General features: G+C 34.8%; 1 protein-coding gene across 1 annotated transcript; it reads left to right on the forward strand.

Moving 5' to 3' along the window:
• The first annotated feature begins 50,966 nt into the window (after window positions 1-50,966).
• On the forward strand, window positions 50,967-119,533 carry LOC100661279 (ephrin type-A receptor 5). Its single transcript, XM_064285756.1, has 6 exons — window positions 50,967-51,477; window positions 89,918-89,985; window positions 91,490-91,615; window positions 96,625-96,810; window positions 116,845-116,906; window positions 118,763-119,533. Exons 2-6 carry the CDS (start codon window positions 89,964-89,966, stop codon window positions 118,997-118,999), a joined length of 633 nt encoding a protein of 210 aa, XP_064141826.1. The 5' UTR covers window positions 50,967-51,477; window positions 89,918-89,963; the 3' UTR covers window positions 119,000-119,533.
• The last annotated feature ends 24,646 nt before the right edge of the window (window positions 119,534-144,179 follow it).

The following is a 144,179-nucleotide window of genomic DNA, read 5'->3' on the forward strand; positions in this document are numbered from 1 at the left end:
TGGTTTTCCCACACCCTTAATATTGAATGTTTTTAGATTATTTTTAATTTCTTTAATCTGATGGATGATGCCCTTCTTTCATGTTTATTGGCCATTTGCATTTTTCTTCAATTCACTACTCTATGTCACTCATTTTATACTAGATTATTAAAATGTACTGATGGTATAAATAATATGGTAAATTGTGGTTACTAGAAAATAAATATACATGTATATTGATCAGCATTATCAATTTCAACAGTTTGTAACTTCTTTGTCTACAATACAGTGAATTTAGTTCTGATAATTTAATTTTGGAGAAATTAACTTGGAAGCTGTAAGTCACAGCAAAATTACATTGGGCTGAGCAGTGAATACAAACCTGGGCAGACACTGACAAAGAGATGCCTCAGCCCTACTTCTGCTAAGTTTGATGTCACTCTCACACACACACAAAAACCTACCTGATCCCTCTAATCTACCTCCCCAAATCACCTGCCCCATGCTGGGATAGGCCACCAGAAATGGTTCCTGAGATTGTTGCTATTTGCTTTGGAGTCGTTCAGAGTTATGGTGGGAACAAAACACTGACTGTGCCATCCCTGTGGTCAATTGCAGATGGGACCACTGGGATCCGTAGGGTTTTCATTGGGTGATTATTAGAAGTAGGTCACCAGATTTTTCTCTCTAGCATTAGTTTTAGTCTGGAAGTTCCAATGAAATCTGTTCAGCATGATATCAATATGCAAGCCTCCACTGACAGACAGGTGGTGGCTTCCCAAAGGAGCATTGGCTGGAAATTGAACCCAGATCTCCTAAATGGAAGCCAAAAATTCTACTAGTGAACCACCAAAGCCCCTTCATATATTTTATAAATACTATATAATAGATATATAAGTAATGTATCTCCAGGACCAGGCTATCTCTGTCTCTTTTCAACCAAACATTAGAGATTCCTTCTCTTGGTAGTATCGCTCTCTCCCTGAAAGACTTCCTCTTGTTTTGCGTATGCCCGAGTAAGTAATAAACCTTTGTGTACTTGTGTTTACAGGATTTGGTGAGATGTGTTTTGACATCCAATAGTTTTAATAGGGAGGCAGCTGCAGATCCAGCTGCAGGAAGGGTTGGACCTTAACATTTATGTATGACAAAAAAAAATTGACATGTGCATTGAGCTGTCAAAGAAAGCGAAAGCTTATTTAATTGAGCTCTATTTTTAAATTATAAATGAATACAAAAAGTTTATACCTCTTTTGACAAGAGCATGAAGTCCTTCTTGAGTTTTTATTTATTGTAAAGTTTTAGGAAAACTATAACAAATTGTATAAAGCAATAAAACTCCCAGTACCCAGTGCCATTGAGTTGATTCTGACTATAAAGCAATAGTCATATGTTTTTCCATAATCCTACTGTTTCACAATCATTATTAATAAAATTATTTAGACATAGAAAAGCTCATTTAGAGGCTGTTGAGGTCTTTTAATAATATTGTATACAATTTGAAAATTTATCTAAATCTTAGAGTCTCCTCTTGAATCACCTCTTTTATCACAGTGTTCCCTTCTCAGAGTATTATTTATACATTTATTGAAGACTTTATTTAATGAAGTAACAAGTGAATGAGAATATCTTTATTGTTTGCGTTAAATATGTAAAAATTTTCAGTAATATTCCTATTGATTATTCATATTGATTGTTGATTATTTCTGAATACCTCAAAATATGTTAACAGCATTTCTGAAGTTAGAAATAACTTATTTTCAAGTAAGTATTTAAAAAATAAAAAGGGACTAAAACCTCCATTTTTGTTAAATATATATAAACATTTACTGTAACATTCTCAAAGACCCATATCAGAACATCTCCTGATATTTATAGCAAATATTTCTGAAGGTATGGTGTATTTTCTGATAACCAGTGAAACCAATAGGTGTTTAAAGAGGTCAAGAAAAGATAAATGAAATACAGTATTAATAATACCATAGCTACACACATGACAGAAACTCTCATAATGTAAGAATATTTTCCTTTTTTGTCAAACCATTAAGTTCATTAATTTTGCCTGAATCAGTTAAATACCGTCAATCCCAAGAATTTGTCTTTCCTTTTAGTAAAGGCAAATATAAAAGAAAATAGACTAAACATAAGTATATTGTATATAGAATAAACTATACGACTGGAATTACTAAAATAAATCACAGTATTTTTTGAAATAGATCATGAATCATCGGTTAAAACTGCTAAGAAGTTTAAACACCCTGTTATCTGCCTTTACTGTTAGTTAATCATTGATTCACCTACATTTTCTTCTTCACTCAAGTGCTTTTATGTCACTGAATGTCAGCATTTCATAATTGTACTCAGATTTAGGAAGGAATTTTCAGCAAGCACTTCTAAGATAAGCACGCTTAGACCATTACAAGTTTTAAACAGTGATTGATCCTGGTATTTGATTTCCCACAAGAAAAGCTTTTTTAGGTTGAGAAAGTTTTTGCACTTTGGTCTTAGAAATTTAACACTAATGAAACCCAAATTAACTAACCCAATTCGTACAACAAATGTAATCAGTACTACAATGATAATATCTGGATTTCCTATAAAAATGTAAAATATTTTTTACAATGCCTGGATATACTCAAATATTTCATATTTCCCTGCATTTTCCAGGATATAACACTTATACTAACCATTGCCTTCGAGTCGATTCCGACTCATAGCAACCGTATAAGACAGAGTATAACAGTCCCATAGGGTTTCCAAGCTCTGGTGGTGTAGTGGTTAAGTGCTACGGCTGTTAACCAAAAGGTTGGCATTATGAATACACCAGGCTCTCCTTGGAAACTCTATGGAGCAGCTCTACTCTGTCCTATAGTGTCACTAGGAGTGTGAATAAACTCCATTGCAATTTTTTTATCTTTATTTAAGCAAATTGCCACATGTGTCTGTCACAGAGCAGCTGGTGGTTCCAACCACTGACCTTTCAGTTAACAGCCAGTGCTTTAACCACGGCACCATCAGGGCTCCTATATACTAACTAGAGTATGGTAATGTAACGATTAAACATGTGGAGTCTGAACCCAAATGCCTGGGTTTGATCAACTCCAACATTACTTGTGGATCTTGTCTACCTCAGTATTCTCATTTGTAAAATTGAGATAATGGCAGTATCTGCTCCACAGGGTTATTGTGAAGTTTATAAAAGTTAGTGTGTGTGACGATCTTAGTGTATTCTAGCTAGCCCCTGTATAGAGTTACACAAGCTATATACAGGTTTTAGCTATTGTAACCATTTTCAAATATAAATTGTTTCAACTCTTTTTTTTTTATGTCCCTCCTCTTAGCAACTGTAATTCTGATTCCTCACTCCTTCATAAATACACATACATAATCTCTTGTAATTACACTTTATCTTTAATTTTCTTTTCTCTTCTCTTCTTTCTCTTTACTCCATTTGAGCTGATGTTCTTGCTTTTTCACTTCTTAGCCTGCTTGATATCTCTGTAAGATTTGTTTCTGCTATTGGTCCCAAGGCTTTTACGTATTGCTGTTGGTCAGTGTTTAGCAGGAAATTCTGGATAGCTGACATGGGATGGGTCTGGTAGGACAGTGAAGGGAGGTGAGACCAGAACTGCAGTCTCAGGCAAGGTCAAAATCTTTGTGTGTCAAGCTAAGTGGCTTGAACAAGGATAGACAGAGAAAAGTTTATTTAGAGACTGATGAAATTATCCAGCAAGATTGAAAGACCCTGATTTGTAGTAGCATTGTAATAGAGGGGAAGAAAAATCAGGGAAAAAAAAAAAAAACTTATTATAAATGAATCAATGAGCGTTTGTAATCAATTTAATGTGTTGGCTCAGTAGGCAGAGCATGATATTGTGATTTTCTACAGGGCAGGTGTGGGTTATTCGTAACATTAAGTGAGAGATGTGCAGTGAGATGAGTTGGAGGGTTTAAGCTTGAGCAGCTATTGCTTTTAGCTAGCTCACTTGGAGAAAGAACAGGAAACCCTGGGGGTGTAGTGGTTAAGAGCTACAGCTGCTAATCAAAAGGTTGGCAGTTCAAGTCCACCAGGTGCTCCTTGGAAATCTTATGGGGCAGTTCTACTCTGGCCTATAGGGTCACTATGAGTCAGAATCAACTCGATGGCAATGGGTTTATTTGTTTAAAAATGGCAGAGTAACATACAGGGCTCATTGTACATTTTTTCCCCGTTGGTGGAAAGTCATGATTTTATGGTTTTGTGCCATCCCCTTTTTGGTCTGCCAACCACTTTTGTATCCCAGACATCCTATATGCTTCTGCAGAGCTATCTTCCCACTATAGCACTTTTATGATATTCTTTTTCCAAAAAACTATTTCTTTTCTTGCTGTGGTACAATCTAATTTCAGTTTGCTTTACAAAGCCTTTGGTATTTTGGTACTATCGTAACTATTTAAATTTATTATTCAAACACTTGTTAACATAAACTCTTCAAGCCAAAGATTAGAGTCTCTTTAATGTCCTTATGATTTACTAACTTTTGCTAATTTATACTTCTGAGCCATGGGAATGCATCTTTGGTAATATTCCATCTCTCTCATATTCGCTACTAATTCATATCCTTTGGTTCATGTCTCAACTGAAATCCAGTCTCTACTAGACCATTGTGATTTCATTTTTCTCTGATTTCTATATGTTTTATTGTTGTCAGTAAATGACTTTATATTTTTCATTACTACCACCAGCACTAGTGACAATAGCAATGCCATCAAGAACAATGACAAATATTTACTAAATGCCTCTCTTGTACAATTGCTTGTGTTAGGATTTGGTGGTATAAAGTTGTAGAAGGCTAGTCACTGCATTCAGGAACCCAATTTGTTTGAAAATATTGGAATTACACCAAAAATAAAATAATAATAACAACAATAACAATAGTATAAACTAAAGAAAAAAACAGTGATACATCATTAATCTGGTTTTGCCCTCTTTTTTAAGACTCTGTCCTGCTTTCATCCATCACATATATCCTTTATAACACAAAGTCAAACATCACCGAGTATGGCACGACCTTTTTTTTTTTTTTTTTTTTAACTCTTGGCTTGCATATTTGCATTCCTTCAGTCCAAATTGTCTTTGGTCTTTCTTCCAATGGGAAGCTGTCCATTTTAAGCTTTAGCCCGAATATTTCCTTATTTAAATCCTTTGTAATACTCATCAACTCCATGTAATTCTTCACTGTGTCCTTTCTGTTTTCATAGCTTCTGGCTCATAATTTAGAGCATAAATATGAAATGGCATTTGAGATAAATGAAAACAATATGGAAAAATATACATATATGTATATATATATACATGTATGCATATATGTGTATATATATTTGTACTTATATTTATGCTATTTATTATTTATATTTTAATGCATAAATCTAAGAAATGAATGGGGCTTGATTAACTGATCAATGAATTTAACTGAAGGAAGGATTCACAAAAAATAGGATGAAAAGACAGGATGAGTTCACTGTAAAACTTTGAGGTAATGGTATGGCTTTTCTTGGTTACCTCTTAATAGTTAAATGAATGGGTTTATAAATAAGTTAATATCATCTTAAGAGAAAATTTCAAGAAAGAATGGGCCTTGCCAATGTTGTTCACTGCTGTTTTCTCAGCAATTAAAATAATGCCTGGAACCTGTCAGTATTTCATTAAATTAAGGAATGATCTCAGTATTAAAAAATATGAACAGAAAAAATACTACTTTCAATTTTGAAACAAGAATTCAGTTCTGACAATTGAGATTTGATACCACCTGAGGAAAAAAGTAAATGATTATTTAAGTGTTAACTCTGTAAATTCATGATGCATGTTCTCTATTTTTAATATATTTTGTGTTTTTAATGGTTTTAACATTTTATATGGCATCAAACTCCTGTAACCTTGTGTGTTTTTGAGATAAATGCACTCTCAGTTTTACAAATGAAGAGCTAAGCAATGTGAGCATCACTGATTTTACTGTGTTTGGCAGAAACTAAGCTAGATTACAGATCCAGTCTTCATAATTGCAAAGAACATTTTGAAAGCCTACGAATGCTTTTGTACTCAATGGGATTGATAATTTTTCTTCTGTATCAGAAACTCTGCCCTTTCCCTAATTGGTATGGATTTTAAAAAAGGGCATCCTTACTTGCCACTTCTTGGTACAACTTGGTCAGTTGTATTTTAATATCTAATAAAAATGAAGTTTTTATAACTATTATCAAAATTTAGTGTGCATACGTTTATTAACAAATTGACTAAGCAATTACCTAGCCTTAATATTTGTGATGGACACATTTAAGACCCATATACAAAGGTTTCCCAGCACTTGAAGGAAGGATGAATACTGTGTACAAAAAGATACAGGTTATGATTTGCAGGAAGCCAGAGGTTCTTTGTGAGAACTTATAAACTTGGTATGTTGGCTCTGCATGCTTCTTTGCAAGAATACTGTGAGCTGAGATTCTGGAATGAGTCTGAGAAAAATGCTTTTGTGAATTATGGTTAAACTGGGAGAGTCAAAAATAAATTATAAGAGTGATAACACTTAGTTTTTCCTATTAGAAATTATTGTTGTTTTTGTTTTTTAATCTTTTTAATCTTACTTACATATTCCCAAAATACTCCATTTGCTATTTGGGCACACTTATAAAAATTAGCACTTCATTCGTTAAGTTCTGGCAGTAAACACTTAAGAACAGATTCCTTTCCTCCCCTACCATGTAACTGTAATGGAAATACACAGAGCAAAAGCATGGGACCATTTACTCATAAGAAGATAAAAAGGAAAGAGGACTCAATTTGGGGAAAAAACCACTTTTGGCATTATGTAATTGATCACAGCGTCATTAGACTTTCCAAGTGTCCATAGGTGCAAATTAGTTATGGATAGATAGTCTCATGCCCAAGTAGCCAAAGTTAGTTACGGTTGTGGTAATTCTTATATTGATATCATCTCATGATGATTTGAGTGTTTAAAAGATGTGCATTTTAACACGTGCATTGTGCTGCTGAATCCAAAATGTTTCTGTTTTTTTGCAGAATTTGTACATATTGGGAAATGAAAAACAAAAACAACTGAGTCTCAAATTAGTCAACTTTTGATACCTTTACAGTGCCTAAATCTTTCTTGTTTCATCAAACACTTGGGATTGCCCATTAATACTGTAGTTATTTTATTTGGGAATTATTTAACTGTAAAGTACATAATCACTGGACCTTCCAAGAAAAGATGAGAGAAGAGATCTACATTTAACATGGAAGTGCCTCATGAAACTGTGTATCCATAGAGATTAGGTTACATTTTCAGTGCTTATTTGTAGTATTACTTTAGTAGATCATGAGAGTAGTTGACCCAAAATCATAGAAACATTTCTCTAAAGTGTTAAATATTGTCTGAAGAATACTAATATTTCAATTGCAATTATTCATATAGTGGATACTGAGTCATAGAGTTTCATTTTATCAGAATAACTCTGTTTCAAAATATGAGTCTGATTACACTGACCTACTTCCTACAAATTACTCTCACCGAAAGCAGCATAGTCTACTTTCCCAGGAAGAACTTGATCTTGTGTACAATTATTTCATCATGAGGTGTTATCATTGTTCACTGAGAATAGTTAAGTGTTTCTGGCATTTCTGAGAACAAGATTTTAATTCAATGCAACATAATAAATGTTTTATTATGGAGAGTTGAAAAAGTCATATTTAAAATTTTATAGAATAGGTAATTTTTAATAATGTAGATATTTAATTGGACAGATGGTCAAGAAGCATTACCTCATGTCAGGATTTTTCTGATCAGTTAAGGATGGATTTTTTCTTCCTTGCGATAGTTCGTTTCTCTGAGAAGTGAGAAGTAGTAAAACAGCCTAGCAGCTGAAATAAATGTTTTGTTTATAAATCCTTAATTTCTTGAGGATATCTCTCGAGTTTGTTACACACTCCAGTCTACTTAGTTACCCAGCTTCCTCCTGCTGGCCATGAAAATCAGCATCAGGCTTGTAATAGTCAGAATTCTCAGTATCTTCAAAACTTAAGAGTCCTTTAAGATGAAAAAGGACGTATAAATGCTATTATGACTATTTATTATGTCTTCAAGTATACCTCTTCATTCTGAATACCGAAATATTATCCTCGGTCAATATATGTGGTCTAATCAATGCAACTGAGTCCACTTTGTACCCCAAAACCTGTAACACAGGTTAGAAACCTTTTACTCATCCCAGGCACCTATTACACAATTCTAAAATTCTCAGTGATAGTAAGTTGAGGTTTAATGTGTAGTAATAATAAAACATTCATGAACTTGCCCAGACTGTATATAAAGTTTATGACCAAGTATTAGCCAGGATCTGAATATTATGGATGATTTTCTCTTTCTTTTATGTGGTTATTAGATCTAATATTGGCAGCTAATGTTAAATTCCCTTACCTATTTTACATATACCATAATGTCACCCAGGGAAGCTGGGAGGAAGAATATAGGAATCTGTACTTTTGCATTGAGTAATTTATATATACATTATTTTAATCACCATATCTTAACAAATCTATGTCAATGTTTTTCATTTCCTGGACCAAGCTGAGAAAGTTATGTACATTCTTCCTGAATAGAGCATATCAAGGGTTGGAAGCTCCATGATCTTATAAAAAATAGTTAGCAGTTTTGTTTCAACATTAGAATTTATTAGTGAGATGGGCTGCAACCTTTTGTGAAGGAGCAGCCTTTATTTAAGGGAAATTTTCTGGTTATTCCACTGGAATTTGAAAACAGTTGATGGAAGGTTGCGATCATTTCTGTGGAAGATAAGGGATGAATAGAGAAGTGATTTGGGGGTGGACCAAAGGAAAAAGATGCATTTCTTTAAAAATATTTAGTGACATTTCAGAGATAAGTGAGATTAGATCCATCACTAAGGGAAAAAAATCTGCATGAATGAATATAAATAAGATATTAATGTGCTAACTATGTTTAAGTAACCACACAGAAAATGTTTGTACATGTATACCTAAAGTAAAATTTCGTAGGTACACTTAGCAATTCCATAATAGAGATGCTATCATAAATAGTATTTGCTCAATCTAGTATTATGTTGAAAAGGCAAGTTCTATAAAATAATAAATTAAACACAACAAATATGGTGAAAATAAGAGTATATATGTGTGTGGTAGCCTAAATTCTGGGCCACCCAAAGATGTCCACATACTAATCAATGAGCCCTGTGATTATGCTGCCTTACATAATAAAAGGGACTTTATAAATGTTACTAAGTTAAGGAATTTGAGATTAGAAGATTATCCTTTGTTATCAGGATGTTGTTGTTAGGTGCCATCAAGTCAGTTCTGACTCGTAACAACCCTACGTAACACAGAACGAAACACTGCCTGGTCCTGCGCCATCCTTACAATACTTGTTATGCTTGAGCCCATTGTTGCAGCTACTGTGTCAATCCATCTCGTTGAGGGTCTTCCTCTTTTTTGCTGACCCTCTACGAAGCATGATGTCCTTCTCTAGGGACTGATTCCTCCTGACATCATGTCCGAAGTATGTAAGACGCAGTCTCGCCATCCTGCTTCTAAGGAGCATTCTGGTTGTACTTCTTCCAAGACAGATCTGTTTGTTCTTTTGGCAGTCCATGGTATATTCAATATTCTTCGCCAACACCACAATTCAAAGGCGTCAACTTTTCTTCGATTTTCCTTATTCATTGTCCAGCTTTCACATGCATATGAGGCAATTGAAAATACCACAGTTTTTGTCAGGTGCACCTTAGTCTTCAAGGTGACATCTTTGCTTTTCAATACTTTAAAGAGCCCTTTGCAGCCAATTTGCCCAATGGAATGTGTCTTTTAATTTCTTGACTGCCGCTTCCATGGGTGTTGATTGTGGATTGAAGTAAAATGAAATCCTTGACAACTTCAATCTTTTCCCCATTTATCATGATGTGGCTTATTGGTCCAGTTGTGAGGATTTTTGTTTTCTTTATGTTGAGGTGTAATTCATATAGAAGGCTGTGGTCTTTGATCTTCATTAGTAAGTGCTTCAAGTCTTCTTCACTTTCAGCAAGCAAGGTTGTATCATCTGCATAAGGCAAGTTGTTAATGAGTCTTCCTCCAATCCTGATGCCCCATTCTTCTTCATATAGATCAGTTTCTTGGATTATTTGGTCAGCTTACAGATCGAATAGATAAGCTGAAAGGATACAACCCTGATGCACACCTTTCCTGACTTTAAACTACTCAGTAGCCGCTTGTCATCAGGATAGACCCAAGGTGATCCTAAGAGTGAGGGAGTAGTGTTAGTTAAAGAAAAAAGAGATGTAACAATAGAACCAGATCTTGGAGCGATGTTCTTTGAAGATCAAAGGGGAGCCATGAGCCAAGGAATGCGAGTGGCCTCTAGAAAATGGGAAAGGCAAGAAAATGAATTTTCCCCTAAGGCCTGCAGGAGGAACTTATTCTTGTAACCCCCTTGATTTCAGATTTCTGATCTGCAGAATTCTCCTACAGATTCTGATCTGTAAGAGATAAACATGTATTATTTTAGGCATTAAATTTATGATAATTTGTAACAACAGAAACAGGAAACTAATACAATATAATATCGTAGCAAGGCTGTGTTCAAATGTGGACGGGTGAAATAAGAGTCGACTGTCTATATTTTGGACAAAATAACCTTATCACAGTACATTTGAAGGGAATAGCCAATATATTGGTGTGTTTTAGGGGTTTGTTTCACCAAATAGAGTGCTAATAATTAGACTGGCCTTAAAATATTTGTGTGTGTGTGTGTAGCATTGTAATCAAGTTAATTCTGACTTATAGTGACCCCGTAGGACAAGGTAGAACTGCCCCCATAGAGTTTCCATCTCTGTAATCTTTATGGAAGCAGACTGCCACATCGTTCTCCTGCTGGGGGAGCTAGTGTGTTCGAACCTCCTATCATTCGGTAAGCATTCAAGCCCTTAACCACCATGCCACTAGAGCTACTTTATATATATAGATATAGCCGATATAGATATATAGTCTTCCCTTTTAGATGATTATATTTAAAATCTATTCTTATTGATTAAGGAAAGCATTTATATTATTGAAATATTTTTAAGTTCAGCAAAATAATAGAAAACTATGTTTAATGTAAATATTATGTATTTCTTTTAAACCAAAAAAGGGTTTGTTTCAGAATCTTACCTTTAATTGTACCTGACCATTATTTATTTTACTCCAGGCTAAACAGCCAAAAACCAAACCTGTTACTGTCAAGTCGACTCCGGCTCACAGTGACCCTATAGGACAGAGTAGAACTGCTCTTTATTGGTTCCAAGGAGTACCTGGTGGATTCAAACTGCCAGCCTTTTGGTTAGCAGATGTAGCTCTTAACCACTACACCACCAGGGTTTCCTTACTCCAGGTTAGAGACTTATGTATGACGCTTTGAAATTATTGTTGTTGTTAGGGCCATCAAGTGGATCCTGACACATTAAAAAAAAAAAAAAAAATTTTTTTTTTTTTTTTAGAGATCCCATATTGACAGAGTAGAATTGCTCCATAAGGCTTTCTTGGTTGTAATATTTACAGAAGTAGATCAACAGGTCTTTCTCCCACTGAGCTACTGGGTAGATTCGGACCTCTAACCTTTTGCTTAGCAGTTGTGTGCTTAACCATTTCATTACCAGGGCTCCAGCTTTGAAATTAGTAGATGAAAACTCTCAGTCTTTCTCTCTCTATATATACATGTATACAAACACACACATACACACACACACACACAATACCCGCTGCTGTGGAGTCCATTCCTACTTGGAGTGACCTATAGGTTTTCCAAGGCTGTAAATCTTTACGGAAGCACAGTGTCACACCTTTTTCCCCTGCAGAGCAGCTGGTGGGTTTCATCCACAGACCTTTTGATTAGCAGCTAAGTGCTTTTAACCACTGCCCCACCAGGTCTCTTTATATATATAAATAAATAATATAACATATGTATGTATATATACATACATTAGGATGCATCTGTTTTTAAATTAATTTTAATAAACACTTCATTATCTATAGAAGCAGCAAGTGGGGTATCTTTAGAATCAGACGCACCTAGGATCAAATCCCAATTTCAGAACTTACGAGCTGTCAATACTTAAAACATAGAAGCACTAAATATATTTATGTAGGTATTTGTGCATTTATATACTTACATATGCATGTATAATTTATGAATTTTTATGGTAAGTTTATGTACTTGCTTCGTCTAAAAGTAAGAAGTCACATAGGGATTGCTCCAGGCAGATACACCAGTGTTGTAGGAAGTCATAACTGATGAGCTATTGTCAAATGAGTAAGGAAAATGAATAACATATTAATTGAAACAAGAACTAAACACAGCAATGTAGGGCTAGTTAGATGACTTATTTCCGGAAGAAAATTTACAGGTTTCTCAGCACCAAGAGGGGCCTTGGTGGCACAATGGTTAAGAGCTATGACATGCTACAGCTGCTAACCAAAAGATTGGCAGTTCAAATCTGCCAGCTGCTAACCCTATGGAGTAGTTCTACTCTGTCCTGTAAGGTCACTATGAGTCAGAAGCGACTCAGCGGAAATGTTTTTTTTTTTCAGCACCAGAGCATATTAAGGAGCTGTCACACATTTAGGTGCTATCTTCAATGTGTATAATAATAGATGAAATGTTTGTAAACCGTTGTTTAGAGGATACATATCAAATAATACATACAGTTTGTATCATCATAGTTGCCTAATATTTGAGCAAACTTGAAAGAAACTAAAGAGATCGAACAAAGAGTTTAAATATTGAAAAGAACACTTAGATAAACTGAGTATTCAATCCTTAACATAAATAATTGATGTTCACTTGAGTACTCAGTACCATCTCTACTATAACCTAAGTATTTCTGAGTATTTTTTGAATTACACCTCAGCAGAAAGTAAACAAAAATCCTTACAACTGGCCCAATAAGTAGCATCATAATAAATGGAAATAATATTGAAGTTTTCAAGGATTTCAGTTTACTTGGATCCACAATCAATGCCCATGGAAGTAGCAGTCAAGAAACCAAATGACACATTGCATTGGGCAAATCTGCTGCAAAAGACATCTTTGAAGTGTTAAAAAGCAAAGATGTCTTTTTGAGGACTAAGGTGTGCCCAACCCAAGCCATGGACTTTTCAATTGCCTCATATCATTGCCAAAGAAGAATCCATGCCTTTGAATTATGGTGTTGATAAAGAATGTACGATGAACTGCAAGAAAAAGGAACAAACCTGTCTTGGAGGAAGTACAGCCAGAATGCTCCTTACAAGGGAGGATGGCAAGGCTTGGTATTTTGTACTTTGAACATGTTATCAGGAGGGATCAGCCTGGAGGACATCACGCTTGGTATGGTAGAAGGTCAGTGAAAAGGGGAAGACCCTCAAGAAGGTGAACTGGCAGAGTGGCTGCAACAATGGTTTCAACCATAGCAATGATTGTGAGGGTGGTACAGGACCAGTCCATGTTCATTCTGTTGTACATAGGGTTGCTACGAGTTAGACGTGACTCGACGGCACTTAACAACAACAACATCAATGTTTCTTTCCATATTCTATGGAAGAATGCTGAAGAACACAAACTCTGAAGCAAGACTGCTTAAGTTTGCAAATTTCTGGTGTCTTGGACAGGTTATTTAACTATTGGGAGCGTCAGAGGGAATGATAATATTTGCTATTTCCTAGGGATGTTGAGAAGATTGAATGAGTTAATATGCGTAGAGTGCTTAGAATATAAAGTGTCTGGCAAATAATGTTCAATATAAATCATATAAAAGGTAAGGTAATTACTGAAGCCCTGATGGAGCTAGTGGTTAAGCGTTAGACTGCTAACCAAAAGGTTGGCAGTTCAAATCCACCAGCTGCTCCTTGGAAACCCTATGGGGCAGTTCTACTCTGTTCTATAGGGTCACTATGAGTTAGAATCCACTCAAGAGCAACAGGTAATTACATCTATCTATTCATTTATGCATGCATTTGTTCATTCTTTTATCCAACATTAGTGAAAAGTTCTCAAAGTTTTATCTGACTGGTAAGGACTAAAGTGTTGCCATATTCCCCAATAAAAAAATGGATCATCTTGGACATTTTACAGCCATGGCTGTGTATTACTTTTTTTTTTTTTCCACTTTTGATAAATATGAATGCAAACTACTGTTCCAGTGGAACAAAAATCCAGACCTTATGCCATTTGAGCTTCTGACTATTGCCTTTAGAAACTTCTTTGTGTGATTGCTTTAAGTGGGAAACGGCAGTATATGCAACTTGAGCATTGCCTTAGACTTCCCACAACCTGGAGGATATGAGATTTAATTCACTAAAATTAGTCCAATGGAAAGAGATGATGTTTTAAATAACTGATAACATTAGTGGCTTGGAACAGAATGTTGTGAATTGACTTTCTTCTAGACTTTAAAAGGCTGACTTACTAGCTGTGATCATTAATCTTTTTTCTCTGGTTACAGCCTGTCCTGTTTCTGCAGGAATTATACTATTTGAAAATATTGTGATTGGAAGTTGTATGACAGGAGCTAATAAACACTATTCTGTCTCCCTGTTTATTCTGTAACCATAAAGTTTAACTTCTTATTTCTGCTGGCACAACTTCAGATTTTAATGTATCTTGGCACATAGCTTCCTTGAGAACGTATTTAGGAAGAGAACATGTGATGGCCTTGAATTTTAATGGCATACTAGAAACTTACCTGAGTATTTAAACAATCAAAGATAAATGATATCCTTAGTGTAAACTTCCTATTGCTTATGTAACTATATAAGGATAAGACCAATGGGAAGTGAGAAAAGCTAAAATGGGTTGTCTCTCCTTATGATGCATTTATTACATTTCTAAATATGCTAGCTCTGAAAAGTTTAGGTTGCTGAAAATCTCAAAGTAGTTAATAGTGGAATTGAAAGGTTTTTTTTGTATTGTTTGTCACTGATAGTGGCTTATTCTGTATTTAACAAACCCTTATATAACATCGGTTTTTTAAAGAAGATTAATTTTTTCTTATAAAAAAGAACATGAGTTATTGGAGTGTGTTTGTTGATCTAATTATTATTTATACATTGTTAAAACTGTCATACCCATAATTGAGTTTAAATATTGATAAGAGGTACTGAAAGTTATTTATGGGACTATGTTCTCTGAAAATAATGTAGATAATATATATTGTGTTGATTAAAGTTTTCCAGACTGCCTCATTGTTTGCTAGATATAATCTCATTTTATTTTAAAAGGCTACTGTAAAAACTGTTAAAATTCTGTTTCTTATAAAATATGTATCATAGTTATTAAGATGACATAATTGCTGACACTAAGGCCACTTTGAGCATTAAAAATTCTATTAATGAATAAAAAACCGATTGCCATTGAGTCAATTTCAACTCCTAGCTATCGTATAAAACAGAGTAGAATTGCCCCATAGGGTTTCCAAGGAGCAGCTGGTGGATTTGAACTACCAACCTTTTGGTTAGCAGCCTAATGCTTAACCACTGTGACACCAGGGCTATTTGAGAAAAAAAATTATGGTAATTTATTTGATGTGGGTTTAATGTTGTTATCCAGAAAGAGGCACCTTTTTACATGTAATATTTGATTTGTAATTTGCCTGGTTGTTTTAGAGAATAGTGAGTATAGAAGGCAGAGATATAGTTATTTTTAATGACAGTTTTCTTTTAAAATTAACATCATTATGAATATGACTTCAAAACATTATTTGAAGCATAGGCTTAATACTAAGTCTGATCATGTCAGAATTTCTTTCTTTGCAATTAATTTGCTTTTGTTTCCTACTGAAAAGTTAATTTTTAATACTTTGTGATTTTCAAGTCTTTGATAAAAGCAAAACTAATGGAACATTTCAGTTCGTAGGTTCTTTTTATTCAAAGGATATCATCTCTCTAGAACTACTGACATTTAAAGCCAGGTTTTTGTGGAATGGTCTTTTCAAAACTTCATGGAGATCATATATCAAAAGATCCAGTTGCAGGCTTTTAAGATGGCATGATTGTAGGTTTTGTCTGAATGAACAGACTGAATTTTTATTTGAGAATGAAACCTCTAAAATACCTTCTTTCTTTGGAAGAGTTCGTGAGTACCAGGTGTGTTGAGAATTCCCTGTAGCTATTTTTTCTTGGTTCGATGGTATCAAATGACAATATAATATATATATATATATGTATCTATTATAAAATATGTAATACATATTATATTCACCAGTGTGTGCAAATGTATTATAAAACGTCTGCCTTACTTTTCCTATTTAACAATTTCAGATATGTCTATAAGATAATTTAGCAACTGCAATACTCATTTGTTTAACATACCTAAGTACTCATTTTCTTACATTCAAATGATAGATGTATGTTTGAAAACAAGTACAACAGGGTAATCATTATATATTTGGTAAAGGGTCAGAAAAAACAAGGAAGACCATCAATGAGATGGACTGGTACAGGAGCCACAACGATGGACTCAAACATCCCAACAATCGTAAAGATGACACAGGACCGGGGCAAAGTTTTTTTCTCTTATACACGCGGACATCAAGTAATAACAACCACAACAATCATAAGTAGTTTCGGTAAAACAGCAATGACACGTAGACATGTCTCTGTCTCTCTCTCTCTCTCTGCTTTATCTCTCTGTCTCAGTCTTTCTCTCTCTTTTTAGACGGGTATTGGATATATGGAGATATAGGTGTAGATATAAAGTGAGAGCTGGAACTTGACAGGACTGCTTGGTTTTTTGGGTCTTGCAATTTTTCTGCCTTTGACAAGGCTCAGTATTAGCACTTTTCTATTGCTCCTCTTAGTGGAAATGTTTGAGTTTTCCTTCTCTGACAGGTTTCTGCCTTCCACAGATTCTGGCTTTCCCAGGTTTTACTGTAGATGGGGATTTATCTACACTTATATTTCTTTAAACTACACATCTGTCAAAATTTTGGCTAATTGTTCAAAAATTATTTTCTGCAGATTATACTTAATAACAAAGGCAAGAGCAAAGACATTAGCTCTAACTGAACTAATGCCTCCTCTTTCAGGCACTGTTCTGAGCGATTTGCATATATTAAATCATTTGTTCTAAAGGCAGTATGATTATATTTTGGTATTTTGGGAGAGCTCAAAATATGCTTGTGATTTCCCTGCTGAATGATAAAGTAGAAATTACTGTTTAACAGATGGTGCCAATGCAAAAGCAGGATCAAACAGAAATTTTTAAATAGCTTCAGATTAAAGTCAGAAAAAATAAATAAAGATATTCCAGGATAAATTGAGCTCAACAAATAATTGTGTTTTTTTAAATATAGATATTCTTAACTTTCACACCTACGGTTGATTCTAAGTCAGTTTGTTGTATTTGAGTGAGCACTCTTCACTCAAAACATATATGGGATGTTCTAAGGGAAACCAGATAATTGACTCCTTATCCTTGCCTCATATTTGTCACCAAGCACACTATCATATAATTAAAATATGAGACCAAAACTGTCTTGTTTTGTTTTTTTGTTTTCTACCTTGAGGTAAAATTTTTTTAAATGCTTGTTTTAAAATCATATAATGAAAGTTGGTGAGATAATTTAAAATCAGAATGTAATTTAGATGATTATATTTTCTTATACAAATGGGGATTGCATACAAATAGTGGGACAAAAAATAAATTAAAAAGAAATTGTTTTCTGCCACACCAAATAATCTCAAAGGCGGATTATAGGGAAAACTCCTTTAAACACACACTTTCAAGTACTTGCTCATGGTATGAGAATAGGGGAGGATATGCTGATAGTTTGTCACAGTGAGTGGCTTAGACATTTTACTGTTCTCTAGGCTATTTAATCAAAATTGGTATTCTGTCAATTACTGGAGCCCTGTTTCTTGACAAATGCCTTCAGTGCCGCTTGGACCTCTTCCTTCAGTACCATCAGTTCCTGATCAGGTCCAAGCGGCACTGAAGGCACCGGTGAAAAACAAGGCTCCAGGAATTGGCTCAATACCAATTGAGATGTTTCAAATAAGTGGATGCAGCACTGGAAGTGCTAACTCAAAACATGCCAAGATATTTGGAAGACAGCTTCCCGGCCAACTGACTGGAAGAGATCCATGTTTATGCCTATTCCAAAGAAAGGTGATCGAACTGAATGCAGAAATTATCAAACAATATCATTAATATCACACATAAGTAGAATTTTGTTGAAGATCATTCGAAAGTGGCTGCAGCAGTACATCGACAGGGAACTGCCAGAAATTCAAGCCAGATTCAGAAGAGGATGTGGAACAAAGGTTATCATTGCTGATGTCAGATGGATCCTGTCTGAATGCAGAGAGTACCAGAGAGATTGTTGACTATGCAAAGACATTGGACTGTGTGAATCATAACAAGTTATGGATAACATCGTGAAGAATGGGAATTCCAGAACACTTGATTGTCCTCATGAGGAAACTCTATGTAGATGTAGAGACAGTCATTTGAAGAGAACAAGAGGATACTTCATGACTTAAAGTCAGGAAAGGTGTGCATCAGGATTGTATCCTTTCACCACACTTACTCCATCTGTATGCTGTCTGAGCAAATAATCCAAGAAGCTGGACAATATGAAGAAGAACAGGGCACCAGGATTAGATGAATACTCATTAACAATCTGTATTATGCAGATGACACAACCTTGCTTGCTGGAAGTGAAGAGGACTTGAAGCACTTACTGATGAAGACCAAAGACCTTCAGTATGGATTCCACCTCAACATAAAGAAAACAAAAATCTTCACAACTGGACTAATAAGCAACATCATCATAAATGGAGAAAAGACTGAAGTTATCAAGGATTTCATTTTACTTGGATCCAAAATCAACAACCATGGAAGGAGGGGTCAAGAAATCAAAAGACACATTGCAATGGGCAAATCTGCTGCAAAAGACCTCTTTAAAGTGTTAAAAGCAAAGATGTCATCTTGAAGACTAAGGTGCGCCTGACTCAAGCCATGGTGTTTTCAATTGCCTTAGATGCATGCAAAAGCTAGACAATGAGTAAGGAAGACCAAAGAAGAATTGATACTTTTGAATTATGGAGTTGGCAACAAATATTGAATATACCTTGACCTGCCAAAAGAATGAACAAATCTGCCTTGGAAGAAGCATAGCCAGAATGCTTCTTCCAGAAGTCTCACATACTTTGAATATGTTTTCAGGAGGGATCAGTCCCTGGAGAAGGGCTTCATGCTTGGTGAAGTGGAGGATCTGAGAAAAAGGAAGACTTTCAACGAGATGGATTGACACAGTGGCTACAACAGTGGGCTCAAGCATAGCAACAATTGTGAGGATGGCACAGGACTGGGCAATGTTTTGTTCCATTGTACATAGGGTTGCTATGAGTTAGAACTGACTTGACAGTATCTAACAACATCCTACTTAATATTGGTGACACTCTTTTTTATTTTACCATCATGCTATTTCTCATTAATTTATTTAAATTTTTTTCATTAAAATTGATTTGAAGTTAAGGCTTTTTTATAGCTTGCCATACATGTAAATCTTTCATTTATATTGTTCCCTTAAAGTTTGGTACAATTTAAAGGCAAAATTTCCAAGTCCATAGGAAACCAAAATAGCCATTAATTTTATGACATTTATTTTAGCCTACATAAGCAATAAAGAAATATTTGCCTATATAGGATTTTTATTAAATCCATTGAAATATTAGGTTATAGCTGACCTATAAAAGCAAATTCCAAACAAAAATATTTTCCCAAAATTAAGACTTTTAATATTATTATTATTTTTATACTTTTCTAAATATCCACATTTTGTCCATAGTTTGGGAGAAACATTGGACACATTATTTTTTTATTTCTGGTTGAGATATGGCAAATTGTAATATTAATTTGATTGGTTTCATAAGCAGATATGTAGACACATTTAGGAAATGTTTCTGTTTCTACTTTCTATGCCAATTCAATGTTATAGCATCTTAGGCAAAAAAAAAGCTAACGGTAAATGGGTTACCTTTAAGCTTTGCATTTTTTCATGATGCAATGTGTCTGGAATTCCTATACTTACATCTCAGTTACTAAAATAGTACTCTGCTAAGATTACTCATATGATAGATTATATTGACTAAAAGTTGCTTGACTTCCTGTTTTGTGTTTATTTTTTGCCCCACAATGTCTCTCAATTTCCTAATATGGTTCAGCAACATTGTTAAGTTTTTTTTTTATTTTTAATATCCCATCATATGCAAGCACAGAATTGAGCAAGTAATACCTATACTGTGCAGTGCCAAGACCAAAAGGCAAAGTTTATTGTTTTGAAGGCATATGAATGGCGGCAGGCTGAGCACCTAGAAACTACAATGAGAGATTTAGAGCAAAGTGTTGAATGTGGATAAGTTACTAAATTGATATCATATGAATCAGAACAAATTTCTATCTTCATCTTGAATCTATTACTTACATATATATTTTGGTTCTCCTTAGATAGTAGACAACTGTAATATAAAATCATGTCTTGTATATCCTTTATTTGCTTTAATGTCTAGAAAAATAATTTAACACATGCATACAAAAAAAATTGTCATTCTGTGTTCTGAAATTTTCAAGGAACTTGAGATTTAACTGCGAATAAGAGTGAAAGTTCTAGTCACCATAGAGGCTTACAAAAAAAAAAAAAAAAAACTGCCCCAGTGGATTCCAACTCATAGCAACCCTATAGAACAGAGTAGAACTGCCCCATAGAGTTTCCGAGGAGTACCGGGTGGATTTGAACTGCTGACTTCTTGGTTAGTAGCCATAGCACTTAACCACTACACCACCAAGGTTTCCACTGAGGCTATAGTCCTGTAGTAAAAATGGATACAAGATAAGTAAAGAAATAAACATGTAATTTCAGGTTATGCTATTATAAAGAATTACAGAATAGTAGACGGGTGAGGGAAGGTCTTTCTGAAAATTTGACATGTTTTTCAAAGACCTTTTTAAAGTGAGGAAGAATTTACATGAATATCAAGAGGAAGAATGTTCTAAACAGAGAGAACTGCAAATGTGAAAGTACTGAGACAGGACAAGCTTGGAGTGTTCAAAGAACAGAAGGTAATCATAGCTGGTGGAGACCAAACGAGACTAGAGGAGGTGAAGTTAAAAAATTAGGTAGAGGATAAACCGTGGAGGATTTGGGGCAGTAAGATAACCAAATTATAGTGTTAATGCATTAACTGTTCCTTTATAAGAAATGACTGAATGCATAGGAGATTTGAAAGAAGGATTCCAATCAGGAGAATAACCGTAGTGTCTTGGAGAAGGCCAGGAGTAATAGAATTATAAGAAGTTGTTATGTAAACACACATACACATGTAGCAGCATTTTTGGTGTATAATTTTTTATTCAATAAACTTCCCATAAAGTGTAAAATTTAATACATTTTAATATGTCTATGCTTATGAAACTTCACCACTCACATGATAGTGATAAGCATACCCGTCACTCAAAAGTTTCCTCATAATTCTTAGCCATTCACCCAAAAAAGACTGAAAACTGTATGATATAATGTAGGACTCCAGAAAATTCAAATTAACCAGTAGTAGCAGAAAGTTAGCAGAAAGTAGATCAGATGTTGATTCACCCCTTTATTTGACAAAATTTATTAAGCATTTGGCATCACCCAGGATTCACTGGATGATAGGGAACAGAATACAAGTTTTCTAATTTTATGGAGATGATAATCTGGTTGGAGTAAACCAAATTATATATTAATGTACCAACAAACTGGTTTATCAAAAAGCTCTTGAAATTTCAGGAAAATATCAAATATTATAACAGGAAATGATCTCTAAATGGAAAAGCGCAAACATGGTAAAAGAGACCAGATAATAGGCAATGACACTGAGTAAAACGTTCAAGATAGCAGCGATTCATAAAAGGTCAGTACTAATCCAGCTACTCCACCTACCTGTCTCAAGTTTATTAACTTATGTAATTTTGTTGAAAGAATAGCTAATTCCAGTGTGATTTTCCTACAATATTTCTTAAATTTCCCTGATAAAATGACTCAACTGGAACGCTTACTAAAAACACAGAATAATTGGCCTCAAGTGACCTACTGAGTCAGAATTTACTGGAGAGAAGACTAATAGCATGTTATTTTGGGAAATACTATCCCAGTATTTCCTAAAAATACAGATTAGTAAAGCACCTAAGTGTGGTAAATTGTGCACGGCAAAGAAAAACAGTGGCTTTCAGCTGGCAGATACTGATAGACTCCTTAGTCAAATTTTGACATACAGAAATCAAATATAAATAATGCATTTAAAAAATCTTTTGTGTAAATGAATTAATGCATGACTCATGTGGAGACACTTCTGTAGTGAAGAAAAGGAAGTGCCATATGAGGAAATTTTAATCCATTCATGGGTTGCCACAGACTGAAAGATTTTTAAAATTTGTTATATACTTTCCTCAAAGTGTTAAGACACAAAATATAGATCAATATGTCAAATGCATTGAGATATATTTACTCAATTTTTAAATACAAATAACCAATACTTGATTCTTTCTGTAATTTATTTCAGTCTTCAAAACAACATTAGGTAAGGAGACTGATGAATAATCATTTCTTATTTCATTTGATACAATTAAAGTTTATGTTTTCTTCATATTCACTTCATTTTAAAGAATGAGATAGACATGATCCTACATTAAGTGAACTCTTACTTAAAAGTTCAACACATATAGCTCATTAAAAATTCTGTGATGATCAAGGAAATTCACCAACAACTATTTCTAAGCAGAGTTCTGAAATTCAGTAAACACAGAATACAAAACATCTCATCTGGTTAGGTACTTTGCATTTTGTTATTACCCAGCATTTAGAATAGAGCAGAATTTAGAGAAGAGGCTATAAATAGTTTGACTAATGAAGGATAAAATGATTAAAGAGTTATACAGAAGCATTGTAATATTATTTTAATAGAGTTAGCTGGTAATATAAAAATATCCTTGATTTTTTAAACAATTTCTAAAATTGTGCAATTATCTTATTACAAATATTATTTACTTTGCATTCACCCCTTGCCTGGCACTGTACATACAGAATCATATTTCAACCTTACAAAAAGATGACGAGTTTAGCACTATTGTTCCCACTTTAAAGATAAAAATGCACATTCAGAGAGCTTAAGTAACTTAGGGTCACACAGCTAAAAAGTCACTAGCTGCCTAAGGATTTGAAGCCAATTCTGTCTTATTTTAAAGCCATCTGTGTTATGGCATCCCTTCCTATCTTCTGCTACTGTGCATTTTACTAATTTTCTAGATTTTAATGGTTAGGAGGACATGTTGCTTTATGTAGCTGATGGCAGGGTTTTGTATATCATTGCTTGTACCATTGAGATGTTAGACATTTCTACCTTACATCATCATTTAAAAGTCAAATGGACATAGGTTAACAATTATGAAAGAACTATGCATGTATACTGGAATTGATCAATCAAGTAAAGTATAGCGGATGGTAGCAGCCAACTTTTTCACTGTTAGAATTTGAGGTTAATGGTAAGTAAAACGAGAAAGCTAGAATGATATATGCACTTATTGGTTGGAATTGGAGACATTAGTAAGAACTCATATTTAGCTATAAACTAAGATACAGATGCTTACATACACATCTAAGATATAGATGCTTATATATATATATATGTGTGTGTGTATATATATATATACATATATATGGCACCCTGGTGGCACAGTGGTTAAGAGCCTTGGAAACCCTATGGGGCTGTTGTACTCCATCCTATAGTGTCACTATAAGTCAGAATCAACTTGATGGGTTTTATATATATATATTAGTATACTGACATTTATTCCCTTGCTCCATCAGCTGAGAGGGCCTAGAAGCAACAACACTGTAGTAGCAACGACCACACCTAGCACCCAGATCTCAGTTTCTAATACCATTCTCCGATTAAAGAAACCAGGGTTTCTTGGAAAAATTATTCTAGCACTGGGGCAAGAAATATGCAAAACAAGCCTATAGTATCTGATCATATAGCGCATAAAGTAAGGAAGTGGCCCCCACCGACACACACACACACACACACACACACATAATAATGAGTGTATGTCAAGGAGACACAGTAGCTAATTGTGAGGGCGCCCATGGCCTGCTGGAATAATTTAAGCAACAAAATAAAGTAGTACTGGATTATAAGGTGAAGTATTTTTAGAAGATCCACAAGTCCATTATTTTTTTCCACAAGTCTATACTATTATGAATAAAGGATTAAATAAATACATGTAAGCAAGTAGACCAAATCTCTCTTGCAGAATTCCAAATAATTTATGTAGATTTCGTTCTTGCTCAAAGAGGTGGGACATAATTTCCTACTTTTTTAGTGTGGGCAATACAAAATGGCTTCCTTCCAAGGAGTATAATATGGAAGGTGGGGGCAGAATTTACAGTGGAGAAACTTAACAAACACTACCTAAGCCAGGTGATCAAGATAAATTTCAACAGTGATAATGTATGATGATAGAATATTACCATTGATATGATGTGATGGAATGACATTTTATTTCTTTGATCATCTTTCCAAAAACTCATGACCCTAGTCCAATTATGAGAACATCAAACAATCCCTATTAAGAGAAAGTCTACAAATTATCTCACCTGTACTTCTCAAAACTGTCAAGGTCATAAAAAACACAGAAAGCCTGAGAAATTATCACAGCCAAGAGGAGCCTAAGGAAACATGCTGACTAAATATAATATATCCTGGATGGAAGCTTACAACAGGAAAAGGACATTAGATTAATAACTTAGGAAATCTGACTAAAGTATGGACTTTAGCTAGTAATAATGTATGGATATTGGTTCATTAATTGTGACAGATGCACCATACTAATATGAGATGTTAATAATAAGTGATATGCCACTAGGTGTGAAGTATATGGGACCTCACTACACTATCTTCATAATTATTCTGTAAATGTAAAATTATTCCAAGTTAAAAATTTAATTAAACCATTTTAAACAAAAAGTTAGTCCATAACAGGAACTGTTACTAGACTAAATATTCAGTATCTTGCTTATTAAACCAGTGCTCAAAGTTCAGTTTGAATGCAAAAATTGTAATTTGGAATATTTCCATATATCCAAAACCTAGGGCTCAGAATTTGCTAAAATTATTTGTTTCTATCCATGACTTATTTATCTTTTTTTTTCTTTACTTACATAGGGAAAGTCATAGTTTTATGATTTGATATGGCCCAACAAAATTTTATGAGGTAAAAGTGTTCTAAATAATCATTCTAATTTTTGTGCCAAACTAACTTAATAAAAATGTGAGTGGAAAAAGACTGAAAAAGGATATCAGCAAGGAAGGCAAATAAGAAATTGAACACGCCCCTTGATGCTGACAAATCTGGTTATAGTTATGTTAATGTGTGTAATACTTGTCAAATAATTTGCTCATCATTATTATGTTCCTGGGAGGAGTCAGCGTCCCCACTTTCATCAGCTTTACACAAATGATGCAGAGATGGTCTCACCCGTGAGGAAATTATTCCTGAACTCTTCTGAGCTCAGAAGTGGTTCTTCCACCCCTGCTATTCTGCTCCATTATTTTAAATAATAATTTATAGCCTTTGAGGATACTGAGTTTGGAATAAAATTATGCTTGTTAAACAAAATAAACAGACTCTGAAATCTAAATAATTAATGTTTCATTTTGATGTGTGTAAGTAAATAATCAAATATTTCCTCTTCAGACTGATTATGTCTGTATTGACATTTGTATGGTAGCTTCACTTTGAAATGGTTCAGTTTTTGTTTAAATAGCTGATTAAATTTTAAAATAGAGCACCAATCCCCAACATTCTTGTATGTGTGTCTACAGTATCACAAACTCAGTTTTGAATGATACATGATAACATATGTATTTCTCATTTATTCATTCAACAGATATGTCTTCTCTATACGCCATGTGATTTTTGTGGTTCTGGAAATATAGCAGTGTACTGAACCAAATCAACCTCTGCCTTCATGGAGCTTACATGTTAAATGTAATCTCTGCATTGAAAGATGGCAAAACCATCAACTTCTTAGATTAAACTGATACTTATCTAAACAAACTGCATCCATCTAAAAGAGGATGTTTGCAATGTAGTAAAGCAAATGAAGTGTTGAATATTTATTTTTATAGAGGTCTTTACTTATATTTAATTCAGTAGATATATCGTGGTAATGGAAAAAGTGAGTGTAGTTAATAGTTCAAGATAATTTGTAATTGCATAAATGTATAATTTATAAAAAATGCTGACAAAGTACATAAACCAATAAGCATACTAATGAAAAAATAATGGCAGTTATCTCCTGACTTCCTAGGAAGGATGAAAGTAGTTGACCATTGTCCTTAATCCTCTGTTACTGCTTCTACTTGAATAAACTTGCTATTTTGCCACAAACAATGTGATGAATTAGGGGGCCCATAGCTTTTTCTTTTATGTTACCACATCTTTTAGATGCCTTGTGCACAAAGCAGAATATGGCATGACTCACCCCTCACTGAAAAATCAAAAGATATTTTGAACATATGTTAAAATGTGACTGTTAAGAGCTGTCAATTACAGTGTCTATGGAAGTAAACTAATTTCAAAGCTACTTTTTTAGACAATTTTGGCTTTATATGCACACTTTGTGTTCTATAATATAATATTCCAGAAAACTTTGTGGAACTGGACATGTTGAAGGAAACAAACCAAGGCTGAAAATGTGCATCATCTGAACCTGAATATTACCAAGCTCTGAAATTAAATAATGAAAATACACCTTACAGCAGCAAGACATAATTCCACAATAAGTATATATAGCACTAGACAGTAAAGTTATATTGCTCTCCTATGAATTATATCTAATTCTATGTATTTGAATTTCATTAAAGAAAACACTTCACCCTTGAGTTTCATACTTGAATTTATTGTCATGACAAAAAATTTTAAAAAGTAAAGTTTTGTGTCTATTAACTTGAATTTTTACTTCTAAGTATTTGTTCCATACACATTTATTGAATGTTTGGTTGCTGTCCCAGGCAATATTCTAAATGCTAGGGATTCAACAGTGAACATAATAAACAATATTCCTGTCCTCATAAAACTTACATTTTAGTTGGGAGAATAAAAAAGAAACAAACAAATGTATAATTAAGATATACAGCATGTCAGATGTAAGATGTAAGAGCTAAGGAGGAAAATAAAAGACTGAGGGTTACAGGGAATTGTGAGGTAAGAGGAGACGAGGATGAGAGTTGGATATTAATGTAAATAGAGTAGTCAGGTAAAACTTCACTGAGATACCCAAAAGAGGTTAGCAAGAGAGCCAGGGAGAAATCTGTGGGGAGAGCATACGTGAAGGAGGGAAGACCAAGTACAACGTTCTTTAGGCAAGAGTGTGTCTGGAACGCCGTAAGAACAGAAAGCCTGGGGCAGAGCTGGTGAAGAAGAATAACAGAAGATGAGGTTGGAGAAGATTCAGGGTGCCAGACAGTGTTGATCCTACCAAGCAATTTCAGATTTGGGTTTTTACTCTTGAGTAAGACAGAGAGACATTGGATAGGCAGAAGATGATTTAACTTATGTTTTAAAATAATTGGCCTCTTCTCCCCATCCCACTTTCAGATTTCTATTGGGCCTTACATACAGTTCTAAACATTATTTTGCTTTCTCTTACTCAAAATATTTTCTATGATTTGGTTACATTTGCTGAGAAGTGTATAAAAATAACTGCACATGACAAATTGCAGCACATTATTTTGCCTGAAAAATACTAGAAATCAAAATACTTGGAAATTATCTATTTTTTTAAAGTCTCATAAGATATCTGCTACAATGTAGATAGGGCTACACCTCTAGTTATATACTACTCACTATATACACTACTCACTATGACTGACATTTCTATTTTAGGGAAAAGCCACTCATTAGCCTATCATGGTTTGTCTTATGTCTTTTACAAATGCTAAAAACTGCTAAAGTAAAGGTCATATTGTTGTTGTTGTTGTTAGGTGCCATCACGTCAGTTCCGAGTCATAGCAACCCTATGTACAACAGAATGAAACACTGCCTGGTCCTGCTGTATTCTCACAGTCATTACGTTTGAGCCCATTGTTGCAACCACTGTGTCAATCCGTTTTGTTGAGGGTCTTCCTTTTTTTCACTGACCCTCTCCTTTACCAAGCATGATATCCTTCTCCAGGGACTGATCCCTCCTAACAACACGTCCAAAGTATGTGAGACATAGTCCTACCATCCTTGCTTCTAAGGAGCATTCTGGCTTTACTTCCTCCAAGACAGATTTGTTCGTTTTTTTGCAGTCCATGGTGTGTTCAATATTCTTTGCTAACACCACAATTCAAAGGCATCAATTCTTCTTTGGTCTTCTTTATTCATCATCCAGCTTTCACATGCATATGATGTGATTGAAAATACCATGGCTTGGGTCAGGCACACCTTAGTCTTCAAGATGACATTTTTGCTTTTTAACACTTTAAAGAAGTCCTTTGCTGCAGATTTGCCCAATGCAATGTCTTTTGATTTCTTGACTGCTGCTTCCATGGGAGTTGATCGTGGATTCAAGTAAAATGAAATCCTTGATGACCTCAAACTGTTCTCCATCTATTATAGTGTTACTTATTGGTCCAGTTGTCAGGATTCTTGTTTTCTTTATGTTGAGGTGTAATCCATACTGAAGGCTATGGTCTTTTATTTTCAGTAAGTGCTTCAAGTCTTCTTCACTTTCAGCAAGTAAGGTTGTGCCATCTGTATAAGACAGGTTGTTAGTAAGTCTTCCTCCAAACCTGATGCCCCGTTCTTCTGGGTATAGTCCAACTTCTCAGATTATTTGTCCATCATCCAGATTGAATATTCATGATAAAAGGATACAACCCCGAAACACACCTTTCCTGATTTTAGACTATGCACTATCCCCTTGTTATGTTTGAACAACTGCCTCTTGGTCTATATAGAGGTTCCTCATGAGCACAATTAAGTGTTCTGGAATTCCTATCCTTTGCAATGTTATACATAATTTGTTATGATCCACACAGTAGAATCTTTTTGCATAATCAATAAAACACAGGTAAACATCTCTGCTATTCTCCACTTTCAGCCAGGATCCATCTGATATCAACAATGGTATTGCTGGTTCCATGTCCTTTTCTGAATCTGGCTTGAATTTCTGGCAGTTCTTTCTCTATATACTGCTCCACCCACTTTCAAATGATCTTCAGTGAAATTTTACTTGTGCATGATATTAATGATATTGTTTGATAAATTTCACATTTTGTTGGATCACCTTACTTGGAAATAGGCATAAATATGGATCTTTTCCAGTTGGTTGGCCAGGTAGTTATCTTCCAAAATTTCTTGAGATAGATAAATGAGCACTTCCAGAGCTGCATCCATTTGTTGAAACATGTCAGTTGGTGTTCCGTCAGTTCCTGGAGCCTTGTTTTTCACCAGTGCCTTCAGGTCAGCTTGTACCTCTTCCTTCAATACCATGAGTTCCTAGTCATGTGCTACCTCCTGAAATGTTTGAATGTCGGCCAATTATTTTTGGTATAATGACTGTGTATTCCTTCCATCTGTTTTTGATGTTGCCTGTGTCATTTAACATTTTCACCATAGAATTCTCCAATATTACAACTGGAGGCTTGAATTTTTTCTTAAGTTCTTTCAGCTTGAGAAATGCTGAGCTTGTTCTTCCCTTTTCATTTTCTATCTCCAGGTTTTTGCAAGTGTCATTATAATACTTTACAAAGTAATGGTCATATACGACAGGAAAAATATTAGTCAACTCCACTTTATGGTATCAAACATAGTGTGCATGCAAGATCCAACAGATTGATAATATTTGGTAAGTTGATTCAAATATAAAAAAAAAAAATTTAAGAATTCAAAATACAAGGGTAAATATCAAGACATATCTGAAATAGTAATTTTTTTTTCAATTTTATTCTGAAAAGTAGTCATTTAATAGACACTAAAGCAGTTTCTCATACTGTGGTGGGTTGCATGCTTCTGTGATGCTCAAAATCTAACAGGGTCACCCATGGTGGACAGGGTTCAGCTGAACTTCCAGACTAGGAAGAAGGACCTGGTGATCTATTCTAAAAAACTAGCCAGTGAAAACCATGAATAGCAGCAGAACATTGTCTGGTATAGTGCCAGAAGATGAGCCCTTCACATTGGAAGGCACTCAGAAGACAACTGGGAAAGAGCTGCCTCTTCAAAGTGGACTGGTCCTTAATGGCAAGTAAAGCTTTTGAGCTCTTCATTTACTGATGTCACAGGACTCAAAATGAGAGGAAACAACTGCAAGCGTCCATTAGTAATTGGAACATGGAATGAATGAAGTACAAAAGTAGAAAAATAGAAGTTATCAAACATGAAATCAAAGGCATAAAAATCTTTGTCGTAGGCAATAGTGAGCTGAAATGGACTGGTATTGGCCATTTTGAATGGGACACTCATATGGTTTACTATGTTAAGAATGACAAGTTGAAGAGAAATGGTGTTGCGTTCATCCTCAAATAGAATATTTCAAGATCTATCCTGAAGGACAATGCTGTCAGTGATAGGATAATATCCATAAGCACACAAGGAAAATCAGTTACTAAGACTATTATTAAAATTTATGTACCAACCAATAACACCAAAGATAAAGATACTGAAATTCTTTACAAACTTCTGCAGTCTGAAATTGTTCAAACATGCAGTCAGCATGCACTGATAATTACTGGCCATTGGAATGTAAAAGTTGGAAACAAAGAAGAGGGATTGGTAATTGGAAAACATGGCCTTGGTGATAAAAATGTCACCAGAGATGGCATGATAGAATTTTGCAAGACCAACGACTTATTTGTTGTAAACACTTTTTTCCAACAACATAAATGGCTACTATTCACATGGACAATTCAGGATGGAATACACAGGAATCAAATCAACTACATCTGTGAAAAGAAATAATGGAAAACCTCAATATCAGTCAGAACAAACCCAAGGGCCAATTGTGGAAAAGACTATAAATGTTCATATGCAAGTTCAAGTTGAAGCTGAAGAAAATTAAAACAAGCCCATGAGAGACAAAGTACAAACTTGAGTACACCCCACCTAAATTTAGACACCATCTCAAGAATAGATTTAATGTATTGAGCATTAATGATCAAAGGCTAGATGTGTTGTGGGATGACATCAGTGATATACATGAAGAAAACAAGACATCATTTAAAAGGCAGCAAAGATAGAAAAGACCAAAATGGATGTCAGTACATACTCTGAAACTTGCTCTTCAACATAGAGTAGCTAATGAATAGAAAAAATGATGAAGTAAAAGAGCCGGACAGAAGATCTCAAAGGGCAGCTCAAGAAGAAAAGTAAATTATTATAATTACATGTGCAAAGACCTGGAGCTAGGAAACCAAAAGGGAAGATCATGCTCAGCTTGAGCCCTTTGTTGCAGCCACTGTGGCAATCCATCTCATTGAGGGTCTTCCTCTTTTTTGCTGACCCTGTACTTTACCACTGGAAACCCTGGTGGCGTAGTGGTTAAGTGCTATGGTTGCTAACCAAAGGGTCAGCAGTTCGAATCCACCAGGCACTCCTTAGAAGCTCTATGGGGCAGTTCTACTCTGTCCTATAGGGTCACTATGAGTTGGAATCAACTCGATGGCACTGGGTTTGGTTTGGTTTTTGGTTTTGTACTTTACCAAGCATGATGTCCTTCTCCAGGGACTGATCCTTCCTGATAACATGTCTAAAATATGTGAGATATACTGTCACCATCCTTGCTATTTGAAGTGAAGAAAAAAACTCAAGTCTTCAGTGACAATATTGAAGGACTTTATGGGCAAAATATTGAGCAATGCAGAAAGCATTAAAAGAAAATGGAAGGAGTACACAGAGTCACTATACAAAAATAATTGGTCGACAATCAACCATTTCAGGAGGTAGCATATGATCAAGAACCAATGGTATAGAAGGAAGAAGTCCAAGCTGCAATGAATGCATTGGTGAGAAACAAGACTCCAGGAATTGACAGAATACTACCTGAGATGTTTTGACAAATAGATTCAATAAAGGAAGCGCTCACTCGTCTATGCCAAGAAATTTGGAAGACAGCTACCCGTATTTGTGACCATTCCAAACAAAGGTGACCCAACAGAATGCAAAAGTTATCAAATAATATAATTAATATCACATGCTAATATCCTAGAGAAATAAGAGCCCTCACACGAATAGACATATGTACACCCATGTTCATTCCAGCACTGTTTACAATAGCAAAAAGATGGAAACAAATAAGGTGCCCATCAACAGATGAATGGATAAATACATTATGATATATTCACACAATGGGATACTACACAATGATAAGGAACAATGATGAATCTGTGAAACATCTCAACATAGAGGAATCTGGAAGGCATTATGCTGAGTGAAATTAGTGAGTTGCAAAAGGACAAATATTATATGAAACCACTATTATAAGAACTCAAGAAAAGTTTTAAACACAGAAGAAAATATTATTTGATGGTTACGAGGGTGCGGAGGGAGGGAGTGAGAGATGTATTCACTAATTAGATAATAAAAAAAAAATAGGCAAGTATTATTTTAGGTGAAGGGAAGGACAACACACAACACTGGGGAAGTCAGTACTACTGGACTAAACCAAAAGCAAAAAAGTTTCCTGAATACAACCAAACACTTCGAGGGACAGAGTAGCAGGGGCGGGGGTCTGAGGACCATGGTTTTGGGGGACATCTAGTCAATTGGCATAACAAGGTGTTTTAAGAAAACGTTCTTCATCCCACTTTGGTGAGTGGTGTCTGGGGCCTTAAAAGCTAGCAAGTGGCCATCTAAGATGTTTCAATTGGTCTTAGCCCACCTGGAGCAAAGGAGAATGAAGAACACTAAAGACACAAGGAAAATATGAGCCCAAGAGACAGAAAGGGCCACATAATCCAAAGACCCCATCAGCCTGAGTCCAGTACAACTAGATGGTGCCCAGCTACCACCAATGACTGCCCTGACAGGGAGCACAACAGAGAATCCCTGATGGAGCAGGAGAAAAGTGGGATGCTGACCTCAAGTTTTAGTAAAAAAAAAAAAAAAAGACTTAATAGCCTGACTGGGACTGGAAGGACCCCAGAGATCATGGTCCTCAGACTGTCAGCCAAAAACTGAAACCATTCTGGAAGCCAACTCTTCAGACAAAGATTAGACTGGACTATAAGACATTAAATGATACTGGCGAGGAGTGTGCTTCTTAGCTCAAGTAGACACATGAGCTTGGGCAGCTCCTGTCTCGAGGCGAGATGAGAAGAAAGAGGGGGACAGGAGCTGGTCACGGGAAATACAGGGTGCAGAGAAAGTGTGTTGTCACATTCTGGGAGAGCAACTAGGGTCACATAACCATGTGTGTATAAGTTTCTGTATGAGAAACTGACTTGAATTGTAAACTTTCACTTAAAGCACAGTTAAACAAGAATATCACATGCAAGTAAAATTTTCCTAAAGATAATTCAAAATGATTGCAGCAGCATATCAACAGGGAGCTACTAGAAATTCAAGCTGGATTCATAAGGGGACGTGGAATGAGGGATATCATTGCTGATGTCAGACAGATCTTGGCTTAAAGCAGAGAATACCAGTTAGATGTTTACTTGCGTTTTATTGACTGTGCAAAGGCATTCAACTGGGTGGATCATAACAAATTATGGATAACATTGCAAAGGATAGGAACTCCAGAACACTTAATTGTGCTCATGAGGAATCTGTACATAGATCAAGAGGCAACTGGTGGAAAAGAAGGGGGAATACTGTGTCATTTAAAATTGAAAAAGGTGTGTGTTAGGGTTGTATCGTTTCATCATACTTATTCAATCTGTATGCTGAGCAAATAATCTGAGAAGCTGCATTATATGAAGAAGAGCATTACATCAGCATTGGAGGAAGACTCCTTATCAACCTGGGAGATATGCAGATGACACATCCTTGCTTGCTAAAAGTGAAGAGTGAAACACTTACTGATGAAGATCAGTGATCATAGCCTTCAGTATGGATTACACCTCAACATACAGAAAGCAAAAGTCATTATAACTGGACCAATAAGCAATATCATGATAAATAGAGAAAACATTGACGTCATCAAGGATTTCATTTTACTTGTATCAACAATCAATGCCCTTGGAAGCAGCAGTCAAGAAATAAAATGACGTCTTGCATTGGACAAATCTGCTGCAAAAGACCTCTTTTAAGTGTTAAAAAAGCAAAGACATCACTTTGAGGACTAAGGTGGGCCTGGCCCAAGCCATGATATTTTCTATTGCCTCATATGCATGCAAAAGATGGACAATGAATTAGGAAGACTGAGGAAGAATCGGTGCCTTCAAATTGTGGTGTTGGCAAAGAGTATTGAATATACCACGGATTGCCAGAAGAAGAGACAAATCTGTCGTTGAAGAAGTACACCAGAATGCTCCTTGGAAGCAAGGATAGTGAGAGTTCGTCTCACATATCAGGGACATGTTATCAGAAGGGACCAATCCCTGGAGAAGGACATGATTCTTCATAAAATAGAGGGTCAGCAAAAAAGAGGAAGACCCTCAACAAGATGAATTGACACAGTGACTGCAACAATGGATTCAAACATAGCAACAATTGTGAGGATGGCACAGGACAGAGAAGTGTTTCATTCTGTTGTACATAGGCCCCTAACGAGTTATAAATGACTCAGGGGCACCTAACAACAACAACAAAGCCCATATCTATGAGCACCAAAAGTGATTGTAACTTCTACTTAAATATTTGGAGGAAGTATAAATGGGGGAACATGCTATAGATGTCAAGATATTCCACATGTTTATTAACAGATTTTTTTTTAAGAAAAACACACTACACTATGTGAATTTATAGATGATTATTTTTTTTTTTACAGGACCTACCTGATTAGAATGACAATACATTTTAAAAAATACCCTTAGTATTCTGGAAATGTGATGATATCGATAGTCCTGCATCTTTAATCATAATGGTACATATTATACAAAGTCTATAAATTTATAATTATAGACAATACGTAATGTCATCAAGAATATCTCAGTCTATAAAAGTGTAAGATAATTTATGTTTTTCCAAGCTTTATTGAGAAAATATCAACTTCAGATTCTGTTGTTGTTGCTAGGTGCCATCATATCGGTTCCAACTCATAATGACTCTAGTTACAATAGAAAAATAATTTACTGGTTCTGTGCTATCCTCACATTCATTGTTATGGTTCAGCCCATTGTTACAACCACTGTGTCAGTCCATATCATTGAGCGTCTTCCTCTTTTTCACTGACCCTCCACTTACCAAGCTTGATGTCCTTCTCCAGGGATTGGCTACTCGTGATAATGTGTACAAGATGAAGTCTCCTTTTTAATTATCCAGCTTTGGCATGTGTATGAGGCAATTGAAAATACCATGGCTTGGGTCAGGCACACCTTAATCCTCAAAGTGACACCTTTGGTTTTGTAACACTTGAAAGAGGTCTTTTGCAACAGATTTGCCCAATGCAAGACGTCATTTGATTTCTTTACTGCAATTTCCACTGGTGTTTATTGTTGATCCAAGTAAAATGAAATCCTTCACAACTTCAATCTTTTCTCTGTCTATCATGATGTTGCTTATTTGTCTAGTTTTAAGGATTTTTCTTTTATGTTGAGATATAATCCATACTGAAGGCTGTAGTCCTTGATATTCATCAGTAAGTGCTGCAAGTACTCTTCACTTTCAGCAAGCAGGTTGAGTCACCGGCATATTGCAGGTTATTAGTTAGTCTTTTTCCTATCCTGATGCCCATCCTTCTTCATATAATCCTGATTATGGGAATATTTGCTCAGCATACAGATTGAATAAATAAGGGTTCAGTTCTAAACCATACAGTTTCCCCTTGTTCTTTTGAACGACTGCTTCTTGGTCTTAATACAGATTGTGTTTGAGCACAATTGCCGTATTTTTATGTGGTTGGCTACCAAAGTAGAAGGCATGTGTTATTTGCAGAAAAATACAGCAAGTGTTCTGGGATTCCCATTCTTCCCAATGTTATCCATAATTTGTTATGATACACACAAATGCCTTTGCATAGTCAATAAAACACAGGTAAACATCTTTCTGGTATTCTCTGCTTTCAGCCAAGATCTATCTGATATCAGTATGCTATCTCTCATCCCATGTTCTTCAGAATCCAGCTTGAATATCTGCCAATTTCCTGTTGATGTACAGGTGCAGCCATTTTTGAATTATCTTCAGCAATCTTTTTCTTGAATGTGGTATTAATAATGTTGTTAAATAGTTTCCACATTCCATTGGATCAGCTTTCTTTGGAATGGGCATAAATATGAATCTCTTACAGTCATTTGACCAGGTAGCTGTCTTCTAAATTTCTTGACATAAATAATAGAGCATTTCCAGTGTTGCACCCATTTGTTGAAGCATCTCAATAGTTATTGTTAATTCCTGGAATCTTGATTTTCACCAATGCCTTCAGTGCACCTTGGATTTCTTCCTTCAGGACCACCATACTTGATCATATGCCACCCACGAAACGGTTAAGCCTCAACCAATTTTTTTTTTTTAATAATGATTCTGTGTATTCCTTCCATCTTCTTCTGACTCTTCCTATATCATTCAATTTTTTGCTCATAGAATCCTTCAGAATTGCAACTTGAGGCTTGATTTTTTTCTTAAGACCTTTCGAGTTGAGAAATGCCAAGCGTATTCTTCCTTTTTGGTTTCTTAACTCCAGGTTTTTGCACATTTCATTATAAAACTTGACTTCGTTTTCTCAAGCCACCCTTTGGAATTTTTTGTTTAATTCTTCTACTTCATTATTTCGTCTGTTTGCTTTAGCAACTCTACATTCAAGAGCAAATTTCAGAGTGTTTTCTGACATACATTTTGGGTCTTTCCTTTTTTTTCATGACCTTTTGCTTTCTTCATGTATGGTGACGTTGTTGCCATCCCACAACATTGTTGAGGGTCAGATTGGGGTGGCATTGTCTGCAGATTCTGTTACAATGGTTTTATTATGAGAAAATATTCAGGATTATTTAGCTGATAAGTATTTGTAAAATACTTCACAATAAATTTCTATTGAATGGAGAAAGTTAAATTGTTACTAGGTTAAAAAAAATTCAGTTGCTTTGGATTTTTATTATATGACATTCCAAACATGGCAGCTTATATTTTATACATAAAAAAATTGTTCCTGAAATGATTAGGTGTATGAACAAGTATCTGGTTAGAATTTCAAGACCCTGTTAATCACTTTACTCTTTATCTATACTATTTTGCAGCTCCCTCTCCAGTTACCAATGTGAAAAAGGGGAAGATTGCAAAAAACAGCATATCTTTGTCTTGGCAAGAGCCAGATCGCCCCAATGGAATCATCTTGGAATACGAAATCAAATATTTTGAAAAGGTGAGACTTACAGTGAAAATTGTTCTTCTTTAAAAAAAAATTAGAATCTGCAAGTATCCAATTTGTGGCGTATGTTGCAATTTTATGTGTAAATCAATGAAAATTGATTTTGTAATCATGATTATGGACATAGATGTGTACAGGGAGTACTCTATTCATGTTGTTCTTCTGCCAGATAGTTTATGTGTCCTGGATACTGCCATACAGTCCTAACTGGCTTTACTAGGTTTCACAGCATTAAAAGATGAAGTCATAGGACATTTTTTAAGTGTTGTAAGCACTTAATCTGTGCACTTTTCCAGAGTTACTTCAGTGTGTTACAAGAAAAATGATGTTTGTTTGACAGTAACTATGCATAATAGTTTAATTTTTTTATGCATAGGCAGATGAAATATATAATTTTTGTAAAATTATAACAAAAATATAACACTATAGTGTAAACTTTATTTTTTAAATCTTGAGAGTATAAAATTGAACCGTGAGCCTCACATTACCCATTTTGTCTTCGTTTCCTCATCTCCTTTGAGTTGTCTTTAAGGTCCATCCTTAAATATTTTGTCATAATATTTGTTGGGGTCTAAAGGCAAACATCATCCATCTTCTTTTTTGAACCCTCAATCAAGTGAGCTATTGAGAAAGGTGTAATAAATAGAAATTGGTAAAGATGAAACAGCCTGTGTGACTCAGATATATAACAATATTCAGCTTTCTTACCACTCTCACCCCTATTCAACTTTGATTTTTGTATAGCTTGTATCTGAAGAACATACATTGCTTAGAACATCCTGATATAATAGAGAATAAAAAGATAGATGGACACCCAAACCTGTCTTTAGGAGATGGATCAGAGACCTTGACCCAGAAGTGCTAGTCTTATGGCAGCAGGAGTAGAAAAGAATATAGACATACTTCAGACAAGCAGAACCAAAAAGAGAAGGGAAGGACTGAGCCATACTTAATTCCATCTCCCAAGCCCACAGTGATATCAGTCCTCCCTCTCTTATGGAAAAGCAAAGAGGTGGCAAGAATGGAATAAATTTACTTCTGGATACATAAGAAATTGCCCAAGCTAGGACACTGGGAGGGGGGAGGTAAGCGGTTCCCTTTACAATAATACAAAAATATCATGAAAAATGTTGATGTCATCTTAATGAAAATTACTTAAGAATCCAAGGTTCTATATGTATACATAAACAATGTAGGTAAATACATTGAAATGTTAATGTTTCTTAGTATTACAGGGATTTTTTTATTCCTTATTTTATTCATCAATTCAAAAATTATCTTTTTAAGACACAATGGTGAACAAACCAGTAGTTTGTGTGTGTGTGTGTGTGTGTGTGTGTGTGTAGGGGGGTGGTCTATGTTCATATTCTTTCTAGGTTTTGAATATCTCTACAATGCCCATACATTGATTTCATAGATAGATTTTAAAAAAGTCAGTTTTTTCTTTTGAAATAGTCTCTTTAGGAATGACTTGTTGATAGCAGTACATGAAACTATCTGGTCATTAGGGAGCATAAATAATGATACTTATATGATATTCACAAAATATATCAAATAAAGGATTCATCAATAATGCTGTAAGAGAATACTGCTGTGTTGGGATATAGTTTATAGTGCTTATTGGTCAAAAAAAGAAGATTTAATCAAAGAGAATACAGTGACTGTTACCCTCCTGATCCTTGATCAACTGGGAGTAGTAGTCCAAAGCTGCATTGCAAATTGCAGAGGCCTACAATTTAAGTATATGTTACATCCAATAATAATTCATAAAATTAAAGACTACATTCCTTATTAAAGTTTTTTTAATCTTCATTACTGTATATTAATACAAATCTAGAGTTATGTAACTACCGAAAAAAAAAAAAAAAAACCTTCGACTCTGTACTCATAGCGACTCTATAGGACAGAGTAGAACTGCTCCCTAGGTTTTCCAAGGAGCAGCTGGTGGATTTGAACTGCCAACCTTTTGGTTAGCAGCCGAGCTCTTGACCACTGTGTGACCAGGGGTCTAGTTATATAAATATATATAATAAAACACATAATGAATTCTTTTAAAATATTCTAATTTTCCAAAATTTTGACTGTGATTAAAGTTTATTTAGAAAAAAAAAATTAAATGGAAAATGACATTTTAAAAGAACTAAATACCGAAAGCTATATATTTGGATGTGCATATCTGGGATGAAATAATATTCAACAGGAGGAAGACTAAAAGGTTAAAAAAGTACTTATTTGGGTGTTTGTCTTTCCCTGAATCAACTAGTTGGCTTTATTTTTTTGTCTTTACAGAAATCGCTCTATTTTATTTTTTCGAACTGGGCATTTTTGGTACTACTTCCTAGCATATTTATGAGCCTCCTTATAAATATCATATTCAATAAGAGCAAGGATTTATAGATTTTTTTTGTCTTGTTAAGCTTCTGTTCCTTTAGAATAAAGACTTGCTGAAAAATGGTAGGAGGGAGGAGTCCTTTTCTATTGATATTCCTTACAGTGAATGCTTTGTATGTCATAAAGTTGTTTTCTTTGTAGTCTGACTTTGGTTTTAATTATATTGATTTCAGTATATTTGATCTTATTTTTAGGATACAATGCTATATTAATACATTTCATTACCTGCATAAATCAAACTACAAAAAATGATTTGGGAAAAATATTTCTATACACATCTTCAATAAACAGATGACACGTTGCCCACTTATATGCATAAGAGCAGTAAAACCTTTGTATATTATTTGGGGACGTTATTAACTACTTTGGGGAATCTATTAACCACTTTTTTACAGTGAAGCTATTAATTCCTGGATATTATTGCAAAGCAGAATTATTGAACAGACACATAAAATGCACATACTTTTTTTTTTTTTTAATTTTCAGTAAAGAAAAATAAAAAGATAAAGAGCTTTTACACCATGTATTGAGATGGGAGTCCAGATAGGCTCCCAGGGCTCGTTTTAAACTATCAAAATGACACCACCATTTTACTGGATGGCTTTTGACCAAACACAGGTGGCAGAGCTTCCCAGGGCACACACATTTGCCAGCTGGCATTTCTGCCTGCTATTGCCCTGCTCTAATAGAGGTCATTGGGCCTCTCTTCTCCTGCATGCCAATGGGCCCATTGCCATTTCTTAATTAAAGGCACAGGCAAATGGAAGCTGCCCTTTGGCAGGGTGTTTGCCAGCTGGCTCCTTCTGCTGAGGCCCTCCCCTTGCTGCATGGGAAGAGTGTTTGCTAAGCAGCTGGAGAATGTCGCTCCTTTGCTAAGCTAGGGCTTGAAGACAGCGAAAGCCACCTTCGTGACCAAAGATTTGGCAGCTAGGTGTTTGTGTGTGTTGAAGATGTGTATATAGGGTCTATGAGATGAAGAAAATTAAAACATGGGAGTGATTTAAAGGAGTGAAAAACAACAAATTTTGAAACATCTTTAGGTAATTCAAATTTTTTTTATTTATGGTCTTCGATACCTTAGATATATATATTTTTAACTTCCTTTAGAAAGCATAGTATTCAGCTAACTCAGGGAGACAATGTACAATTTGATAAGACTCTAGATAGTGAGACACCAAGACATACACAAGGTTAATGGATAAGACAGATGGAATGTTGTATAATTATGTGGAGTTGTTATTAGATAACATATTATTTCAAGAAGCAGCGTTCTAGTTTTCTGGTAACATTTTTCCCCTTTTTGGTGAAAGTATCCATTTCTAATTTTTTTTTAAGTGTATTAATTTTACCTTCAATAGTAAGGAGTCGCAACCATGTAACTTCTAAAAACTATGTGCTTTTTACTTTTCAGTTGAAGAATTTACCATAATGCTATGGGGTCAAGACTTATTGAAGTTCCTGAGAACCTATTGTCTTTTAGAGATTGTTAGGTGCTATATATATATATATCTATCTATATACTTATATCCTCACAATTCTTTTGGTAAATAATACCATCCCCATTTTAAAGAAGAAAATTTGAGATTCCAAAAGTAGTTGTGTACCCACATTTACACACTTACTTAGTTAATGACACGAATAGAATTAAATCACTGTTATTACTATGATTTTATTAAAAAAAAACTTCTGAGTTTACATTATAAATATTAGGATTTTGTGTAAAATCACAGTTACGTGAAATATATCAGACTCTTATACTTTAGCTGTAACTAGATTTTCACTATGTTATCTTTACCTCACTTATAATATCACCAAACATTAGACTCATTTCTTAGTGAAAGTGCTGCTATCATAGCCAACCTAAAATAAAATATTACTGAGAAAATTTTGCACATTCAGTCATAAATCTGAGCATTCACAGAACAGTTAGTAACTATAATATTTTATAGGCACTTTTTATAGCTTTTAAAAGGAACACTTCAAAAATTGCTTTTTCGTTGCTGTACTTTGAGACACATAATAGAAGATGGACAATATTTGCAAATGAAGAAAATGATACAACCTAGGAAATGGATATTTCTAGGTAAAGTTCTATAAGATTTAGTTATCTACTTTGAATCCTTTGCAAAACTCTTATGAAATTTCCTAAATACTTTAAAGATTGGACACTTTAACCTTCGCATTGAAAAGCCAAAGATCATTAATTTGCCTAGAATGAATTGGAAAACCTAATGTTTAGGTTAGAATTTGTGCCCTACCCCTTTAGAGAGAAATTTGGATATACTTAACTCTAAGGTAATTTTATATTTTCAAGCATATTAAATGAGGAATGATAAAATTGCTTTAAAATAAGAGAATGTTTATAGGTTGAATATTTTAGGTTGTATTTGTGGTAATTTAGAAAAAAAACTTTTTTTTTTATTTGTGGTAATCTAGAAAAAAAACAAGAAGTCTGTTTTGACATGTAAAATTAGAGTTGAGAATAAAACACAAAATAATGATGATTACAATTAAAACGTACAGTACTAAATGTTCTCACATGCATTAAGATTCTTCTACCCACATGTTACAGGGAAGGAGACAGGATAAAAGTAAAAATGAACTTTCTATATTTTCCGCATGATTTCAGAGTCTATGCTAAAGGCACAGCACGCCATGCTGCCATTAACTGTAAACTTCGGGGGAGAAGAGATGCAGCTAGAATTTGTTTTATACCTTCATAGCATTGTGAAGATTCCATAATAACCATATTCCAATACAATTCGAATTTAGAGCTTAATAAGTGAGTGTTATATTCTTGTTTTAAATTTTACTCTCATTTCTGAAAAAAAAAAAAATACATGTTCTTCCCATTACTTAAAAAAAAAAAAAAAGCCATGCCTTGTTTCTATTTTTGGAAAAAAATTCCTGAAATACATAGAAAATGAAGGTTTACAGTTTTTAATCAAGATCTTTTGAGGAAACACAATGTCTTGATGAAAGCAAAAAAAAAAAAAAAAAAAAAACTCTAACCGTTAACTGTCCTTAATTAGTCCCTTAACATCTCAGAAATTCCGCTCACAAATTCCAATTCAAAATGGAAAGACTTAGAGAAAAAAAAAACCCAGTTTAGCCAAAAATTCATACAAAAATATAAGGGAGAAAAATGTTCAAACAGGGACTTTTGTGTGTTTTAAATATTATAGGTCTAAGACTTATTCAGTTTGGTAAATTCAAAGAGATAATGAGAGGCTATGGATGGCTACTCTAGACTTCAGTGCAAGGCAGTGAAAATAGGAACAATCCCTATTTGTTTCAGTTTCCAAAACTATATTTCCAGTGACTTTTTTTCACCATTGCATCTCCATGTACTACTTACCTAGTCCCAAACACACTGATGTGGAAAAAAAAAAGTTTTTAAAAAGAAAAAAAAAAATTTACTTGTTTCTTTTTTGTTGTTGTTGTATCATGCCCCCTTTTTAAACTTACTGAAATAAAATCAAAGTTCTCCAGTGAAGTACTTGTTCCTTCTGCCATGCCCTAAAAATGATCAGAAATCTACCTCACTAAAGACTTAAAGGGAAACCATGGTGGTGTAGTGGGTAAGTGCTACAGCTGCTAATCAAAAGATTGGCAGTTCGAATCCACCAGGTGCTCCTTGGAAACTCTATGGGGCAGTTCTACCCGTCTTATAGGGTCACTATGAGTCGGAATTGACTCGACAGCAACGGGTTTGGTTTTTGGGTTTTAAAAACGTAAAGCATAAGCTTTCTCTGGCTGTATGCAAGACATTGTCATCTTTCTCCATGAACAGCACCAGGTAGGATGTGCCCCAAAAATTATTTATAAGGGAAACAAGCACAAAATAAAAATACTGAAATATATTCTGTAAAATCATTAATCTCCAGCAAAACCGTATTTTAAAAGTTTTGAAAATTAATTTTTGCCAAAGACAGGAAGGGTAGGGGGATGTATGGATGGAGAACACTCACCAAAAATACATTTTAAGATTCTGTATTAGTGACCCACTTAGAGTGTGTACGGCTTTTGTTTTTGTTTTAAACATCAGATTTGGACTAATAGAGAATCCATTGATTTCTGGATCATTTTCTGCTCTATCGTTTTATATTTTACTGTTATTAGGAATTCATGTATTAATTTATTATGTTATTTTTAATTTTCATGTGCATTCCAAGGACCAAGAAACTAGCTACACAATTATCAAATCTAAGGAGACAACTATTACTGCAGAGGGCCTGAAACCAGCTTCAGTATATGTCTTCCAAATTCGAGCACGCACAGCAGCAGGCTATGGTACCTTCAGCCGAAGATTTGAGTTTGAAACCATCCCAGTGTGTAAGTCATTTTAATTACTGTCAACGCATGTCTCCATAATGGTTACCAGAAAAGAGTCAGTGGATCAATACTTTCCCAGGGCACTCTGTCAGTTTCATTCTCATTCTGTCTCTCCCAGGCATGACCGCTTCAGGTAGGAAGTATCTTTCATGCTGTAATGGTGGGTTGGCGGGTTAACACATCTATCTCTGCTTCCTCAGCACATTTAGTTTACTGGGAGATGAAACATCAGGAGATCCTTAAGAAATGTTTAAACCTTGTTTTGAACACTTTCTTTCTATCTCTGCCATAATTTATTAAATGATTACCATTTACTTTTTACTTGCTTTACTGAATTATTCCACTAGGCTTAGTCTATGAAAATACCATAAGAGTTCTCTTTCGTATAGAGTTTAGCAAGAAACTGGTGTTCATAGGAAAATACCTCTCAAGGGTAGGGCGCGGTTGGCAAACAAACAGTAGGCATGTGTTATATGTGTAAAAAATGGCCAAGAAAGCTGTACAGAGCAGTTCTACTCTGTTGTGTATGAGGTTGCCATGAGTCAGAATCTACTGGACAGCAAAGGATTTTGTTTTGGTTTTTCCAGGCTAAAACTAGGAAGAAAGGCCTGATAATCTGCCACCAAAAACTCAGCAAATGAAAACCTTATGGATCAAAACCATGCGATCTCATTATACATCATTTGGTCACCATGAGTCATGGCCTACTTGATGTCAACTAACAAAGACAACATAATCTATGGAGCAAAAAGATACACATTGATAATTAAAATAACATTTCTCTTCAGAGCCCCTGTAGTATTTATGGTATATATGCCATTTATTTGACAGTTATTTGTGTAGTCTTTTGTGAAATCACTTGAGTTATTTTACTGGGCAATTATTATTTTATATAAAAGTACATATATTTTTCCCAAAAAGGTCCCCCCAATACTGGAATGTAAGAATTATTGCATCTTAAGTGTATTTGCACTTTTGCCTATTAAGTTTATAGGCGATTTTCATCTGGTGGTTGACCAGTTGAGAATAAGTGCTTCAGTGAGTCACTCTTGCTATGAAAGTTTGTCTTTTAATTCAGGTATGTAAGGAGAAAAATTATTTTAAAATCATTACTACATATATACTTTTTAAAAATAATTTTCTAATTGGATGCCCAATTCATAATGATACACAAAAATATCACATTCAAACATTATGTTATTGGCTTTTCAAAAAATATTATACATTAATTCATATAAAACTTATCATTTTTTTTAATAAGGTAAAACCCATTGCTGTCAAGATGATTCCAACTCATAGCAACCCTATAGGACAGACTGGAATTGCCCCATAGGGTTTCCAAGGAATAGCTGGGGGACTCAAACTGCTGACCTTTGGTTTAGCAGCCAAATGCTTATCCACTGTGCAACCAGGGCTCTGAGTTATAAGGTATAGGAGGTGAAATTTCCATAAAAAGCTTTCCTTTTTTATTTACATTATCTGATTTTATGTCCAAAATATAGTCCTAAAACCAAGTGCAAATAGTAGTGATAACAGGAATCCAAAAATATTTTGTAAAGACTATTAAATGTGAATTTTTGGATGGGAAAATTTAAGGTAGCATATGTTTAAGAAGTCACCTTGTTTTTCCAGAGATGAAGTATAGTTATAATGACGGGAAAGGAAATATTATTCTTTATTAAAGAATATTGTTTTTATAACTAATATCCTTTTAATGACAACATCTTCTAATGCTTAAAAATGTCCTTATAAGTGCTCTCAAAACACATCTCAACTAGTTTTGTGAAAATAAATCATCTATCAACTATTTCTTAGTAAACACATGCAATGATAGAAAACATGAGTGGCTAAAGATTCATATCTTTAAAGGTTAGTAAATTTAAAATATGTTAAAATGAGCATGATGGTTCATATTTAGGGCTAATTTTTCTCTATTGCCTAAAGAATGAACAAGTATGAAGGGACTGACATTATCCTATAAATTCTGTATTTGCAGTTTAGTTAAATATAATTGTTGCTATTATTGATTCTGGCAGGGCAAGCAAAGAAATATCGAAAATTCTGATGAAATGTTTTCTATTAGAAATAGCTTACAAATTAATCAGTTCATGTGAAATAATCGATAATTAAAACTCATCAAGAAACTTCAAAATATTGCAAATTTTAAAAAATAAATAATTATTTCTTAAACTCTTCCTCATAGCTTCTTAATTGTCTTTTACATAAAAAGTCTGATTTCACTGAAAGATAGATTAAATTGTAGAAATATTAATATTTGTGATTTGACATTATTTAGAACTTTTTAATAAAAGTTATTAATTTTAATATTTTGAGAATGATGATGTATCATTAGCAATTGTTTTAAAGCAAAATAGTATCCATATCTATAAGGTAAATACAGGAAATAAAATTTCATGATACACAGGTACACATTGTAGAACGCTGTTAAATTGTCTTGTCAGCTACTAAAAATAAAGCATTTGACACTACCAATCACCTATAATTTTTCTAAAAAAATAATTCTTTAGTCAGCCTGAAATTGTATTGTTCTCACTTTGTATTAATCATGCCCTTTTCCTTCACAACTGAACAGCGAGAGTTCCTAAACTAGCATTCATTTGAACCGTTAATCACTTAAGAAGGAAAGCTTTGTTAGAGTCAGATTAGAAAGGCTTTTGAAAGCTAGACTGAGGATTTGGAAATTTCTATTACCTCCTTGACCAGAGTAGACTAACTAACGTGATATTTTTGGATATTTAATATAAGCATATAAGAGGCAGGGTGGGAATATTTAGCCTGTATTTCAGCCATTTGGTTATACATTAATGACTGAATTAAATAAATGATAACTGAATGAAAAGAAGTAATAGATAGAGAAAAAATAAATAAAAGATTTGGACAACTAACGTATAAATAGGAATTAAGACAAAAGCACTGTTAGTTAAAAGAAACTAAAAAGAGGAAGAACCAGTTTGTTTTGTTAGTTGGGTTCATAGTAAAGTTTTCTGTTTATTTGCTTTTGTTAATGTCCTTGAGGATAGGATAATATAAGGGGTTGATTTTGTTTATGTGTAACAAAAAAATCAAATAAGGGGGATAAAAGTCTCATATAAAAAAATGCACTAATGCTTTGAAGACAAATAAGAATTGGCGTTATAAATTTTAGGACCTTCAGATGATAGTTGTTAACTAATGCTATGAACAAAAATGTATCTATCAGGCAGAGCGAGGAAAAAAGGAGGGGGGAGGGATATCAAGAGCAAGAGGGAGAACTGTGGAGGATCAGGAACTACCATGTATTAGGAAATACACATACAATGTGGGAAGAGAATCTGGAGCCGATATAATTGACAAAGCATGCTTCAAAGGGAGACAAAGAGAAAATAGATTGCCTCATGCCATAGAAACCAACATGACCCTGGTGTGTAATGATTAAGAGCTACAGCTGCTGACCAAAAGGTCAGCAGCCTGGATCCACCAGGTGCTCCTTGAAAACTCTATGCGTTAGTTCTACTCTGTCCTATAGGGTGGCTATGAGTCGGAATCGAAACCAAGAGGAGGAGAGTTGCAAGGATGACAGATATGTTCAACAATGTAAAAACCCTCATCATGGTGCAGGGTGAGATAAATGGAAAAATACTCATTGTACTTAGTACATATAATATCATTCCTGGACCTCAGGGCAAAAGGAGAAAAGGTAAGTTTCAGAGATGAATTAACAGTGTTGGCACTCAGAAGAGGTGGCCAGTTCCAGACAACTCTGTCAAGATGTGAAAATAAAACAAGAGATAATGATAACATGTATTAATAATAGCTACTATTTATTGAAGTCTACCTGTGGTTGAAGTACTATGCTAAATACTTTATATTATCTCATTTAATCTTCAAAAGATATAATGATGCAGGGATGTTATCCCTATTTGAATATTAAAGAAATGTGATGTCAGAGGTTAAATAACTTCTCTTGTTCCATATGTTTAGAAAGTGTTAGAGTTGGTATTCAGACTCAAGTCAAACTAATTCCAGTAATGGTAGATGTAAGGGGCTCCTGGGCGGCACAAACGGTTAAACTCTTAACTAACTAGCCGAAAGGTTCGTGGTTCAAACCCACCCAAAAAAGAAAAGGCCTAGCAATCTGCTTCAGAAAGATTACAGCCTTGCAAACCCTATGGAGCTGTTATACCCTGTACACATTGGGTCACCGTGAGTCAGAATAGACTGTATAGCAGCTAACAGCAACAACAAGACGAGATGTCTGTGCAGGATTTTAAGTAGCAGATAAGTAACCTATAAAAACAAAAATCAAACCCATTGCCATCAAGTCGATTCCAACTCATAGCGACCCTATAATACAAATCCGTTGCCACAGAGTTGATTCCAGCTCGTAGCAGCCCTATAGGACAGAGCAGAACTGCTCCACAGGGTTTCCAAGGAGCCCCTGGTGGATTCGAACTGCTGACCTTTTGGTCAGCAGCTGAACTCCTAACCACTATGCCACCAGGGTTTCCATCAGCCCTATAGGGAAACAAAAATCCCTCCTGGACAGGGAACTATGAAGAAGGAAAGAGGGGGCAAGAGGGAGCTCTAACAGTGAGTTAACCAAACAAAAAAACCAAACCCGTTGCCATCGAGTCGATTCCGACTTATAGAGACCCTATAGGACAGAGTAGAACTGCCCCATAGAGTTTCCAAGGAGCGCCTGGTGGATTCGAACTGCCAACCTTTTGGTTAGTAGCCGTAGCACTTAACCACTACGCCAGTAGGATTTAAGTTATGCATAGCAAAATAAAGTTATTTAGGTATAGTTAACCATGAAGTTCAGACTTGATCACTCTGTTTTATACCTAAAGTCTAACGTTTCTAAATTAAGGGAGGTTAGAATGGATTAGTATATAGTGAAAATGGGGAAGACTCATTATGAGGAAGAGTTTGTTAGGGAATTAGTAAGAGAAAATGAAAGGCATTAGAGCACAATCAAAATCATACCTTTTTGTGACCCAACTATTTTTCCTTTTATTTTTGTTGTTGATACAATGTGTTTTCCATAATGGAGGGCGTCTGAGTTTTTGGTGGATAATATGATTTTTGTTTTATGCCTCATTCACAAATTGTACCCTCAGAGTCCAAAGGTACATATGTGTACCAAATAAAAATTTTCAAAATTCATGTTTTTCCTACCAAAAATTCAATGATTCAGTACACCTCTTACAATACCCTATAAAAACAGTAATTTGCAGCACACACCTATTTTTTCCATTTCAAACTGTTATATAGAGCCCTCCTGCTGGCAGTACATACTGTCAGTGGGACAGTAGCTTCCCAAATAAGTAAATAATAGCTGTATCATTTACTGGTCCTGAGAATGTTAAATAGCTCTGAACTTATACGGGCCAAGTTTGCACGGTTTTCTTTTGAAGTGTCCCCTCTACCCTCCTCACCAAAAAAAAAAAAAAAAAAACATTATAAGTAACCTGAATTTATAGATTAATAAAGCAAATCTGTGGACGGCTACTGGTAATATTACGTGAATTACCTCTGGCCTAACCAATTTATACTATAAACCGGTAATAAATTTTCTTACCACAGGCATCAGCATCAAAGAATAAAAGGAAAAAGACAAAAAATAGAGCGAGTAGCCATTGAATTACCTCTGTTATCACTGAAAAAGAGGGAGAGTAGTAGCATAGACTCAGACTATAAGTAATACGTGTTCACTAACCAGCTCTTGATAATAGTGGGCTCCATGAACCAGCAGATAATAATAATAGAATTGACCTCAAGTGTGTGAAAATACAAAACATTGCAAGAAAGTAGTCAGAGAGCCAGTCAGTTTTGGTTAGAAAGAACCAAGGATGAGGTGACTAGAAAAGAAAAAAGCATATGGAGGTTAAAAGTGGCCAAGAGCTGGTAAGGTGTTATAAAAAAAAAAAAGAAAGAAACATGGAAAATATGGTTATTTTGATTAGTTCAAATGACTGAAAATTTGAGATTATGAGCATAAACTAGTGATACTGTAAAAATATCAACATTACTCGATGGCACTGGGTGGGATATAATTAAACAATAAACATGCTAGATTTGTTATTGAGGGATTCTTATGAACATTCATAAAATGTATTTTATTCTACAGGTTTGTTATTTTAATGAGGAATTAGTTATCAACTCAAGGACAAAAGTTCCTTGCCTATTTAGGTACATGTATCTAATTACATCCATAGTAATTATATATTTTTTGTGCAATTGTACCCTTATTATAAGGGTTGGTTGACCCTTATTATGGTAGGTGTATTGATAAAATTTAAAATATTTCATCTAAATCCCAAGTACTATTTTAAAAAAAAGATACAAGTGAATTTAGTCGTATCTCAGACTTCTCAAAGTTGAAAATCTATCCCTGGATATTTTTCTAACAGTGATTCCATTTATAAAGTATATTTACTGATTATGTTATTGCTTGAAATTAAATATTTTAATTATATAAAATGTTCTTTAGAAAATACAGTGACCCTATCAGACAGAGTAGAAGTGCTCCATACGGTTTCCAAGGAGCAGCTGGTGGATTCAAACTGCTGATCTTCTGTTCAGCAGCCTGAGCTCTTAACCACTGCACAGTGTTTGTATTTAACGTCAGTCAATGAGGTCTTAGCTGCAACATTTTAGACTTCACCCTATATCTGTGGGGCAGAGGGGAATCTTTTCAGAGTTAACTAGATTTTCTTCTCTAGCACAGCAGCATGTGGACTGTAAATGTCAAATCTCCTATTCCTATCCTCTCCTATTTAGATTAAGGTATTTGAAGTAAAGGATGAAATTGCATTTTACTTTGCAAAGCTAAGTCCCTAGATGAATACTACGCAAACAGTATATTCATTTTTTATGATGACAAGGAAGTAATCGGTGACTTAGTGAAACTTTGGAATTTTGTTTGGAGAGTAAATATTTTCTCCTGAAGATGTCTGCTTTCGAGAAAAGATCTTAGGTGGAAATTTGGCCAAGTGTGGGAGAATTGCTTAAACCATGGACTGATTATCGAGTATTAAGTAGCTCTTAGTTCAAATGCATATGATCACTTTAACCACAAGCTCTGTTCCTGTGTCTCCTATCAGCAGTTGCGGCATCCAGCGATGAAAGCCAGATTCCTATAATTGCTGTGTCTGTGACAGTGGGAGTCATTTTGTTGGCAGTGGTTATTGGCTTTCTCCTCAGTGGAAGGTAAGAGAGGAAACTGTGAGTCTGATCTTTTGCAGCTGATTTCTTCCTTCCCTTGATCTGAACATTTGGCAATGCACATCCCAAAACAAGGCAAGCAAGCAATATGTCAGTGGATAGCCTTAATATACGGATGTTTCTTAAGTTTACCGTTCCATGTTAGTGCTAATTTTTTAAGCACACAATTTCTACTTTCCAGGTATGCTTTCTTCACAGAGTAGTATTAACTTGTCACTGTTGATTCTGTCATTAATAGGATCATATCTCTTTTTCTAATATAGTTTTTTTTTTTTAATCTGGATTTTGTTTTCTTCTCAAATGTATGGTTGCCTGCTCAATTTTAGTTATTGTATCACACACCCTATGCCTGCTTCTGCTAGATTTATAGGAATAGGGCTGATAATCCTAGTTAGTCAGCATTCTATTCTAACACACCGATGGGCACGAAGCAGACATTCTATCAAACATACATTTTGGGAAATAACCAGCCATTTTTAATTAATGCTTTAATTTTCAGATTCTGAGTGATTTCAACTTGAGCACATCAATGATGGTATATACTTATTTAAAGTGAACTTTATATTAATAAATACAGTAATATATTTATTGCTTATCTACATTTTTCTATTTAAACACAAATAGAAGGGGTAGAGTGTCAATAAGAGTTTTGGTAGAAGTCATTTTCTGACATTCAGCTGAGCATAATCAACCTACAACAAACTTTGTAATTGAATATATTTTCATTTTACCTGCAGGCCATTGTTAGAAGGCATATGCTGTAATGAGATATGTCCATTTGGAAAGGTTTTGGTATTAGACCATTATAGAAAACTTGATAAAAATCTCCATGGAAATATTTAAACCTGCACAAAAATGTGAAAATGTACTATAAGGTTTGAAAGAATGTCAGAAAATCAATATTCGTATTGATTTTGTTACTGCTGTACTCATTTACTTTTGACTCTTCAGCACCTCTTCAACTCATAAATATACAGAATTAGGTACTTTTCAATATACTGCATATTGTGTTCTGAAGAGATTTATAACTATACCCTTCAATTACCGTGGTAACAGTTTATTTTCATAAAACATTGTTATCCCATTTGAATATCCTTTCTCTTTATGTCTGAAAATTCATTTCTGCTAATTCTTGTTCACGTAAGAGTGTTCAGTGGTTCCTTACAAATGTTAGTAATAATCCATGACCTAATATTTGAATAGCAATTATGCATTTATGGAGTTTCTAGCTTTAAGCCAGTTTATGTTTTGTAGAGGGAAGTAATCCAAAGCCCCCCTTCTGGATGTGTGCTGTCCCACTGATCTCTACTCTCTGAAGTTACCTGGGCAGAATGCCTACCTGGATGCCTATTTAGATAAACAGATTTCACTGGTCTTGTCATAAAAATTGCTCAGATTTTGACCAAATAAGAGAATTACGATGATTGAGTTGTAACTACCAAGAAACATACTATGTGATAATTTGTCTTTTGTACCCCAAAAGGGTAGATAACTATGACGCATTTGCAGAGTTGGTTTGTAATATCATTAGTTTACTTCCAACTAGATATGACTTTGCTTTTTCTTTTGTAATAAGTCCAATATGCATTAATTATGTTTGGAGATATGAGGATGGTAATAAATTGTCTCCACATTTAGAAGAAATGAATAAAAATGGAGAGAAGAGCTAAACCTAGAAGCAATGAATTTTCAAGTTTCAGAGTTTAGGAAAGAGCTTACATGAAATATTAGAAGTATTTTATTGTAGACATAACAGTGTTCACTTAACTGAAGTATTATTAATGTGCATTTATTGATAATTTTTGAATAAGGATTCCAGCTTACCTATATGTTTATGAGCCCCTGTTCTCTAGAAATTTCCATCCTAAGTATATACATATATTTGACTTTTAAACAATCTATATATCTGTGTATATATATATATATATATATATATATATATCTATCTGTAACATTAACATCAGATGGAATGTTTGAGAGAAATTTCAATCTACCCATTAATTGCTAAATGAAGGATAATATAACTTTAGCAATCACGTACACAAACACACACACACAGTAAATTCCATATGTGGCTGACTTTCCTGTACAAACAAGAAAAATTTTGGTATAATTTCTCAGTCGTACTGGAAGAACATCAACACCCGAGAGACAAAGCTTAATTTTCTACATAACTACATCCATGGCTCCATAAGATAATTTTGTGAATGTATTGTTTCATAAATGTATATTACTTTGAAAAATAGGAACACCTTCTAAATAGTGAATTGCTTATTCATATTAAAAGTTTTGTAATACAATTTAATTTCATAACCCAGTCTAGAATGCTGAACTTAGTATTTTGAGTTTAGAAATTAAATTTCATTAAGAAATAATTTGTAATTTCTATATTTTAGCAGCAATCTTGCAGCAAATTTAATTCTTTTTGTTGTTGTTGAATCCCAGAAGGCATTTGATTTAGGGTTTAAAGATGTTCAACCACTGTATTTTACTCTTCATGTATAAGTCATTGGATGTTTGTATTATATATACTTACTTAAAAGCCAAGTGATATGATCCCTGGAAGACTTTCCCTACCTCTCTCAAGGGAATGAACTTAGTGATTTTTATGTGAACTAAGAATACTTTCCTTGTAGTTCCTAGAGTGTTCTGAATTAACACAATAAACAATGGTCAAGTAAAGGGTAAACTAAATGAAGAAACGTGATGGTAAAACTTGACACAATAGTGGGAAATTATGGTTGAGTTCTTGAAAATAGCCTGTCCCAGGAATGGTCTAAGAAGATTATATATAATGTTTTCCTCTCCTCTCTGTGACAAAATGATTGATAAACACATAATATAATGATATTTAGACTATCCTCTCACCTTGAACTTACTCTCTTTTATTCCTTTGATCATGATACTGTAAATCAGATCTTTACTCCTAGACAATATATATTTTAACTGAAAACAATTTGATACAGCAGAGGTGATATAGAAAAATTAATATTATTTTGATATATTGCAAAAATATCAATATTGAGTGTTTGTAATATTCACAATTTATATTATTATTTAAAAAAACTAGAAAATGTGGTAACAGATAATACACTGAATAGTATGAGATTAATCTTTTTAAAATTAAAAAAAAATCAATGCTCTTTTTTCTAAAATATACTGGGGAATGAAAAATATATCAACTATTGAGAATTTCTAATCCTTTTAGTTTAATTTAAACTGATTATGCAGAAGTCTTTTGGAATCGTCATACCTACACATAGTTTCAAAATGCCATGGATTGAATTATGTCCCCCCAAAATATGTGCCAACATGGCTAGGCCATGATTTCCAGTATTGTATGGTTGTCCTTCATTTTGTGATCTGATGTAATTGTCCTATGAATTGTAAATCCCAATCTCTTCCTGTGGTTAACAGGATCAGGTTATGTTAAAGAGGATTAGGTTATATGTGTTATGTTAATTAGCAGGATTATGTTGGGATGCAACAGCCTTACTCACGTCACAGCCCTCCTCTAATGTAAGTGGAGTTTCTCTGGGTTGCAACCTGCATCACTTTTTATCTCACTAGTGATAAAAAAAAAAAGGAGAGAGAAACCAGCAGACAGAGAGGCCCCCCAGGAGCAGAGCACATCCTTCAGACCCAGGGTTCCTGTGCTGAGAATCTCCTAGACCCAGGGGAAGATTCATGCCAAGACACATGTAGATCTCCAAGGAATGCTGGACCCACAGATGTTGAAAAGAGACAAGGAGATTCTCCCACAGCTGAGAAAGACTTCCTCTAGAGATGATGCCAGAATTTGAACTTCTAGCCTCCCAAGCTGTGAGAGAATAAATTTATTTTTGTGACAGCCATCCACTTGTGGCATTCCTGTTATACGAGCACTGGATAGCTAAAATAGAAATTAAATTTGGTAACAGGAGTGGGATGCTGCTCTGACAGATACCTAAAACGTAGAAGTAGTTTTGGAATTGGGTAATGTGAAGAGGCTGGAAGAGTTTTAAGGGCTCTAATAGTAAAAACCTAGATAGCCTGGAAGAGACTGTTAGTGGAATTATGGACCTCAAAGACAGTTCTGGTGAGGGCTCAGAAGGAAGTGAAGAGAGCTATAAAACCAGAGAAGTCACAGACTATGAGAAGCATCAGCAGAGAATTGGCTGCTGCAGAACGAGGAGACCAGCATGAGACCGTTCAGGAGCTGACCACAGAGCAAGAGAAAACTGAGTGCCTTCAGGCAGGAGGATTCCTGGCAGAGTGGGGTGCCTTCAGGCACTTATCAGTACAGCTAAAGAGCTTTGTAATACTTGTCTGAGCAGGGCAAAGGCCAGGCCAGCCCAAGAATTCCAAGGGGTCAAGGAGCCGAGAAGCCAAGAAACCAAGAAGCAGAAGCAGAAGAGACAAGAAGCATGGAAAGCAAGCTGCCTCAATCTCAAAGAGTAAGGCCAAGACCTCTGGGGTCTCAAAGGATGGGGACATGGCTTCTGGGGTTTCAAAGGATGGGACCACAGCCTTCTAGGTTTCAAAGAATCAGATTTTCACCACCTTAGTTCTGGAGTGTGGGGCTGCCATTCATGAGTTCCAGGAGCATGGGGCCAGATCCACTGCCCAAAGCTGAGAGACAAGGCTTCCATGCCTATGAGGTAGAAGAATGGGTCTTGCAGAGACCAAGAGATGGGGCTTCCCCTCAGTTGGGCTAGGAGAATGGGGCCATCCAAAGTTGAGGGAGTAGAGTTGTATCCCAATAGGCCTGGAAGGGGGAGCTGAAGCCCAGGGCCAAGTGTTCTCCACCCAGAATTCAGAGAGCATGCCCAACACCCAGAGTCTGGAGGGTAGGGTCACCACACAGATGGCCTCAGAGAACATGATTATTTTCATGCCTTAAGAGCTAATGTAAATTATTATGCTTTATTTATTTTTTCTTGGTGACAGTTATTCCTTCTTTCTCTCCAGTTTCATCCATTTGTAATGAAAATGTCTACCTTGAGCCTGTTCCACCATTGCACTATGGAAGCAGAAAACTTGTATTCTAGATTTCATAGGTTCATAGATGAAGAGGAAATTTTACCCAGGATGGAATTTGGACTTGGAGTTGATTTTCAGTTTTGGGGATGATATGATGTGGTGAAAGTATTTTACATGTGGCAAAGGCATGAATCTTGGGGGGCAGAATGATGGAATGTCATGAATTAAATTCTGACCCCCCCAAAATATCTGTCAACTTGACTAGGCCATGATTCTCAGTATTGTGTGGTTGTCCTCCATTTTGTGATCTGATGCAATTGTTTTATATGTTGTAAATCCTAATCTCTGCCTGTGATTACTGAGGCAGGATTAGGTTATTTTTGTTATGTTGATGAGGCAGGATTAGAGTTGGATGCAACACCGTTACTCAGGTCAAAACCCTGATCTGATGTAAGGGGAGTTTCAAAGGGTGTAGCCTGCATCACCTTGTATCTTACAAGAGATAAAAGGAAAGAGAAGCCAGCAAAGAGAGAGGCCCCCTGAGCACTAACTAGAAAGAAAAGCCAGGAGTGGGGTGCATCCCTTGAACCCAGGGTCCCTGCACTGAGAACCTCCTAGACCCAGGGACAGTTGATGTCAAGATACATGTAGATCTCCAAGGAACACCAGGCCCACAGGTGTTGAAAGATGACAAGGTTCTTCTCCCAGAGCTGACAGAAAAAGCCTTTCTCTAGAGTTGACATCTGGAATTTGAACCTCTGGCCTCCTAAACTGTGAGAGAATAAATTTCTTTTTGTTAAAACCATCCACTTGTGTTATTTCCGGTATAGCAGCACTAGATAACTAAGGCAAGTCGTAATATAGAAAGATTAATATCATTTTGATATATTGCAAAAATTTTGAGTGTTTGTAATATTCACAATTTATATTTTTATTAAGAACCTAGAAAATGTGATAATAGATTTTAACACATCGAGTACTATGAGACTAATTTTTTTCAAATAAAAGATCAATGCTTTTTGTTCTAAAATATACTGGAGGATGAAAAATATATCACATATTGAGAATTTATAAACCTTTTAATATAGTTTGAACTGATAATGCAGAATTTTTTTTGAATCTTCCTACCTACACAATTTAAAATAATACATATAGGTAAGTATTAGTCTTGAATGTAAAAGTCCTATTAGAAATAGCAAAGGATCGTATACCATCTTAGAAATTTACTAATTCAAAATTTTGTGATCTCCCTTTTAAAAGTGCTAAGTATCCCCATAGGACATTTTCAGCAGGGTTCAGATTCTGTTTTTACTACTTTCTTTTCTGTTAATCTTTAATTATCTTTCAGTGAACCTAGAAAACAATTGACATGTCCTCAGCAATTACTGACTAATTATCGTAGGATAAAAATTATCATAGGATAGGTATAAATAAAACCTCCTGATATGCATGACATATTGTAATTGTTTTTAATCTTTCTCTTTTATTGGTAACAATGTTGATAACTTTCATATTATATACTAATTTGTTTTTTTCTCATATATGTACTATTTTATAAACATAAATTTTTGAATCAACCAGTCTTTCACTAGGGATTGTCATCTCCACCTTCTTCCAATTATATCTTTAAGAATGTTATTTACTGTATCCTTTCTGCTCTTTTTGTCCCTTTTAAAGATGATCATCGATATTATTAAATTGACTTTTTTCCCCTGTGCTCCCCTTTTCAAACATTTAAATTCTGAATTCTGAAAATTGATTACTGAATGCATTTTAGTCTGTTATAAAGCTTAAATTAACAGAACTCAGTTGCCTAGAGAAAACAAAGGAAAACTCATCTTTCAGTGTACAGGAACTATATTTTTTTTGAGTCTTTCTAAATATAGACTTCATAGGGTTAAAGAGTAATTTTTATACTCTGTTTCAGACCCGTCATTGATAGTGTATTTATGAATATAATTAAATTTTAAGAAAATTTCACAGCTTTGCATTTTAAGTGCACGCATATGCTCAGAGGTAAAAGACACCCTACATGTTACACATGTATTTCCCAACATGCATGCACATACTCTTGCATATAAACACACAAAAAAGTGAGCACTCTTTGCCAACTTTGAAATGGAACAAAAGAAAAAACCTACAGCTCCTGGAGAGACAGAATGATTACCTCACGCTGCTTGCCCTTAGATAGGATTTTAAGGCTATTTATAATGTTACTTTCATGCTGTGGTGTTCCTGAGGTGATAAATTTATTCTGAGAAGTGGTTTAATTACTGTTAAAAAGGATTAACCACTTTCTGGGCAATGGATCTCCCCTCGTGTGTCCTGGTAATGTTCAAATCTTGTGGCTGGACCAAAACCTGTTAAAGCCTATTTTCCTCTGCGTTTCATTATACACTTGAAACTCAATTCATTTGAAATGTCTCATGGTAACCTGAGGTGAAAATTCTTCAGAAGTCAGTGGATACTAGACATGGAGGCTCATGAACCTGTCAAAATTATGATACTTGTGGTCATTCCAGAAACTTGGAGAATTAATGGGAAATTGTTAAGACTATGGAGTCTTAAAAGAATGGGTTTATATAAAACATTGCTTTAGGGTTTTCTTTATAACTTGAAAATAATATTACAATTTAGCCTTTTGTAATTATTTACAGATTTCTTAAAGTATAACAGATTGTAAGTGGTATATTCTTCCCAATCATTCAGTCTACAAACATTTATTGAACATATCAAACAAAACAGGTGCTGGGAATATGAGCGAAAATGACGTTGTCCTTTTCCCAAAATATTTCCACCTTTGTTTAGTAGCCTAATAAGTAGACAGAATTTTGTAAAGCAAAAGTACAACAGTTAGGGATAAAGAGAAGAGTTTTACAATAAAATTGGAATCCTCCATTCATAGTAGCATCAATAACTTTTTTTTAATTTGAGCCTAAAGGATGGATCTATTCTTTAATTCAAAAATTATTTGAGTTTTTACTATGGGCAAGGCACTGTTCTTATGTAAGCAAAAGAAATGGCTTGAGGGTAGAATCCCCTGAACTTATAAGCTTTCCTTCACTTTTATTTGGAGCTAAATAAAATAATTATGTAAGCCTTTTGAATGGAAATACTTAATTTAAACAGCTTTCAGAGTTCTGCTTATATCTGAATAAAAACATCGTGGCTTCTCAGGGAATACTTTTAAAGGGATATCAAGTATTAAAAAAAAAAAATATGAAGACAAGCCTTTTTGCATGAGTATCATAAGAATAATATTGATAATAAATGTAATAATACCTAACATGCACTACATAGACATGCTATTAAGACTACTAAGTGTTTTACATGTTATACCTCACTTAATATTTACAACAACACTATATGCAAGTACTAGTGCTTAGTGCTATTCCCAATTAACAGCTGATAAAATTGTAGTCTGCCCTATAGGGTCGCTATGAGTCGGAATCCACTCAACGGCACTGGGATTAAAATTGTATTTTTCCTGTTTGCACTTAGCAAGGGGCAAAGTGGGCAAATTCCACCTTTGTTGCTAACTGAGTGGTAAGGATCAGCATGAATCCAATCCCTAAAATTTAAGGATGGATCCAGTTCTCACTTTCCCACTTCTCCATCCTTGCCAGCAGCTGCTCATGTGGCTCACTGTTCCCAAGCCAACCCACCCAGAATCAGGTCAGAGCTCACAAGTTAGACAGACACCATCGTTCAGACCAGCTGCTCATGCAGCATTTCTCAGACATTTTGCTGTTGTGTGCCATCAAGTCAATTCTGACTTATGGTGACCCTATAGGACATAGTAGAATTGCCCCATAGGGCTTCCTAGGCTCTGATCTTTACAGGAGTAGATTGCCATGTCTTTTCTCCTGTGGAGTGGCCTACCTTTCAGTTAGTAGCCAAATGCTTAATGATTGTACCACCTGGGCTCTTTTTCTTGGACCCTAGCCACTCAGAAAGGCCTCTGGGTGGTGCAAGTGGTTTATGATCAGCTGCTAAGCTAAAGGTTGGTGATTTGAACCCACCCAGAGGCTCGCTGAAGGAGGGCCTGCAAACTGCTTCCATAAAGACCACAGACAAGAAAACCCTATGGAGCAGTTCTATTCTGTAACACATGGGGTCACTTTGAGTCAGAATTGACATCATGGCATTTTTTAAGCCACCCAGAGGTAGTTCAGAGGTCATATGTTAGGAGGACACCTTATTTCAGACTGCCAAATAGGCAGATAACCTGCCCCTGCTGGTTCTCACTGCTCTTTTAGGTTTGTTAATTCACTGGAAGGATTCACAGAATTTCATAAAGAGTATACTCTTTGGCTACAATACTTATGGCTACAACTTTATTACAACCAAAAAGACTATAAACAAAGAGACACATAAGGTAAGGCCTCGGAGGGGTCACAGCAAGGAACTACCATGTCCCAAAGAGGGATGTACTACCCTTGCCTTTGCATGGTCACCAAATAGGAAGCTCCTCTGAGCCTTAGGGCTCAGGGCTTTTATCAGCCTTCCCACATGATCATAAAAAATTACATCATGTCTTCTGAGACTTAGTCAACATGGGCCACCAGGTATTATATCTTGGCCTGGTCAGCCCTACTCAGGTGTGAGGTGTGGTCTCCTATACTTGACCGTTCTAAGAAGTACATTGCTTATGGGTGTTACTGTTTATTTCATAGGGCTGTCTATTATTTGGCTGTGAGGTAATCTCTGGAATTGGCTTCAATTCCATGTTACAAGCATGATATACGGCTGTAATCTTGTTGTGGTTCTTCTGGTCTCTATCAGACTAGTAAGTCTAGTCTTTTTAATGAATTAAAAATTTGCTCTACATTTTCTCCCACTTTAACTGGAAGCTTGTATTGTGTTCCTGGTCAGAGCTGTCAGTAGTGATAGTTGGGCACTATCTAGTTCTTCTGGTCTCACGCTAGTGGAGGCTATGGTTCATGTGGACCATCAGTCCTTTGGACTAATTGTTTCCTGGATTCCTTGGTTTTCTTTACTCTCCTTTGCTCCAGATGGGAAGAGACCAATAGTTGTATCACACTGGTTCTTGAACATTGTAAGAATGGCCAGCCTTAAGGCTTTTACATTGACTCTGCTGCTTGATACTCCCTTGCTCCAGAGAACCTCATGGTTGCATGCTTATTTCTTGCAATTTTTTCTCAAATCTCATCCTTTCAATTGGACTTACTAAAATGATAACTTTCAGCTTCTTCCTCTGCACACCAGATCACCCATATTCTTTCTTTCCTTCATAACTCTTATTGCCATTCATATAACACAAACATATTTCTTCTGTTTGTTTGAACTCCAGGAATGAAAGGATGTTTATTTGTGCTTTTTCCCTCTGAAATAGTATCTAGGACATACAATGTTAAATTTGAATTAAAAAAAGAAAAAGTTATGTAATTTTTCCTGGTGTACCAGTAGCTATTGAGGGCCTGTGACTTGAAATTAGCTCTGAATTTAGGAGTCTTGCTCTTCACTATACAACTTTTCCATGAACTGATTGGAAGTATTAACTTTAACACTATCTTTATTTGAAGTACATTCAATGCATGATCCTTCAACTGTGTGATTTTGATGAAATGATGAATTCTTATGTACAAGCCCACTGATTATCTACTGCTAAAAATTATGCTGTTGGCATTTTTTAGATATTCCAAACTGGTCAGTGATATGAACAAAATACCTCTTAGAAATCAGTGTCACTTGTATATGATGCTAAAGTAAATAGCAAATGCAGTGGATTTTGTGGATTCTCCCTCCACTTTTCACTGGAAAATTATACCTGGTAAATGGTATTTATGTTAGAATTACTTGCATCGATGTCAGCAACTCCATGATACTTCCCAATTATGTGAAATCTGATTTATTTACTGTATGTATTCCCTCAAACCTTCTTTTCCCATTAAGATAGTTTTAGTTCATCACTTTATGTATCTGTCTCCCCTTATAGATATGTGTGCATCTTGAACATACATATTACACTACAGGTTCTCAGTAAATGTCTGATGACTATAAAACTGAAGGAGTCAAACCAGGTATTTAAGATTCTTTAAAATATTCATTAAACTACCTTTCCAAACTTACCCTACATGTTTTTCTTCTGGACTTCTTTGGTTGCAAATGACAGAAGCTGAATTCCAAGTGCCTTATCTAAAAGAGGGAAACCCTGGACGGCTGCTAACCAAGAGGTCGGCAGTTCAAATCCTCCGGGCGCTCCTTGGATACTCTATGGGGCAGTTCTACTCTGTCCTATAGGGTCGTTATGAGCTGGAATCGACTCAATGGCCTTGGGCAGTTTGTGGGTATCTAAAGGAGAATTTATAGCTATGATATAATGTCACTGTGAATCAGAATCGACTCGACAGCAACAGGTTTTTTTTGGTATAGCTGAAAAATTCCAGAGAGTGGAAAAAAAAATCCTAATTATAGGTACTGACGTCTAAATGATTTCCACTTTACAATTTGAGGTGCCTTACTCAAGAATCATCTGGCACAAATAGGGTAGTTAAAGCCTTAAAGCCACTGATCAAAATGAGGTTATTTGGCTAGAGCTTTGGGAACTCTGATCTTGAGAGGTAGGTTGGAGGAGAAAGATTCAGCCAAAGGAGAATAAGAAGGAGTCAGCTGTGAGGTGGCAGGAGACCAGTCATTTGTGTGATCACAGGTAGGAGAATGGCCACTCGATTGAATCCTATTGAGAACTTAACTAAGAAGAGGATGGAGAAGTTGCTACTGGATTCTTCAGCCCTTGCCTGAGTCTTTTCTGATATTTCCAGCAAATGTCCAAGAAAGCACTGCCTTGGCCCAGTTAGGTTTCCCTCTGAATCCAGGTCTAATGACTATGGCCGAGGAAATGCAGTGCACTGACTGGTCAAGTCTGTGGTTGGAGCTCACACAGGAACCTGACGATCGGGTCATTCCCATACAAGACACATGAATTGAAAATGAGGAAAGAGGATCTCATTCTGTACATTCGCTCACACCCTCCATTTGCTTAGGACATCCTTTCTACCATCTCCCAATGTGTAGATCTTTTCCATTTGTCAAAATCCACATTATACATTCTTTCCAACATAAAGCTTTCCCTAACTCTCAGAGTAAGGCACTCTCTCCTTCCCCTATGTCTCAGAACAATACATCAGTAATTTTCATTGAATTTAACACTTTCAACCTCAAATTACAATAAATTGTAACCATCATATCTCTCCTGCCCTTCAGTAAGTACTTTGAGGATAAAGACCTCTGCTCTGTGGCTTTCCCAAATAATCTAATGGATTGAATATCTCATAAATAATTGAATTCAACGTAAATTGTGCATCAGTCTGCATTTGAAGTGTTCTGTCACTTTTTTCCCTATTAATAAGTAAAATGAAAAATATTGGTAACTGTGTCATAGGCATAATTGAAAACCTAACCCTTAATACGCTTTCTTCCCCAATACTAAAACATTTGGTACCATCAGAAAATAAATGCAATTATTTCAAGCAGTATCGCATAGAAATTAAGAAATCTTTATTAGCTTACAATATTATTAGTTTACTTCTTGACATGCGAATACCTGTGTGATTATGCACAGGGTAACATCAAGCAGCAATAGATGTTATACATAATAATGTACATAATAATAATATATATGCATGGATCAATACATTTGTAATCTTCCGATTCTCTTAGGGTTTGTGGACATAATGTATATGTTAATAAATTTGGCATCTTTAACATAACTAGGATTATATATTTCAGAAATTGATTTTTATGATAAAAAAAAAGCCTTTAGTAAAATATTTTATCTAATACTATTTTATTTTAAAACAGTGATAAATAGAAAAATATTACTAATCAAACATGCAATCACTGATTTTAGAAATGATCTCATTAAAAGAAAAATCTCAGTTTTTTATCAATTATCAGTAGAGATGACTTTATAAAACTATAATGAATTCAGACATGTATATTGATTTAATATCTGGGAGTTGTTATCCCTTCTATTTTCTTATGATTACATGCTTATTTTCTTCAAAGGCTCCGAATCAAAGAGTAAATCATAATTTATTAATAATTGACAAATGAGTATCAGGACAAAGTAATTCTAAGGAAGAAGACCAGGAGCATAGCAACAACTAATTGCCCACTGTGGGAAGTAGATCATCCCAGGAAACTGAACCCAAGAGAGTTACTGGCTCAATTGCTTAACATTATTGAATATCCCACCTGCCATTTCTCGTAGATCATATACGTAAACATCACTGCAACTTTCAGGAAGTTATATTGAGACAAACATTTGACAGGAAAGACTCCATTTATAATATTGGAAACAACAGGTTAATAGCATTGATTGACATTTCAAGGAAGATGCAAATCATTTTAGTAAAGAAACTAGAGACTGTCAGATTTCATGAACCAAGAATCAGAGAGGAGGTCAAAAGCCTAACCAAAAGAGCAAAATGTGCTCTATGTCTGTAGCTTGATTTGCAGAAGTTCTTGTCCTCTAAGGACATGCCTCATCCCCTGAAATAAGGAACTGGCTGGTATACCAAAAAATGCTGGGGTCTGGTGGAAGGCCCAGCCATATTTGTGATACTCTTACCACACCTCCCAGAGTCCACAATGGCAAAGACTCTCACAGAACTTGATAGCCCACTCCACAGAAAAAATCAATAGTAGTATCCTATGCCAAAAGTTAAAAACATCTATTGAGCAAAATGTCAGTTAATTTCCTGAGCCATGTCTAAAAATAATAAAAAAAAAGGAGTATACTTATTATGGGATTGCTGAGAAATGAAGCAAATGAACAAAAGAATATTCCACGTGATTTGACACATTGCCTTGAAGCCACAGTTGATGAAGATCTGTGTCCTTTCTAAGTCCTGAAAAGGAATAAATGTTCCCAAATGAGCAACTCAGTCTCAAACGGCTGAATTCTTTATTATGCCATGTGAATGGACTGATTTATATACCAGGTATCTCTTACAGTTATAATGCTGAAAAGGATATTCTATCCCAACTGTCTTCCTTACCAAAATCAACAAATAGGTTTGGAACTATTTCAAATACTGGTTTAATTTGGGCTGGGCTGGGCTGGGTTTAATTCAGTTGGGACATGAGTGAGGAGAGCTGAGCTATCAAGTTATTTTACTTGTACTTTTATTAGATATAAGCTGTCTGCTGGCATTGCATTACATGTGGTGGCTACAGGTGCCAAACATTTGCATTCCCAGGTTCTAAGAAAACTTCAAAGAAAAAAAAAGGTTCCTGAGTGCAGTGAATTCTGTGCTAAATAAATTCACTAAGTTCTCTTATTTCTTTATTTATTTTTATTGCTGGGCTTGGATATTTTCTTCACCCATCTCTTATTCCTTGCTTCTGTCTCATTATCTCTTACTCCTCTGACTTTAATCTCACAGAAAAATAATATACTGCTTATGTATTAGATTTTTGGCATACATTTGCTCTCAATAGTCTATACACATTTTTTCTTTTCTTTTGTGACTATTATCATTGCAGATAGCAATGCGAGTAGATTTTCTTTTTCGTATTTGAGCTCCTACTTCAAATCATTGTGCTTTTTTTTTTTTTTTTTTTTTTGAGTCCCTGGATGGTGTGAACAGTTAATGCACTCAGCTACTGACTGAAAGGTTGGGCCTTTGTGTCCACTTAGAAGAGCCTCAGAATTAAGGCTTAGGATCTTCCACTGAAAAATCATCGATGAAAACCCTATGGTCAAATCTCGACATAAGTCAGAGTTAATTTGTGGGCAACTGAGTTTTAACTTTAAATTACTTTGTCTTTTTTTTTTTTTCTTTTAATAATTGTTATCTTTTTCTTTCTGTTAACATGACCTGGCCTTGGATCCCTCATCTCCGTGATGGTCAGTGTTTGTTGTGTTCTCTTGGGCCAGAGTAGACTGACAGGCAAGAGAAGATTGCTGGGGGTTTATTTAGTTGTTTTACCTCTTCCCACATCCCCACTTTTATCCTGGAAGGCCAGTTGTCTTCAAGTTATCAAGCTGGGACCTCCCCATGGTGAAAGTGGTGGGGGAGCTTCTCCTTTTCTTAGGCTTTTCTTAGACTGTTCTTGACTACCTTCACAATTGCAAATATTCAGTGTCCTTCCAAACTCTTTGTTCTGTAAGATTAATATTCCCATGTATTTTACAAGCTTCTGTTCCCATCTTCTAAAGTTCCCATGATTTTGACATTGGGAGATCCTAGTGCTTCTCTGACACGGCTATGCCTAATTCATTTGATTTTCCAGAAACAAAATTACTAGCCATTTGTGAGAACTGATTCTTTTCTTAGATGATGGACAAATCCTGCTAAAACAAAACAAAATAAAAAACATTGTACACATTGAGGTATAACTGAAACCATGTAACTTTATTAAATACTTTTATTTTAATACTATTTACCATTTCATATAGAAAGATATCTGTACCAAAATCTGAAGAACCATTGCACTAAGAATGTAAAATATTATGAGAACATATAGTTACAGAGAAAAGAGTTGAATGAATATGTAGGACTATAAAATGAAGTTAAATACTTTCTATATTAAGATTAATCATCCCTACATGTATTAGAATCTTCCCACAAATCCTCACAGCTAAAGCCCTCAGTGAGATTTTTAAGGATGCCAACACCAGATGGTACTATTCTGAGGATCCCAATTTTCAATATATCCATTCAACCAATATAGATATTAAAGATAGAGACCTGTTCTAAGTTTCTTAATTTACTGGAAGTGAAGTTATCAGGAAAAAAATCTTTAGGTTCAATCTTCCTGAAACAAAACATTGAAATATCATTTTAGCTACCCAAGTGATGAATGTCTAAACAAATGAGGGTTTAAAACAAATGTTATTATCAGGGCTGTGCCATAAATATAATTTGTTTTTGCTAGCAAAATTAGCATTATTTTTTGCAACTTTATCTGTCCCTATTTTTCACTCTACCATTCCCAAAATAAATTAAAACCTAAAATAATGGAGCACAAGGAAGTTAGTCGTGACAGCTGTATACTCCTTTCAAAGGAATCTCAGAAATAGGCCTCACTGATCTGTGAAATGACTGAGGAAAAAGTTCAGTGGAAGAGCTTTGTAGTAACTTTAGGCTTCTAGAAATGGAGGCAATTGGTGTTACATTAAGGAATTCATGTCTTGCTCATTAGAGACCTGAACACATGATTCAGTGTTCTGTTTATCAACACTAGTGTGCCAGGCCAGGCTCTGTTTATTGAGGAGCATAAATAAGACGGCAGTTGATTGCAAAGTTGATTCAATACATTTTTTTTCTTTTATTGAGCTAGTAAACAGTCTCTCTTCATACATTTCACCTTATAGTAATAGAAGTCTCTTAATAAGCTTAGAGTTTAATATTAAAATATAATAATAAAAACAAAAGTGAAAGGAAAGACCTTAAAAAATGAAGACACACACATAACTGTGAATTTCTTCTATTAGGTGGCCAGATAGGTAACTAGTCCAAATCAGCAGCATCATTTTGAATTCTACTGGTTTTCACGCACACACACAAAAGTAATTTTAAAGTTGATGAGCTGACATTGGTTAAGTAAGATTCTGATTTATCAAATAACTTTAGAAAAGTTTTTTTTTTTTTTTTTTACAAAACACAGAAGGGCTGAGAAAGAAAAAAAAGAAAAGCGAGTTTGAGATAAATGTGAAATTTTTTTTTTCTTTTCTTTCCTTAGTGGTTCTTAATAGCAAACGATTTTTCTTACCTGCCTGTTTGCCAGATTTTGAGATCTGATATTTGTTTAAGATTGCAGTCCGCTCTAACTATATGATGCCTACAATGTCCTATTTTCTACCTGCTGTTGGTGAAGAAATGTGGGCGTTCAGGAGATTTATAACAAAACACCATACCTGATAAGCACATGTATAACAAATATTTTTGAAAAAGATTTAATATTTTGTTGACTATAATATAAATTATATATTGTTTAATAATGGATTATACAATTTGGAGCTACAAAAAAATCAACAACAACAGTTCAAAAAGATTTCTTATTAAACATTAAACTTGCAATTACTAGAAATCCATAATGATAAATGTAAAGAAAAAGCTCCTGGTTTAAATAGATAGAACCAAGGATAAAATTTATAGTTAACTTAGCAAAACCATTCTTCATTTATTGATAATATAAATTAACATTGTAAACACGTTTACAGGAGAATTATTTAAAGTGTTTTTAAGAGAGCAAATTGTTTTTAAGCACCTCCAGGCACTTTAGAATTTTTTATTAACATATAAACCATTAATTTTCTAATTACCATCTATTCCTTTTTTATTTATTAAGTAAAGTCCCCTGAGACTATTATAAGGTACATCATTCAGTACAACAAGTATTTGTTGAGTACCTATTGGATCAGTGCTTCCCAACCTGGAGGAAATTTGGAATTGAGTGCTTCTTGACTGCCAGGCACTTTACTAAATGCTTTTGAATCTATTGTTTCCTTTAATATAAGGAGCCCTTGTGGCACAGTGGTTAAAGAATTCAGCTGCTACCTGAAATGTTGGTACTTTGAATGGACCAGCAGCTACATGAGAGAAAAATGTGGCTGTCTGCTTTCATAAAGATTTACAGCCTGGGATACCCTATAGTGCAGTTCTGCTCTGTCCTATAGGGTCACTATAAGTTGGAGTCATCTCTATGGCAGTGGGTTTTTTGAACTTTTGAAAAATAATGTGACCAGGTCACCGCAATAAAGTTGTTCAATGTAATGGCTCTTGTGTATAGCCTGGGCATAAGTATATTCAAAATGCTCCCTCCCCACTTGCTTTTAATCTGCTTCCAGAATTGGGACCACTGTTTTATGTGTGAGTAGAAAACTGTTGATATATAAAATCTCTACTCTTACAGCATACAATATAGATACTCCATAAATGTTTGCTAGTAATGAGAATGGTTGTGCCTTCTACTGCATTAAAACTTTACAAAAGGTGATTAATATATGGTGAAATTTACTGTGAGTTCAAATATCTGTCGGTTGTATTTAACATGTTCAATAACATTCTCTAGTTGCATCATTTTCTTTACATCATAGCATTTGTGGAAGAGATTTATCCCTGCTCCATTGGAGTGATTAAAATTTCAGTGAATCATCATGGAAGTATAGCTTGGGAAAATAAATAAATAAAGTGGAGTCTAAATATATTTCATTTTTAGTTTTCTTTTTCTTTCCTTTTAGTTTGATATTTCAGGCCCTAATAGTTGTCTTCACAGTACGAAAGAAGGAGAATATCTGATCTCAGTGATAAACTAGTTTTTGTTTTTGGAGTTTTGTTTTTGTGGCTTTGTCCTTAGATAAAGGGTGGTTGCATATGGAAAGCTTACTTTGAAAGAGTTTTGGATTTTGTTTTTATTTTATAAATATTTGAAATGTGTATAATCTTATTTAAGGTTTACTTTAGCCATTTATATATTCAATCTCTATTTTAAACATGCATTTACATAAGATACTAGTGAATGTCACTCCATCTGAGCAACTCTGGCAAGCAACGGAGGCTTTGTAGAGGAACAGAGTTCTGGAGTATAGTAGCAGGCTCCCTTTTTAGAAGACATGTGTCTGCTGGGGGAACACATCAATTGTATCTTCAGGCTCCATTTCCGACTGTCCGTATTACAATCCCCATGGCAGCACCTCCTCTGTATTGTTCCCTACCACCTCAATTGGAAAATGCATGAAGAGGGCCATGGATTGAGAACACAAGGTTTTAACCTCTAATGCATTATTGATCAGAAGCAGTGATGGAGGAAATTTTTGTCTCGTTCCTGACTTTAATAGGAATTTTTCTAATGTTTTGTAATAAGTAAAAACAAAATATTGTGAAGTAGAAGAAAGCCTGGCTCTTGACATAGGACCTTCCACCATCTAAAACAGTACTTAAGGGGGCCAAGACCGTGGAGTAGTAGGATGCTTCTGGTGGTCTCTCTTACAACAAAGACCCAAAAAGCAAGTGATTCAATTATATATGACATTCTAGGTGCCCTGAACATCAAAGGCAAAGTTGAGGAATTGGACTGAGTGGCAGGGGGAAGGAGAGATGGTTTAGAAGCAGTGAGGATTTGCCAAACCTGACACCACTGGGAACTGGCACCCTGAAGGCTGGATCCGTTGGCATAGCATGAGCATCCTGAAACAAGCAGTGGCACTCTGGTCACATTTTCCACATCAGGAGAGACCGAGCAGTGGAAAGTTTACTCATGCCTCTGGGGTCAACGAAGAGCTGTGCACTCTGCATAAGATAAGTACTTGTGTCTAATCTACCATGTGGACCAAAAAACACCATTTGGAAAAAAAACTCTTTCCCATTTAACTGACCCCTCCCCACTCTGTACCTGGTCACAAGCTGGCTTCAGTGATAGCTGCTTTTCCTGGGCTGGAAGTGAGACCTGTAGTGCATCCTGAGCCATCCCCCCAGCCTTGGAGTAGGAACAAATTAACAAACAGGGGAAAAAATAATCTGCTGGCTCCCCTAAACTGGAAACTCAGGGCAGAAACAGCTCCTTTGCTTAAGCACAGGCATATGCAGTTCACGGACTTTGAATGCCTTTTACCCCTGCATAGACTTGTGTGGGCCCATTTTAGCAGTGTAGGCCCTCATCAGCACAGCACAACAGGTACGTTCCTGAAGTCTAACTGCAACAATTTCAGCTATATGGTAGAGAGGAAGGTTCTTGATGTTTGACATTGCTCTGTCTATAAAGCAGGGTCCTCACCTATCCACATCAGGGGCCTGAGGACTGGTGGCTTTACCCACACTACCTACCCACCCTTGACAGGGGTCCAAGGATAAGTGATGCTTCCCAGTCCTTTCAGCCAACAGCATGGGGTACCCATAATCCAGATGCAAAACCCACCCATGTAGATGCTCCAGGGAACAGGGACATGCTTTCCTCACAGATACTTGGGACAATTGTCAGTCCCTGCCTTGTTCAGTGTGTGACACCTACTGCATCCAGATGCCTGTACCTACACCAATCACCCCGCTCATCTAAGACTCTAGGTGAGAATCTGCCCCACACACTTGGTGATCGACTACCTGGACACCTGAGCTAAATCCATACAAGAAAAATAAATGGACTCGTTGGCTCATATATACCTAGTAACAGCTCTAACTACCTGGTGATAGGACTTTAGAGCTTCAAAGACACCAATATTAAGACTAGCTCTTTTGAGCAGCCTATTTGGGAATATCAAAACAAAACAAAACAAGAAGCTAGGAAAGAGTAAGCAAAAATAAAATAAATGAGTGCAATAACTTATTGATGGCTCAGAGACAATAGTCAATATCAAATCACATAAAGAGGCAGAACAGCAAGCTCCCAAAACAAAGAATCAAGAAATCCTGTGGATGAAGAGAGTTTCCTGAAACTACCAGAGGTAGAATACAAAAGATTAATATACAGAAGTCTTCAAGGTATCAGGAAGAAGATCAGGCAAAATGCAGAACAAGCCAAGGAAGGCACAGACATAGCATTAGAGGAAATTAAGAAGATTAGAGAAGAGCATAATAACAAATTTAATAGGCTGCAAGAATCTGTAGAGAGACAGCAATCAGAAATTCAGAAGATTAAAAATAAAATTTCAGAATTAGACAACTCAATAGAAAGTTATAAGAACAGAGTTGAGTAAGTGGAAGTCAGAATTAGTGAGATTGAATATAAAGCACTTGACACCAACATATTTGAGGAAAATTCACATAAAAGAACTTAAGAAAATGAAGAAACCCTAAGATTATGTGGGACTCTATCAAGAGAAATAACCTGAGTGACTGGAGTACCAGAATGGGGGGAGGGGGATAACAGAAAATACAGAGAGAATTGTTGAATATTTGTTGGCAGAAACTTCCCTAATATAGTGAAAGATGAGAAGATATCTGTCCGAGATGCTCATAGAACCCTACACAATGTAGATTCCAAGGGAAAGTCAACAAGATATATTATAATCAAACTTGTCAAAACCAAAGATAAAGAGAGAATTTTAAGAGTGGCCAGGGAAAACCCTGGTGGTGTAGTGGTTAAGAGCTACAATTGTTTACCAAAAGATTGGCAGTTCAAATCCAGCAGGCACTCTTTGGAAACCCTATGGGGCAGTTGTACTCTATCCTTTAGGGTTGCCGTGAATTGGAATTGACTTGACGGCAATGGATTCGGTTTTTTTTTGTTTTGTTTAGGGATAAATGAAAAGTCATCTTACAATGGATAGGCAACAAGACTAGGCTTGGTCTATTCATTGGAAACTATGCAGACAAGAAGGCAATGGGATGACATATAAAGCCTTGATGGAAAAAATTGCCAGCCAAGAATTATATACCCAGTGAAACTGTGTCTTAAATATGAAGGTGAAATTAGGACATTTCCAGATAAACAGAAGTTTAGGGAATTCACAAAAACCAAACCAAAATTACAAGAAATACTAAAGGAAGTCCCCTGGTTAGAAAGTCAATAACAGCAGACAACAACCTAAGACTAGAACACAGGACAGAAGAACCAGATATCAACCCATATAGGGAAATCACAAAAAAATACATCAAAGCTAAAATACTCAAAACAGTGAAACAGAGATGTCATTATGTAAACGATGACAACATTAAATTAAAAAAAAGAGATCGAAAGGTGTAGACATAGATCTTTCATATAGAGAGGAAGCCAAGACGATATAAAGAAATAAAAATTTGGTTTAAACTTAGAAAAATAGGGGTAAATATTAAAGGAACCAAAAAGGAGACTAACAATGGAAAACAGCAAAAGACAATATATAAAGAAAAACTACTCAACACAGAAAATTAAACGGAAAAAAACTGTCAACAACACATACAAAAAGAGACATCAAAATGACAGCACTAAACTCATACCTGTCAGTAATTATGCTTGACTGTAAATGGACTAAATGCACCAATAAAGAAACAGAGAGTGGTGGAATGGATTAGAAAAATGATCCATCTATATGCTGCCTACAAGAGACACATCTTAGACTTAAAGACAGAAACTAAAACTCAAAGAATAGAAAAAAAAAAATCAAGTAAATAACAATTAAAAAGAGAGCCGGAGCGGCAATATTAATTTCTGAGGAAATAGACTTTAAAGTAAAATCCAGCACAAAGGATAAGGAAGGACACTGTGTAATCATTAAAGGGTCAGTTATACCAGCAGGATATAACCGTAATAAATACCTACACATCCAACAACAGGGCTCCAAAATACATAAATAGGATAGTAGTTTGGGTCGTTGAATATTTTTATTGGCTCCATCTCTTAAAAAGTTGTAAAAGAATATTTTGCATTTTTTGCTACAAGATGGGGTAAATTTAAATAAAGGTGTTTTAAGTGTTGCATGAAATTTATTATGACTTAATTTATTAGATTTCTTTTTAAACCTGGAAATGAGCTGTGAATGAAAAAAGAAAGATTCATAACAGGGTTTCTCATGAAGACTTTTTACCTTTTTATTGTGGAGTGAGGATGCGGATGGCAGAGAAGAAGAGTGTGGAAGTGGGAGGGGAACATAGGAAAGGAGAAGGTGTACTTCTAATAGAGCTATGAGGCAGTAGCTGGTACACACACATCTTACCTCCCCAACTTTTCATCAGTGCAATCTACGGAAAAGTATTTCTCGTCTCTAAGTTCCAAGATTCTCAGCTCTGTGATGGATATTATAATAAGATACTTTAGGCTTGAAACAAGAAAAAAAAGGAAAAAACAACATATGAGAGTGCCAGACTTGGAAATTGATTAGGAAAGACTATGATATTCATTGATGTCTCAATACTTATCTACCAGGGACTTGTACTCACATAAGACAATTTTGTATAAAGGATCCTGGGCTGTAATATGGAGAAACCAATTATTGATGGTGAGGGATAAGATCCTTTATAATTAGAAGAGGGGAACTGGAAAGAAAGATTTAACAAAAAATATTGGAGGTAAATATATTCTATCCCAATTTGTCTAGACTAGGACTTGGGCATATTAAATAGATTTCATATAAAATCCCAGCATATATTGTATGTGTATGTGTGCGTGTGGGGGTGGTATGGGGGCTTTTTCTAACCAGTTAGATTTATCACCTCTTGTAGGTTTTTTTTTTTTTTTTTTGTCGCGTTGAATAATTTTATGCCTTCTTTGTGGTAGAGGGAACCCTGGTGGCAAAGTGGTTAAGAGCTACGGCTGCTAACCAAAAGGTCAGCAGTTTGAATCCACCAGGTGCTCCTTAGAAACCCTATGGGGCAGTTCTACTCTGTCATTTAGGGTCACTTTATGAGGTGGATTTGACTCCTCGGCAATGGTTTTTTTTTTTTTTTGTAGCAGAAGTAATGTAAATAAAGGGTGGAATTTTGGGGCCACCGGTTATCTTTACATTTTTTATTCATTTTCCAAATTTACAAAATATTTCTACAGTTTTAGCCTGCCTTCCTCAGGAACTCAACTCTAAATCTTAGAAGAACAACAGTGAATTAAGACGCAGATGCAAAAGTTATTGATCATGAGATATTTTTTAAAAATGTAGAGACGGTTAACACTACTGGTGTTAGTTACAAGTGGACAATTCCCCCAATTTCATTTGTTGTAAATATTTGCTACACATATAAATTATTTTTAGTGCTTTATTGTTAAAACTGATAGGTTGTGAACAAAAGTATATTGCAATAAGTATCATAATTGTAATTGTTTTAAAAGTAAAAGTGAAATAACCACAAAATTATTGAAATTAGAGAAACTAAAACCTTCTCATAATGCTAATTAATGTAATATACCAACACAGTAACTCTTAGGATATATATATATATAAGTTGTTGTTAGGTGCCGTCCAGTCAGTTCCGACTCATAGTGACCCTATGCACAACAGAACGAAACACTGCCCAATCCTGCGCCATACTTACTATATATAAACCCACTGCCCTGGAGTCCATTCTGACTCATAGCGACCCTATAGGACAGAGTAGAACTGCCCCATAGAGTTTCCAAGGAGCGCCTGGCGGATTCGAACTGCCAACCTCTTGGTTAGCAGCCCTAGCACTCAACCACTACACCACCAGGCTTTCCATATATATATATACGTATATGTATATGTATATATGTATGTATATATACATGCCATCATTTTATTTCTTTGCACAATCTTTAATTACTTTGTTTTTATTTAATATTCCACTTTATTTTCATTACTTCAAAGACTCCATAAATATATTTTTGTTTACTGCAAAATATTTTATTGACCATTTAATTCCTTTAAACTCTATGCCCATTATAAATCACAATAAACATCCTAAATCATATTATTTGCACCCATTCTTTCCCCTAATAGCATGTTATTATAATATGTTAAAAACTTATAAAGTGTTGACTGTGATCCTTGGACATTGCAGAGAGCTTTACATGTATTTTCAATATCGTGTTTCAAAGTAATACTATGAGATATAGTTTCTATTACTACCTCATTAGCATCAATGAGTCATTTTCCCAAGTTATAACATTAAACCAAAAAACCCCGTTGATGTTGAGTAGATTTAGTAATGGATATATCCAGGAGTTCTCCTAACTTGACTGCAAACTTCGTCTTAAATATTGTGCCAGACAATGGTGACAAAGACTGAGAACACTTTATTACTCTTTAATAGGCTTTGGCAGCTTGCTTTCTAAAGAATTGGTGCCATTTTCAGTGCCATCTGCCATGTACAAGGGCACTGCTTTTACTCAGCTTTCCCCAGCATTGAGTTTGCTTTTTTACTTTTTTTTTCATTTAAATAAGGAAATTATGAAGTTTTTAATTTTATTTTTTGCAAGTACAGTGAAAATATTTTCTACATTCAGATTTGCTAATTTTGTGAAATTACTCTTCCTGCCTCTTTCTCATTTATCTACTGTATTGGGATCTTGGTGTTTTTCTTATCCACTTGTATCATCTCTTGTTTAAGAATTTAAGTCATCACTTATCCCCAGCCTGAAATCCTGCTTCTCTGATCTAGTATGTCTGTGAGTTTCTTCCCTAGAGGTATAATCACCTTACCTCTGTAGGAGGGAGGTTATCTTACCCACATTGAGACTTCATACATATATTGATCAACCCTGTGTAAGTCCTAGCTAAAGTACTTTCATTTGAATCTTCCTTGGACCTGGACAACTTCTATTATGTTCTAATCTTCTGAAGGACAAATTGGAAGATGTTGTTAAAACAAAGACCAACCAACAGGTTTTGATTGTAAGCCTGAAAGGACTAAACTATTTTAAACTTGGACAATAACGATCTGCCTGCAGTTACTTACAGACTTCCAGGTGCTTAAAAGCTGAGGGGAATGCAGATGCACCCTGTGTTGAACTGTGGCTCACAGAAATTAGATTGGCTGCTATTTCTAGGACATTTCGGTTTCTATTTCTAAATTATCTCCAAGGCTTCTAAGCATCTTCAATCTGTATCTCTCATGAGTATTTATTGATTAAAGAAAGAACATGTTTTTATACCACCTGGTGTTGAGGTGTTAGGGTGATAGCAACCTCAGAGTTTATTTAAAAAGAGTTGTTTGTGGACCTACTATTCTATTTCAGATATTCATACAAAAGGAAATTCAATTTTTATTTCCTTAGTAACATACAAATATTATGCTGTGATCACTAAATCCTTAAAAATGTATTTTGTGAAAATATTTTTAGCTACATTGTCCTTTCTGCATTTACATATATTAGTCTGAATATAATTAACTATTTAATTATATTATGAATAGAAATATTTAGTAGGTTAATGTTATATGGAGCATAAAATAATCAATTCTTATGTGATAATGAGAATGTATTCTATCATTTGTTTTTATGATATTAGTAGGAGAAATATCTACCACATTTTTTCCCAAAAGGTATGCAATAAGGTCCATTATTACCTCAATTTTGTAGCTGTCAACTGAGACTCAAAAAAGGTTAACTAACTCACCCAAGGATAACTTATTTATGCCATCTTAAAACAAGTCCAAGAAAATATCAGTAAAATATCTAAAACAATAACTCAGGAAAAAATAGGTGTAGGAGTATTTTATTTTTCATGGTTTTGTTTCCTGACTATGCTTTTTTAAAACTGTAAGTTAAAATTCTAATGTTAGGTAAGGTAATTTAAGTTTTCCTGAACTAGATACATGGATTTATTTTAAAGAAATTTGCATGTATGTACTAATTCCCAGGACAGAGCTTATTATAATTTTTAATAAAGAGGACCGAATAAAATGTTATTATTTTTAAAATCATTAGATGATTTTTGAGTATTACGGCACTAAACAAGTATTAAATAAATCCTATTAGGTAATGGCCAAACCCCAGGGCTATCATCGCCTTCCTAAGCACAGCTCTACATAGGTTTGTAAACTCTATGTACTCTTTCAGCTTAAAGGAAGTTTGTATTTTATTAGGGAATTTTTATTTTTTTTCTCACTAAAAAACAATTGGATACTCTCATCAGCACTCAATGTTGTTAGCTGCCATTGAATTGACCCTAGAATCAGGGTGACCTCATGTACCATGGGACCAGACAGTTGCTATCTATTGGGTTTTTTATCAGCAGATTTTCAGAAGTAGATGTCCAGGACTTTTTTCTTCAAGAATCAATAATATTTTTTTATCATTTATTGAGTTGAAACAGTGCTGTTTAAAATTAATGCATATATGTAAACTTTCTACATGAACAATTATAAAAAATGTAACCAATTGTATCATTAATTAGTAACAATTACAATAACAGACATTGACTGCTTAAAACTATGGGGGAAAAATATCAAGAGATCATCCCTCATCTCAAGAAACAGTACAAAAAAGTGAAAAGGCGAATTTTCTGTAAAGGACCAGATATTCAATGTTTTAAACTTTGCAGGCTATACATGCTCTGCCCTGGTGGCAAGAAGGCCATAAGTAATGAGTAAAGAAATTTACTGACTTGTAGTGACCTTACAGGACAGAGTAGAACTGCCCAATAGTGTTTCCAAGACTGTAATCTTTACTGGAGCAGATCATTAGGTTTTTTTCTCCCGTGGAGTGGCTGATGCAGACCTTTCATTTAGCAGCCAAGAGTTTAACCATTGTGCCACCAGAATTCCTTAGCAGTATAGCAGTGTTCCAATAAATGTATTTACGAAAGCAAATGGTAGGCTGCATCTGACCCTCGTGTGCAGTTGTCAGTCCCTAGTCTAAGTACTGAGATAAGACAGATAGTAGAAAAGTTAAAGCATATAAAATTCCAAGCAATAGTTTGACATTAATAAAATAAATATAATTATTGAGAAATACATGAAAATTTGACAAAATGTTTTGTGTATGGTTTACCTACTGTTGGAATATTTTAATATTTTTATATACTATAAATTGACATTTTATATATTTATAGTGAAAATAATTATTTGGTCTTTCATTACAACAAAATGTATTATAATAAAGAATCAAACTGGAAATAAATCTCATAAACCGATTTTGTTTGTTAGGATTATATTTTAGTTACAGCCAAATCCTACTAAAAACAGTGCTTCAAGAAAACCTATAGGACATTGTCTACGTTTCTTTAAAAAAGTTTATTGGAATTTGATTTGAAAATACTTTGCTGCCTTTTTGAGCACTTGCAAATTTGTTGAATGTTTTATTTTATTCACTTTTTTGGTATAAATAAAGTAGGTATATTTCAAATAAAGTTTAAAATAGAATGATTTTGAGAAATGCCCTAGGCCTGATATATGATATCATTACTGAACTCGTCCCACAGTTCTCTTGAAAACATTATAAATGCTATTCATAAAATATACTTGACAGTGAATACATTGAAGCACTAAATAATTTCCATGTTGTATTCTGCCATCAGTTTGCATGGTTTCTATCAATAAAGTGAATTTTATTAAATTATTTTGTATATTTGGGGTATTTTACTATGCATATGTGGAAAATTTAAAAGAATTTCGAATATTAGAGTACCCAGAAAAATGTGTGCATCATACATAGTTTGCTTTATATATATATAGCAATAGCTCTACAAATACACATTTGGGAATGCATTTTTAAAATCTGAAAATGCAAATGTAAATTAGTAGCCTTACATAAGTGATTGAATGTTACATAAACATACAATTTTCAACAGGCTATGAGAAATAATACTACTGACATAAGAAATCAGTGATTGAGCAAGGCATTATTCTCCCTCTTAATTTCATAGGCTATACACAACACATGTATTTAAAGAGCTATTTAGGATGTCTTCCAAATGTAAACCTTTAAGGGAGTTTCCAAGGAAAGATGTATTTAAATGGGCTTACATCTTTATTTGTATGTCTATATTAATTAATAATTAAATGGATTGGCTCAACATATTTTTTTTTTACTGAATAATGATTTTAAGTAAAGTAAAAATGAGTATTTGGTAAAAACTGTATTTAAATCCATGAAATGCTTATTAATTTGAAAGGCATTGTGGAAAATTTTTAATCATAGGCATTTAGTGACTTTTGCTTTTGCAAAGCAACACAGGCACCTGACTAAATTCGGTGTCTTTATGCTGTATTGAGGGAGTGGGATCTCTTCCTTATCTCGGGCTCTCTTGTTTGCTTTTCAGTTGCTGCGAATGTGGCTGTGGGAGGGCTCCCTCCCTGTGCGCTGTTGCCCATCCAAGCCTAATATGGTTAGTGTTCCCCTCCCGCTTTCACTCCTCTGTAACGTCCCACCTATATGTATTACTGTCAGCATCCCTTTTCTTTTTCCATTTGTGTACATTTTAACAGTTAGTACACTTCTTATGCTTTAATAATTTGAAGAAAAGAACGAAACTGATTCTCAAAGCAGAATTACAACTGATTTCACGGTGAATTGTTTCAAATAAAATGTTGTTTATAGTACATCATCCCTATGTCAAGCGTTCATACGTATCGCCAAGGCTCTTGGGTAGGTTCTGATTTTAACCAGGAAGTTGTAACATTGTAGCATCTGTTCTACATTTAACATGCCACTATTTTTGTTGTTCCATTGAGTAAAAACCATGTCATATGTGGAAGTAGAATGCTACTCCTGTCAAGGAGAAATCACCTTGTCTCCCAGAACCATGGAATGACCGTAACATAAATAGGATCTTCTATTGTCCGATGACAGTGGGTGTTGGTATTGTCATAATCATTTTGGATACATATGGCATTGAAGGACAAAACCACAAGTAATTTTAAATGTTTTGCTTAATGTTATCAAGCTTCAGTTATTTCAGATATTAGAAGTGATGTTCCTACTTTGATGCCAGCACAGTAAAAAATATACAAAAATCTTTTGGGGGAAGGGTTTAGAGTCTAAATGGGATAGTCTTAATTATTTCCAAATCAAATACTAAGTATATATCTGGCTAATAGCTATAAAACTATAGGCTGTAACATAAGAAATCCATTCACATATTTAGGGGGACTCATAAATAATAGTTAGCTACCTTATAAAAAGTGAAATATCCTAGATAATCTATTTCTATATTAGAGGATTTTAATCTCTGCACTATTGTGCTTTGTTATTTGTGGTCAGAATTTGCCAAGAAGAGATATTCTGAAGTGTATTTTAGATAATTACAGGGTTTTCTCAAAGGATTTTAGCATTTTACTTGTATTCTTTTGGTATAAATTATTTCTTGTTGATTCAAAAAATTGTGCATGAGTAAGCTTACACATGAATGTACATATGATAAGTGGTAGAATGGATATTAAAGATTTTTATAGAACAAGGGAGAGTTAAACACAAATTGATATAATTCAGAGATCTTTTTCTCAATCTCTTGATATTTGTATATTTGGGAAAAGATTTTAAGTTAATTTGAAAGTGCAGATTTGTTCCAAATTATTTAACTTATTCAGAATTTTTTTCTTTCTTTTTTTTTTTTTTTATGATTATGGGCCATCAGTGAAAAACCAAATAAATACTGAAATCTGGAAATGAGTGAAGTATGACTTTACCCAATGGCTTTACATTGCAATTTTTTACTGTATTATAGAAACCTAAAGAATAGTTGTTGAATTTGCTATTCTACTTCAGTCTCAAGTGTATTTGTCAGAAAAGATAAATTATCATTGAAGCAAAAGAGGCAGAATTTACATTTTGGAAAAAAAGAGGATTGTCCATCATGCCTACCTTCGATCTAATCTCAAAGATACCTCAATGTGAGTTCAAACATTTATTAGCCCATGACTTAGCAAGTATCAGCCAAAACTAACTTTAGCTGCGTTGAAAATGCTTGATTTCAAAAAAAAAAGTTTTTTTTTTTTTTCTATTGTGTTGATGGTTTCAGTCGGTTTATAAAATAAACTAATAAAAGAAAAGAAGGAAAGTGGAAAGGCAGAAATTTTCCTCCGTAAAGTACATACCAGGCAGGGTACTCATGATAACAAAAACTTTTTCTTAAATTTTTTTTTAAATAATATTAGAAATTGTGGTGGCAATGACTGTTGTTTATGTGTTTGTGCATATATCTTTGTGTGCTTTTGGGTGCAAAAAAAAAAAAATTTGGTCAAGATTATACTTACTCAGTAAAATTACTACCACTCTGATGGGAAACTGGTGGCGTAGTGGTTAAGTGCTACGGCTGCTAACCAAGTGGTCGGCAGTTCAAATCTGTCAGGTGCTCCTAGGAAACTCTATGGGTCAGTTCTACTCTGTCCTACAGGGTCGACTCGATGGCAGTGAGTTTGGGTTTCTGACTCTGAAGAGTCATAAGTTTTTTTAGTTTGTTTTTTATGCATTCTTATTAAAACAAAACAAAGTAAAGCAAAATAAAAACTTTAATTGTTCTTATTTATGTAAATGAACAATAAGAGAGAAAGTTTTCCAAAATTTTTAGCATGAAAGCTAAAAATGTCTGATTACTATATTTTCTGAGCTTCCATTTTATAATTTCAAGTCACTGAGAGGTTTCGGGTATGGGTAGAATTTGTTCAGATTAAAGCATTGAGGAGAAAACCTTAGACTGTGGATATTAAAAACTGAGAAGAATCATTTCCTTACAGAGTGAGTAAAATACTGAGAAATCTAAATTCTGTTACTTAATTTTCTATGTATAATCATACCAGTATTTTTCAACTACTATGTAAATAATTTTTAAGGAATACTCAATCACATCATTTGTGAACAGAAACATTTGCAAATACAGAGCAGAGGTTTTCAGACATTTTGAAGTCTTAAAATCTTAATCGGTTTTCATTTCATGAAAGCTTATTCATAAATAAATGTGCAGTTGATTTTGACCTGAATGTAATGCAAAACATATTCAGTAAACTTGGCCATAGAAAAGACAGTGTCTTTTAGAGGCTTCTTTAGATGGCTTATGGAATCTAGGGTTCTGAAGAACATGCCTTGAAGGTGATTAATTGAGATCCTTGGTTCTGCCAGTCAACTGTTTCAACAGGCCTCTAAGGCTCTGAGGTTCTGATTTTTTACTGTTAGCTTTACCATCAGAAAACCACGCTCCAGTATTTTTCAAATATGCGGTGTTCTATTTACAAGATGAAATTGGTAATTACATGTTTCCATCTTTGATCTCAAATAATTTTTCATCGCTCTAGTCACCAACTTTATTGTGGCATTCACACACATAAATATAATATTGGCATCCCAACTATTGATCCTGCTTCCACTGAAATCTATCCAGTGACAAATTTCCGTAGTATTTCTAAATGAAACTCAGATTCCTAGGTATTAGACACGCTATCCTCAAGACTGCTCACATTTTTATCAGAGGTATCTTTTGTCAGTGGTCTTTGCATTTTTGATATGACCATCTGCCTTGAGACTAATCATTCTATTATACAAACACACATATATATATGTGTGTGTGTATGTGTATGTGTGTATATGTATATATATAAAAAGCCATTTTCTTAGAGTCAATTCCAACTCACAGCAACTACATATATACAAAACCCACTGCCGTCGAGTCGATTCCAACTCATAGCGACCCTATAGGACAGAGTAGAACTGCCTCACAGAGTTTCCAAGGAGCACCTGGCGGATTCGAACTGCCTGCCTTTTGGTTAGCAGCCATAGGACTTAACCACTCTGCCACCAGGGTTTCCTCATATATATGTATAAAACAAATAGCCAGGGTTCCATTAGTTCTCCTTAATGTAAAAAAAAAAAAAAAAAGATATCAATGTGTGTAATTTCCAAAATTTTAAAATGTCTCCCTGGATATTCATTTGCCTTTTTGCTGACAGAAACCAATACATGTATATTATAAATCCTTCTGAAATATCTCATTGTCCCAAAGCAGTCTTTTCTTGCATTTCATAAGTTCAAATATATTTTAGAATATTTTCTTCATTCATTTGCTTTCATTGTATCCAGTGTTTTCATACCATTTACTATTTCTTTGCAGGGATTCACATGGCAAGGGAAAAGGGGTTCAGTATTCTGAAAATAGAAATGTTAAATCATTATTTTATTTAGACCATTTACCTATTTTTGTTAATCTTTAGCAAATCAATCACTTTTTTAAAGAAATATATTTGTTGGTTTTTTTGTTCGTTTTGTTTTGTATTTTAATCAGAGACATAAGAAATGAACTCTAGCTTCTCTCATGGTATAGAGATTAAAAACAAAAGAATCATGAATTTCTTTGAAACATTAACTATTACCTTAAATTTTCGATTAACTATTTTTCTTTCTCTATTTTAACTGTAGGTTTCTTGAAATTGATGTAAGCAAATTTTATTTTCATACACCCTTTAAAAAGCTTATTTCATTCATCCTAACAAGGTTTCTGCTGGGGAAATATGTGGAAGTGCAATTTCTTCTATAAAGTCAGGAAAGCATGAAATCATAGAGAATAAAACCACTCATTTGTTACAATTCTAGATGGATTTAAAGTGCTTTCTGAAAGGTGGATCTGAGGGTTGCCTGCAATGTGTATAAAATATTAATTTCTAATTGAATGCTTGCTGTGTTAAATATAACTATGAACTGCTCCAAAAGGTTCATTTTAATACCTATTGACCCTCAAACCATAGTAAATATTAAGTGGGCCTACTCTGACTGAGAAAACCAATGGTAACAAGCATGAAATTGTTAAAAAGTAATATGAAAATTACTAACCTAGAATTAGAACAAAATTTGTTGAAAACAAGGAGATTTAATCCTCATATGCCATACTTTATGAAATGTTGTTATATCAAAATTGTAAGTCACTTAATATTTAACTCAAGGCTGAGATTTTTCTATAATTCTTCATTGCGATTTTGGTATATTTGAAATTGTTCAGGTCTTCCTATTATAGCTAATTCTTAAAGAACTTGAAAATTCACAAATTTATATGTACTGCACTGTTCTGAAAAGTGCTATTCTAAGGATTTTTCCCTTGTCTTTTATAATACGGAAATACAAAATGATATGAAAGAAGAAGATAACCAATACCTTAGCTTCTCTTGTTGGCATTAGTCATAGGATGGTTAGTATCCTTCATAGAATGTGAGATGGGAACCTAATATACTTTATAGGATATATTCATAACCCCATTCCCAAATTCAGTAAAAGTGTAGCTTTTCAACACAAAAGTCCATTTCCCTTAATAGATCGGTCATATTTTTTCACCTCTAATTTAAGTATATCTACAGGAAACTCAAAATTCCAATATTCTGGTATTATAAGTGAAGAAAACTTGGATGAGAATTTCAAGGTCCTGCTAGTAAGAAAACCTAAAAACCCGAAGTCCCATTTTACTGATTATCCACTCACATTCTTATTGAAGAATGCTATCCCACAGAACAAAACACAATATGTTGTCAAATATTTGTTGGCTATATTAGTAACCTAATGTTCTTAACAGCCATTAGTTTAACACAGAAAGCCCCACTTCTTTATTTCATGAGGCTGTTAGCTGGCCTTTTATTAAAGCCACCCTTGTTCAGATGGGGAAAATCCTGACATGAATAAAACAGAGTATTTGTGCAAAAGCTGTAATGGATTCTTTTCAAAATTCCAGTAGTATATATATTTGTAAACATAATGTTATGCAATGATTGGGGTCATCATTTTGTCAGAACAAGAGTACGTGCACATGTGGAGAAATGTGGTTTTCAAAGATACTAAAACAGTGAAGAGTTTATTTTCCATAGGAAAGTCATATAGACTCTAATGTAATTTCTTGCAGTTTGCTGCTTTTTTTAATAGTTTTACAACGTACAGAAAAATAATTTCTTAATCAATCTGGAAAATAGAAGAACAACAGAGGAGTGTCCATTCCTGAACTGGACACTGCATATGCTTACTCTTCTAAAAAGAGTAAATGCAAAACCTTTCCTTCTCCCAGTCTGGCATACCACCCCACCTTATTTGAAGTTAAGGTGAAAAAGTATTCAGTCTTTCTGTAAACTAAAGCAGTGGAACAAACTAGTTCTGCGGAGGCTGTTGTTGAACAAGAATTCTACACTCTCTTTTGAGTATTCCATTCCACTAGTTTTTCATCATTGTCCTCAAGAGTGCCATTAAGGAGTTTACTGACTCTCTGCATCACTTAGTATTCTAGAGGGCTTGACATTCATACCCCAAATTTATTATCAAATTCTAAATTTACACCCAAGAACTAAATTATTTCTTAGCAAATCCATATATACATAAAGATTATTGTTTATTATTTAATGTATTATGGAAATTTCAGTTAGTCAAATTTAGATGTTAAGTCTGGGGTCAAGTTTTTAAGGTCAGCATTAACATCAGAGATGTGTTACCCAATTTATTACAATAGTATGAGAGAAAACGAGTTCATTTCTTCTATATTATCCATAAAGTCGTTGCTATGTTTATATATTAAGCATCTCCCTGTATCTTTTAATAAATAATAGTAATAAATTAATATGAATTATGTTTGTATGTTAATATAGCTTCTCATGCCCACCTCCATTATTAAAAAATAAAACCAAGTTGTTTTCTAGAAGAAAATGAATATAAATGGTTTGAAGATTCCTCTAAATACAAACACTACAGATATTTTTATCACAATAGTTTCAAAGCTCATTAAAATTGTGAAAGGAAATAAAATGAAGAAACTTTCTTTTCCATTCAGAAAAAAAAAAAAAATAGGTTCCAGGAGGTAGAGAGCATGATTTATGTACAGAACAGCGTATTTATTGAGTGTCTGATTGGTTAAAATTATGCATCTGGAGCAGGTACAGAGCTGATAGTGAATGAACAGGCTTCCTGCAATGCTTTGCTAGTGATGCTGAACCACTGCTTGAGCCCCAGTCTTGCCAGCTGCACATTTACTTGCTGTACCTTGTTGAGACTTGTTTTAATGATACTTTTGAGGGGTTTCAGAACCTCATTTCATATGTTAATGCAACATGCAGCCGTATATGTTAATAGAGCTCCAGAGATGCCCATAGTCAAACATAACTTCTTCCTGTTGCTCTCCGGACTCTCACCCTAGGTAATAAAATGTTAACCGCTCCTCACCAAGGTATTCCCAAAACATTTTTTTAGATGAGATCCAATGTTTTATTTCCATTTTCATGTGAGAAATTTGCATGCAATTTACATTTCCATGAGGCTTATTTAATGTTACAGGGTATTTCAGGATACGACTTTAAAAATTTAATATGTGTGTGTGTATTTTAAAGGTGGGTGATTTGAAGGTGGAATGGATGTTTGTTTTCTAATGTAAACTGTAAAACTTGTATACATTTTAGGTCTCTTTAGAATTTCTAAACAGAGTTTTTTGTCAGGATGATATAAATGACATAAATCTCCAGAAGATTTCACACAATTGCGCTCAGGACATTGGTGAAAATACATCAGTAAACGCTCTTTCTCGAGCCACCTACATAATAAAGTTTTATCTAGTAACATTATAAGCAACATATTAAAATAACTTGAATCTCAGTTTTAGTAGACCAAGTACAATTTCAGTATGATTTCATTTATTTTTTTCTCACTATTTGACTGTGGTGATTGCCTCAAATATGTTAATGGATCCAATATGACAAATGCATCTAAGTGTAATGAATGAAATTTTGAAAACCAGTAGATTCCCACTGGACTTTTTAGCTCATCCAAAACATACTATATTGTTTTAAGTTTGCTCAAAAATTACTAGTTGTAGTTTACTAATGTCAGTTACTTAACATGATAAAGCAAAGACAATATCATTTTTCAAAAAAAAGTGGGTTGCATTAACTATTTTTTAAAATAATTATACACAATTGCATACTAGGAAATGACATAGAATAAAATAGGTTTCCATTTTTATACCAAAATATACAAATACCTAAAAGAAAAAAAACCTAGGATATGTAATCAAGGAAAAGTCCCCTTTAGTATATGCTTATTGGGCATATCATTTACATCATACTATGGTTTTCAATGAACTTTTTAATGAAAATATTTTATTAGCGTTCCATCATGGCTGCATTTTTTTTTAACTACAGAAATGAATGGCAATTTTGTTATTAATAAACTCAATTTTGGGGTGGGAGTTCTATGGATAATCAAATCACTTCTTTAGCATTTCATTAAAAATAATTTAAATATTTTCATTTTATTCAGTTGTTTGTATGTTATATGGTTAATCATGTGCCACATCCAACCAGATTCATCAGCGTGTTCACTCCCCAAACACCTGTCATTGTGTAGACACAATCAAAATATCATTCACTCATTCATTTATTCATTCATCAATGTGACAAATATATTTAGTGCCAGGGACTGGGTCTCTGCAGAATGTGTAGATAAATACTAGTTGCTGCCATTCAAAAAAATGACTAGCAGTGAGGGAGCCAAGACATATACTCAAATAACCATAAATGCACTATAGAGTGGGAATCACACCACCAGAGTAGTACAGAAAGCAATTAGTTTCAGAGAGAAAAAAGATCACATTAAGTTGACAGATTTAGGGGGAAAAAAAAAAATAGGATAATTCAACTGGATTTTGATTATTGACAATTGTTTGAAAGAAAATTGTGTGTGAACTAACCAGTATATGCAAAGGTGAGGAAGCATGGGGAAATGTCTTGGAGATTTGAGGATAAAGTTAAAAAAAAAAAAAAAAAAAATACTTGATTCCAATTCATAAAGACCCTGTAGTTTAGTATACTTAAAAGTAAACAGTTGAAGATGATGCAGGAAATGTGACTTTGGAATGTGCATTTAAGAATCTTTATTACTTTATTGAAGGTTTTGTTGCAGGTAATAAACACAATAGAATAGTTCCTTATTTATAAAAATTTGGCTGCAGACATATATTACAGTTTAGGAAAGCAGTGAAATAATGTAGGAACATCAGTTAAGAGTTACTTTTGTTAAAAAAAAAAAAAACTTTTGTTAAGAGATGAAAAATATCAAGACCTTATTTAAGAAGATAGAAAAGCTAATGAAAAGGAAAATATGGACCTAAAGATACTTGAGTTGTATAATTCTTGGTATTTGGTGGCTAATTGGTTGTGAAGGAAACAGAAAAAAGTTCTGATCTTAGAGAACCTAGACTGTGGTGGAATTATTAACAGGTGAAGAGGAAGGAAGATCAGGGTTGAGTGGAGTAAAGAGAAAGATATCGATCTCTTTCTCAGATTCATTAAGTTTGAAATGCCAATGGAATATCCCCATAAAAGGAATCTATCAGGTGTAAGAGCATACATAGCCCTCAAAAGAAGTCAAACCAGAGTGATAGAGGGGTTAATTATTTGGAAGGAGATTAATGGAATTGCCAGGAGAGAGTTTTCATTCAGAGATCCTATCAAAATGACTGTGTATGAATTTATCGAAGAGCAAGAAGAGTCAGAATAGGAGTAGGTAGGAATTTCAGCCCATTTAGAATGAGTAGAAACTAAGACAAGGTCATTGGATTTAGAAGTTACGATGCCATCAGTGAACCTTAGAAGAATAAACTGTTGCCAGTAATAGAGCATGTGGCAAGGGCTTGTTATTTAGTGGGTAGTTGAGAAAACCAGAAAAAACTAAGGTTTGGAGAAGAGCTGAGGGATTACAGGAGGATGGGGCTGTGGTAAGGGTCTGAGTGGAAGAGAGTTGGTAGAAAAAGTAAAGGCTCCAGAACCACAGAGATTTCAATTGATGAATTAATTAAAACTTGACTGTGGGAGGCTGCTGGATCAGAGGCCTAATTTCCTCGTTTTGTCCTGAAAAAAGCCACAGTTGCCTCTGAGATGGCAAAAAAGTAAAGGGAAGGGCATATGCAAATGTTTGGTATGTAGTGTATGATGAAGGGAAATTAAAAAAGATTTGGATGGCTTCAGACTTCTCAGTGAAATTTCAGGCAAGACTATTCGCTGAGAGTGAGGCATACTTCCTTGGGGATATAGGATTCATCCAAAAGGAGCTTTAGTGTTATTTCACATGACTAGTGTGAAAAAAAGCTTAGGGTTGGCAATAGTTCCAATTGCACTTCGTCCTTCTGGGCTCAATGCGATTCACCACTTTCAGATGTGGCTAATTGTAGCTTACTCTGTTCCAGGCGGTGTGGCTACAGCAAAGCAAAACAAGATCCTGAAGAGGAAAAGATGCATTTTCATAATGGGCACAGTAAGCAAATTGTAAAAAATACGCACAAAATTTTAAAAAAGGGAGGAGGGTGGAGGGTAGATTTATTGTTATTTTGGTTTCTTTTCAGGCTAGGGGATTTGCAGTAACTGACCAAAAATATAGTGTTTAAAATGTGTTTTGTTACATTCCTATAAAGCAAATGGACCATTCAACTTGGCCCTAGGCAGCAACTTGATGGTTTACTCAACTCTTGAATGCATAATTTCTTTATAATTATTAAAGTAAAAATTTTTGCTTAATATGAAAAGATGTTATAGTTTAAACCAACTTTTCAAGCTAATTCTAATTCCTTGTAACACAGTGAATGAAATCACTCATTATGTAACATCACCATTTTAAATGAATAAAACTTCTCAGTTCTTTTTTCTCTGAGCATTGTACCAGAAAATTCCCTGAGCAGATCCTAATGCAGCAACCTTACTTTAAACTTGAAAGAGACTACACTTTTAACACATGCAGAAAATCATATTTTCATAAGTAGCTAAAACATGGTAGCCTGAATGAGTTCTAATTGTGGTATTTTAATAGGTTTATTTTTTTCATAAATAGTTCTATTAAGAATTTCAATAAGATAATTTGCCGAGTATATGACAAAAGGAGTTTATTTTGCTTCTGTCACTCTGTCATAACTATAAAAATCAAAATCATTAAAATTATAACTTATGCTTAGAGTCTATTTTCCTGTTTTTAATTTAGTGAATGTTATATATACTCAGAAAACATTGTAAGGGTTATATTGGCAGCCTTTTAAGGTGATAAGTTCTTAATTGGTGCAAACAGCAGACTCAGCTGCTAACATAAAGGCTGGAGGTTCAAGTCTACCCCGAGGTACCTTGGAAGAAAGCCCTGCTGCGCTCCTTCTGAAAAATGAGCCATTGACAATTCTATGGAACACAGTTCAATTCTGACACACGTGGGGTTGCCATGCGTTGGAATTGATTAGAAGGCAACTGGTTTTAAAAGTAACGAAAATGAGAGTGTATGAGTCTTGCATAAAATCATGTAGCCACAGAGGTAGAGTGAGAAATAGACTTTCTTTTTCTCTTTTGGCTTCTAGTTCAGAATTGTTGCACTACGCCACCAGAAAAGTTATATTCAATTATTTTTTGTAATACCAACATTAACAATGTGTGACTATATTTCTATGTAAAATATGCTATAACAAACTAACAAATTAACCACTAGCCTTTCGTTGTCCAGTTTGGCAAAGAAAAACAATTTGAACATTATCATTGAAAGACGCATTTGCTCGGTCATGTTAGGTCACGGCGCTATTTGGATCATTTACATTTCTTGTGTATACCAACGATCCACGTTTATAAAGCTGTACAAATGACTCTCATAACTCAGGAGAGGGCTTATTCTTGTAGCTCAGCCACTTCAAGAGATTGGAGATTCAGCCATAGTAGCATCTGAAATAAAGTTAAAAATTTCTCTCATCCATCTCAACCACATCTATTATAATGCCTCTTTATTTTTACAGTTAAACTGCCAGGAGTAAGAACCTATATTGATCCACATACCTATGAGGACCCCAATCAAGCTGTCCATGAATTTGCCAAGGAGATAGAAGCTTCATGTATCACCATTGAAAGAGTTATTGGAGCAGGTACAATAACTCTAACGTTGAATTTGTGTTTGTAACTCAGCATGTAATATATCAATGACAGTGTCTTCATCTAACAGAATTTTTTTTTTTTTTAATCTTAGGTGATTGGCTTGCTTTCAAAAGTGATATATAATTGAGCGCTTTTCAACATTACCTTCTGTGTAGTTCATGCTTAATCAGCAAATGTTCTAACTTACCATGTTTCACTATCTAAAAAAAAAAAAACTATATGTTATATTCTATTTTCACCATCATTTGCAGACAGGCACAGTGCATTGAAAAATTTGAATTGCCCTACCACAGGTTCACCACTGAGGTCAAACAAGGCAATGCTCTGCCTTCTTATTTCAGCTTTTGTACTAAAAACAAATTTTTTTTTTCCACTGTCTATTTAATGACATGTTTTTCACATTTTTGTGCTTTTCATTGATAATTTTGTTGGTGATTTCACCAACAAAACAGCCTGAAGCATAGTATTAAATTGTTATCTAGTGTTTCTAAATGAAAAAAAAAAAAGGCTGTAATATGCTTTGTTGTTGCTGTTATGTGCTATTGAGCTGGTTCCAACTCATAGTGACCCTATGTACAATGGAATGGAATACTGCCCGGTCCTGCACCATCCTCACGATCACTGTTTTGCTTGAGCCCATTGTTGCAGCCACTGTGTCAGTCCATCTTATTGAAGATTTTCCTCTTCTTCGTTGACCCTCCATTTTACCAGGCATAATGTCCTTCTCCAGGGATTGGTCCCTCCTAATAACATGTCCAGAGTACCTGAGGCAAACTCTTGCCATCCTTGCTTATAAAGAGCATGCTGGTTGTACTTCTTCCGTGACAGATCTGTTTGTTCTTCTGGCAGTCCATGGTGTGTACAATATTCTTTGCCAACAGCATAATGTAAAGAAATCAATTCTTCTTCAGTATTCATTACTCATTGTCCAGCTTTCCCATTCATATGAGGTGATTGAAAATACCATGGTTTGGGTCAGGTGTACCTTAGTCCTCGAAGTGACATCTTTGTTTTTAGCTCTTGAAGGAGGTCTTTTGCAGCAAATTTACCCAAATAAATACATTGGTTGATTCTTGACTGCTACTTCCATTGGCATTGTTTGTGGATCCTAGGAAAATAAAATCCTTGACAACGTCAATCTTTTCCCTGTTTATCATGATGTTGCATATTGGTCCAGTTGTGAGGATTTTTGTTTTCTTTGTGTTGAGATGCAATTCATATTGAAGGCTATAGTGTTTGATCTTCCTCAGTAAGTCCTTTAAGTCTTCTTCACTTTCAGCAAGCAATGTAGTGTTATCTGCATAATGCAGGCTGTTAATGAGCCTCCCTCCAATCCTGATGCTGCATTCTTCTTCATTTAGTCCAGTTTCTAGGATTGTTTGCTCAGCATACAGATTGAGTAAGGATGGCGAAAGGATACAAGCCTGATGCACACCTTGTCTAATTTTAAACCATGCAGTATACCCTTGTTCTGTTTGAATGACTGCATCTTGGTCTATGTATAGGTTCTTCATGAGCACAATTAAGTGTTCTGAAATTTCCATTCTTTTCAGTGTTACCCGTAATTTGTTATGATCCACACAGTGAAATGCCTTTGTATAATCAACAAAACATAGATAAACATCTTTCTGGTATTATTATCTGCTTTCAGCTAAGATCATCTGACATCAGCAATGATATCCCTCTTCCAAGTCCTCTCCCCAATCCAGCTAGAATTTCTGGCAGATTCTTGCTGATGTACTACTGCAACCATTTTTGAATTATCTTCAGCAAAATTTTATTTGAGTGTGATATTAATGACATTATTCATTATTTCTGCATTCTGTTGGATCACCTTTCTTTGGGATGGGCATGAATATGGATCTTTTCTTGTCAGTTAGCTAGGTAGCTGTCTTCGAATTTCTTGGCACAGATGAATGAGCACTTCCAGCATTGCATCCTTTTGTTGAAACATCACAATTGATATTCTGTCAGTTCCTGGAGTCTTGTTTTTCACCAATGCCTTCAGTGCAGCTTAGACTTCTTTCTTAAATGCCATTGGTTCTTCATCATATTCTACCTCCTGGAATAATTGAAAGTTGAACAATTATTTTTGATACAGTGACTGTGTATATTCCTTCCATCTTCTTTTGATGCTTCCTGCATTGCTCAATATTTTGCTCAGAGGATTCTTCAATATTGCAACTACAGGCTTGACTTTTTCTTCAGTTCTTTCAGCTTTAGAAATGCTTACTGTACTTCCCTTTTGGAATTCTAACTCCAGGTCTTTGCATGTTGCATTGTAATACTTTACTTTGTCTTCTTGTGCTGCCCTTTGAAATCTTCTGTTCAGTTCTTTTTCTTCATCATTTCTTCCATTTGCTTTAGCTACCCTACTTTCAAGAACAAGTAGCAGAGTCTCTTCTGACAACCATTTTTGTCTTTTCTTTCTTTCCTATCTTTTTAATGATGGTTTGCTTTCTTCGTGTATGATGTCCTTGATGTCATCCTACAATTCGTCTTGTCTTTGGTTGTTAGTGTTCAATGCATCACATCTATTCTTTAGATGGTCTCTAAATTCAGGTGGGAAATATTCAAGGTCGTACTTTGGCTCTTGTGGACTTGTTTTAATTTTCTTCAGCTTCAACTTTTACTTGTGTGGGAGAAATTGATGTTCTGTTCTGCAGATGGCCCTCAGCCTTGTTCTAACTAATGATATTGTGATTCTCCATGGTTTCTTTCCATAGATGTAGTCATCTTTATTCCTGTGTATTCCATGTGGTGAGGTCCACGTGCATAGTCACTGTTTTTGTTGTTCAGAAAAGTCATTTGCAATGAATGAGTTGTTGGTCCTCCAAAATGTATCACGTGCTTTTTGGCATCATTTCTGTCCCCAAGGCCGTATTTTCCAACTACTGATCCTTCTTGTTTCCATTTTTTGCGTTCCAATCAGCAGTAATTATTAATGCATGTTGATTACTTATCTTATGAACTTTAGACTGCAGAAGTTGGTAAAAATTTCAATTTCCTCATCTTTGACATTAGTGGTTGTTGTATAAATTCGAGTAATAGTCGCATTAACTGGACTTCCTTGTAGGTATATGAATATTATCCTATCACTGACAGAGTTGTACTTTGGATGTCTTAGCCTGGGTTAATGTCATCAGATGGGAGTGGGAGGGATAATGGTTTTACTGGAGAGAGTTGCTTAGCTGATATAGAGTGAGCTCCTCAAATGGAAGTAAGAGGGCTAGCTCTGTTGGCAGAAATGATTGAACAGAATTTAGGAGCTCAGTGTCTTCAGCTTCCTGATTATCTGCCCATGTGTCCCCATCTCAAGTTTCAGGATCTCATTTCTTCCCAATCAATGTCCTCACTTTAACCTCAGATGCCATTTGAGGTTGAGAATTTCATTGGCACTGTAATTCAGCTACTCTTTAAATAAGACTTTTATTTGGTTTTCAGCAATATCAGCTTTGTTACTACAAGAATTAAGTTTTTCTTTCATAGCACAAATGGAAATTTTAAGGTTGTTTATGTGACACTTGAGCTATGACTCTGAAGCCCTGAGATCATCTCTTTCTACCACTGCTTTGTCTAATGAAAGTGGAACCAACCAATGAGGTTCCCTATACTTTCATTCTGACAAAATTATAGAAAAATATCAAACATGCTATCACCCAGAGGCTCCCTTCTTACCAATACCTGATCTATTGGTGGTGATAATTTGCATATTAATATTGCCATCTCACACCATGGATTAGCCCTCTTTACTACTAAAGGCAAAGTCATCAGCACTTTTCAGACTAGTCAGACTTGAGAACCAATTTAGAAAACTCATTCTTATGATTTTTTTTTTCTCTGGACCCACTCTCTGTACCAAACGTGCCTTATGGTAAAATACATGTGTTAGATATGTTTTCTCGGGCATAAGTTATTATGCTGTTGGCCATGAGGTCAGTATTAATGAATGAACAATATATATTAAATAATGCGCCCATAATCAGGAACACACATAAAGCAAGGTTGTGTATTGATTGATTGATGAAAATGTTGTGTCCAGGGGTTTGGAGGAACCTAACCTCCTGTATTTTCCCTAGGAGCAATGGATTCAGTATTTGCTAATTTAGCATTTAAGGCAACTTGGGGTTATAATAGGTAAATATACATGTGTGTGTGTGTGTGTGTGTGTATGCGCACACAAATGTATATACATATATGTTTTAATACATATATGTATCTACAGCTTCTAACCAAAGGGTCAGCAGTTCGAGTACGCCAGGTGCTCCTCGGAAACTCTGTGGGGCAGTTCTACTTTGGCCTATAGGGTCGCTATGAGTTGGAATCAACTCGATGGCACTGGGTTATGTGTTTTAATTATGTCATACTTTTTATATTTGTGTGTGTGTGTGTATATATATATATATATCTCCAACAACCTGTCTACCTTTCTATCTACATATATATAAGTTTGGATATATATACCCAAATACCGAAAGTATTATGTAATTAAAAGATAAAATTATTCTAATTGCAGGTCATCCCTTCTTAAAAGTATTTTCTTTTTATCCTGCTATAAGCCTTTCCCCTTTTATCTACTCATTATTCCTACTACCAGAGAAGGTAGAAAGAAGTAATTATAAATCAATTGGTTGTAATTTCTCTCTAATGTTTCCATTAAGGTTTTTGTAGGTGAGATGAATGAAATTTACCCCCAAAATATTGTATGTCCACCTGTAGATTAGTTTTCCCAGTGTATCATTTCTACTAACATTGACACTGAAGTTCAGATGAGCATTTTTCAGTCTACAAATGTCAACTCTAACTGGATATGACAATGAAATCTTGGAAATTTAGTGCAGATTGTTGAACCAAAAATAAATAAGCTATTTCAAACCAAAGCCAAGCTATTTAGAATCTTAATAATACAAACGTACATTCAAGTATTATTATAATAAAAATGCATGTCAAATGAGTTTGTGCCTTTTTGTTTGTCCTTTTGTTTTCCTCTTATTAAAAGGTGAATTTGGTGAAGTTTGTAGTGGACGTTTGAAACTGCCCGGAAAAAGAGAATTACCTGTGGCTATCAAAACCCTTAAAGTAGGCTATACTGAAAAGCAACGGAGAGATTTCCTAGGTGAAGCAAGTATCATGGGGCAGTTTGATCATCCTAATATCATCCATTTAGAAGGTGTTGTAACCAAAAGTAAGTACAATGGCAAATGTGTATGTGTGTGTTTCTGTAACATCACTATCTTGATTCTTTCTACTAAGTTATCATTAATTTCAAGTTAGAGAGGAAAGTAGCCATAATAATGCTAATAACAATTTCCCTAATAATAGTTACCATGTGTTCAGAAAATTAAAGCTGATCTTCAACCAAACTGAATTTTTATTTATTTTTTAAACCAATATATTAACCCATCTACCAAGAATTCAGTGTCAGAAAATAAGTCATCAGATAAAAGGAGCAGAAAGGTATCAACTTTTCTTTTCCTGGATCTTTCACATTTATCCTAATGAAATATTCACTTCAAAGCTTTGATTGAATCATTGAAGTTTAACATTTAATAAGATTCTGTACAACCACAGGTGTCTGCCACCTTTTAAGCAGTTCTTTGCAGCCAGATGTATTTCTCTTATTTATTTTCTTCATTGAGGTATTTTAACAATAGCCCCAAAAGACTTTAAAAATTCCCTGAGATTTATTATCTGTTAAAGAAAATCTAGTGTTTACGCAGAACTGCCTGTCACCACATATCTCTTTTAAGTTTGTATTAGTGCCTGGGTAATGTGCTTGTATGGTGAGCCTCTCAATATAAAGATTTCAAATCATTTTCACGGATCCAATGAAGTATTTATGTAGTGTAAGTGAGGTGCTTATTTTCTTTTACTCCATTCTTTTTGTCATTTCTATGTATTCTCATTTCTTCATTTGTCAATCAGACCATACATACCACTTACTAAAGTCATCTAAACACCCTGACAAGGTTTATTGTTTGAACTGAGTTCCAAGCATTTGTTCAACTTCCAGTTTCTATTAACCTTTAAATTACATATTCCAAATATGCCTAAGGCAATGTGTACTAAATAAATGCTGTTAAATGACTAAGTAATTTCAATTGATTTAATTGCTATTTAGACCATCTAGCTTTCAAATTTCAAAAATAAAACAAAGCAAAAACAAAGGAAAGGAATCTTTTCCATGATAACCAGGGGTAAAAGAAGCAAAATATATACTCATTAGTATAAAAAATGTAACTAGTTAATTCCCAAAGCTGTTGGAAATTAAACAAGATGTTCCAGATGAAAATGTGGAAACCCCTCACAAGTTCTAGAAAAAGACCACAGTAGGAAGTGTTATATTGACCAGTGACTAAACATTTGATTCAGCTTGTATTTCTGGAGGATTTTTTTTTTTTTTTTCATAGCTCAGAGAAATACTCATCTCTCTTAAAAATGCTCACAGAGAAATGTAGTGATACAAATAACCTGCATTCATGTGAGTTTCTGCAAAACTTAGATGTGGTTCTTCCTTCAGTTGAATTAGCATCCATACATTATTGTAAGGAAATATTTGATTAATTCCATGTCATTTCATCCTTCACATGGCTACCAAGTTTAACTTCCTCAAAATAAACTCTGACTATGACTTCTCATTACCCACATGGTAAAGGTAAAGTTCTATAGGAAACTAATCTACCCTCTGTAATGAGTTAATACGTAACATTTAGAAAGTTGTCGGGTTGCCGTTATTATTGTTTGCATACTCTTCACGAACATGGACTGTGGATCCAATCATCTGAATCTGAGTTCTGGTTCTCCCATAAACTACTGTGTGGGCTTGCACAAGTTAATTAAACATTGAGAACCTTAATTTTCTCATCAATGGCCTGGGGTGAGAATAGCACTGCCTTCATAGTATTGTAAAAATAACAAGAATTAATAAAATCAAAGCTTAGACTGGGAGCAATACAGAGTAAATATGTAATAAGTGTATAGTTATTACCTTTCTATTTATCTCTCCTCCTATACTCTGAACTCCTTCAGATGCATTTACTCTTAGTGCATTTTTCTTTGTTCCCAATTGCCTCTTTCTCTGAAATGTACACCCTCGTGTTCACTACCTTTTCAATTCCTTCAAAACGCTATTCACGTTCCATCATCTCTGCAAAAGAATTCCTCATCTCTCCAGCTTGAAGTATTACTTTCCTCTTTTGAATACTATGCCTATGCTAAGGATTTTTTTTTGCAGCAGTCTGTAACATTTTTTTACTTGTTCCAAAATTGTTATTCAAATATTCCATTTAATTTTGTCTCTTTTTTGTATATGTTTTAGCTCTCTAGCTAAAAACATATGCTCCTTGAAGATGTACATCACATTCTGAATGTTTATGTAAGCCTATAGCATCTAAGGAGCCCTGGGTGCAGTTGTTAAGCATTTGACTGCTAACCAAAAGACCAGTGGTTCAAACCTGCCAGCAGCTCCATGGGAAACAGGGGTGGCAGTCTGCTTCTGTAAATATCACAGCCTTGGAAACCCTGTGGGGTTTCACTATATAGACATATATAGGGTTTCCTATTTACTCTGTCCTATAGGGTGTCTATGAGTTGGATTGACTCAGTGGTAATGGGTTTATAGCATCTAAGGGGTCACTGGGTTGTGCAAATGGTGAAGGGCTCAACTACTAACAGAAAGGTTAGAGATTTGAACTCACCAAGAGACTCCTCAGAAAAAAACCCTGATGATATGTTTCCAAAAAGTCACAGCCTTGAAAACTCTGTGAAGCACAGTTCTACTGTATGGCTCACAGAGCTTCCATGAGATGGAATCAACTGAGCAACAACTGCTTTTTTTGTTGTTGTCACTGTTGCTGTTTTTTCAGTAACATCTAAAACTAATGCAATCAGTGGCCAGCATACTTTAACACACTGAGCTTTGATGTCATATGAAAAAGGGGGAATAAGTTTGTTATGTAGGTTAAATTAAGGTGTGTGTGTAGGACAAAATTCCAGGTAATAGTAATACTGAATAAGTATTTATTGTAATTTGTTTAAGTTACTGCATCAGACAGTAGTGGACAACAATCGAAATTAAAAATATATATATTCACCTGCTTTTATAGATCCTTGATTCACATTTTTTATGTGAATGGGTTCTGACTGAGACAAACTATGACAACTAAACTTCTCATACCAAGACAACTAATGTCCTCATATATTTTATGCACTCAAAACTTCTACTTTTAGAAGCAAATGCCAGTATAAAAAATAAGTCATACCTAAATTCTGTGAATTTGAATCTAGTCTCAAAAAATGGTACCAAGGGCTTCTGGCCAACATGGTGCCATAGACAGAAGCACCACACCGTCCGTCCATAGCAAAGACCCGAAAAACTAAGTGAAACAGAGACAGATGTCAATCCTGGAACCCAGAGTGCCAGATGAAGAGATAAGCCAAGCACTGAATGGAGTAACAAACTGACAGAGAACAGAGAGTGAGGAGAGATACTAGTGGTGGTCCCCTATTAGCTAATGCAGCGTGGATTTCGCCATCTTGGACTCCTGCCAGAGATCAGTAGTCAGGGAGCATGGGAAAGCAGCATCATGGAGCTCCCAGCAGGAGACAGAACATGCAGTAGCCAGAGATACACACTTTCCCACCCCCCATCCTCTCTCCACTGCTCTACCTCCATCCTTCCTGGCTGGCAGCAGTGGCTTGGCCAGCCAGAATTCGCAACATCTGTGCCACTTGGATTTGGCCCACCTGCATTGGAGATCAGTGGCCAGGAAGTATGGGAAAGCAGCTTGACGAAGTTCCCGGCAGGAGACACAGCCATTCCCTTAGCACATTTTTTTTTTTTTTTTTTGGCCTCTGTTTCTCTTCTCTTTCCTGTACCCATATTAGCTCCACACATCACAACCTCCCCCCTCCTTCCTTCCTACCTTCACTGTGCACTTAACATCACACCCCCAAGCAGCACAGGCACAGCCTACCAGAACCTGCCCAACAATGATTCTCGGCCCACCCTCTCAGCTCTAGTACATGCCAAAAACAATCCATCCCAGCCCCTCCCCTTCAGCCTGATCCGCCCTGCTGCACCATAGCTGAGTGACTGGCCCTGCCCATTGGACAAGCAGGTGAAAACTATTGTCACCACAGATGAGCAAACAACAAAGAATGCATAGCCCTTCTGCTCAGACATAACCAAGTAAAACAAAAAAAAAAAAAGCCGGATGAAACAAACAGATCTACAATCAATAAATAAAGAAAATAACTACTGAATGTCCTGAGGACAGCAGACAATATCAAAATATATATATAAAAAAAAAACATAGGACAGAATGGTTCCAGTAGGCATCCAAAATGAAACACCAGGTGACTTTCCAGTAGAAGAAAAGGCACTAGAACTACATGACAGGGAATTCAAATCTCTAATATTCAGAACTGCCCAAGAGTTGAAGCAAAAAGCAGACAAAAGTGAGGAAAAAATAGATGAATTTATGGAAAAGGCAGACAAATTCAAAGAAAATAAAAACAAAAAAAGGAATAATTCAGAAAGATAATACAAGAACAAAATGCCAAAAATAAAATCACAGCTAGAAATCATACAAAAAGAAAAACTAGAAATCCGAAAGATAAACAACAAGATTTCAGAAATGGAGAGTGTAATAGAAGGGCTGAGGAGCAAGTCTGAAACGATGGGAGACAGGATGAGCAAAATTGAAGACAATCACTTGGCTGCAACTCTGAGGAAAAATCAGAAAAAAAAAAGATTGAGGAAAAATGAAAAAAAAAAAAAAAAAAACCTGAGAATTATGTGGGATACAATCAAAAGAAAAATTTGCATGTGATCAGAGTTCCAGAACAGGGGTAGAAAACAGAAAGCACAGAGAAGATCATTGAGGGATTGCTGACAAAAACTTCTCTAATATCATGAAAGATGAAAAGCTGACCATCCAAGAAGATCAAAGCACACCATGTAGGATAGACCCCAAAAGAAAAACACCAAGGCATATCATAATTACACTCACTAAAACCAAAGACAACAGAAAAATCCTGAGAGCAGCTCGAGAAAAACAGTCAGATACAGAGCAGAAACAATAAGAGTAACCTCTGATTATTTGGAAGAAACCATGCAGGCAAGAAGGCAATGAGATGACATATCTAAAACTTTGAAAGAAAAAAAAATTCCCAACCAAGAATAATATATACTGCAAAACTCTCATTCAAATATCATGGTGAAATTAGAACATTTCCAGATAAACAGAAATTAAAGGAATATGTAAAAACTAAACCAAACTTACAAGAATTATTAAAAGGAGTCCTTCAGTCTGAGAACAAACAACATCAGACCATGGCTTGAATCTAGGATGCAAGATTGTACCATTCAGATACCAATCCAGGAAATGAACTCTCAAGGACTATCCAAAATCAAATATCAGAACAATAAAAAGGAATGAATGGTGTAGGTATAGAACTTTCTAATGGAGAGGAAGGCAAAGTGATACCAAGTAATAGTAGACTGGTTCAAACCTAGGAAGATAAGGGTAAATTTCAAAGTAACCACGAAGAAAGTTTAAAAAAAAACCTACTCATCAAAATAATGAAGAAAAATATAGTCTCGATAAAAACAAAATCTAAACAAAAAAGAAATCCACAAAAAAAAAAAAAAAAAAAAGGAACTCAGCACAGGAGAGTAAGAGGAACAAAAAAAACACAGAAAAATAAAAAAACACTACAAAATGACAGCAATAAACTCATACCTATCAATAATTACACTGAATGTAAATGGCCTAAGTGCACCAATAAAGAGAGAGAGTGACAGAATGGATAAAAAAACAGGATCCATCAATATGCTATCTACAAGAGACACATCTTAGAAACAAAGTTGTAAATTTATTAAAAATCAAAGGGTAGAAAAAATATATCAAACAAATAACTACCAAAAAAAGAGCAAGAGTGGCAATAGTAATCTCAGATAAAATAAACTTTAAATCTGTCATAAAAGACAAAGAAGGGCAGTATATAATGATTAAAGGGATAATCCATCATGAAGACTTAACCATAATAAACATCTATGCACCCAGTGTCAGGGCTCCAAAATATATAAAACAAACTCTAATAGCACTGAAAAGAGAAAATTGATGGTCCAACAATAATAGTAGGATTCTTCAACACACTACTCTCGGTAAAGGACGGAACATCTAGAAAGAAGGTCAACAAAGACACAGAGGAGCTAAAGGGCACAATCAGCCAACCTGATCTCATGGATCTATATGGAACACTCCACCCAACAGATGCAAAGTACACATTCTTTTCCAAAGCACATGGAACATTCTCCAAAATAGACCACACCTTAGGCCACAGAGCAACCCACAACAAAATCCAAACACTGAGATAATACAAAGTATCTTCTCTGACTACAACACCATCAAAGTAGAAATTAACCAGAGGAAGAGCATTGAAAAAAAAAAAAAAAAATCAATTACATGGAAACTGAATAACACCCTGCTTAAAAACCACTGGGTTATAGAAGAAATCAGAGATAGAATAAAAAATTTCCTAGAATCAAATAAGAATGAAAACACATCATACCAAAACGTTTGGGACACGGCAAAGGCAGTCCACAGAGGTCAATTTATAGCAATAGGTGCACACATCAAAAAAGAAGACAGGGACAAAATCAAAACATTACCAATACAACTTGAACAAATAGAAAGAGAACAGCAAAAGAAGCCCACAGCTACCAGAACAAAGGAAATAATAAAGATCAGAGCAGAAATAAAGGAAATAGTGAGTAGAAAAACAATAGAAAGAATCAACATAACCAAAAGTTGGTTCCTTGAAAGGATCAATAATATCGACAAACCACTGGCCGTAATGACAAAGGAAAAACAGGAGAGGATGCAAATAATCCAAATAAGAAATGAAACAAGATCCAACTGAAATAAAAAGCATCGTAACAGAGTATTACGAAAAGCTATACTCCAAAAAACCTAGAGGAAATGGACAAATTTCTAGAGACACACTACCAACCCAAACTAACACAAAATGATGTTGAAAATATGAACAGACCCATAACAAGAGAAGAGATTGAAAAGGTAATAAAACAGCTCCCAAAGAAAAAAGCCCTGGCCCAGATGACTTCACTGGAGAATCCTACCAAACATTCAGAGAAGAGTTTACACCAGTACTGCTCAAACTACTTCAGAATGTAGAAGAGGGAACCATACTTCCGAATTCATTCTATGAAGCTGGCATAAACCTGATACCAAAACCAGGCAAAGACAGCACAAAAAAAGAAAATAACAGACCAATATCTCTCATGAATATAGATGCAAATATTCTCAACAAAATTCTAGCCACTAGAATTCAGCATCATATCAAAAAAATAATACACCACCACCAAGTAGGATTCTTACTATGTATGCAAGGATGGTTCAACATTAGAAAATCAATCAACGAAATCCACCACATAAATAAAAGGAAAGAAAAGAATCACATGATCAACTCAAGCAACACAGAAAAGACATTCAACAAAGTCCAACACCCATTCCTGATAAAAACTGTCAATAAAATAAGTACAGAAGGAAAATTTCTCAATATAACAAAGGGCATCTATGCAAAACCAACAGCCAACCTCATTCTCAACAGAGAGAGGCTGAAAACACTCCCCTCGAGAACAGGAACAAGGCTAGGATGCCCTTTATCACCACTCCTATTTAACATTTTACTGGATAGTCCTACCTAGAGCAATAAGGCAAGAAGAAGAAATAAAGGGCATCCAAATTAGTAACAAAGAAGTTAAACTGTCCCTATTTGTGGATAATATGATACTAAACATAGAAAACCCAAAAGACTCCATGAGAAAACTACTGGAACTAATAGATTCAGCAAAGAAGCAGGATACAAGATAAACATACAAAAATCAGTTGAATTCCTATACCTCAATAAAGAGAATGATAAAAAGGAAATCATGAAAAAAAATACCATTTATAATAGCCCCTAAAAAATAAAATACTTAGCAATAAATCTAACCAGAGATGTAAAAGACAATGAAAACTACAAAACAATACTGCAGGAAATCAAGAGATTTACATAAATGGAAAAACATACCATGCTCATGGATAAGTAGACTCAACATTGTGAAAATGACAATTCTACCCAAAGCTATTTACAAATGCAATGCAATACCAATCCAAATACCAACAACATTCTTTAAAGAGATGGAAAAATTTAACATTAACTTAATATGGAAAGGGAAGAAGCCCCAGATAAACAAGGCACTATTGAAAAAGAAGAATAAAGTAGGAGGACTTGCACTACCTGACCTCAGAACCTACTATACATTGACCAGTGGAAGAGAATTGAGAACCCAGACGCAAATCCATACACCTATGGTCACCTGATCTTTGACAAGAGCCCAAAGACTGTCAAATGTGGGAAAGACAGACTTTTTAACAAATGATGCTGGCAAAACTGGATGTCCACCTGCAAAAAAAAATGAAACAGGATCCATGCCTCACATCATATACAAAAACTAATTCAAAATGGATCAAAGACCTAAATATAAAGCCCAAAACTATGAAGTTCATAGAGGAAAAAATAAGATCAACGCTAGAGGCTCTAATACACGGCATTAACAAGGTACAAACCACAACCAATAACACAAAAATTCCAGAAAATAAGGTAGATAACTGGGATCTTCTAAATATTAAACACTTATCCTTAAAAAAAAACTTCACCGAAAGAGTAAAAAGAGAACCTGTAGACTGGGAAAAAATATTTGGTTATTACAAATCAGACAAAGGTCCAATTTCTGAAATCTATAAGAAAATCCAATACCTTTACAGCAAAGAGACAAAGAATCCAATTAAAAAATGTGCAAAGGAAATGAACAGACACTTCACCAAAGAAGACATTCAGGCAGCCAATAGACACATGAGGAAATGCTTGTGATCACTAGCCATTAAAAAAAAAAAAAAAGCCATTAGAAGAATGCAAATCAAAACTACAGTGAGACACCATCTCACTCTGGCATTACTGGCACGTATGAAAAACACAGAAAATAACAAATATTGGAGAGGCTGCAGGGAGATCAGAACACTTATGCACTGCTGGTGGGAATGTAAAATAATACAACCATTTTGGAAAACGATATGATGCTTCCTTAGAAAGCTAGAAATAGAAATACCATATGATCCAGCAATCCCACTCCTAGGAATATATCCTAGAGAAGTAAGAATCATCACACAAATAGACATTTGCACACCTATGTTCATTGCAGCATTGTTCACAATAGCCAAATGCTGGAAACCCAACCTACATGCTCATCAACAGATGAATGGATAAACAAACTCTGATACATACACACAATGGAGTATTCCACAACAATAAAGAACAATGATGACTCTCTGAAGCATCTATTAACATGGATGAACCTGGAGGGCATTATGCTGAGTGAAATAAGTCAATCACATAAAGACAAATATTGTATGAGGCCACTATTGTAAAAACTCATGAAAAGGTTTACACACAAAAAGAAAACAATCTTTGATGGTTACGATGGAAGGGAGGGGTGGGGATGGAAAAACACTAAATAGACAATAGATATGTGTTAACATTAGTAGAGGGTAAGACAGTACACAATACTGGGGAAGCCAGTACAGCTTGTCCAAGGCAAGGTCATGGAAGCCCCAGAGACACATCCAAACTCCCTGGGGGACCAAATTGCTGGGTTGAGAGCTGTGGGGACTATGGCCTCAGGGAACATCTAGCTAATTGTCATAACATAATTTATAAACAAAATGTTCTACATTCTACTTTGGTGAGTAGTGTCTCGCATCTTAAATGCTTGTGAGCGGCCATCTAGGATACTTTACTGGTCTCACCTCTTTGGGAGCAAAGAAGAATGAAGAAAACTAAGGATACAAGGAGAAGATTAATCCAAAGGACTAATGGACCGCATTTACCACGGCCTCCACCAGACTGAGTCAAGTGCAACTAGATGGTGCCCAGCGACCACCACTGACTGCTCTGACAGGGATCTCAATAGAGGGTCCTAGACAGAGCTGGAGAAAAATGTAGAGCTAAATTCTAACCCAAAAAGAAAGACCAGACTTGTTTGCTTGAGGGAGAATGGAGAAACCTGAGAGTATGGCCCCCAGACACCCTTTCAACTCAGTCATGAGGTCACTCCTGAAGTTCACCTTCAGCCAAAGATTGGACAGGCCCATAAAACAAAAGGAGACTAAAGGGGCGCACCAGCCCAGGGCCAAGGACTGGAAGGCAGGAGGGAACAGGGAAGTTGATGATAAGGAACCCAAGCTTGAGAAGGGAGAGTTTGATATGTCATGGGGTTGTTAACAAATGTCATAAAACAATATGTGTACTAATTCTTTAGTGAGAAACTAGTTTGTTCTGTAAACCTTCATCTAAAGTACAATAAAAAAAAATTAAAAAACACCATATTAAAAAAAGTGGCAAAATGGTATTGAGATTGGGAAAAACATTTTTTATATTTTCGATCTCTTATTTGAACATTCTATTTGATGATGATGCCCACCATATGACTATGCATAAAAGTTAAGCAAAATGTAAATATTTAAAATGTTTCTTTGTTTTTTACTTTTGTTCTATATAAGTTGAAACTATGTTTCTCCTTTATATGATGTTCAATTTAGGAAATCTTCAACTTGTTTTTCATTTACCATGTAACAACTCTATTTATGTCCTTAATTCCATGCTCTCTGATATGATGCTAATTTATTCAGCAATTATTTTCAGCCTGCAACACACAGATAATGAGACATAAGTGCAACTAAATCTTGTGATTTTTCTGATTGAAGCTGAGGTAAGGAATTTGAAGTAGCACTCCTGTGGGTGGTGCTATCCTGAACCTCCACCTTTCCTGAATCACTGCTTTATCTGCCAGAAACTTGGAACCTCACTCAAAACTCTTCTGTGATTTGTTTTTAAACAGGACACTTCATAAATAGTGATATATTCTAGAGAGATTTCCTGATGACTTAAAAAAAAAAATTACAAGTCTTCATCTAATTGACTCATTTGCAATGCAACACACTTTAATATATACAGTGCCAACTTTTACTATTTTTAAAGATTCAGGGATAAAATCAAAGGAAAAATATAAATTTCCCGTTACAGTATATTTAAGCTTTTTTTTGTGCTGGTGAAAATTATTGTGAAAACTGATTAAATAAATAATCTCTGTGAAGTCTGAATGGGGGATTGGTGATGCAGTAGTTAAAAGCTCAGCTGCTAACCAAAAGGTCAGCAGTTCGAATCCACCAGCCACTCCATGGAAACCCCTGTATTCCAGAATTGACTTGACAGCAACAGGATTTAATGGGTATGGAGTCTTAGAATTAGTCATTCTTATATTTATTAATTTTGTGTTATGTACAAATAAATTTTACTCACCTTTTAAATATATACGTTTAATCAAAATCAAAGGGTAAAAATATTAGAGGAATCTTTCCCACTTTCTTTTTCTTTGAAAAGTATGGCACATTCACTGACAATTGATTATTTAAATTGTCAGATAATTCCGAATTATTTATATACATTTTGTAATTATCTTTCAAAAACTTTGTTTCATTCTATATGAGGAGATCACACTATCTTTACAGGCCCTTATTATATACTGACCAGGGCTTTTTCAACAGACTTCAAACAAATCTTCCCAGTCTTGGCACTTTCTCCCTTTATTCTACTCCTTACACATTGCCTCCACATTGATTTTACTAAACCATTGCTTTCCTATCATGCTTCATCATGAAACAAACAAATTGACAAAAACACAAGTATTTTGATACTTAACCTGATATAGTTTCACCACATCTCCATATTCCACTATTTCCTTTCCAGAAAACTACCTTATTCTTGCTCTGTCCCTTTGAGTCCTAGTATGTCCTGTCCATTTTCCTCAGCTCTACTTGACTTTCAGGTTTAATTCACTTGTGAACTTTCCATGAGATCTGTGTCATTTATCTCATTTTTACTTCTCTTCTCAGTATCTAATTGACATAGAGTAATCACTTAATAATGTTCTCAGTGGTTAAGTAACATAGAACTTCCCAGATCTTTCTTAGAATGTAAACTTCAAGGGGAAAAGATCATAGTTTTCTTCAATTGTGTATTCCAAGTTTTTAGATCAGTGCCATGCATATACTGCACTTCATATTATTTGTTGAATGAAGGAAACCTTACCCAGGGGCAATCTCATTGCCCTATAAACTCCAGTAGCACTTCTCAATACATTCTCTTGCTCTACATTTTATTATATTATTATATGTTACCACCCTTACTACATAGTGACACATTTATATCTCCCATAGTGTCTTTCACAGATCCAGACACATTAGGTAATTAAAACAAATATACGAATAACATTAAATAAGTGAGTGAATAAATTATAATTCTTTAAGGTTAACAATTAGAGTAATATATATAATATTAACTTTATGTACTCTTATAAAACCATGATTTTTTTTTAAGAGAAAAATAACAATTCATGGAAAGAAATTGCCAGGAATCTTTCCAAAGGTTGCTGCATATAGTAGTTATTACTATGACTAATCATTAATGCTGTTTAAGCATTTACTAAACTTAATTCTTTTTATCTTATTTCTCCTTTAACCTTCAGAATAGCCCTATGCTACAAGCACTAATATTTGGTACCATTTTATGGATAGGAAAAATAATACTAAAGAGGTTAAGGCCCTAATCCAATATCCTAAAACTAGCATGGACTGCCAGGTTTTAAAGCAGCTCTGTCTGACTCCAGGGCCCAAACTCTTAAATAGTGTACTTTAGCATCTAAAATTTCACTGTTCTGTATACACTTGACAATAATTGTTGATTTATTCAAAAAGCACTCACTGGACACCTAACATATGTTCTGTTAACTAATGGAGACAGAACAGAGATTAAAACTGAGTCCATGCCTTTATGAATCTTGCATTCTGGTGGAAAAGACAAATAAATGCATTCATTTATGTGTTAAATGGAGAAAATAAAGCTGTGTGAGAGAATTCAAGATAGTTTCTCTTAAAAGTTGTTGGTTTCTATTTTACTTAGGAAAGGTTCCTCTGATTAGATAATGCTTGAATAAAGTGAAAGTATGCACCTTGCAGATATCTTCAGAGAGAGTTACAGGAATGGGAGCCAACAAGGCTCTGATGGAACTTGCATGGCATGTTCAGGGAACAGCAAGAATGTGGGTGAACGATGCAGTTAGCCAGGCCAGTCTTAGCTTGTAAGGACTCTTTAGTCCTTTTAAACAGCACCTCTCACTCTGAGCTTTGGAGCATTTGGAGCCAAGGAGTGAAGGGGTCTGACTTACACATGAACAAGATCACTGAGGTTGCTGTAGTAAGAATTTAAGTATTTAAGCAGGGAGGCAGTGAAGAGGCTACTGAAATAATTGACAAATCATTGTGGATTAGACCAGGGCCTTGAGCTAACAACATGGAGAGTAATGGGTAGATAATAAAGATATCTTGAAGGCAGGCAGAGTAATTCTTCTGGGGAATTGGATGGGAAGTGTGAGAAATATAGAGGAATCAACAAGGATTCCAAATTGCTTGTCTTCAGTACCTAGAAGAAAGGAGTTGCCATCAATGGGTAAGAATTTGGGAGGAGCAAGACTGTAGTTGGTAATCAACAGTTCATTTATGGACCTGTTAACTTTGACATGACTGAACAAACCAAACGAAACCCATTTCTGCCGAGTCGATTCCGACACATAGCGACCCTATAATAGGATACAGTAAAACTGCCCAATAGGGTTTCCAACGAGTGCCTGGTGGATTCAAACTGCTGACCTTGTGGTTAGTAACCACACCCTTTAACCACTACACCACCAGGGTTTCCTGACTAGCACCATCCAATTATAGATGTTGCATTTACCTTTTGACTGGGAAGTATAAATGAAACTGCTTGAAGTATGAGTATGCTCAAATTTCATGTCTTTGATTTTACAAAAGAAAATCAAAATCTATGAATCAGTGATATATCATGATGGAAATAAATAACTTTACAACTGAAATAGAAACAAAAGTCAGCTCATTAATTTAGTACTTCTTTTTCTTTGTTAGGACATATGCAGGGCTTTAATAAATGTATATGATATAATTATTACAGATTAACAAATGCTCTTCTTGAAAATATTTAAGTACCAATCATCTGAAAAATAATTACAGAACTATAGAAACAGAAACCTTGTAGACTCATGCATTGACAATTAATAAATTACATGCTAATGCTATTTTAATATTTAAATGTTATTCAGGTTTCAAAATAGATCATTATTTAAGAGCTGTTTGTTTTGTATTTTCAAATATGTTGTATTTGAAATATATATTTACATATATTTTGTATCTAAGAACATATTCTATATAGTATACGACTATAATACATATTGATATATTTATGTTACAATTTATTATATGTAATAATATAGTCTATATATTATACATAATGTGTATATATATATAAATTTAAAAAAGAGCTGATGAAAAGTAGTAAAAAAGATTTAATTTTTTTTTAATATAAATAGAAGTGAAAATGAGACCTATGTAGGATAGCCAAAGATTTTGGAAGTTATTTAGTCTAGAACAATAAATATTAAAAGTTAGCATGTTAATTAGCATCAGACATACAAAGTTTCGTTATAAGTGAAGGCAACACATTTTATCTCCATGCGCCTCTTTTCATTATTTAATAAAATAAAGCTGTTAGATTGGATAGTTCTTAGATTCTTCACTCCCTCCAAAAAGTCTATAATTTCTGACTCCATAACTAGTTATTATTTATTTTTACTAATGTCATAACACTTCTATTTTATTTTTAATTTAAGAAATGAATATGTAATGAGAAAGTTTATGTGCATGCAAATAATCTGAAACAAAAGAGAATATAATAGAGAATTTGGAATTTCTACACATAGAGACATTTAGCATTTCCATGTTCCTGTCTTGTTTTCCAAAATTAAAAATTATATACAATTACAAATGATTTGTCCTAAAGTGTTAGACAACAAAATAGAATTAAAATATATGAGCACCTTTCTAAGTTTTAACTTGAGGTAGTTTGTTTTGTTGTTGTTTTGCTCTTTCAATAAACATTTTATATTTCTACTACAGGCACAGATCCTGTTTTCTGGTTGACCACTAGCCATTAATAATTGCTTCACCATCTTTGAGTTATCCCACATTTCCCTTGGGGGAGAAATAAACATCATTTCAAGCAGCTGCAAGTGTTAGTGTACTAAATGGAAACCAACCATTAGAGTGGTGTATATTTATAGATATTTGACTATTAACACCGACTTACTTTTATCATTTACAAGTCTTATACAGTGTTCCTACGAGAAACCCAATAACAATCATTTTCCAATAAATTATGGTGCTTCCAAATCAAATAGTCCCTCCTACCTCTAAAGTGGTACCATGTGCTTATTGATGTACAAATGGTTTCAAATGGCAGTCAATATGAAGGCCAGTAAGCCCACATGAAGCCGAAACTCCTGTGACATGGACTAGTCCATTGTTTCTGAAACTTGAATGTGACTCTGGGAATATTCTAAAATATCTAAAATGCAGAATCTATTTCAATAGATCTGATTGAAGCCACATATTTTTTATATTTATAACATGCTCCCAGGTGATGTATGTGTAGGGTCCACACTAAGTAGCAAGGAAGGAATATATCAACATTCCCCAAAGTTTGTTTCACTTAATGTTTGTCCCTTGAGATATCTTTTGAAAAAGGATTCCATGAGCAGGTGTGGTGCACTTTATCCTGTTTTGGAGATTCCAGATGGGTAATTACAGCAAAAAAAAAAAAAAAAAATCACACAGTAAAGAAACCAAATAAATTTTCTATAACAAAATTTGTGAGACCATTTGACTCTACAGTGCCTACAGCATATATAATAATCATGTCAGGATAGAATATTAATTGAGAGAAGCTGAATTCATAACAGATCTACAATCATTGGTTAAGTGGTTAGGTATGCCACACCTATGATTACAAGTTTCATACACACACAAAAAGTAAATATTTGTGAAATTTTAAAGTAAAATTTTAAATTTAAAATGGATATTAAGAAATTATAGACATCACAGTATGGATAAAAGAAGTACCAGAATGATTAATAATAACTGCCTTATAGATCATTAAATTCTAAGTCTGTGATTATCAATAATAAATGTTAATATCAAAAATAATGTGTTTCTATTACTTCTCAGATTCTCCTTGGGTCATCAGAAGATAATATAAAGTAATATAAAAAATCTAGTCTGTGATTAATGTCATATTTTGACATGTTTTATGAGGTATTTTTATATGTATTGTTAATATGTTTTTAAAATTATTGGCATATCTATCCTTTGTCTATACTTCAAGCTGGACAATGGAAAATGGTTTGTACCATTTTATTGAATTTGCAAGGGTTAGAGCAAGCCACGTTAATTATTGCTCTGTCATTCTTGCAGGCTAGTAGTAAGTGAGAAAAAACACAAACCAAACTAAATGTGATTAACATTAAATGACTCAAGCATGAAAAAAAATTGAAAAATAATTGAATGGATCCTGAAGTGTCTTATTCTTATCAACAAAAGAAAATCATCCTTGTTTGCAAACATTCATTTTAATTGCCTTTCCCCACTTTCTGAAATATAAGAGATGTTTTAGTTTCTTTCCATAACATTTTTGTTTTTGACATTATGATCTACACTGTCATAAATAATCTGACTTTTAAAATTAGGAGATTCAAGCTACAAAATCTTTAGCATGAATACAAGATCTCCATCTCTCTAAAAAGTAATGACTTCTTCTTTCCAAATGTCTACTCTTTAGTGTTAATAAGTTTTCTGAGCAATGCATTTTATTTAGAGAATAAACATTTCTTCTAAATTCAGAGAATTTTGGGTTGAATTTAATAAAACTAAGCCAAGAAAGAAATGCTTTTACATGGGAATTCTAATCGATTTCTGCTCACTATGCCTTGGAGAGGAGGGATAAATACTTGCCAGTGACCCATAGCTGTACAAAGTAAGTCTAAAAAGTGAAAGAGTGTGTCAAAAAGAAGAAATTCTAGAAAAGAGAAAACACTATAGTGTTGTTAGGAGAAATATAGGGAGAGCCCTAAAAACATAAAGAACTTGTGATAAAGTAGATAATGATATACATAAAAAAAATTATAAAATCTCTTTTCTTATAAGGGTATCTGCTTATGTGATTTGAGCTGAGAGGTGCCAGTTAAAGAAATCTGATGTGGGTTTCTGCTGGAACTTAGGTCTTCCAATGCTTTATGACAACTCCTTCCATGGATTTCTGTAAGTGAAGGGAGAGATCAGGTAGAATCAGAATAAAAAAGCAACACAGGAAGATTGGGATAAGCCTAAAATCCTTATCACAGACTGATACCAGAAAATCTAGATCTCTTTCTAGTTCAGTCATGGCTGATGTCTAGCAAGCACATACTCTTTTGGCTGTAATAGATCTAAAATTATTGAAATACTTGTATACCGTGGTAAAAAGTTGGTGCCAGATTTGCCCACATGCCCCGTTTATATGCTTGTTCAGCTCCCTCCCTGGATACTTCTGACATCCTGAAATCCAACAACCAAACCCATTGCCATCGAGTTGTTTCCTACTCATAACGACCCTATAAAGGGGTAATGCCTGGTATAGACTGTGCTCCAGAGTCCTACTCCAGCACTAGGGTTGGCATAAATTCTGACATGCACTATGTACCCATCAACAAAAGTTGAAATGGGCTCAGAGATATGAACATCAAACCAAAAGGTCCCAAAGCAAAATTTTGTCTTTTTCACAGTTTGTCTGAAGCCCATTAAAATAGGTGTGACAATATAATTAAAATAAAGTTTAAATTGGAAGCATTTCTCTCTTCATTAGTTATACTACAGAGGAAAAATATCTCTTTAAAAAAAAAAGAAAAAAAAAACTGTGCGGTCAGAGCCCTTTACAAATACAATCCAAATCACTATTTTTGCCTTTAAAAAAAAATTAATAACTAAGGAGTTGCATTTCTATCCACTTTTAAAATCAGCATTCTTCATCTCATTTTCTGTCACTTTCTCATTAAGAAAGAAAAAAGTCCAGAGTTCCAGCTATATTTGAACTTGATGGGCTCTTTCATGACAAGATGCCTTGGCATATGCTACTCCCTCTGCCTGGAATATCTGTCACCTCTTATTATACCAGCGACCCCTCCACTCTTCAAGGTTCAAATCAAAGGACATCTCCAGTGCATAACGTCTGCATGTACAATGCCTTGTCTGATGCAAGCACCGACAAATATGTGTCAAATGACTTATTTTACATAAAGTTTTTTTTAAGTTTTCTGAACTTAAAGAGGACGAGAGAAACGTGCCTGCCTTTGTATTTGTCACATTTCATTAAAAGAATGTTATCTCTAAAGTAGTTTAGATTGAGAGAATTATTATAAATGAGAAATTAGACTCTCCTATCTTATTAAAATTTTTTTTTTTTTATCTTATTATTCTACACAGTGAGCTTTAAGGTATCTTGGAATGAAAAAAGTCCTTTTTCTTTTCAGTTATATCTTTTTCATACGTAAATAATCTAACTTTCTACCTTTATGTCTGCATTCCTGGTATTGTGGTACATATAAATATTCCAGCTCTAATTCAATGACCTGAATTAATCACTTCTCAAGTAAAATGCAGACACTGTTCAGGATACTGCCATTAACTTAATTATAATGCATTTGATGATTATATAGGCTTTGCTTTCCTTCATAATACAGAAAGTTAATAACAGTGTAAGAGTTATTTTGTTGTCATAAGGTCCGCTTGCCTTATCTCAGATTGGTTTAAATTTTATGTATTATATTACTATTAAAGAGTAAAAAGGAGTGTGTTAAAGTGCAGTGGAGTAATAAAGCTAGCAACCATGTTTTAGATATTTTCTGATATGGCAATGATTTCTGACCTCTTATTTTTCATTTTGTATCACATACCGATTAGGTGCAAAGTGTCATAATTTCATGGAGAATAATATTCTTTTAGCTTACACCTAGCAAGAAAGATAGTTCACAGAAACAAATTTGATAAAGTTTATAAAACAATAATAAAACTAAAATCCACAGCTGTGGAATCAGTTCCAACTCATAGTGACCCTTTAGGGCAGAGTAGAACTGCCCCATAGGGTTCCCAAGGCTGTAAATCTTTATGGAAGCAGACTGCCACATCTTTCTTTCTTGGAGTGGATGGTGGGTTCGAACTGCTAGCCTTTTGATTAGCAACCGAGCACTTTACCCACTGTGCCCCCAGGGCTCCTCTAAAATGATAATAGTTAACTCTTACATAGCAAATTGCAAGTGATAGGCAATATTCTAAGTGTTTTGCAGATATATATGCCTTGGTGGAAACTCCTGTGACCCCCTTTTACAGATGAGAAAACTGGGTTACAGAAATGATAATTGGCTTTCTCAATACCAGGTGATTGACCTGGGATTCAAAGTCAAGCAGCGTGGCTCCAGAGTTTGCCCAGCTAACCTCTAAACACTCTAGGCTGTACTTATGTGTCAGGCATGAAAAGAAGATCCGTTTCAGAGGAACGATGATTGCAAGAAAACTTTCGATGCAAGGGAAATTAGTACAGTACAGTGTTTTGAAGAGTAAAAAAAAAAAAGAGTTAATAGAGATTGTTCATGGTGAAGAGGGAGAATGGAGGAAGTCTTTAGGAGGGGAGTTACAGGAACATAGAGATAAAGATAGGGAAGTGAAACACAAATTTAAAAGATTATAAACAGGCCGTTTAGGCTGGATAGGAGTTTTCATTTAGATTAGTGAGAAAGATGGATATGTTTGCAGTGCCTTGCTGGATATTACTTCACACATTATCTACTACCTCTATGAAAATGGAATTCACCCTTAAACTCATTTTCTACCTAAATTGATCCTTGTACTGGCAACTGTGTTTATTTTTTGTATCTTAGGTGTCATCTCTTTTATTATTCTTGTGATACTCTTCTCATTGACCTCATCCATTACACTGGGTAAGGTTTTATTATATAAAGAGTTAATTTGCAACTCAAAGAGGACTTCGTTTAATGAATAAAAATAATTTGGACAGCAATAAAAATTCCCAGGTAAACTTTACCTAGATAAGAATGCAGTATCAAAGAGCAGCAGCTTATCTCACCGTGTTTTCTTTTCAGGTAAACCCGTAATGATAGTGACAGAATATATGGAGAATGGCTCTTTAGATACATTTTTAAAGGTAAGATTTGTGATTAATTTAATTATTCTAAGTGTTATTTATATATTGACCTTAATGTTGAAGATGACATTAAGCCACTTGAAAGATAAAGGTTTAAATAGAATAGAAATATCTGAAATCAGAATAATTATACTGCAATGATTCATTTTGATTTGAATTTTTTTCCTTTCATAAAACTTATACAAGGCGTCACCTTGAGTCAGAATTGACTTGATGGCATTTTGTTTGTTTGTTTTATACTTTTAATTCCCAAAAGGAAGGAAAGAAGGAAGGAAGGGAGGATGGCTGGAAACTAAATGAAACAGGAAAGGCAAGGTGTGGAGAGGAAAGGGGAAGGAAGGAGAGGGAAGGACAGGAGAGAAGAGGAGAGGGGAGGTGAGGAGAGGAAAAAAGAAATAAATGTTTAAAAGCACTTAACTTCCTCAAAGTACATGGTAACAGGCAGAGCAAGGAAAAATGTCCAAAGAATCCATGCGAATAATCTCCATCAGTGAGAACAGTGGGGATCTGTGGCGTTCTAAGCTCTCATACCTCATCTACAGGCCAGCCACTACTTACTTTCAGGATTTTTTTTTTTTTTAATGCAAGTCTCCAAATTTTAAATGTTAACAATTTATTTTATTTGTAAATATGTTGTGCTAAACAATGAACATACTTGCAGATCTGATTAAAAGTATAAGCTGGCAGTTTGTAACTTTCAATATACCCCACCACCCACTCACTGCCATCAAGTTGATGCAGATTCACAGCGAGCTTATAGGACAAAGTAGAACCACCCCATAGGGTTCCCAAGGCTGTAACTCTTTAGGACAGAGGCAGACTGCCACATCTTTCTCCCTCGGAGGAGCTGGTGGCTTCAAACCCCCAGCCTTTTCCTTAGCAGCTGAGTGATTTAACCACTGTACTAGCAGTGCTCCTTACTTCCAATATAAATGAAAAAAAAAAAAATGTTGCTATGGAGTCAATTCCAACTCATAGCAACCCTATGGGACAGAGTAGAACTGCCCCATAGTGTTCCCAAGGAGTGGCTGGTGGATTTCAACTGCTGACCTTTTGGTTACTAGCCAAGTTCTTAACCACTATACCACCAGGGCTCCATAACTTTCAATATAAGGACTATTATTATCGATTAGGGACGTTCATAGGACAATGGCATTGATGACAATTATATGACCAGCTTGTGCAATGGATTTGATGGTAATCTACTCATAAGGGAAAATTTTCCTTCAATTTCCAGCCTCTACTATATTCTGTTCCCAAATTTTCTATCCACATCTCTAAGTCCTTACATCTATTAAAGTCACATCATTCCTTTATTTCAAAATAACTGGCATGTGAGCTGTATTCTATGTGACTGCAGTACATTCTTGGCCTTTGGCCAAGACACAACATTCCAAAGAAATGCAAACATTGCTCAGTCATCTCCCTTCCATCTACTGTGCAGGAACTCCCTTATTTTCTCTTATGTCCACTGGCCATTTCATCTCTACCTCAACATCCCTATCCAACTAGCTTCTTTCAATTCACTTCAAAAATGTGCAGGCACTAGGTTGGAGTGAAGAACACACTCCTCTGATGGCTCAGAATAAAAGAGTTACGAAACAGTAAAGGGCAGCATAATGAGATGTTTGACAAAGGCTTTCAAAGCCTTTATCAGCTGTGCCCAGGCAGAGGACTGATAAACTTTACCAAGTTAACTATATTTTTTGGAACTGTTTCCATTTTCCTTCAGATAAAAATTGCACATGAATTTTGATGGGGTGACAGTATTCATTTGGGAATTGAAGGAAGATCCTTTGATATTTTCTCCCAGTGATGGATGTTACTAGATTAATATTTCTACACTGTCTTTACAGAAAAACGATGGGCAGTTCACTGTAATTCAGCTGGTTGGCATGCTGAGAGGCATCGCTGCTGGAATGAGGTACCTTTCTGACATGGGCTACGTGCATAGAGACCTTGCTGCCAGAAACATCTTAATCAACAGTAACCTTGTGTGCAAAGTGTCTGACTTTGGACTTTCCAGGGTACTGGAAGACGACCCTGAGGCAGCCTACACCACGAGGGTAAGATCTAACAGAATGCATTTCTGAAGCACTAGACGAAGAGGAATTTAATTTTTAAAGATTTTTAAGGAAACACCAAAAAGGGCATTCTTCTGATAAAACCAGGGAGAGAGAGAACATCAAAAGCCCAGATAATTCTCCTTGTTATTTTTCAGTAAAGTGAGACATTAATAAAGTTTTAAATGTAAAAGAAAAAAGTTTGTTTCCTAAATAGCAATTTAAGTCCCATTTTTTTTCTAGTATGTGATTCAATGTATTTCCTTCCTATAAAATGGGACACTTATGTTAATCGCTTTACAAGAAAATATTCCAAACCTGCACGCCCCCCTCTTTCTCTATAATACGTATTTTCTTATGGATGAACAATTTGGATATATATGCCTGCTTTTAAAAATTAAGAGAAAAAAAAAATCTTTACCCCAAAAAAAGCAACAGGAAAAAAATTTCTTTTGTGAATTTTGAGAAAATCTATATACTAATTACCAAGTTAAAAAAAAAAATTTATAATGTAGATTTCCCCTCATAATCCAATTTCAGTCATTTGTAAGTTGACTGAATTAAATAAGATACCTACGTCTTTGATAAAACAGTCTAACCAACCAAACCAAAAAAAAAAAGCTAAAGGAAGAGAAAAGCAAATCTAAAAGAGAAAACATCATGTCAGGGGTAAAGTGTGGCTTTAAGTGTTTAAGATATCTGATTTCATGTTTGTCTTATTAACTGTTACATTTCTTAGGATTGCATCTAGCAACCTAGACTTACAATTCCTGTATTAAAGGGGGCAGGGGGCACCCAAGGAATCTGACTCCTTTACTCTCTGTTAGAAAGTCATGAAAGTATACCTTATTGATTTGCTTGACTGCCTGCTTTCCCCTACTTTGGTCTGCCATCCTGAGTACCGTAATTGAGATATAGGTCCTGTGTGTGCTCCGGTAGTCAAACAGAATTTAAACTAGAAACCTTCAGGACTGCCAATTAGTAATCAGTCTACAAGTGCTTATGGGCTAAGATACATGAAAAGAGCCTACGTCCTGTCAAATAGATTCACTTAAAAATGCTTCATCTCCTTCTAGATCTCTTCAGTGAGGCAGCAGTATCCCTAGATAACATTTGAAGTATGAGGGAATTTTAAAAATTCCTTTTCTACTTTAGGGAGGCAAGATTCCAATCCGGTGGACTGCCCCAGAAGCCATAGCTTTTCGGAAGTTTACCTCTGCCAGTGATGTCTGGAGCTACGGAATAGTGATGTGGGAGGTTGTGTCTTATGGCGAGAGACCCTACTGGGAGATGACCAATCAAGATGTGAGTATGGAACTACTCCCAACTTTGGAACAAAATGCTTTGCTCTCTGAGTCGAGAGACTTATAATGCTTTTCATTTCTGAAAATGACAGCTGCTTAAAAAAAAAAAAATGAAATGCTTTGTTTACCCTCTGATCTGTTTTGCTGTTGTTGAAATGTCCTTTATGCAGAAGCTCAAAATGACTTAGTAAAAAAGAAAATAAGTTATGGTTATATAAAAACTCAGTCCCTTGCCAGACAGTTGTAACTGTACTGTAGTGATGTTTCACTCAATTTATGTCAGTATCATTTTCAAAAATGAAGAAAGAGCCATCAAAGAATGAACACTGACAGGTAAATTTTTTTATTTGCATTTGATAAGGCAGCTAATGCTCTAAAACAAAAGGATGAATGACATTGATTTAATAGTGGGTGCTCCTAGAGAATAAAAAGAAATAATCTGTTTCTTTAAATTTAAAAACGTAAAAAGTGTTGTATTCTTTATTTAATTTGAGAAAAAAATGGGATGGTTTACCCACAACGGAAAAATAATTTTTGCTTAGAATAATAGAATCCTAGAATTAAAAACCCAGTAACCCAGTGCCATAAAAATAATCTTCTATTGAAGTTCAGAATGTTTATTATGTGATGACTGACACATGGCTCTCTAGTCTTTGCTTTTGTAATTTCATTGTTACTACTCAATACGGCCCTTTCCATTTTGGATCACATTGAAATTTTATATACATATTTTTAAATTGTAACTACAACAATTATAAAAACAGCTATCATTTATTGAGCCCTTGAGCCCTTACTGTGTACTATTCTCTCTCTTTAGAACTTAGTTGCTAATATCTCATTACTTCTTTACAAAACCAGTCAATTGAACAGTTTTATCTCATTACAGTACTGAACTGAATCAGATTTATTTTTTTCCTCCAATTATTTCTGTCAACCATGACTTATAAAGTCCCCCTCTCCAGTGCCTTCTGGAATTTCTAGATAGATTCTATAGTTCTTTAACCAAATATTGTTGAAACAACCATTCCATTCCAGTGATTAAGACCTTCAAATATAATTCTAGTCAAGTGTAAATCAAAGTCAACCTCAGATGCATTTCAAAGTGTTCTACATAACCATGGAGCTGTCCTGACCATTGGTACCCAAACTGGGAAGGAAGAAAGGTCAGAATTTTTACTTCTCTTTCTCTGCCAAGGAGCCCTGATGGCACAGTGGTTAAGAGCTCAGCTGTTAACCAAAACGTCAGCAGTTTGAATCCACCAGCCGCTCTTTGGAAACCCTATGGAGCAGTTCTGCTCTGTCCTATAAGTTTGCTATGAGTTGGAATCGACTTGATGGCAAAGGGTTTGGTTTTGGTTTTTCTCTGCCAAAGTCTGCATCATGATTCTTCAGAATTGACATGGATGAAGAGGTATAAAAGAAGGGCCAAGATTATGTATATAATGTTGGGCTGTTGATGCCCCTTATTTGGCAGACACTCAAACTCCAATTGAGTGGTGAGGTGCATGCCTGAGCTTTTCCAAAGACCCTTGAAGAAGGCCTCTTCCTTGCATAATCCTCTAAGGATTATGCAAGTCAGTCATACTCCAACTGACTTCCCACTGTTCATCTCACTTGCTGCCAGTCTCCCACCTCACAATCCCTTACTGTAGCATACATCTGCCTACTTTACCAGAGGGGAGTGCATCCTTGCTGGATGCTCATCTGATGTTCCCTCTTTTTGGATTACTATCTCAGGCTGCTGCATCCAGGTGAGAAGCCAGCACAAGATTCTGTTTTCAGGGTCACACATCAACTTTTCCAAGAATCATTTCATAGCATTCTGTATTGATTGCAAGAGCAAGCTGGGTTTATAGGTTCCTGCTTCTCAGCAGAACAATGAGACGCCAGTCAGAGGTGTACTGAGGGGGGAGGAAGGAAAGAGGCACTTGCCCCTGGGTGAAAGTCCAAGGGAGCACCAGACTAGGCTGGGAATGACATTTTGAGATATCACAAGTATGAAAGGCACCTGACAAAAGGAAGAAAGGTGTTTCTACTGATTTCTCACTGCTATCAACATCTATTAATCTTGAATTTGAGGGGGTTCGACTTAGAGATTGCCCCTAGGTGCTCAAATTGGGGGGAGGGTGCAATTTAGAGATTGCTGCTGTGCTCTGTTACCCTCCCTATGCCCCTGATGTCAGTCTCCCTTCTTTTTATCACCCAAAATTACTACAATTGTTTCTTTTTCTACTCCCCTCACTTGACTTGGGGAACATTGCTAATTTGCGCTTTTCTAAATTTGTGGGATCAGAATATCTATTGTCTGCAGTTTTACAATTTTAAGGGTAGGGCTACAGGAAAAGCACCATTCAATTCTTGTTATATATAAACCATCTCATCAGAGAAATGTATTATTATTCCTTTTTTAAGGTAAAGAAACTGAGACTTCAAAAAAAAAAAAAAAACTCTAATTCATTGCCGTCGAGTCAATTCTGACTCATAGCAACCCTATAGGACAGAGTAGAACTGCCCCATAGGGTTTCCAAGGAATGTCTGGTGGATTCGAACTGTCAACCTTTTGGTTAGTAGCCAAACTCTTAACCATTATGCCACCAGTGTTTCCAGCTGAGACTTAGAGAGGCTAAATGATGTGCTTAAGGTCACAGAAATAATAAAAAGTAGACCAGACATTTCAAACTTATTATCCAATTCCAAAATTTTTGTCCTTACCCTACTGCCTCCAGTTGAACTAATTTCTACCTCCTTGCTTTCATTTCTAATCAGTGATCTTAGATCAGACTCCTGACTGAATATAAAACACTCAGTTGTATAGACAATGATTACCTCTGAATCAATCTCGTCTAGACTAAGACCAGTATTTAATACTTTCTGTCATTCTTAAATAAATGCCAAGATGCTAACATAGCCTACTGATCATTACATGGTCCAGCTTTGAACTTACCTCGCCTTATTTCGATGTCATTATTTCCTTTAATTTTTGTGAAAGTGTTTTATTCTCTTCTGTCATCCAGTCTTCATAAACTGGTTCCTACCATGTGTTTACTTCACCCATGGAAAACATGCATCCCTTATTTGCCCAGTTAACTCCTATTCACACTTGAGTATTTAAAATCCTGAATCTGTCATTGATAAAATTATTATTCCATGAGTCAGAATCAACTCCATGGCAACTAACAACAACAATAACAACTGTTTAACAGTTCATCCACATTACTGGCAATTATGCCTGATTTAGTTGTATCTGCCACAAATAAAGTTACAGATATAGCAGACGTATCCAGTGCCAAGAGAGATCTCTGTGATCCAAAGTGAATGCTCATAAGCCTTTCTGTTGTTCTTGACTGGGTTTTCCATGTTCCTGAAGTTTCGCTGAGCTACACTGGTATGCTTTGGCTATGTCCCATGTGTCTCTCATCTTCTTCTTGAAACCAGCAACCTAGCCCAGACATGTTCTCATTGCAGTGGCTGAAGGTCAAGAGCAAGCCTGATTGCACCTCAACCTGTAACACCAAACAAAAAAAAAACCAAACCCAGTGCCGTGGAGTTGATTCCGACTCATAGCGGCCCTATGGGACAGAGTAGACCTGCTCCATAGATTTTCCAAGGAGCGCTTGGCAGATTCAAACCCCAGCCCTTCGGTTAGCAGCCGTAGCACTTAACCACTGTGTCACCAGGGTTTCCTGTTACAAGCCTGCTAAAATCCCATTGGCCAATCCCGTAGCGAGAGGGTTGGTCCAATCACTCTGTTCGCAGTGGGTGGGCTCTACAAAGTTAGGTTGAGAAAGGCTTGAAAACAGGGAGGTGTGAAGAAGTGGGGCAAACCAAACGATTTAACGTAGTTTACATAATTATTTCCAATTTTTCTATCTTATATGTGTTTTCATTTATTTGATGCTTAATAGTTATTTTGGCATTGTAGCATCATCCAATCTTACTCAAGTACATGCTTTCTTTGTTGTTTGTATTATTCCTTTTAAATTTTTTTTTCCTGATTTTAGTCATTTGGTTTAAGAGTCTTGATACTCTTTCAGATAACTTTATTTCAATCCATTTAGAAAAACACAAAGGAGAGCTGATGTAATATTTCCAGAAAGTTATAAAAATAAACATTAATATTTTGGCTTTGACTAGATTTTCTAAGCCAAAATGAGGTTTAGAGAAAATGATTGTACAATTACATGCTCTTTCTAAAATGTCTTCTTTTAATGCAGTGTCCAATGCATGCTTTGTTGTTTCCTCAGCAAGCACTAAATTTGATATATCCCAATTTCTAACCCAATTTGTATCCAAGAAACCTGACAGATCTACTGTATTCAAAGTTCAGGATCATTGAATACTCTTTAGGAAAAACTCTCAGAGAGCAAAGTAGAAGGACTGATTTGGTAGTTTCAAATGATATACCCCATAATCTCTACATTCCAGATGCTATCTGATTTTAAAAGGGCTTTTTGACACTGTGAAAATGTTCCAATATCAAGACATGCAGGGTAACCTAAATCTCTCAGAGGAGACCTTCCTCTGTGTCAGGGGGACAGAATGCAGCAATAGGTTTCTTTTGATTTAGGATTGCCTTTGCCATCAGAGAGAAAAACCATAACAGCACATAACAAATATAAATTAGAATGACTAAGATGATTTTCGGTAAGTAACATACCATGAACTTTAATTCAAGCTTGGGAAGCCAAGATAATATTCTGTAGTCAGTAGAAACCTATTTACTGAAAACAAACCTTTTAAATATCAACTGTTTTCAGAACATAAAATAAAAACCAAAATAAGATTTCATTTCATTGCATTTTTATATTTAGTGGCAATGTCTTTCTGCCATATGTATTGGGAAATGTATGAATATATAGACGTGTACTAGAAACATAGATTACAAACTTGAAAACTCATTTAAGTAATTTGTTTTTCAAACTTCCCATTTTAGAGTTTATTGTTGTCCATTCTTTTAGGCAGTCTGTCTTCAGTGATTTTATTTTTATTCTGAAAATTATAATCTTATAATTTTATTAATATTTCTGTTGGCCTAGATCCTACTTGTAAGGCAATAAGAACATTTGACTCTAATTGGATGTTAACCTTCTTTTTACTAGTTGTGCCTCTCTTCTTTCTATTCTTGGTTTCGATTTCTGATGGAATATATCTTTTTTTTTTCTAATACATTGCTGTAATGTTTTAAAGCAAAACCGGGAGTCAGCATGTAATAACTAAAATTGGATTGTGAAGGCCTCAGTTCTCATCTAAATATCGCAAATTTCTAAGATTTTACAGTGAGCAAATCGTTCAGCTTTTTAGCCTTAGTCTTGTTGTTATTAGGTGCCATCAAGTCAATTTCAATTCATAGCAACCCCATGTGACAGAGTAGAACTTCCCCATAGAGTTTTCTAGGTTGTGCTCTTTCTAGAAGCACATTCTCAGGCCTTTCTCCTGTGGAGCCACAGGATGGGTTCAAACCACCAACCTTTAAGTTAGCAGGAGAGCACTTAACTGTTGGGCTACTACGCTCCTTAGTCTTAGGTGTAATAACTTTTAAAATTAGTATGTTGGATCAAAAACTATTGGTTTTCTATGGATAATTCTGCCTTTGGTGTAAGTTACTATTTTAGGAACTTGTGCCCTCATAAGTCTTACCTATTTTGAAAAAGTGATAGTAATGAAATATCAGTACTTCAATGCAAAATTCATATAACTTTATCAAAAGAGCACACAATAAAAAACTTGTCTTGAAGGCCAGGTAGCTTTGGTGCCATAATTCTTAGTTTCCACAACTAGAAAGGGAAAGGACTTGAGTAGAGGATTTCTAAAGATCTCTTTAATCCCTGGAACACTATTGATCTAAGTTTGAGATAAAATATCTTTCATAACTACCAAAAAAGGAAAGCAATCTTAGGAAAAACTGGTATATCTGAAACTGATTCCTTGGATCATAAATCACTTTGATGAATATGTTAAACTTTCGTTATTTCTAGGAGACTCCTATAGAGACAAAACAACTCTTACTTGTGAGTTGTCAGGTATATACCTTTAATACAGGCTTTCAGTACTTAGGTAGATCTTAATTCATCAAAACAAACAGCTAATACTACAATTGTCCCTGTCTTAGTCATCTAACCCAGTGCGGTCAGTTGATTTAGTGCTGCTATAACTGCTTTCTTGGTGGTATGAGGTCCCCATGTCTCTCTGCTCTCTTTCATATCTCAAAAGAGATGGGCCTAAGACATTAATCTTGCAGATCTCATAAATATAACTGCCACTAATCCATCTCATTACATCATTGTGATAGGATTTACAACACAGGGAAATCACATCAGATGACAAAATGGTTGACAATCATACAATACTGGGAATCATGACCTAGCCAAGTTGACAGGTATTTTGGAGGGACACAATTCAATCCATGATAGACCAAAAAAATTTCTGCCCCTCAGATATTCAGCCTACTACATGTTCACCTCTTCTGATTAAGAACATACTATCTTTCTAGAAGGGAACCCTGATGGCGTAATAGTTAATTACTATGGCTGCTAACCAAGAGGTCGGCAGTTCAAATCTGCCATCTGCTCCTTGGAAACTCTATGGGGCAGTTCTACTCTGTCCTATAGGGTCGCTATGAGTCGGAATCAACTTGACGGCAATAAGTTTTGGTTTTAGTCTTTCTACAATAAAAAAAATGCTTGTTTAAATTCTGGGTAAGATTTTTCTTACGGTGCAAATCAATCCCATTCCATGGGGTATTATTCATGCCTCTTCCAAATTATTTTCTTGAGAGTTAATTATTTCTAATTCCAATGGTGTGATTCAGCACAGTGATGGAAAGAGCATATATTTGCATGCCAGAAAGACTCAAATTTGAATCCTGCTACTGCCACTTTTGGTTGTGGAAACACGGGTCATAATTTGTCTCTGGAACCTCAAATGCTCCTTCTGTAAAATGTGTATAATAGTTCTTATTTTGCAGATCTGTAGTAAGGGTAAATTTAGATAATATATGTGCAACCTGCATCATAGTGTCTATTATATAATTCATGAGTTAGTCTGGGCCCTCCAAGAAGCCTATCCCAAGAGGAAATTAGGGATAGAAGAATATTATTAGAGAAAATGATTATAAGGAAAAACATGGAGGGAACGGGGTAAGCTAGGAGAGATGATACTGATCTGATTCCAGGTACAGAAGAGATAGAGGAAGGAAGTGCAGTTCTAAGAGAGTTTGTCACGGCTGTCAGGGCATCCTCAAGCCAATGTTGCTTGTCGTAGGAATCCTTTACTGTACAAATGAGCTTCGGTCATGTCTCTGTCTTGCTCAATCATTGGCTGGGAACAACCTGTGAAAAGCATGGCATTGGAACACATGTGTTGATGGATTTTAGAGCATAGAACCTAGGATCGTTAGTCAATTATGGCCCTAGCAGTTGGAGATCTGAGAAACAAATTTTCATGGCCAGCATGATCCATCTCTTTTGGAGCACAGGTCTACTTCTCCACACACATTCAGGGAGCTTCTCCATGCTTCTGTGTGCTTATATTCTTGAGGAAAGACTCAGAAGAGGGAAGTTATGGGACAAACTACACACCCTGTAGTTCCAGTTGATTTCATGACTGCAACTGTTCCTAATTATCTCCCTCCCCACTATCCATTCTAAATTCCCTTCACCCTCACCTATCACCGTGGCAGATCATGTTGACTTAGCGGATGGTATTAACCAATCCTTCATTCCTGGGGGCAAGCATTTTCAGGCCAGGGTTGTTACAAAGTAGTAACAAAAGCACCCCGAGTGGATCACCTGGGTTCCATATGGATTTCTCCCTGGCCTCACTGTTTAAATTCAGTACAGTCAATTGCTGCTATTCAATACTAATTGCTCTTAATATTGTCATAGAAGCTCCTCTTCTCTTCTGCTGGTCCCTGGACACAAGTAGTCCAAAGTACTCTGTTGGCAGCTATCTCTCTAAGTTTGATGGGCCCCTTATTGTGTCCTGGGGTAAGAGTCATTGGGAATGCAGTGCAATATAAAAGTCTCTGACTTATTACATATAGTGCATCCTGAAGAATGGCACTCAGTACTTTCAGAGTGTTGGTCATAATTGGTGCTTCAGTGCCCTTTAGAAGGCATTTCCAAAGTCTATCAGGTCAGCTGCTTCTAGATTGTGAACTTTGTGCAGCCATATGCTGGTGCTAGTTCATACCAGCTCACACATTTTCAGAAGATTTTTACCTGGTTGACATCATGTTGGGAGCTTACATTTGGCATGCAGAGGCTATTTATACTATGTAAATCAGAAAGTGCTATAAATCTCTTTTCTCTCCCAGGACAGTTAATTTTAAATATTTACCAGCACATCATTGAGTATATGATACTCTCACCCGTTCTTCACTGTAAAGTGGGTACCCTGATTGAGTAATATGCTCTGTGGAATTCTGTGATTGTGGGTCAAGTATTCCCTAAACCCCAACGAGGAGTTATAACTGAGGTCCTGTGGGAAACAAAGGCAAGCCCATACCCAGAATAGTTATATATACCTGGAAGAAGAATCAATCACAGATCTTTGCTTAATAGAAGGGGCTCAATATAATCAACTTGCTACCAAGTGAATAGTGCCATACTAGGGGAGTCAGTGTTGGGCTTTATGTTTTAGAAAGAGAGACAATGTGGTTTAAATTGTGTTGCTACTAATTTACATGGCATTCCATGAATATACATAGCTTATAATAATATTTCAGATGTAGCACATCTGAAGTGGTGCCAGATTGTCTGCAAAAATTATGGCTGCCTTTTTCTTGTTTTTTTTCTTTGACCATTTAAACCACCTAGATTAACAAATGTGATATCAGTAGGGAAGTCAATTGAGATTGTGATTCCCTTAATTGTACATTATAAATGTTTTGGTAAAACGAACAGTTTAAATTGTACTTTGGTAGATTTCCAACATTTCAGCCATCACTGGACTGCTAGTGACATTCATTTCTTCCCTGAAACTATGAAGGATATTATAGTTAAAAATGAAGAATTATACTTTAAAATTTCTAAATATGAAGTTATAATTCCAAAACTTTTTTAAAGATAAATTCTAAAGAGGAATATAGAATTAGATTTAATGACCTTATTTGCTAGGCCAATTCTAAGTTAACTTAGAGACAAGGAATTATGATTCTAAATATAAAATTACTTGAAAATAAAACTGATTAAGTGAAATATACTATAAATAACTTCTCATAATAATAGTGTGTTAGTTTATTTCAAAACTATTAATTATCTTTATTCATTTCAAAGCCACATATAAACAGTGGCTGCTCATAGGAAGATAATATTAAAAACATAGGTATTGAAAAAAGCAAAATGGTAATAATTGATAACAGCTTTGCAGAAAAAGCAACTTATGAAATGTAAAAAAAAAACATATCAGGTTTTAAATATATAAGAATCATTGCTTTCACTGCATAGTCAAAGTATTTCATGATTTAAACTATTCATATTACCACTTTTTATTTTAGTCTATATAATACTAAAGAGAATATCCACTCTTCTTATCAGCATTGGGGAGTTCTATAATAAGCAAACTAATAAAATGAATTTCTGTTAACGTATAGTCCAAATCGTACTATTTTATCTTTTACTATTCATTTGTTTGCTCCCTAGTGAGTACAAACATTTTCTCAAAATTTATTTGGTACATTCTTTATTCTTTCACAAATCTTTGATTAGCATCTATTACTCATTTATCTGTTGATGTCATATTATTTAATTTCTCAATATGCCTGAGTTTTTATTATATAAGATAGGTTAACCATACGTTATAATTGTTGAAAATACTTTTTTCTTTGATTCGCCTTTTAATAGTTTATATTGCTTTTGAGTTAAGTAAGTTAACTATGGTGGTAGATTGCTTCTGGTTAACTAATTGTTTATCTGACCATTTATTTTCAGAGTCCTTGAATACCTATTATTTCTTGCCTGTACCTTAACTGCTGGTGTTTTTCAGGAATTTTTATTTTATGTTCTTCCCAGGGTGATATAAACTATACCCGGCTTTAAGCTGTGACCAACTGCTGATGACCCTCACATTTATATTATGTCTCTAAAGAGGAATATAGAATTAGATTTAATGACCTAATTTCCTAGGCCAATTCTAAGTTAACTTAGAGACAAGGAATTATGATTCTAAATATAAAATTACTTGAACATAAAACTGATTAAGTGATATATACTATAAATAACTTCTCATAATAAAAATGTGTTAGTTTATTTCAAAACTATTAATTATCTTTAAACATTTCCTAGCCACATATAAATTTATCCAGTTTCGTGAAAGTTGCCACCTGGATGTTCCTCACTCACCCCAAATAAAAGAAGCCCCACGTGATACCTGTCAACATCCTCTACCCCAGTAAATGTGCTTACTGGAAGTTAACAGCAGCAATCATCCAGTATGATAGGCTTGAACTTGTTTTATTTCAAATGCTTTCTCTCCTCTACCTCTACCTCTAAGTTATAAATGTCTCTTAAATCTGCCATTTCCTCTTTTTTTCATCTGCCATTGCATTTGTTCAGATTCCCATTCTTTTATCAGAGAGAGACTAGCTTCTTTCAAATACTTCAAAATTATCTTCGTAAATTTTCTGTTCTAATAGTTATATTTATCTTCCACTTATCAAATCAACTCTAATGTATTTGTAGAAAAATATAATTAAGTTTAATTATTTAATAAAATATTCACAATAAGGTTTTGAGAAATATGTTCACTGTGACTGGTTTTTGGTATTACTAATATTTAAATTTTAATAATTGAATAAAATATGTATTATGTTCATTAGCATAAATAAATCTGTTCTGGAATTATCTATCTTTATGGTAGCATTGATTTTACAAATGTTCATGATAAAATACTGACAATTAGACTAATACTTCATAGGTGTGTGGTTATATTTAAAATCAACGACATTTGTAATGCCTGTGCTACTTGATAGTCATTCTAAATTCCTGACAGAAATCAGCAGATGATAATAAACAGCCAGACTTTGACATTATTAAATGATACATGAGACAGTTATGCTAATTTAACCTTTGACTTCTCCATCATTTACCATCTAAACGTCTCTTTTGAAATAAAATTGCAGCCCTATTACTTAAAAAAAAAAAAAATGGCTCTGAACCTATTTTTTTTTATTAAAAAGATATTAACTTTTCAGAGAAATCACTAGAGAATTTAATCTCTATTTGATTCCAGAATGCAAATATAAATAAAACAGGAACTTTGTATTTTTATGTCAGTTAATTTTACAAATCACTCTTCGCTAAGATTTTAAATAAAAAGTGATTATCATTTATATTTATAATATGTGAAGAAAGCCTGTCTTTTAACGTTGTAATAGTATAGTCATTGTGATAGTATACACACACACACATATGTATAAAACCAAACCTGTTGCCGGTGAGTCAATTCCAACTCATAGCGACCCTATAGGACAGAGCAGAACTGCTCCCTAGGGTTTCCAAGCAGCACTTGGTGGATTCGAACTGCCGACCTTTTGGTTAGCAGCCATAGCTCTTAACCACGGTGCCACCAGTGCACGGTGCACATATATATATGTGTGTGTGTGTGTGTGTTGTTAGGTGCCTCGAGTTAGTTCCGACTCATAGCAACCCTATATACAACAGAATGATGAAACACTGCCCAATCCTGTGCCATCGCCACAATGCTTGCTATGTTCGAGTCCATGTTGCAGCCACGGGGTCAGTCCATTTCACTGAGGGTCTCCCTCTGTTTCTTGGATCCTCTACCAAGCATGACGTCCTTCTCCAGGTACTTATCTCTCCAGATAACATGTCCAAAGTACAGGAGATTAAGTCTCACCATCCTCACTTCCAAAGAGCACTCTGGCTGTATTTCTTCTAAGACAGACTTGTTTGTTCTCTGGCAATCCATGGTATATTTAATATTCTTCACCAACACCATAATTCAAACACATCAGTCTTCCTTATTCAATGTCCAGATTTCACATGCATACAAGGCAATTGAAAATAACATGTTTTGGGTCAGGCATACGTTAGTCCTTAAAGTGACATCTGTGCTTTTTAACACTTTTAAAGGGGTCTTTTGCAACAGATTTGCCCAATTCAATATGTAGTTTGATTTTTAGACTGCTATATCCGTGGACACTGATTGTGGATCCAAATAAAATGAAATCCTTGACTTCAACATTTTTTCCATTTATCATGAGGTCGCATCTTGGTCCAGTGTGAGGGTTTTTGTTTTCTTTATGTTAAGGTGTAATCCATACCGAAGGCTGTAGTCTTTGATCTTTATCAGTAAGTGGTTCAAGTCCTTTTCATTTTCAGCAAGCAAGGTTGTGTTATCTGCAAATTGAAGGTTGTTAATATCTTCCACCAATCCTGATGCCACGTTTTTCTTCATATAGTCCAGCTTCTCTGATTATTTGCTCAGCATACAGATTGAATAAGTATGTGAAAGGATACAACTCTGTTTCGTTCTGTTGTTGGAAACAACTTGACGACACCTAAAAACAACATATACATACACACATATACGTGTATATATATATATATATACCAAAAAAAAAAACCATTGCCATCTAGTTGATTCTGGTTTATAGTGACCATATAGGATAGAGCAGAACTGCCCCATTGTGTTTCCAAGGTGATAAATCTTTACAGAAGCAGACTGTCACATTCCTCTGTTGTGCTGCTGATGGATTTGAACTGCTGACCTTTTAGTTAGCAGTGGAGTGCTTAACCTCTGCACCACCAGTGCTCCTCATGTATATATTACATGGATATAAATATTGTTTTATTTTTCAGTGAATAATAATGACTGAGGATTTTAGAGATCATAAAATGATGGTTGTTATTTGTGAGGGTAAGAATAGAGAGGGTGAAAATTATACCATGGAAATTTCTCAAGCTACTGTATGCTTCATACAGGTTCTGTTTTGCTTCATACAGGTAATTAAAGCAGTAGAAGAAGGTTACCGTCTGCCAAGCCCCATGGACTGTCCTGCTGCCCTCTACCAATTAATGCTGGATTGCTGGCAGAAAGATCGAAATAGCAGGCCCAAGTTTGAGGAAATAGTCAACATGTTGGACAAGCTGATACGTAACCCAAGTAGCTTGAAGACGCTGGTTAATGCATCAAGCAGGTAAAAAGGCCAACCTGAGAGATTGTCCTGAATGTAACTAATTCAGATTGATGCCACAAATATTTTTCAATAACATAACCATTCTGTATTTTTAACCTGTTAATCTAAAGGACATTATTTGAATATAATTTTTGAATAACATTACTTTCTTATAATGAACGGTATATAGCAGTGACATATTTTAAACCAGAGATCTCTAACAGTAATTACTCTTTGATGTCTTTAGAATTCATTTTAGTGTCTGTCACAGCTGATGAACATTGTCAACCCCTTTAGGGACACTTTTTCTCTTCTACAGTTGTACACAGATATTTGGTTAATCATTTTGAGTGAAATTTGATCAAAACTTACAACTCTGATAAATGAGTGTGCTTGTGGAGAAAATTTGCATGAGCAAATGAACATACTTTTAGTTTTCTGAATGAGACACGAATGTATTTAAATATTGCTGCATATTTGTGAAGTATGCTTTTCCATTTAATCTGAAAAATTATAGAATTTTCTCAAAAAATGAACCCATCTTATTCAGTACTTGAAAATTCACTGTATTTTAGACTGTTTTCTATTTTTATAAGAAGTAGCATCATGAAGATGACTGAATCGTCTATCTATTATGATGAAATCAATGAGAAATATTTTGTTGATAAAGTTATAGAAGTTCTGTGATTCCGATGTACCATTTGTTTACAAGATAAAAAGTCATTTTAAATACAAGTGAGGAATGAAACTTCAGTTCTGTTCAGGCATCGTTAAGTTTCTGTGTAGCAACTGGAGAATGCAGCTTATTAGCAATTATTTCTCATGTTGTTTCCTAAATATCTGCTTTTAAATGATTTATTGTCATGTAAAATATGAACTTATTCTCTTGTCTACTTGCTTAATTATGTTGTGTAAGATGTCACATATTCACTTAAGAAAAGGAAAGTCATAAAAGCAATTTTTTTTAATGTTCTGTTTTTAATGTACATCAGCTTCATTATCACTATAGTTTGATAGCACTGAAATTTTGAAAGAAATTTTATATTTTATTATAGGCTGTGTATTGTACTCAGTTTACTAGAATGGAAATAAACGTATAGGGATTCATTTAAACAGATTTGGCTTTAAGACTATACCACTCACTACTCATCCTTGTTTCAGTCATCTACCCATATCACTTCTAGGTATCAGTTACTGGCTCATTGTCTATCTCTCTCCAGCCCTACCATGTCAAAAGTCTTGGTGATTTCAGTATCCTTATAGATAATATTCCAATATCTTTCAAGTGCTGAATAAGACTGATTCATTTTTTATAGGATAATTCTGTAATTTTTTAGATTAAAGATTTCTTGAAATCTTATCCTCCAATTATTTTATTCTTTACCTGTTTTTTTTTTTTTTTTTTTTTTTTTTACCCTGTCTTGGGCTCTCTTTTATAGTCCTTGCTGTTACCTGAAACTGCAGCATGTTCATAATCCCAACTTTAAGATCCTACTGTCCATCTGCTGCCTCCTACTTTTCCATCTCCAACAACTTTTTGACACTATTGGGACTTGAGGTCCTTTGGTTTTGCTATTTTTTCACAATCTCTCGCTTGACTGCACCCCTAACTCACTTTAGATTAAGTTGCGTGGCCGTTCATTGTCATCAACTCCCTTCAGTGTCTACCAAACTAGCTTGGGAAATCACAACTCTCTTTAAATCCAATTCTTCACCTACTCCTAACTCCTTGTCTGCACCCCCACAAAGAAACATAGGTGAAAAAAGCACAAGTCTTACTGGTTTTACAATAGCCTCCTTGCTGTTCCTAGAACATGCCAAGTACAATCTCATTTCAGTCTTTAACAATTGCTATTTCCTCTGCCTGGAAAGTACTTCTTCCTCTGTCATTTCCTTCAGTTCTTTACTCAAATGTCATCTCCTTAATGAGGCCACTGTGTTTATGAGAGCAATTCTTCTCCTGGCCTTTATAACCCTCCTTCCTCTATCTAATACATTACATTTCTTTATTCACTTATTTTGCTTACTGCCTGATGCCCCCATGGTAAGTTCAAATGTAAGCTCCATGAGGAAGGTTTTTGTCTTTTTTATAGCTGCTGTATTCCAAGTACCTAGTATGCATAAATGACATTGGGCTTGTGAACCAATTCGTTGAAGCAACACATACAAAGTACATTAAAATTTTACTAGTTTATATATATATATATATATATATATATATATATATATATATATATATATAACTAACTGTGTTCTTTGGATTAGTTCACTGCTGTTTCCAAAATTAGCTTTCTTATTCATTATAAAATTATACATGTTTACTGTAAAAATAAATGGAGGAAGTAAAATAATAACAACTAAAATGAGAAAATTACCTATATTTATCTTCCAAAGACAGTTGTTAACAATATTTTCATATATTCTTCTAGATATTTTTCCTTGTATGCATTTGCAGTTCTTTTTGTTTTGTTTTTATCACATTTGAAATTATACATGCACAATATTTTGTTACCAGCCACATTTACTCAAAATACTCTCTATGTATCTTTTAAAGTCAATATATGTGGATCATCATTCTTATTGGTGACAAATGCTACAAGATATTCATTTATTCATTCAGCAAATATGTATTCATCTACTGTGTCATGCTTTGGGCTAGGTGCTAAGTATATCTGAGACACTGTTGGGGAAGAAAGATATTGAATGAAATGAAAAGCTTAAAAAAATAGTTTTGTTTCGCTTTGGGGAAAGGGTGAAAGTAGGAGTCAGGAGGACAATTAGTAGGCTAGCATAGTTTTGCTGGTGGGGCAAGATGGTGTCTTAAACTGAGATGGAGAGAAGCGGTCAGATGTGCAGTATATCTGAAATAAAATGGATAGAAGATACAGTAATAGATTGGATGAGGAGATTGAGGGCAAGGAAGTGGTAGGCTGTTGTTTCATGTGCTAAAATGAAGAGCGCTTCAGGAGGAGTTGGATGTGGAGAAGATGAGGAGTATGAGTTTGGACATGCTGTGTAGTCTAGTGAGAAACGAAGAGGCATGCAGTAAGTGCACGGATATATGAGAAACAGGCTGGAGATAAAAATCTAAGAAATGTTCATTTATCAGTGCTATCTTACGTCATAAAAATGGGTAAAATTACCTAAAACAGAGTGCAGTTATAGCCTAAATAGAGAAGATACAAGAACAAGCCCTGGAGTGCTCCAGATTTTAAAATCTAGAAAAGAAGGAGTAACAGCTAAAGGAGATTGTGGAGAGGCCAGGATACGGTGTCATGGTAGCTCCAAAAGAGAGAATAGCAATTCAAAAGAGGTTGAGATAGAATAGCATTTCCAGTAGGACATAGTGTTTATGGTTGAATGTTTCTTAGATGTCATTCACCATATAGATTAAAATATATCTACAGATTTTGGCAAATAGTGATTATTACTCACCTCAGCCAGAGAAACTTCAGAATGATGTCTGAAGAAATTAGATTGGGGTAGGTTGAAGTGTAAACGGGGTGTGAGAAAGTGAAGAGAGCAAGGGTAGAAAGGTCTTTGTGTCTTAAATCTCGTAGCTGAAGTTACTCCCGTTGATTATTTAATTTTCAGTGTTCACTTTCATTGACAAACAAAAAGGCACGTGTACCTTTTGCCTTTTTTTGCTGATTGTTTCCTTAGGATACACTTCTAGAAATCATCATCATTATCGTCATCATCATTATTAATCAAAGAGTATAAACTTAGTGTAGTTAAGAGCATCTTATTGTTTGGTTGATACTATTTCTTTTTCGTATGTATTTGAAGTTATATTCCCTTTTCTAGGTTCTACCTCTGCTAGGTGAATTAATAAGTATCCCCTATGTAAGAATATAAGCTAAGAAATAAATAGCTTCTGGACATCCTGGGAAATTAGCTTAAATAAGCGTGATTTCTTCTTGCAAAATCTAGGTGCAACTGACTTTATATGAATTATCCTGTGCATCTATATTTAGTAGCATTTTTGTAAAAGAACAATAGTTGGAAGTAAATAAATATAAGTCACATGAAATTTATAGCTAATGGTTTGTTTTACAGAAAATTTACTTATTAACCCATTATAAGTCCTTATTAATATGGATTTTAGTAAAAAACCTCTCAATAAGGTGATTTTATGTTCTCCCAAATTTTATTTTCTTTCGTGTTAGTGTTTGCATATTTTCCCTATAGAGACTTCTAGACCCAAAGATCCATTAATGTAAGCTAATTTTGTAATGAATTCTGTTATGAAAGATTTTAAAATGTTACTTTTAATATTTATGTTTTATGTATTTTAGAGTATCTAATTTATTGTCAGAACATGGGCCACTGGGATGTGGGGCGTACAGATCAGTAGGTGAATGGCTAGAAGCAATCAAAATGGGCCGGTATACAGAGATTTTCATGGAAAATGGATACAGTTCAATGGACGCTGTGGCTCAGGTGACCTTGGAGTGAGTAATTTTTCTGATAATTTTTACATAAATGTTGGGGCGAGAAAAATTGTTCAGAAACCAATTTAGATGGGGGCAAGGGGGATCAATTAACCTTTGTCTATGTGTGCAGTAGCTTTCAAAGAAGCCTCATCTGTTTTTTAGCCTGTATTGTTAACAACTGCATGGTTAATGCTACTCATTGCCAATATCTTTGCTTCTAACAAATAGCATTTGAGTATTTGAATAATTGGAGTAGCAGCTCCTTGGCAAAATACTGGTATTTTGTGTTGTGGAAAAATGTTTTCTTGATAAAGTTTTTATACTGGTACCTATGTTATACGAATGTAAATACAAAACAAAACAAACTGTAAGCACAATTGGTGTGGCTACTCCTGTATAACTACAAAACATCATCTTAAAATTTGGCTCTCTGTGATGACTATCCAAGTAATAGCAGCTTGCACAAAGCTCGTGAGGGCAGGAATCTTATTTAATCTCTAAGTGGTGCACCTTATATCCTTGCAGTACAAGGATATATTGGATCCTGCCTCAGATTTGTTTTTAGTGCAATCTCAGTGGAACCAATTGTGCCCTTTTCTGTTTGCACGTTTAAGATAAAATTTATCAAATTTTATTCAATAAAAATCACTAGAGTTAAGTACTAAATTTCTTAAGGTTGTCAGTTGTTTGTATTTCATTAAATACTCTGTATGTGTTATTATTTTAATATTTGTTATTTGTGAAAACTAACTGTCTCCATGGTAGTTTCATTTAGACTATGTTAATGTTAATATTTTAACCTGTGAATTTAATAACTTACTTAAATTAACTACAAATTCAAAGGTTAAAATATTGTTGTAATATTGGAACATGGTAGAATATTCTAAAGCACTAAACCACAGTCTTTATTCCATTACTTCACATGATATGCACATTGAGCATTTCTCTTTCACCATGTCTGTAGTTAGAGCATTCTTTGATTCAGCAAATTCACTGTCCACACCCACAAAAGGGAACAGGGTACCACCATTTATCACCAGTTAATGTCACATTCTCAGCATTTTTTGTCTTTCACGCCTATAACTAAAAGGACTTAAAATCACCAGTCAGCTTACTCTCAATTTATGGGATCCCATTCACTGGGTTATTCACACCATCACCACCAAATCACGTACTTAATCACACATACACTTTGACTATTATTTCTTTGGACACAAAGAACTCATTTGTGCTGTATTTGAAATAGTAAACTGAAAAATTTACTGCTAATTTAAAACTATTTTTACATGATTGCTATTTAATTTTTCAGTAAAAATGGTCATTTTAATTTATTAAATTCATTTGTCATTTTATATTAAAATGATATTGTAGGTATTTCTTCTACCCAATGTCAGATTACTTGTAATATATATAATAAAATTATTTGCATTAAATGGTGTCTCTTTTTTTATTAAAATAGCACATATTCACATATGTATATTTGCTTCTCCCTTCAGAGAATATTTTTTAATCACAAATAATGGTTTTGCATTAGCTGTGTGTGTTTCACTTTATTTCTTCGGGGTCTCAAAACGCTAGAAATGAGTTGTATATTTTACAATTGCGGTTTCAGTTTTTCTTAGTTCCTTTAATTTTTTTTCTCTTTACTTTGTTTTCTCCCCCTTCTATTCCTAAACTCTTTTCTTTTTAAATATTTTCTTTCAAGTCCTGACAGCCTCTTCTATCTTCTTTTCATGATTCTTCTCCATCTCATGCCTACACTCTAGTAATTATTCTCTAGTCAATTTTTATCTACTTCGTTCAGTTTATTCTCCCTGTCTTTATTACTTTCATTAGCTTGCTGCCTCTTGGTGCATTGCCTCCTTTCTTATATTTTGTCTTTAAATTCATTTACTCTGACTGGAAGAGTTATAAGAAACTGGCAGACTTAGTGACATCTTCCTGTTCAGAGAATATGGCACTGTGTTGGTCCCCTGACATCAACTGCATCTGATCCCAAGGGCCTAAAATCATTAACACATTCCTAACTAGGAATTGGGCCAGCAAACCCTAGCTCCAGTGAAGGTGACTTCTTAGAGAGACAGGCATCTTTAAACAAAGGTCTTGTTTATGGTAGTTTTAAGCATATTTTTCTAATTGGTAGGAGCAAAATTATCAAAGTATTAACTAACTCAAAAATAGGGAGCAAACAGTTATTTCTTTGGTCAAGAATTTAAAAAGTGGTCATCTTTGCATTCTACTTGCCCTTCCTCAGAAAAGCCAGTCACTGCTAAGGACTAATGGTAAAGTGAACTTGAATATTAGTAAAAGACAAAGGCAAGCTCTTAGAACACTGTTATTAATTTTTCACACATGGTATTTACCCAATATTTAAATATTGATTTTATGCAGCCTGTATAATACTATAAAAATAATAAATATTATTACCAAAGTTATTGCCAAGATGTATTAAAAACTGGAAACTGGAAGAATATATTTATAGCATTAAAAAATGCTTAGAAAATAGTCAAAATAATAAGGGAAATGATCAAACTACCATATGCGTACACTAAAGAGTGTTATAATTTGTACCATCAAATTTGTTTTCATAGGAGGTCTAAGAGGAAGAAAAAAATAGACAAATTTTCAAAACCACATAATTTGGTTTAAAATTTCTTTCCTAAAGGTTGATTTTAATTTGTTTATGAGTTTTTGCCACCACATGCATGTATGACTTAACTTGGAAAGTACGTGAAGAACTTAGAAGTCTTAGAGTCAAAGCATGTTTAATAAAAGTGGTTTTCAACCTTTGACATTTCTGTATGCTGTTCTCTGTGTATTTTTTGCTGTTTTGTGTACAGCATTCATATTAAAACAACTATTGTGGCAGTAATGGTGCCAATTTGTACTAGTATGTATAAATGCAGTGAGTTATTGTCCGCAGGGGGAATTGTGAGCTTGAAATGAGGTGCAAATTGAGTCAAAAGATTGGAATTAACACAGAATAGCAGCTGTTTTTAAAGCTCTTTGTCAGATCAGTTCTGCTAACCTTTGATTATTCAGAAAACTGAACAAAATCCAATTTATTCAAATGTTACACCAATTGTGGTGTAAGCAGAAGAAGTTCCTATCAGGATTATTTATTAGAATGAGCCTTAAGCTGCTAAAATAAAGGTTTTCTCAGTTCAGAGCCAAGCAGATTTCTTATCAATAAAGTCATTATGCATAATTTATCATACACTTATAGTATGCAAAGGATTATTTATGATCTGCTATGTTCTACTGGGGCCCTGGTCACGCAGTGGTTAAGAGCTTGACAGCTAACCAAAAGGTTGGCAGTTCAAATCCAGCAGCTGCTCCTTGGAAACCATATGGAGCAGTTCTCCTCTGTCCTATAGGGTAGCTATGAGTCGGAATCAACTCGATGGCAGTGGGTTTGATTTTTTTGGTATGTTCTACCACACTTACAGTACATGAAGGACTGCTTACTATCCTCTGTGTTCTATATAACTAAACTAAAACTCCAGTCCTAGTGCTCATCCATGACAAAGCCATGGTTAAATCTTTTATTTCTAAATGTAAACATATTTATCTGTACAGTAGAGACATAAATAATTATCAAGATTCTTCTAAGTTAATAAAGAATGTTAAACATGCAACTGCATTTAAAAAAATCTATGACAAAAGGAATAAACATTGAAATTTACTGAATATTCAATAATCTCTGCCTTCTATCCAACCAGTGTTGATGGAGCTAATTACCAATGATATGCTTGAAAGATGTACAAAGCAGAAGCGAAAAAATTAGTATGGCAATGAATCACCCACAAATGGGTAAAAGAGTTCCTGGATAATCAAGAACTAGCTTGAATTTTAGGAGCCCTGGTGGCACAGTGGTTAAAGCAATCAGCTGCCAACCAAAGGGTCAGCAGTTCAGACCCACCAGTTGCTCCACAGGAGAAAGATGTGGCAGGCTGTTCCCATAAAGATTAACAGCCTTGGAAACCCTACGGGGCAGTTCTACTCTGTCCTTTAGAGTCGCTGTGTATAGGCATTGACCTGATGGCAATGAGTTTGGTTTGAATATCAACTAGACACTCCTTGTATTTCCATCTTTTGTTATTCTGCCACTTGAACATCAAAATATCAGTGTTTCTCCATTGTTTGATATTATATAATAATGCTTTTAAAAATGCTAGAATGCAATAACATACAACGGCAATTCATTGTGTTTACAGCTTTTCTAAAACTCATCATGCATTGTCAACAAAAATTCAAACTATATGTTATGTAACAATACTATTCTCATTGAGCTTAGATTTACAAGCCTGTCTTGAAATATAGTTTCTCATCATTGGACTTGATCATGGGTACTGTTTAACATTACATGTGGTCAATAAAATCAGTATACTATTTATAAGGGAGACACTCTTAAAACTTTGTCTAGCTATAAAATTCCCTATAGAAAAATAAAATGAGTAAACTAGCATATCTCACACCATTTCTAAATATTTTTTAAAAAGGCTTTTCCCTATTTAAGTCAGTAGCTTCCTTATTAACTAGTAAAATATATAATTTTTATCAAATTTCTCTCACATTATTACTACTAAGTTGTGCATTTAATACGTACTTTATGTAGTAAAACGAGAATTGTTGGAAATTGCGATATGTATGAGATACACCAAACCCACTCCCGTCAAGTGGATTCCAACTCATAACGACCCTGTACGACAGGGTAGAACTTCCTCACAAGGTTTCCAAGGCTACAAATCTTTACAGAAGCAGACTGCAATATCTTTCTCTTGCAAGCATGAGACAAAGCTACTTAAAATATTTTAATGCTTTTACCAATATTGGAATAAATGTGATTAACCTTTATCATAAATCCTGTGCAAATATTATCTTAGCTCTCATTTGTAGTATCATTAGAAAAATATTAAAGGGATGTTTTAAAGAAACTACTCTGCTTTTGAAAACCATAATCACTTGCATAAACGATCTCGTTTCTCTCACATTTTTTTTCACTAAAAAATCGCATTGTATAAAGGTACATGTACATTGCATACCTTAAAATCATGCTATTTTATAAATACTGGCACATTAATTTGACAGCTTTTGAAATCATGACAGTGCATAAAACACAATGTGTGTTTTATAACTTCATTTATCCCATTAAGAGACAAAAAGATTCAATGGGTTTACATCATTTGTATTCATTAGATCATAAATTTATTTTGTAATAAAAGTATATGCTTACCTCAGAAGCTCCTCTCATGCCCCCTGTAGTCATTAACCGCCCCCCACCAAGGGTAACCACTGTCCTAACTTCGCTATAGCTTTGCCTGCTTTTAAACTTCATAAAAATGGAATAATATAGTATATAAAAAACAAAAAAAGTATATGCTTAGTTCAATGGGAAAATTAAAAGGAATTTAACTTAAAATCTAAAGGTATGAAATATTCTGAAGAAGAGCTGATTTTACTAGCCCGTAAACATGAACTCTATACCTGAATTTGTTAACCAAATAGAATTCCTCAGACATTCACTGTTTAACATGATACGTATATCATGAAAAAAATAAATTCCAAAAACACTGAGCTAGAGTCATTCTTGTGGTCAAGTCAGTTTCAGAAAATGAAGCTATATTTGTATCTAATACAGTGGAAATAAAAAGAAGTTAAATCAGTGAGTTGATGTCATTTAGACTAAACAACTAAGAGTTGGAATATCGAACACACCTGACTGCACACACAGACACACTTTTCAAATTAAGACTTTGATACCATATATACAATGTCTATATTGCATGCGTAGGAAAACTTATAAATTGTTTCCTTCAGGTCATTCAAAATAAAGTATAATGGCAATTTGTAATAGCTCATTTCTAATAATTGGTAAAGCAATTATGACTTGTCAAATTTAAGTACTTAAATTGTGCAAGTGTGAGTGTGTGTGTATGTTTGTGTGTTGGCACTTCCTAACCTTCATTCATCAGACTCACCTATGGGCATATAAAACATATGTTTTAAACTTCATTTTGTTCCTAATTAATTAAATTCTGTATTAGAGATTGATTGCTTTCAGATTAAGGAATGTTAAAATTTAATTTCTTTTTTCCTGGCATAGGTCCAAAGTTTGCTAGTGAATACCCATGGGTACCTATATCTACACAACTTCTTAATACATTACATATGGAAACACAAGAATATTAATTAATCCATAATCTGAAACTGCCATTGCCTCAAAGAAATACATGCTTGATTCCCTTCATCAGATATCTTCTTTCTTTCAGTATTTTAATTTTTTGAGGTTACATCTACAAAGTTCTCATTTTACAGATGAATAAAGAGTT

The sequence above is a fragment of the Loxodonta africana genome, chromosome 5 (genome assembly GCF_030014295.1).
Source record: "Loxodonta africana isolate mLoxAfr1 chromosome 5, mLoxAfr1.hap2, whole genome shotgun sequence".
Taxonomy (NCBI): Eukaryota; Metazoa; Chordata; class Mammalia; order Proboscidea; family Elephantidae; genus Loxodonta; species Loxodonta africana.

What these genes read in the sequence shown, in the direction of transcription:
- LOC100661279 (XM_064285756.1), top strand. Translation starts at nt 89,964, where the DNA reads ATGCATTTTCATAATGGGCACA. An exon ending in AGAAGGTGTTGTAACCAAAA is followed by an intron (nt 96,811 to 116,844) that starts GTAAGTACAATG and finishes TTTTCTTTTCAG; the next exon opens with GTAAACCCGTAATGATAGTG. An exon ending in CTTTAGATACATTTTTAAAG is followed by an intron (nt 116,907 to 118,762) that starts GTAAGATTTGTG and finishes CTGTCTTTACAG; the next exon opens with AAAAACGATGGGCAGTTCAC.